This window comes from Salvelinus namaycush, chromosome 23 (assembly GCF_016432855.1).
Source record: "Salvelinus namaycush isolate Seneca chromosome 23, SaNama_1.0, whole genome shotgun sequence".
NCBI classification, from domain to species: Eukaryota; Metazoa; Chordata; class Actinopteri; order Salmoniformes; family Salmonidae; genus Salvelinus; species Salvelinus namaycush.
Window position 1 is genome coordinate 34074607 of NC_052329.1, and position 144179 is coordinate 34218785.

Genomic DNA, 144179 nt, shown 5'->3' on the forward strand with positions numbered 1-144179 from the left:
CAGCTTCATTAAATAGTACCCACAAAACACCAGTCTCTACGTCAACAGTGAAGAGGCGACAGACACTGGCAGAGTTCCTCTGTCCAGTGTCTGTGTTCTTTTGCCCATCTTAATCTTTTATTTTTATTGGCCAGTCTGAGATATGTCTTTTTCTTTGCAACTCTGCCTTGAAGGCCAGCATCCTGGAGTCGCCTGTTGACGTTGAGACTGGTGTGTTGAGGCAAGATGTTTTGAGGCAAGACTCGTGGCAAGATGGAATGATACTGATTCATCAATAGGTCAGCCGCTGTCTTTGAAATAAGTTATTCATTTATTACTGGGCTTTAAAAATTCTGGAGCAGACAGTGTATAATGAAGCACCTCTCCTTGGCACTCGTGTGTTCCAGTAGCTTGCTAAAATCAAGCCAGAGCAGACCACTTGTGAGTTGTGATATATTCAAACGTCACAGATGAGCAGAAACTGATAAAAAAAACACAGACAACTTGAATAGCTATTAGAATATATTTTAGTCATACAAGTAGGCCTTCAATACAACGCTGGGATGAACTGCTGTCCATTTATGAATCTACTTCCCATTTATACACATGTATCAAGGAAACAGGACTTTATACATAATAAAATGGCACTGAAAGGAGTTGAGGCAGAAATTGGCAAGAAACACTGTGCCACCGTGCACACTCAGGTTGTTCAACTGATGTGCAATGCATCTGACACCGATTGTGCTACAACTGATATTTTGTAATGAATAGTTTGGAGTTTGTCTGCACAAAAATGTTTAACTATTGGCCGGTAGTCATTTTTCTGCAGAAAAACTCTGTTGTATCACAACCATTGTGCCAAATGCGTTGTACATCAGATGTACAACTTGAGTGGGTATGGGCCTTATGTCGGGCTGTTGGTTGATGTAACATTCCTTTCTACTGTATATCTGCATTATAGGAACATTGTTTGGCTGCCTAACTCTGATTGACTGTAATGCCCAGTGGGGTTTCTACTCAGTTTCCAAATCAAAAACATGAAACGCCATAGCTTTTCCACCGCCTTCAAATAGACGTGTACCTGACACTCCTCTGTCCCCTGCTCATAACCCTACAATCCAATCACTGAAAAATCACTACTTTTTTTGTGTTATCAAGTCCATATCATTGTGCATGCTTTATACCCAGTCTGTTTTGAGTGACAAGGCTTTCATGGGCCTGCCATTTTAAAAACAGCCAGGAGAATCTCTTTTATCTCACTGACTTCTGTTGCTCCTGCTGTAAATGTGATTATTTTACTCTCTCAACACATCATCCACCTCAACTGAAGGCTCGCTGAAGACTTCATGGTTGTTAATATTTATTTTTTTAAACATTTTAGTCATTTAGCAGATGCTCTTAACCAGATCGACTTACAATTGGTGCATTCATCTTAAGATAGCTAGGTTAGGTTACAACACATCACAATCTTACAAAGTACATTTCCCTCAACAATGCATTTATCAGTACAAGTAGGAAAAGACAAACTCCTTTTTTTGCCACCTCATGCGAAAGCTCGCTGGAAGACTGGTTGTTGCTTTTTTAAATTGTATTTATCCCACATTTTTTTCGTTGCAATTTTCCCCCGCTATTAATGAAAAAACAAATTCAACTAATATATTTCCTCATTTAAAGATGTCTGTCTTCCACTTCCCGTTTGCAATTAATAATACAGATTGGTGGTGCATGGCCTCATGTAAACAACGCTTGTAAATTGATATTAAATCAATTTATTCATTTTGTCAGTCAGACTTGAAAGGCAACGTAAAATGCTTTACCTCGATGCCCTGAAAGTAGTTTTCTGCTGCATTCGGTTTGACATTGGCTGTATGTCTCTTGTCTAGCTGATGGATCTCTAGATCCTCCTCTTCATCATTGTACGGCTCGACTTTGATTTACATACCGCGTCTGAATTGCATTGCTATAGCAACCTCATCAATAAACAAAAGTCATCATTCAATTGTATCACAGGTTAAACAAATGTGCTTTAGAATAACTAGGAACTTTTAAAGCCTGAGAAACACATGACCTAGATTCGTACTTATACATTCAGCATACAGTGGCAAGAAAAAGTATGTGAACCCTTTGGAATTACCCGGATTTATGCATAAATTGGTCATACAATTTGATCTGATCTTCATCTAAGTCACAACAATAGACAAAAAGTCTGCTTCAACTAATAACACACAAATTATTGTATTTTTCTTGTCTATATTGAATACATAATTTAGTCACATGCGCCAGGTGTAGACCTTACAGTGAAATGCTTACTTACGAGCCCCGAAACAACAATGCAGTTAAAAAAAAATACAGATAAGAAATAAAAGTAACAAGTAATTAAAGTGCAGCAGTAAAATAACAATAGCGAGACTATATACAGGGGGGTATCGGTACAGAGTCAATGTGCGGGGGTCATTTGTACATGTATTCACAGTGTAGGTTGGAAAATGTATGTGAACCCCTAGGTTAATGACTTCGCCAAAAACGAATTGGAGTCAGGAGTCAGCTAATCTGGAGTCCAATCAATGAGACAAGATGGGTGATGTTGGTTAGAGCTGCCCTGCCCTATAAAAAATACTCACAAAATTTGAGTTTGCTATTCACAAGATGCATTGCCTGATGTGAACCTTGCCTCGAATAAACAAGATATCAGAAGACCTATGATAAAGAATTGTTGACTTGCATAAAGCTGGAAAGGGTTACAAAACTATCTCTAAAAGCCTTGATGTTCCATCAGTCCACGGTAAGACAAATTGTCTATAAATGAAGAAAGTTCAACACTGTTGCTACTCTCCCTAGAAGTGGCTGTCCTGTAGAGATTAATGCAAGAGCACAGCGCAGAATGCTCAATGAGGTTAAGAATCCTAGAGTGCTAAAGACTTACAGAAATCTCTGGAACATGCTAACATCTCTGTTGACGAGTCTACAATACGTAAAACACTAAACAAGAATGGTGTTCATGGGAGGACACCACAGAAGAAGCCACTGCTGTCCAAAAAAACATTGCTGCACATCTGAAGTTCGCAAAAGAGCCCCTGGATGTTCCACAGCGCTACTGGCAAAATATTCTGTGGACAGATGAAACTACAGTTGAGTTGTTTGGAAGGAACACACAACATTATGTGTGAAGAAAAAAAGGCACAGCACCCCAACATCAAAACCTCATCCAAACTGTAAAGTATGGTGGAGGGAGCATCATGGTTTGGTGCTGCCTCAGGGCCTGGGTAGCTTGCTATCATCGACAGAAAAATGAATTTGCAAGTTTATCAAGACATTTTGCAGGAGAATGTATGGCTATCTGTTCGCCAATTGAAGCTCAACAGAAGTTGGGTGGTGCAACAGGACAACGACCCAAAACACAGAAGTAAATCAACAACAGACTGGCTTCAACAGAAGAAAATACACCTTCTGGAGTCCTGACCTCAACCCGATTTGAGATACTGTGACATGACCTCGAGAGCAGGTCACACCAGACATCCCAATAATTATTGGTGAACTGAAACAGTTTTTTAAAGAGAAATGGTCCAGCATTCATCCTGACTGTTATGCAGGTCTGATCCGCAACTACAGAAAACATTTGGTTGAGGTTATTGCTACCAAAGGAGGGTCAACCAGTTATTAAATCCAAGGGTTCACATACTTTTCCCACCCTGCACTGTGAATGTTTACACGGTGAGTTTAATAAAGACATGAAAATGTATCATTGTTTGTGTGTTATTAGTTTAAGCAGACTGTGTTTGTCTATTGTTGTAACTTAGATGAAGATCAGATCACATTTTATGACCAATCTATGCAGAAATCCAGGTAATTCCAAAGGGTTCACATTATTTTTCTTTCCACTGTATGTGCTGACCCTGAAAATGTGTAATTTATGACCAAAGTGGAAACTTTGCATGTTCCTCTCAGAGACACAGAGTAGTTAGAGCATAACACTAAGGCTGTGTCTACACTTGACACTTACATGCGACTTGAGTGTTGGAGCTCCAGTTTCAGTTGCAACTCTTATTCTATGTCCTCCATAAAGCATTCCTTTGTCTACTTTCAGTGACGCTACCCTGTGGGGTTCGGTCACATGCCCCCCACAGTTGATTATTTCAGACTCCGTTGAGAGCATTTGATTAATTCATGTTTTGCTCTTGTTATACGTGGACACCTTCCACCACTTTGCCTCTGGTCTCAGCAACGGCCGCATGCAGCAGCTCCAACAGTTAGACATTTTCGCACGGCTCTCTAGAGGGTTTAGGCGGCCATTTCGGCTCCGTTTCAATTGAAGTCACAGTGCTGTGTTACCTGTCACCGTGCTTTAGACTATAGGGGTTTGTCTGCTCTGCTTCAGTCCATGCGGGAGAAATCAGGCTAAGGCGCAAGAAACAAGCCAGAATTAAGTTAGTTTAAGAAGAGTAATTCCAAAGAGCTCTAGTCTGCTCCACTGGTTTTTCAAAACAGAATAGTTTTACATTTCAATTAATAATTGCAGCTAGAATCCATATTCATAGAGCAGGCACAAGGTAATGAACAGGTGATCAGTTGTGAGTTAAAGATGAGTAGGCTGTGATGTCTCTACCCAGGATACTCGGAATGCATATATTGCATACTGTATATAGAAGCGTGGTTCTCCCGATGCTGCCTTCTAAGAAATCCCTTGAGATGCAGAGCACTTGTTGGCTGCTTTTCCTTCACTCTGCAGTCCAACTCATCTCAGACCATCTCAATTGGGAGATCAGGTTATCTGATGCAGCACTCCATCACTTACCTTCTTGGTCAAATAGCCTTTACACAGCCTTGAGGTGTGTTGGGGGGCGTATCACTGCAGAATGCTGTGGTAGCCATGCTGGTTAAGTGTGCCTTGAATTCTAAATAAATCACTGACAGTGTCACCAGCAAAGCACCCCGACACCATCACACCCCCTCCATGCTTCACGGTGGGAACCACACATGCGGAGATCATCTGTTCACCCATTCTGCGTCTCAAAAAGATACAGCGGTTGGAACCAAAAATCTCTAATTTGGACTCATCAGACCAAAGGACAGATATCCACCGGTCTAATATCCATTGCTCGTGTTTCTTGGCCCAAGCAAGTCTCTTATTATTATTGGTGTCCTTTAGTAGTGGTTTCTTTGCAGCAATTCGACCATGAAGGCCTGATTCACGCAGTCTCCTCTGAAAAGTTGACATTGAGATGTGTCTGTTACTTGAACTCTGAAGCATTTATTTGGGCTGCAATTTCTGTGGCCGGTAACTCTAATGAACTTATCCTCTGCAGCAGAGGTAACTCAGGGTCTTCCTTTCCTGTGGCAGTCCTCGAGAGCCAGTTTCATCATAGTGCTTGATGGTTTTTGCGACTGCACTTGAAGGTTTCCGTATTCACTGACCTTCATGTCTTAAAGTAATGAAGTACTGTAGTTTTTCTTTACTTATTTGAGCTGTTCTTGCCATACTATGGATTTGTCTTTAACCAAATAGGGCTATCTTCTGTATACCACCCCTACCTTGTCACAACACAACTGATTGGCTCAAACGCATTAAGAAGGAAAGAAATTCCACCGATTTAACTTTTAACAAGGCACACCTGTTAATTAAAATGCATTCCAGGTGACTACCTCATGAAGCTGGTTGAGAGAATGCCAAGAGTGTGCAAAGCTGTCATCAAGGCAAAGGGTGGCTACTTTGAAGAATCTCAAATATATTTTGATTTGTTGAACACTTTTTTTGAATACTACATGATTCCATATGTTATTTCATAGTTTTGATGTCTTCACAATTATTTTACAAAGTAGAAAATAGTAAAAATAAATTAAAACCCTTGAATGAGTAGGTGTGTCCAAACTTTTGACTGGTACTGTCACATCCTGACCTTAGTTCCTTTTTTATGTCTCTATTTTAGTTTGGTCAGGGCGTGAGTTGGGGTGGGCATTCTGTTTTGTTCTGTGTGTTTATATTCTAGGTTTTCTGTTTCTATTTGTTTTGGCCTGGTATGGTTCTCAATCAGAGGCAGCTGTCTATCGTTGTCTCTAATTGAGAGCCATACTTAGGTTTCCTGTTTTCCCACTATGATTTGTGGGTAGTTGTTTTCTGTCTTTGTATTAGTTACCAGACGGAACTGTTTTGGTTGTTCTTTGTTTGTTTATTTTGTATTTTAGTGTTCAGTGCATTTTAATAAAATGACGAACACTTACCAAGCTGCACATTGGTCCGATCCTTCCTACTCCTCCTCAGACGAAGAGGAGATCCGTTACAGGTACTATATCTGTAGAATACATAGGATAGAATAGAATAGTGTATGTGTGTGTTATATATATTATATACACAGAAATAGTTGAATAGGATGGCATTGACTAGAATACAGTATATACATATTAAATGAGTAAAACAGTATGTAAACATGATTAAATTTATTAAAATGACCAGTGATTCCATTTCTATGTATATAGAGCAGCAGCCTCTAAGGTGAAGGGTGGAGTCATCGGGTGGTAGCCGGCTAGTGACAGTGACTAAGTTCAGGGCAGGTTACTGGGTGGAGGACAGCTAGTGATAGCTATTTAACAGTCTGATGGCCTTGATTTAGAAGCTGTTTTTTCAGTGTCTCGGTCCCAGCTTTGATTCACCTGTACTGACCCCGCCTTCTTTCATAGCAGAACTTTCCTATGACTTTTTTCCAAATGTAGCGTATGATATTCCATTTTGAAGTTATGAGTCTGGACTTTTACAAACTGTAAAGAACAGCTTTTGTAAAAAATTACAATAGGATCTTGTAACTAGTCACATTTGTATAAAGCATTGTATTATCACATTATGACATGCCAGCTAAGACAAATACTGAAGAAATATATTTTTACCCCAAGCAAATCACTTGTATTTTGTATCCACCTTACTGTTAAATGTATGTGGGTTACACCCTGGGTTGAGGAGGTATTCAGAGTTTATTCTTATATGACCATTTAATTTAGAGGCCAAGTATTTTGTCCCTGCATCACCAAGCACCGGGCTTCCTCTGTCAGCATCCCCATGTCATGAATAACAAAGGCCTAAATGGGTCCAAAGTAGACACCCAGCCAGCCAGGAGAATACAAATGGAACCCTAGCTCTGGGCGGGCTATTATGTGCTGGGTGTTCTGTAGTCACACCAATGCTGCTAGCAGAAATCAATTCGGATTTGGGCATGTAATGGATGTCCAAGTGCTTTTCTGAGAGAACCACTGACATTCAAATTGAAACCAGAGGCCCTCTGATTGGCTCTTTTTCCCACCCCCCACTCTTCCATGGTTACCCATTTGTCTTTGAGATTGTGTGATGGATGAAGATGGGGTGTGATGGGGTCACCTTGGGGTTGTGATAGGGGCTGCACCAAATGTTTGATGTGTTATAATAATTGATTATGCTTATGTTGTATTAATAGAAGGGGAAGGGCTATAAGACCCCTCCCCACTACATTTATAGGGTCCTGGACTACAGATTAGCAATATATATATGCATTATAAGGTTTAATATTGTTCCCCAGTTCTTTTCTAGTCTCTGCCTCTTATAAGAAACGGTCTGAGAGATGTGTGAGTTATTGCAGTCAAAACAGGGTGTCTGTGAGAAAGCGCCTCAAGGCTAAAAGAGATTCATAGACACAGAACCCTGCAGGGAAGTGAAAGAGATAAGAGACAAGTCAGACATACCACTATAAAGCCACACGGGAGTGGACAATTACTGCTGAGCCCTTAGAAAACACTGGAACTATTGTTCTCTCCTGCAAGTTTGTATAACTGTATATGCATGGGCTTGGTCTTATGTGTAGAAGGTGTTGACGTAGGCAGTTACATCACTTGAGGTTGACTGCAAGCATATTAAAAGCAACTTGTACTTTTCCTATTTTGCAGAGACATAATTTGTATGTTTGATCCTTGATTTGTCTACAGCTGTATTTTGATTAAAATTGATATGATTTATAAGTGTACATTTTGACTATTCATTATTTGTTAGGTAAATAACGAAGCCCAGAAAAGTGGAACCAACAGGTCTATCACTTTTGGGCTAGAGTTTTGGGAATATTACAATGTTCCTCATTCAAATTAGCATCAACTACCTTACTGTAGGAAGGAATTAGGAGTTGGGCATATTTTGACTTCCCAAATGGTAATGCACAGTATTACAATACAAAATATGCCCATTAAATAGAAAGTTATTCAAGAAATGTTGGAATGAATTTGGGAGAACAGATGAAAGAGTTTGCCATTTGTTTGAATTCAGCCATCGCGCTCCAATGCCCTCAGGATGGAAGAAATATATATATTTAACCCAAATCAAACGTAAACACTTTTCCCCAGGAAAAAGGAATGCATGGAAATGCTGTTCAATGTGGCCTTTAGAGTTTTGAGAATGTCATGTAAACATTCATTCAACATCAGGAAAGCTGTTAAATATGAACATTGATAAGCAAAACATATTTTGTGCCTTTATGAAAATATCAAGAAAGTCTGTCATTCACTTGTAAATCCTGAGTTCTATATTTAAAAGATATGATACACTATCAGACCTAAAGAAAATGCATCTTATCCAGCCAATGTAGAAAGCCCCATATGAAGTGTCCCATCAGTCTCATTTATAGCAGCGGTATAAGGCCAAATGTATGGCATCTCTATGTTCATGGCCAGGCATAAAGCATGGCAGTACTCTGACCGTTTCAGGAAGTTAAAAGGTTTCTGCAGTGATCAACAGTGGCAGGAGCGTAACATATATACTAAAGATTGTCATTCCTGGCTGTAAAGACATCTGTCAGGGTTAAGAAGAGAGAGCAGGGAGACCAAGGATAAAAACACAGCTCTAACCAACCCTTTTAGAGACAAGACCCAATGTGGAGGTTGACAATATGTAGTGCTTCATGCTATCCAAGTCCCCAATATTTTTGGTACAACCCCCCCCCACCAACCCCCCCCCCCCCCAAAAAAAAGCTCACACCACTTGTCTCAAGTGCAAATTCACTAATTGAGCGATCTCTAATACCAAATTCAATTTCTCTTAACACAGCAGAGCTAGCGCCTCTGTTACAAAACCTTCCTCATAGGATTCCTTTGGAGGAGGGAAGTAAAAAAACACTAACACACACACTATCTCCCGGGTGGCGCAGTGTTCTAGAGCACTGCATCGCAGTGCTAGCTGCGCCACCAGAGTCTCTGGGTTCGCGCCCAGGCTCTGTCGCAGCCGGCCGCGACCGGGAGGTCCGTGGGGCGACGCACAATTGGCTTAGCGTCGTCCGGGTCCGGGTTAGGGAGGGTTTGGCCGGTAGGGATATGTGGATATTGTAAAGTGTAAAGTGGATATTGTAAAGTGGTTGTTCCACTGGATATCATAAGGTGAATGCACCAATTTGTAAGTCGCTCTGGATAAGAGCGTCTGCTAAATGACTTAAATGTAAATGTACTAAGGATGTAGTATATAGTATATGGCGAGCAACACCTTGAGGATTATTGTGATTAAAATATGCGAACATTGCACCAATAGATAAATAGTTGATTATTCAAACTGCAGAGTATTTATCTAATCTCAATCCATCAGCAACAACCATTCAAACCCAAAAGGCCTTTAACATCGAATAAGCGTATTGGTCCATTTAAATTACCAATTTCACCGTTTAAGTCTAACTTAACTATTCAGAGTTATTGCAGCTCAAGATTAATTTGTAATTATTTATGTATTCGTTGTTGTTTTTTTTGTCCAACCGGCTCATTGGATCATGACTATATTTTCTTATTTTGGAAGATCAGCTTTGCTGAGGAGGAAAAACATAGATTACCTCTCCAAGGAGTTTGGATGGGGCATTGATCAGTGAGTCGGCTCTGCCTCCCAATGGGTTGTTGAAGTATTACATTTAAAATGAAACGTTATTTGTCAAATGCTTCATAAACAACAGGTGTAGACTAACAGTAAATGCTTGCTTACGGGTACTTTTCCAAAAATGCAGAGATAAAGATAAAAAATGAAATTAAAATTGTGACACGGTTAATAAATACACAGTGAATAACAAGTAAACAATAACCTGGCTATCAAATCAAATGTATTTATATAGCCCTTCTTACATCAGCTGATATCTCAGTGCTGTACAGAAACCCAGCCTAAAACCCCAAACAGCAAGCAATGTAGGTGTAGAAGCACAGTGGCTAGGAAAAACTCCCTAGAAAGGCCAAAACCTAGGAAGAAACCTAGAGAGGAACCAGGCTATGAGGGGTGGCCAGTCCTCTTCTGGCTGTGCCGGGTGGAGATTATAACAAAACATGGCCAAGATGTTCAAATGTTCATAAATGACCAGCATGGTCAAATAATAATAATCACAGTAGTTGTCGAGGGTGCAGCGAGTCAGCACCTCAGGAGTAAATGTCAGTTGGCTTTTCATAGCCGATCATTAAGAGTATCCTGCTGTCTCTAGAGAGTTGAAAACAGCAGGTCTGGGACAGGTAGCACGGCTATACACTGACTATACCAAACATTAGGAACACCTTCCTAATATGAAGTTGCAACCCCCCCCCCCCCCCCCCCATGTTTGCCCTCAGAACAGCCTCAATTCGTCAGGGTATGGACTGTACAAGGTGTGGACAGCGTTCCACAGGGATGCTGGCCCATGTTAACTACAATGCTTCCCAAAGTTGTGTCAAGTTGGTTGGATGTTTTTGGGTGGTGGACCATTATTGATTCACACAGGAAACTGTTGAGCGTTAAAAACCCAGACACAAACCGGTGTGCCTGGCACCTACTACCATACCCCTGTTCAAAGACACTTCAAACTTTTGTCTTGCCCATTCACCCTCTAAATGGCACACATACTGTACACAATCCATGTCTGTTGCCTCAAGGCTTAAAAATAATTCTTTCACCTGTCTCTTTCCCTTCATCTAGACTGATTTTGAAGTGGAATTAACATGTGACATTTCACATGGATTCACCTGGTCAGTCTGTCATGGAAAGGAGTTCCTAATGTTTTATACCCTGTATATACCCATAATGTTGTATACAGGGAGTACCAGTACACAGTCGATGTGCAGGCGTATGAGGTAATTGAGCACAGAAGGCTGCTGAGAGGACGCCTAATAGCAATGGCTGGAATGGAGTGAATGGAATGGCATCAAACACATAGAAACCATGCGTTTGACGTATTTGATACCATTCCACATATTCAGCTCTAGCCATTACTACCAGCCTGTCCTCCCCATTTAAGGGGCCAGAAACCTGTGTAAATGAGGTAGCAATGTACATATAGGTAGGGTTAATGTGACTAGGCAACAGAAATGATAATAGACAGCAGCGCATGTGGTGAGTGTGAACGTTTGTGTGTGTGTCATCTGTATGCATGTGTGCACGTGTAAGTACAGTACCGGTCACGCCCTGACCTTAGAGATCCTGTTTATGTCTCTATTTTGGTTTGGTCAGGGTGTGAGTTGGGGTGGGTATTCTATTATTTGTATTTCTATGTTTTGGCCGGGTAGGGTTCTCAATCAGGGACAGCTGTCTATCGTTGTCTCTGAGAACCATATTTAGGTAGCCCTTTTTTCCACTTGTCTTTGTGGGAAGTTGTCTTTGTTTGTTGGCACTATAGCCTTTAGCTTCACGGTTGTTTTCTCGTTTGTTGTTTTGTTGGCATCATTTTTTATAATAAAAGAAAATGTACGCTCACCACGCTGCACCTTGGTCCACTTCCTTCAACAGCCGTGACAGTACCAGTCAAAAGTTTGGACAAACCTACTCATTCAAGAGTTTTTATTTTGACTATTTTCTACATTGTAGAATAATAGTGAAGACATCAAAACTTTGAAATAATACACATGGAATCATGTAGTAACCAAAAAAGTGTTAAACAAATCAAAATATATTTTACATTTTGGATTCTTCAAAGTAGCCACCCTTTGCCTTGATGACAGCTTTGCACACTCTTTGCATTCTCTCAACCAACTTCACCTGGAATTATTTTCCAACAGTCTTGAAGGAGTTCCCACTTATGCTGAACACTTGTTAGCAGATTTTCCTTCACTCTGTGGTCCAACTTATCCCAAACCATTTCAATTGGGTTGAGTTCGGGTGATTGTGGAGGCAGAATGCTGTGGTAGCCATGCTGGTTAAGTGTGACTTGATTTATAAATAAATCTGACAGTGTCACCAGCAAAGCACCCCTACACCATCACACCTACTCCATGCTTCATGGTGGAAACCACACATGTGGAGGTAATTTGTTCACCTACTTTGTGTCTCACAAAGAGACAGCGGTTGGAACCAAAATCTCAAATTTGGACTCATCAGACCAAATGCAGATTTCCATTGGTCTAATGTCCATTGCTCGTGTTTCTTGTCCAAAACAAGTCTCTTCTTCTTATTGGTGTCCTTTTAGTAGTGGTTTCTTTCCGGCAATTCCACCATGAAGGCCTGATTCACACAGTATCCTCTGAACAGTTGATGTTGAGATGTGTCTGTTACTTTAATAAATGTGAAGCATTTATTTGGGCTGCAATCTGAGGCTGGTAACTCTAATGAACTTATCCTCCTCAGCAGAGGCAACTCTGGCTCTTCCTTTCCTGTGGCGGTCCTCATGAGAGTCAGTTTCATCATAGTGCTTGATGGATTTTGCAACTGCACTTGAAGAAACTTTCAAAGTTCTTGAAATGTTCAAGATTGACTGACCTTCATGTCTTAAAGTAAAGATGGACTGTCGTTTCTCTTTGCTTATTTGAGCTGTTCTTGCCATAATATGGACTAGGTCTTTTAAATTGAATGAGTATGTGTGTCCAAACTTCTGACTGGTACTGTATGTGTGAGCAGAGTCCAGTGTGTGTGCATAGAGTCAGTGCAAAAAAGGGTCAACGTAGGTAGTCAGGGTAGCCTTTTGAAATTATATTTAGCAGTCTTATGGCTTCGGTGTAGAAGCTGTCCATGATCCTGTTGGTTCCAGGCCGATACCGGTTGCTGTGCGGTAGCAGAGTGAACAGTCTATGGCTTGTGTGTTTGGAGTCTTTGACAATTTTGGGGGCCTTCTTCTGACACCGCCTGGTATAGAGGTCCTGGATGGCAGGGAGTTTGGCCCCAGTGATGTACTGGGCCGTATTCACTACCCTATGTAGCGTCTTGGGGTCAGCGTGGCAGCTGTGTTGTTGCTTACCCTCACCGCCTGGGAGGGGACTATGGTGTTAAGCTGTCGTCAATGAACAGCATTCCCACAAAGGTATGGAGTGCAATAGAGACTGCGTCCTCTGTGAATGTGTTGGGGCGGTATGCAAATTGGAGTGAGTCCAGGGTGTCTGTGGTGATGGTGTTGATGTGAGCCATGTCCAGCCTTTCAAAGCATTATGACTATAGATGTGAGTGCTACGGGGCGATAGTCATTAAGGCAGGTTGCCTTGGTGTTCTTGGGCACAGTGACTATGGTGGTCTGCTTGACACAAGTTGGTATTACAGACCAGGTCAGGGATAGGTTGAAAACGTCCGTGACACTTGCCAGCTGGTCATCTGTACAGAATGATACACACTGAGTGTACAAAACATTAGGAACATCTGCTCTTTCCAGGACAGACTGACCAGGGGAATCCAGGGGGGGTTGCAACTCAATATTAGGAAGGAGTTCCTAATGTTTATTACCAATAAGATCATCTGTACTCATAAAATAATAAGTCAATGAGTCAATAAGTCAATGAGCACAACTACAGTTAGAATGTAGAATGTATTAACAATTTATTCACTACAACTTCCAGTGTTAATGTCATATTTCATATCAATCAAACTGTTAAGTACAATACATATTTTACATATTTACAATGTTTACTATTGGCATTATAATATCTATATAAATACAACCTGATGAACTTATGGCCACAGTAGACAATGCACTAGTCTGGGGTTTGTGGTTATCAATCCTCTCCATTTCTAGTTCAAGCAGTTGTGTTTCGGCCCAGGGTCATTATGGGACAAATCCTAACTTTTAAGTTGAATTTACACTTTGTCTCCCATTGACATCAATGCATGACTAAGTAAACATGTAAGTGGAAGTTAGGATTCGCCCCAAGAGATGTCTAACAGAGGAAACAGATGCCCTCACCTCATCTGACCTGAACCTGTGGCTCTTTAATAATGTTAAAGATCAGTTGAGTGCTTGTCTGTGACCAGACACAACAAGCTAGTGAACAACCCCGGGGTTATCAGCAGAGTACATACACAGTGCCTTCAGAAAGGATTCACACCCCTTGACTTTTTCCACATTTTGTTATGTTACAGCCTTGGTATTGGCCTACACACAATACCCCACAGTGGAATTATGTTTTTCAACATTTTTACAAATGATTTATAACTGAATAGCTGAAATGTCTTGAGTCAATAAGTATTCAACCCCTTTGTTATGGCAAGCCTAAATAAGTTCAGGAGAAAAAAATGTGCTCAACAAGTCACATAAGTTGCATGGACTCACTCTGTGTGAAATAATAGTATTTAACATTATTTTTTAATGACTACCTCATCTCTGTACCCCACACAAACTATTATCTGTAAGGTCCCTCAGTGGAGCAGTGGATTTCAAAAAGATTCAACCACAAAGACCAGGGAGGTTTTCCAATGTCTCGCAAAGAAGGGCACCTATTGGTAAATGGGTAAAAAAAAAGAAGCTGACCTTGAATATCCCTTTGAGCATAGTGAAGTTATTAATTACACGTTGGATGGTGTATCAATTACACCCCAGTCACTGCAAAGATACATTTGTCCTTCCTAACTCAGTTGCCGGAGAGGAAGGAAACCGCTCAGGGATTTCCCAATGGTGACTTTAAACCAGTTACAGAGTTTAATGGCTGTGATAGGAGAAAACTGAGGATGGATCAACAACATTGTAGTTACTCCACAATACTAACCTAATTGGCAGAGTGAAAAGAAGGAAGCCTGTACAGAATACAAATATTCCAAACATGCATTCTGTTTGCAACAAAGCACTAAAGTAATACTGCAACATGGCAAAGCAATTCACTATCCTGAATACAAAGTGTTATGTTTGGGGCAAATCGAATACAACACATTATTTTCAAGCATAGTGGTGGCTGCATCATGCTATGGGTATGCTTGTAATCATTAAGGGCTAAGGAGTTTTTCAGGATAAAAAAGTAATGGAATGGCAAAATTCTAGAGGAAAACCTGGTTCAGCCTGCTTTCCACCAGACACTGGGAGAAGAATTCACTTCTTTTTTTTTAAACACAAGGCCAGAAATCTACACTGGGGTTGCTTACCAAGAAGACAGTGAATGTTCCTGAGTGGTCGAGTTACAGTTCTGACTTAAATCTGCTTGAAAATCTATGGCAATACTTGAACATGGCTGTGTAGCAATGATCAAAAACCAACTTGACAGACCTTGAAGAATTTTCAAAAGAATAATGGGCAAATATTGAACAATCCAGCTGTGCAAAGCTCTTGAAGACTGACAGCTGTAATCACTGCCAAAGGTGATGTATTGACACAGGGGTGTGGATACTTATGTAAATAGACATTTCTGTATTTTATTTTCATTAAATTCAGGCTGAAACACAACATGTGTAATAAGTCGAGGAGTATGCATACTTTCTGAAGGCACTGTACATAAAAGAGTTCATACATAAATCATATGGATGCACTCTGATGTTGAAACAAGTCTCTGAACACCAAACAAACTCAAAGAATACTGTCAAGTTGTGAGTATTACGTGATAATACTGAACAGTGTTTTAGTCTCATGGCTGCATTAAGCACATTTTTTTTAAATTATTAAGTTATGAATATAATCTTGGTTCCCTGATGGAGGGAATGAGACAACACATAAGCCAATGAGCTGAGTGAGTGACAGAAAAGGAACAGTTTGATAAAGGTCTATCTTGTACATCAACAGTCCTCCTAATGTGCTTCACCTGGTTGGTCTTTATTGCTTCAGGACAGAAAGTTCTGCTCACCATCCATATTGCTTTACTTGAGGACGTTTAATTGAATACGTCTAATGGATTCTTACTGGAGCATATTTCAATGAACTTCAATAATACTTAACTTGAGCACATTGAATTGCCAAATTCATACTGTGGAGACCACAGCTATCATTGGGAAAGATCCTGACACCAAATACAGGAGATGTTTTTTTTCTCATGAGTGAAGTGTTTTTTTTGGTTAAAATGAGTAGTACAATTTTTTTATGTAATATCACACAATATCAAAACAATTTGTCTTTCACGTGAAAGATTAAGTTGAATATTAATAAGACTTTAAATGCAAAGAGCAGGATACATCATTTTGTAAAATTAATATAAAAACCTAAATCAGCAGTTAGTTTCAGGTATAAAAAAATATGTCCCTCAAAAAGTTCTGATTCTTACCTCAATAGCAACAATTTCCAACACTGCTGGAACAAACCTAGATGTTTCATTACAGGTGGTATTCATTTCATTTTCAACTATCATTGGGGATACTTAAGTAACTTATTTTAATGCTGGAATTTGTAGCTGTGAAAAAATCAAAGTGCCCTGGAAAACAATTGGTAGAGTATGTATTAAATGTATGTTCAATCATTATTACAATCAACAGATGCAGACAGTCATTTTAGTATACGGGTTTCTGTGATACTTAGTCATTTTGTATGAATTGCACTGCCCAAACATGCAGCTTCACCCACAGAGGACACCTATTTGCAAAAACCCAGTTCAGTGTCTTAACAGAAATGAATGGACCTCTAAAATTAAGACACATGAGTAATGAAATAAAAGTATTTTTCTTAAATTCACAACCTAGCCTACCAGTAGTTACAATAATTCCAGTAGGTACAAAACAGTAATTGTTAGCATTCTCAAGGGAAATCCCCTTTAAATATACATTTTCTTAGAAAGGATGTATGAAATAAGATGTCCCCCATGTTTTCTTGTCCAACAGCACTGATGTGAGATTGGATTTTGTTAAAACAAATCAGCAGCATGTTTACAATAGCACGTACTTCCATAAACACTTTCACTATGTCTCAATAGCATGTTTACAATAGCACGTACTTCCATAAACACTGTCACTATGTCTCAATAGCATGTTTACAATAGCACGTACTTCCATAAACACTGTCACTATGTCTCAATAGCATGTTTACAATAGCACGTACTTCCATAAACACTGTCAGTACGTCTCAATAGCATGTTTACAATAGCACGTACTTCCATAAACACTGTCACTATGTCTCAATAGCATGTTTACAATAGCACGTACTTCCATAAACACTGTCACTATGTCTCAATAGCATGTTTACAATAGTACGTACTTCCATAAACACTGTCAGTACGTCTCAAACTGCAAATTCAAGTTTCAGGGAAAGGTGTTTTAACATAATGGAATCTTGAGGTAAGACCATAGTTATCAATAGTGAACCTAATCAATGTAAATGCTGAGCCCTAATCAATGTAAATGTTGAACCCTTACCAGTTTGTGCTGGAGAGGCTCCATCTCTCCCATTTGTAACACTGTAGAGGTAACGGGATGCATAAGTAAGACCGTTCTATAATAAAGACAGAGATATATTGACTGTACTGTTTGTAATGGCATTACTTCAGAGGAGTTTTTGATGAAAGTGTGTTACCGTGCAAAAACGAATGAACATGTTGAAGTCGGAGCTAATGGACAGAATCAGAAACCCCCTGTCCAGTCACAGGACCAGCCTACTGTGTTGTGCCATTCTGTTGTCTTTGCCATTTGGTACTTCACCAGAAATCCCCGTAACTCTCTGCTCTTCTAAGGCCATTTCCACCACTATGGTTCTGTTCATGTAAGACCACTGCAGTGAATCAAAGAACATCTCTTAAAATGTTTTAAAGATACAAAACAATTATTATCACCGCAATAGCTGAGTGATATAAAATAATAGCAAGAATCTGGTTGTTCGTTTTCAATGGAATATACAGTACATGCACGTTCGGATGCTTCTTTATGGGACTTGCAGGGTTCGGAGCGTCTAGATGTGGTTAAAACACAGAGATTAAACGGTTAATGCTCACTGTCGTGATGAGTCCAAAACCCACAGTCACAATCACCTGAAACGTCAGATGATTGTGTGACTTTTGTACGATAATCCCACTGGTTACAGCCATTTAATGCAAGGAACCAGTGAGAGAAAACCATACCCAAGAAGAGATACAAAACCAACCAATAGGAATAGAACACCTGGTGCTGCTTTCAAACGGGATCCTGTACTTGGAGACGTTGGCATTAGATGAAGTCGGTAATGTAAAATCCCGTTTATGAGTAAAAAAGGGAGAAACAGAGAGAGAGAGAAACAGAGACGAAGTGGGGAGGCAGGCTGGTTCAACCCAGTAACAGTTTACTTTAGACCAGAGAGCCTCCTCTGCTCTGGGCTGGCACCAAGACGGGCACGGCGCCCATGCGCTCCAGCGTGGCCTGGCTTACGGCGTACGAGTGCGTGTACCCGCCGTGCGATGCCACCGTCACGGGCTTCAGGCTGACCGAGCCATTGCTGCGCACCATGGTGGGCGGGGAGGGGGCGGAGTTGGTGGTGACCACCAGAGTCTTGTGCGGGGGGAGGGTGTGGCTACCATTAGAGTAGGCCTGACATGCCAGGGGGGCGGAGCCCGGCGGCGCCAGTGTCCCGTGTCCTGTGTGAGCTGCATGTCCCCCTGTTTGACCTGTGCGACCCGCCTGCCCCGTAGGGAACGTCTGGCGCGTGTCGCCGTTGCAGCGGGTGTAGGAGTTGGTGTCGTAGTTGGGCTTGGGGTTGTGCCAATAGCGGCTGTTGTAGGTGTTGGTGGACGTCAGGGTGTCGTTCTCCGAGGATGAGGCGTCGGCGTGAAACGCTTTCACTGACGACGACCTCTTAGGGGGCAGGTCGTCCTCTCTGTAAAGCACAAAGGGCAAGGGGAGGTCACTATAGGGACTACAGAAATTACAGGAGGTTAAAATTCAGTGTTGACAGGTTTTCGTCAATGCCCTATGATGTAATCTGCTGCTTAAATTCCACTGGGTTTACTTCTTCTTCATGTTTGACTGAACTGCAAATGAAGATGGACTCAAAATGGACTCAATTGGAAATATTGGGATCGGTTTAAAAAGCGATGTTTTTAAATAGGAAATTCGATCTATTTGTAACACCAGTCTGAGCAGTCAGTGTTCCTTACTGTGAATGTTTCATGGAAAAACATTTTCAAGAAGATTTTGTGTTTGATCTCCACTAACAGTGTTTGGAACGCTCTCTCTTCGCAGATGAAATTTAGTGGACCTGATAGCGACGGAGATATAAAAAGGGATGTAAGTGAAATTAGCGTTAAATATGCGTGACTTATCTTATTTAGGACTTAGAAATTAATAGTTAAACAGCTAGAGGGCACCTTTTGGAAAACCTACATTAGCCAGAGAGCTAAGATTTACTTCTGGCTTCAGATGAGCCACAGTGGCCTGTTGTGTTTGATCAACAACCACAACTAGTGTTCACTTGTATTATAAATGCATGGTATCATCTAACCGGAATAGTGCTTGCAATGATTCGGATGGCCTAAATGACAAAACAAAGACAAGCGGTTAAAACTGGAATGACAAAAACTAAAAATGGTTTCGGAGGTCCATTCATCAAATTGGTATCACTCTAAGAGGCGTAACATTCACTTCCACAGCTTGGTCCTGATCACTAGAGTTAGAGAACATGTTAAATGTCAGTGGTATACGTGACGCGGGACCACATTTCAATTCAGGGACATTATCAACACCCAAATGAGGCAGATGTTATCCCACTAGCTCAGAGCTGAAACATTTCAACAATGATTTATCTTCAAATTGATTTATGAACTCATTTAGGGGAAGAATAGCAGGCCATTTAAACAAGCGACAGAGAATTCACGTAGTGTTTTGAAATGAAAAATTGGGGTACGATGAAGAAAAGTTGGTGAGTTTGAAGTTTGAACGCCTTGAACAAATGGATAAAACTGACTACAAAAGGGTAATCGTACAATTTCAAGGATACAGTATATCTCCGTTCTCAATACGTATCTACTACACACTCTATGTAGCCTATCAAATGCACGGCACCAGAACAGTTATGGTGAGTTCAGGTTCTAATGTTTAGACTGGCGTGTTGACAGAGATGTGTGGGAAACGGAAGAAAGCAGGAATCCAATGAAAGACCCACCTGATCTCGTTGGGTATCTCCTCCTCCTCGTATGTGTTCTTGTTCTTCCAGTAGAAGAGTGTCACCAGCACCAGTAGGGAGCAGATGATGACTGCCAACACGCCCGTGGCGATGGTGCCAGCTATAAGACCCACACTCTGGGGCTGGGCTAAAGGACCAGGGGAGAAAGAGAGAGAGAGACTAAATCATGTTCATTAAGTGCAACACAGAAGAAAATGGACAAACAGGGATGAACTTCTCCAATATGAAAGACTTGTTTTCCAATACAAAATGTTTTGCTACGGTGTGCACTGATGAGCGGGACCCACAAATGACCGGTCATGCCTCTAGAACAGCTACTTTCAATACTGCTAGCTACTGAACCACAGCACAAACACCTATTCATCCGTGGAATGAAGCCACTCTAGTAAGGCCTGCATTATGACATGAATAAAACATTGAGGAGCTTTGGTTGAATGCCAACCACACATCCAGCCAACCACACATCCAGGAAGTAATGATGTACCCCCCCCAGGTAAACACTTTGAAGAGAGATGGAGGGGGAGGAAAAGCTGTGTTTGTACTGTCTGCATTTTTCATAATGAGTTAAATACACACAGTGGCCACTGTCTATTTGATCAGGTAGCTTTTCATCTGCATCATCAAAGGTACTTGATAATACAGTACATTATGATAATACAGTACATTGAATATATCCATGGATGCAAATGGTTCTATTATGCTACCATAGTGAATTGGGGGAAAGATTCAAGTGGACTGAAGTGTGATTTAATTTGGCTGTATGTCTATTACGATGTTTGAATTTGACCATAATATCTGTACCATAAAACCTATGATACCTGTACCATTGTGCTTTTATCAGAAAATGATTTGATTGTGAGTTTTAAAAACCACAACAGAAACTTGTATTAATACTAGCTATTTCCACTATGAGGGCCGTTTTGGTCAGTCTGTTGTCCTACAACTCAGAGAGAATAGTACAGTGGCAGGTGTTTAATCATACATGCTGCAACATACACTGAGAGAATGATGCTTTCATTGTTTAAGGCTGAACAGATGGCTGAGTGGCGATGAAGATTTTACAGGATCACTCTCCTGATCTAACAGTGGATCCCCTCCCTGACAAACAGACAGCCCCCGAGCCTCTGTCAGAGCACTCACCACAGTCACAGTCGCCCCGCCAGTGACAACCGGTGACATGTCATTTACTCCTTTAAACAATCACAAACCCCAAACGAGCCATTCGCTAAAGTTGTCACTGGTGTCAGTGACTGTCTACTCTAAGGCAGGGTCAGGCGAGTGCAGTAGCAGCATACTAACTCAGGTGACAGTGTTTCCACCCCTGCCAGTAGGTAGTATTGGGAGAGGGGGAGCGTGGGAACAACATTTTCCTAGAGTAGCTAAAGGCTGGGACTAAAAACAAACAAAACATAACTAATATAAAATATACTGTCTGTGAAATTGATGTAGTATGTATAAGCTGGAAGTAGAAGCCAATTTATTGTCGTCCATTAGTTTATTCTTATTAGGGGAAGGATGTAGGGTTAGAGGAAAATAAAGAAGGAAAATATATATTTAAAATAATTTGTCTATTTGCAAAAAATGTATATTGGTTATTGGAAATGATGCAGACAATTGCATTGATAGAATCCACAATCTATCTGCAATATTAAAGCTGATCTACCTCTTAAAACAAAAATATCCAGAGTATTTTCAGAGTGAAATAATTTTTAACAATGACATGTGTATTCAAAGGATTTAACATTGATAGGTTCCAAGAGTGTTTATTCTATTTTATTCAGAATGGTACTTATGTCATCATTATGTTGGGTACATACGTGCCACAACCTGCAGGTTGAGTAGACAGGTGCTCTTGGCGATGGCGTTGGAGGCTGTACACTGGTACAGACCAGAGGTACTGGTACTGATGTTCCTCAGTGTTACGGTCCCTTGCATCTGGTCTGGGGTTTAAACACAAACCATGCCAGTCTGGGGTTAAAACATCACTGGGGAACACCATCCACAACCCCAGAACAAATAGACAAGACACAAAAACATCTCATTAAAATGCATTGGGATTAAATATGCATGAAATTCCTTTAGGACTAATGATTCATGTAAATATTTGCTTGTAAAGTGTTCCAAAACATTCATACATTACTTGCATAATTGAAATAACCAAAATGATTTCAAATCATTTAGGCAGTTGAAATAATTGTTGAGCAAAGCTTATTCAGCATTATGCAGATATGTTACTTCAAGTAACAGTATTATTCAACTCGCTTTAGGATATGGTACTGTAACTGGGACTACTGGCAAAAACCCAATAGAGGGTGCCAAATCGCTTACCGTAAAACGTCTAGTGTATATTTTGTACATTATATAGTACCTTGCTGATATAAACCCAGTTACAGTGCCATTGTTCATACGTCTGATACTTTATGGAGTATTACGTTATATTACACTACTGCCTTTAAGAAAAGGCTACCATAAGAGCATGGAACAAACCACACAAGCACTAAATCCAGATTACTGGCCTAGATTTCACCAGCACCCTCTTCTCTGCAACATGGGCTGTTTTGCAGACAGATATCATGGTGGCAGTGTTGGTTCAGTTGATATCTACTGTGTAAAACAACAAAGATCGACAGGAGGAGGAGTAATGTAGGAAACCTAAGCCGATTGGTCCTTGTCGAGGGTAGCCTTGTGTTGAAGTGAGCAGTAGTGTAGTACGGTAAGAATCACACTGTGCTGTGATGACACAGCTGGAGAGAGAGAGGAGAGGCCACTGCACTGCACGGCTCACACACACACACACACACAAAACTGGGTCCGCATTAAATAAAACTTCTCAGAGTAGGAGTGCTGATCTAGGATCAGTTGCCTTGTAGATCATAATGAATAAAATGACAGGAACTCGTGACCAGCTCCTGCTCTGAGATGCTTTGTGAATGCAGGCCCTGAACTGGACCAGGGTGGGTGGTGGCACCCTGAGGGGCAGAGTTGGGGGCGGACGGGCTGAGCCACGGTGACGTTACCAAAGATACTTGTTGATTTACCAGCGAAGGTGGGGCAAAAGGGCACGCCCACAGCCAGGGGTTTAATACCTTGCATGGCGGTGTGGGGCAGCTTGGGCAGCGACTCCAGCTTCTCCCAGGCGTAGATGGGCGTGGGGATCCCCTCCTCGCTGCTGCACATCAGCATGATGTCAGCGCCCACGTCCAGTGTGCCCTGGATACGGCATGCAGGCACCGAGGGGGGCACTGGAGAGACAGGAGGGAGAGAGGGGGGTATGGTTAGTACCTTATCGATCAGCACAGACAGATCCTAGCCTCCCGAAGAGGCATCGGGTCTTACATTTTACGTTACATTTGGGAAATTTTATAGATTATCTTATCCAAAGCAGGTCTTGTTTTTATAGCATACACATACAGAACTGTGGTGTCCCAACATGCTGTAAGAGTCATCTTTAAAACCAGCTTAGGAGACTCATTAGTCAAAATAAAAAGCTCATGTCATACAACAGAATTCTTACAATATGCAATGCGTTTACACTTCCTAGTTTTAATGCATCCATTTGTATCACAGTAGGCTATGCACCGTAGCCTGGTCAATAGTCAAGTTATAGTGGCCAGGCTATATATGCATAGTATGCAAATCCTTAATTGTAATTCTAATGCAGCAGTGAGTGTTTTACCCAGCACGGTGAGGCCGATGACCCCGATGTTGCGCCCCCCTCTGTCGGGGAGGTTGTTGACCAGGCACTGGTATGTCCCCGTGTCTGACAGCTGGGTGTTGTTGATGAAGATAGAGGCACTTGTGCTGGGCATGGTGGCCACAAAACCCACCCGGCCATTTAAGTGGTTGGCGAGACTGAACACTTGGCCACCTTGGTAGATGATCACCTGAGATAAGACAAAAAGGCAGAGATTCACTCACGCCGTTTCTATGGAATATCATTAGTTTGATCTAACGAAGAGCCCTATGGATCGATATGTTGGTCATTAGGTGGTCATTAGGAACGTACAGTGTGCAGGTCTTTCCGTTCTTTTTCTAGGATGTGCCAAAGACCTACCTTCTATGGAACATCAGTCGTTTCCTGTCACTGTACATCCAGGTGTGACTTTAGGAAACTGTGGCCAACTGTGTCCATCCTGGGTCAGCAGCGGAAAATGCATTGCCTTGATGTCAATTGATGCACAAACATAATGTCTGAATTGTTGAATCTTGAGGAAATAAAGGGTATGACAGTATCTTAAATCTGAATGGGAAAACAATCACTGCTTTTTTATTTAACTAGGCAAGTCAGTTAAGAACAAATTCTTATTTACAATGACGGCCTACACCGGCCAAACCTGGGCCAATTACGTTCCTCCTTATGGGACTCCCAATCCCGGCCGGTTGTGATACAGCCTGGAATGGAACCAGGGTGTCTGTAGTGACGCCTCTAGCACTGAGATGAAGTGCCTTAGACCGCTGCTCCACTCAGGAGCCTCAGTAATGTAATCATATAAAGTTAAAAAAGCCTTTCTCTGGTACACACTAGAGAGAAGTCAACAAGTAATGTTGAATTAAGTTAATTAAAATGCAATACTTCATCCCAGGGTTAAATAAAACCAAACAACAGAGAATCAACAGCCAGGCAAGTGAGTGCATGAGGATTCTGCACACTAAAGAGTGCAGGTGCAACAAACTTTCACAAGAGGGCGACGTTGTGTTGCAGTATAAACTGAAGCATCATTTGACAGCTGAAAGGATGGAAGGTGGTCCATCCATGTATAATATAACATGGTTGTTCTTGAATAATAATATACAGAATGATCATTTCAAAATGTCCTGAACTATACATGTATTTTACATTACAACAAGTGTGAATTTAAGAGCAACTTCCATGCACAGCTCAGTGGTCAACATACTGTTACAATGACACACAACAACGAACTAAAACACCAAATGATGGTAACTATGGTAATAATATGAAGAAGCCTAACGCCATTGACATGATCAATTCATCAGCAATGCAATTTCTCTTCAGAAGAGTGATGCCAAAGTGGAAAAACATCCCGAAAAATATAAGTACTATTGAAATGAAACCTCGTGTTGATTTGAGCTCTTCCGAGTCGGGGGAGGTTCAAAAGATTTTTGTTGCTTTGAACTCTGATAGAAGCAGCCATTTGTGCGCACCTTCTAAATAACAAAAACACCTAACCCTTCAGCCAGGCACACAGAAGCATGCTGGGGAATCAGGGAGGCTATTCAGCGGTGTTTGAAAGAAACCCCATTGAACTGTTCTGTTCAAAGGACCCAGGGAGCCACAGAACCGTCTCAGTAGGGCTGATGTTCTCCCCTCTCCCTTCCTCCCTCCACACTGCTGCTTTACTGCATGTAAATTGCGGCGCCGCAATTTCCTGAGCGCTGTACACTTTGTCCTCTTATGTGCAGATGAATAGGCAGCCCTTCAGCTGTGATGAGACCCAAACGCACCCGCAACCGCAGCAGCCACTGTGTATGTATGTGTGTGTGCGTGCGTGAGATCACCCCTCACTCTCGTGTGACCTCATTGGTGACCTAACGCGTAGCCGGGAAAAGAGGTCATGGACAGTGTGCAGAGACCATGTCCACTGCCATATCCCTCTGCCTTCCCATCCCGTCTACCAACCTGTAAACCAATGAACAACCCCCCTCCCAACACTCATCAGCCATGACATGGGTTGTATTTATTAGCGCACAAAGTAAAGCAAAACATTGCAAAAAGTTAAAAACAAGCGTTTCTTATTGGGCAAGTTCAGATAGTTTCGGCCCGTTTTTTCCCGTTTCATGCCTAGTGAATAGGACCCTGGTCTGGATCACCTCCTATACTTCCTGTAACACCTACCATCAGGATACAGCAGTGTTTTATTAGGAAGTCAAGAAGAATGGACAGATTCATTTCCAAGGCTCTGCACACCAGGCCTCACCATCTGCACACTTTCTGCCTTAAAGCATCAATCAGCAGTTGAAACAACAGCAAAGCGTTCTCCCCACCACTGCTTCGTTAAAAAGCTGAGGGACGGGGTCGAAGAAATGTAACCACTCTGAAACTCATAGACAGAGCTATGGACGCAAGTACTGACCATCAATGCTATCAAATGTATAGTTTAAACCATATTTTGAGGCTATACTGGTTTAGTTACCATTTACTTTGTTTTATAAACATTGGAATAAAAAATACTTCTATTTTGGGTCCTGATGGGGTACGACAGTTGAACTAAGCTCATGAGGCATTAATAAGTGATATTCTTCAAGAATCAAATGGGTACATATCAGTCCAACAATGTATGTAGCTACTACACATTGCCCCTTTAATCTGAGGCTAAACATGGAAGATTAGAGTAAACAAACAGAAGAATTAGAAGAGCTCTCTTTGCGAAGTGAGCAGAGGCATCGGACTGTCAGTCAGCCTAAAAGGTTGATGGTGTCACGATCGTCTTCTTGAGAGAGAGAGGACCAAGGCGCAGCGCGTGAAAAATACATCTTCTTTAATGAAGGAAAAAACAAACACTTACAAAATGAACAAAACAAACGATCGTGAAGCTAAACAGAACTAAGTGCACACATGCAACATAGAACATAGACAACACCCCACAAAAGCCTACTGCCTATGGCTGCCTTAAATATGGCTCCCAATCAGAGACAATGAATGACAGCTGTCTCTGATTGAGAACCAATCTAGGCAGCCATAGACATAACTAGACAACATTACTCTACCCCATACACATACAACACCCCTAGACACTACAAACACATACATTCCCCATGTCACACCCTGACCTAACTAAAAAACATAAAGAAAACAAAGAATACTAAGGCCAGGGCGTGACAGTACCCCCCCCCCAAAGGTGCGGACTCCGACCGCACAACCTGAAATAGAAAGGGGAGGGTACGGGGTGGGCCCCATCATGGCGGCGGCTCGGGTGCGGGACGTGGCCCCCACTCCACCATTGTCAATACCCGCTTTGGTAGCCTCCTCCAAATGGCCACCCTCCAAATTAACCCCACCGGACTAAGGGGCAGCACCGGACTAAGGGGCAGCACCGGACTGAGGGGCAGCACCGGACTGAGGGGCAGCACCGGACTGAGGGGCAGCACCGGACTGAGGGGCAGCACCGGACTGAGGGGCAGCACCGGACTGGCTGGCGGATCCTGGCTGGCTGGCTCTGGCGGATCCTGGCTGGCTGGCTCTGGCGGATCCTGGCTGGCTGGCTCTGGCGGATCCTGGCTGGCTGGCTCTGGCGGATCCTGGCTGGCTGGCTCTGGCGGATCCTGGCTGGCTGGCTCTGGCGGATCCTGGCTGGATGACGGCTCAATGCTGGATGACGGCTCTGGCTGGTCATGGCTGGATGACGGCTCTGGCTGGTCATGGCTCGCTGACGGCTCTGGCTGGTCATGGCTCGCTGACGGCTCTGGCTGGTCATGGCTCGCTGACGGCTCTGGCTGGTCATGGCTCGCTGACGGCTCTGGCTGGTCATGGCTCGCTGACGGCTCTGGCTGGTCATGGCTCGCTGACGGCTCTGGCTGGTCATGGCTCGCTGACGGCTCTGGCTGGTCATGGCTGGCGGAAGGCTCTGGCTGATCCTGTCTGGCGGAAGGCTCTGGCTGATCCTGTCTGGCGGAAGGCTCTGGCTGATCCTGTCTGGCGGAAGGCTCTGGCTGATCCTGTCTGGCGGAAGGCTTTGGCTGCTCCTGTCTGGCGGAAGGCTCTAGCGGCTCCTGTCTGGCGGAAGGCTCTAGCGGCTCCTGTCTGGCGGACGGCTCTGAAGGCTCATGGCAGACGGGCGACTTTGCAGGCTCATGGCAGACGGGCAGTTCATGCGGCGCTTGGCAGACGGACAGTTCAGACGGCATTGGGCAGACGGGCAGTTCAGGCGCCGTTGGGCAGACGGGCAGTTCAGGCGCCGTTTGGCAGACGGGCAGTTCAGGCGCCGTTTGGCAGACGGGCAGTTCAGGCGCCGTTGGGCAGACGGCAGATTCTGGCCGGCTGAGACGCACTGTAGGCCTGGTGCGTGGTACCGGAACTGGAGGTACCGGGCTAAAGACACGCACCTTCAGGCTAGTGCGGGGAACAACAACAGGGCACACTGGACTCTCAAAGCGTACTATAGGCCTGGTGCGTGGTACCGGCACTGGTGGTACCGGGCTGAGGGCACGCACATCAGGGCGAGTACGGGGAGAAGGATCAGTGCGTACAGGGCTCTGGAGATGCACATGAGGCTTGGTGCGTGGTGCCGGAACTGGAGGCACTGGGCTGGATACACGCACCACAGGGAGAGTGCGTGGAGGAGGAACAGGGCTCTGGAGACGCACTGGAAGCCTGGTGCGTGGTGTAGGCACTGGTGGTACTGGGCTGGAGCGGGGAGGTGGCGCCGGAAATACCGGACCGTGCAGGCGTACTGGCTCCCTTGAGCACTGAGCCTGCCCAACCTTACCTGGTTGTATACTCCCCGTCGCCGGCTATGTAGGCGAACCGGGGACACAATGCGTAAGGCTGGTGCCATGTAAGCCGGCCCGAGGAGACGCACTGGTGGCCAGATGCGTTGGGCCGGCTTCATGACATCCGGCTCAACGCTCAATCTAGCCCGGCCGATACGAGGAGCTGGTATGTACCGCACCGGGCTATAAACACGTACAGGAGACACCCTGCGCTCTACTGCGTAACACGGTGTCTGCCCGTACTCTCGCTCTCCACGGTAAGTACAGGGAGTAGGCGCAGGTCTCCTACCTGACTTCGCCACTCTCCCTTCTAGCCCCCCCCCAAGAAATTTTTGGGGTTTACTCACAGGCTTCCTTGCTAGTCGCATACCCTCATAACTCCGGTTCCTCTCTCCAGTTGCCTCTGCTCTCCTAATCGCCTCCAGCTGTTCCCATGGGAGGTGATCTCTTCCAGCCAGGATCTCCTCCCATGTATAGCAACCCTTGCCTTCCAAAACATCCTCCCATGTCCACGAGTCCTGTTTTTTTTCCCTCTGTTGTTGGTTCCTCACACGCTGCTTGATCCATGGTTGGTGGGGTGTTCTGTCACGATCGTCTTCTTGAGAGAGAGAGGACCAAGGCGCAGCGCGTGAAAAATACATCTTCTTTAATGAAGGAAAAAACAAACACTTACAAAATGAACAAAACAAACGATCGTGAAGCTAAACAGAACTAAGTGCACACATGCAACATAGAACATAGACAACACCCCACAAAAGCCTACTGCCTATGGCTGCCTTAAATATGGCTCCCAATCAGAGACAATGAATGACAGCTGTCTCTGATTGAGAACCAATCTAGGCAGCCATAGACATAACTAGACAACATTACTCTACTCTGCCCCATACACATACAACACCCCTAGACACTACAAACACATACATTCCCCATGTCACACCCTGACCTAACTAAAAAACATAAAGAAAACAAAGAATACTAAGGCCAGGGCGTGACAGATGGTTTATGAGTGTTGAGTGTTTTAGGAGCATCACTGATGTTCTCACGTTTGATCTAGAGCTGGGGGAACTAAACTCTGTCAACATCTTATTTATATCTTATTCATAACCTCAGGGATGGTCTAAAAGATACCAAATACACGAAGCAGTCAGAGAGAGTCTGCACTAGTAAACAAACAAGTATGCATAGGCCTATGTCTGGTACGTGAGGAAGAGTTAGTGTGCATTGTAACGGCTGCCTTTCATTCCATAGTCCCAACATAAGAATGTTGACGTCCAAAAGACTCCTGTGGTTCTTTTAGAAAGACAAATCCTATAAATGAATATAAATCATATCATTTTTATATAATCTAAAAAATTATGGAATGGAATACTGTGACAAAACATAGGACTTTAAATGACTGTATGATTTTCATTGTAGTCTGTTTCCTACAAAGAATAATGTATGTGTCACAAAATTACATTTATGAGATCATTTCAGAAATTATGCATGGTGTATGGCTCGAACCATAATCATTCATGACAGCCATTTCCTACAGTGACCTTGTGCTGTCGGAACACTGGCAGCGGTGTACATTCAAACCACAGTGAACTTTTCAGACAGCCCGCCAGACAACATGAAGAAGCAGTACTAGCACGCTTGTGATAGAAGTTTCTCCGTGTTACAAACATTTACTGAACTCTTGCACAGGCACAAAATGCTGGTATGGATTACGGCAATACCTTATATTACTGGTACTATTCCAATATATCTCTTAGGGAACAACTTCTGTAACTAACCTTTAATAAGCATAGCAACTACAGACAATGACACAGTTCTTACCGATGTTAATTCTGTTTTGCAAGAAAATACAAAAAAAGTTATAGCTTAAGTTAGAGTTAAGAGGTAAGCATATTAGGTCATAATTGTATGTATTTACTAGCTTGTTACCGGGTAAATATTCTACTGGTATTGACTCAAAACATACTGTATCTATTGCAACGTGCGGCCAATTTCACATGCTTGTCCTGCACGCAAACTACTTTACCCAAGTTGATGAGTGTAGCTGTCTTCAATACTTTACTGTACCTATACTGTAGCTCTGATGAGGTGTTGCCGTGCTAGCCTAGAGCTGACTGTGTCTTCTTCCTGTTGTAGTGGTGCCTGAAAGCCGGAGGTGGCGCGCACACACACACACACACGGCACATCTGTACTCCGCTGAGACTACGTCACCAAATGAATGTGGTGGAATAATTCCTTCCTGCTAGAATCATCCAGACACAATGTTTCCCGAGCATCGTCATTTACACCAAAAGGGAGCTCAGACAGGCGTGAAGGAGGTTAAGACAGCCGATGGCTCTACGTTAGCAAATCACTCTCCATCTGTGCGTTTGACTGTGTCAAAACAGCCTCTGTGTACATACCTGCGCAGTGCAACCTTGTGTGTAGGTGTGGTGTGTGAGCATGGTGCGTGTGTGTGTACATTTGGATAAGATTGGATATTTTTCAGTTTCATGCACCTCTATGTATGTTTTCCTGAGTGTGGTTACTGTGTGTGTGTCATGTAAGTGTGTTTATTACTTCTCATTGTATGTATGTATGTGTGTGTGTGTGTGTGTGTGTGTGTGTGTGTGTGTGTGTGTGTGTGTGTGTGTGTGTGTGTGTGTGTGTGTGTGTGTGTGTGTGTGTGTGTGTGTCTGTGTGAACAGCTGCTCCAGGTTAATTAGTGCAGAAGATTATTACGTTATGTGGATGAGGTTAAACGTGTTGGAGGCAGGTGAGGTTGTGACGCCTGCAGCTGCAGATGAGAGGGAATCAGACCGAATCAAAGAGCCAGGAGAAACCTGTGTGCTTTGTTTCATGGCCTTACAACACAACAGCGACCTTCTTTGGGCATACAGGAGCAGCCGCTTACCTCCGGTTCTGGCTCGGCTATCGATAAAGTCTGCACATACGTCATGTTCACACGGATTAGTCTGGTGGGCCAGGCGTGTGTTGTATGTGCCGTACGCCACGCTGAAAACACTACAATACCCAGGGGACCTGGCACAGATGCGTGCGGTGTGATTATTGTCCGAGTGCGACTGATGTGGGCCACATGGGATTACAGTACAGTATATTCACAAATCCTCATTGAGGTGACCAGTCTGGCCCGTCAATAAAGTTGTGTTGAGAGATTTTGTTGGTTAGGGAGGGGGCGTAGGTGTATGGAACTGTGGAGAGGGATGTGATGGTGGTGTACGGGCCGGCAACCTTGCCTGAGACCTATAGACTTTCAACAGCTAATGCCTAGGCTTTATCTCAGAGGGTTAACACGGTTTTGAGGCACACAGACTACACAGATCATATACACATGTTTAGAGGAGGGTTACCTGTTCGGGCTGGTTGGCATTGGACAGCGGGATGACCATCCAGATAATGTTGAGGTTGTTGAGGGCAGCGCTGGTGGAGAAGGAGCAGGGCAAGATGGCCGCCTGGCCGCGGGCTACCTGGATGCTGCTCTGGGTCACTGTGACATCCAACGCCCTCACGCTCACTACAGAGAAAAACATACAGAGAGATTTAGTGGGTGGATAGAAACATTTCCTGTAAATTTCCCGTAAACATTTACTGTGGATAGAGACATTTTCTGTATCAGAAATATTTAACAGAAAGTCATACTCGAAAGCATTTAAATGCTTTTGATATAGCCTAAAAGTAAGGCTAACTCGTTTAGACTAAATGATCACTGAAATCCCTGCTCTTGGAGTTATTGGTGAATCGTGGGCAGAAAGTATGCTGCATGATGTTCTCCACTCTCCCTTCAAGAAATTGTTTCTCAAATCTACTATGGTTGAAGAGTAGAGTTCCAGCATATTGTACCTCTAAATGGATATGCAGTATATTTCAAACCAAAAGGTCACGTTTAATCTAATGGTACAAAGTCATACCCAACCCCATCTCAACATTTCCATCTGCACAGCAAAATAAACACAAAGTAATATCGAAGCTACTCTTTTGAACTGTTCTCCGCAGCTAAACATCCTAATTTGAAATATCACATTAAAATATTTACTAACTAAATACATACAAGAAAAGCAAGAATACTAATGACTACATCATGTGTACTGTTCCCATCCCTCTATAGGCCAACAAAGCGTCAATACAGGACTCAGATTGAATCGTACTACACCAGCTCCGATGCGGCAGGGCTTGCAAATTATTACGGAATACAAAGGGAAGCACAGCCACGAGCTGCCCAGTCATACGAGCCTACCAGACGAGCTAAACAACTTATATGCTCGCTTCGAGGCAAGCAACACTGAAGCATGCATGAGAGCATCAGCTGTTCCGGACGACTGTGTGATCACGCTCTCCGTAGCCAGGCTTGTAAGTAAGCATTTCACTGTAAGGTCTACACCTGTTGTATTCGGAGCATGTGACAAATAACATTTGATTTGATTTCATTTGATGTGCGTAAGACCTTTAAACAGGTCAACATTCACAAGGCGGATTACCAGGATGTGTACTCCGAGCATGCACTGACCAACTGGCAAGTGTCTTCACTGACAATTTCAACCTGTCCCTGACTGAGTCTGTAATACCAACATGTTTCAAGCAGACCATCATAGTCCCTGTGCCCAAGAACACCAAGGTAATCTGCCGAAATAACTACCGACCCGTAGCACTCACGTCTGTTGCCATGAAGTGCTTTGAAAGGCTGGTTATGGCTCACATCAACACCATTATCCCAGAAACCTTAGACCTTAGACAATTTGCATACCGCCCCAACAGATCCACAGACGATGCAATCTCTATTGCACTCCACAATGCCCTTCCCACCTGGACAAAAGGAACACCTATGTGAGAATGCTATTCATTGACTACAGCTCAGCATTCAACACCATATTATATATATATATATATATATATATATATATAAAGCTCATCACTAAGCTAAGGACCCTGGAACTATACACCTCCCTCTGCAAATGGATCCTGGACCTTCTGACGGGCCACCCCCAGGTGGTAAGGGTAGGTAACAACACATCTGCCACGCTGATCCTCAACACAGGGACCCCTCAGGGGTGCGTGCTCAGTCCCCTCCTGTACTCCCTGTTCACCCATGACTGCATGGCCAAGCACGACTCCAATAGGCCTGTTCACTGTGTGGACTACTGTCAATGTGGTGCCAGGATAACCTCCCCCTCAACATGATCAAGACAAAGGAGATGATTGTGGACTACAGAAAAAGGAGGACCGAGCACGCACCCAATCTCATCGAAGGGGCTGTAGTGGAGCAGGATGAGAGCTTCAAGTTCCTTGGTGTCCACATCACCAACAAACTATCATGGTCCAAACACACCAAGACAAAGCCTATTCCCCCTCAGGAGACTGAAAAGATATGGCATGGGTCCACAGATCCTCAAAAGGTTCTACAGCTGCACCATCAAGAGCATGCTGACTGGTTGCATCACCGCCTGGTATGGCAACTGCTCGGCCTCCGACCGCTAGGCACTACAGGGGGTAGTGCGTACGGCCCAGTACATCACTGGGGCCAAGCTTCCTGCCATCCAGGACCCCTATACCAGGTGGTGTCAGAGGAAGGCCCCAAAAAATTGCCAAAGACTCCAGCCACCCTAGTCATAGACTGTTCTCTCTGCTACCGGCAAAGCGGTACCGGAGTGCCAAGTCTAGGTCCAAAAGGCTTCTTAACAGCTTCTAAGCCATTAGACTGAACAGCTAATCAAATGGCTACCCGGACTATTTGCATTGTCTCCACCCCACCCCCCATTTTACACTGCTGCTACTCTCTGTTTATTATCCCTGCATAGTCACTTTACCTCTACCTACATGTACATATTACCATAATAACCTCAACTAACGAGTGCCCCAGCACATTGACTCTGTACCGGAACCCCCTGTATATAGCCTCCACATTGACTCTGTACCGGAACCCCCTGTGCTTTCTGTACTGGTACCCCCTGTATTTAGCCTCACTACTGTTATTTTATTGTTGCTCCTTAATTATTTGTTATTTTTTAATTTTTCTTTTTCTTTTTTTTATTTCAGTTTATTTTAGTAAATACTTTCTTAACACTCTTAAAACTGCATTGTTGGTTAAGGGCTTGTAAGTCAGCATTTCACTGTAACGTCTACACCTGTTGTATTCAGCATTTCACTGTAACGTCTACACCTGTTGTATTCGGCACGTGACAAATACAATTTGATTTGATCTTTCTTTCTATACTAACAGTAGGATTGATTTGGAAGAATATGTCTGATATTGATAAGGTGCTATCATCCCAAATGAACCAATCGGTATCCTGTGTGGATGTCATGAAATAGATAGATGGGGGGGGGGGGTAAGGATGTACAACAACCTATTTCTGGAGCCACTAAACATATTTAAGCCTCAATTGGGTTACACCCTACCGTAAAATGCATCCATCTATGTTCAAGGCCCAGTGGGAGTAATCTTATCTGAACTTAGTGAGGAACACAATGCCCATAATCAACTTAAAGAAATTGGGCATGTCCTGAGTCCTTGTCTGCCATAACGCAGGATGATGATGCTGCTGACATAAACCAATGATATAGGTAGGAGTATGCATGTAGCCAGCTGTCACGTTATTATCACTGACACATTGCTGGTTGCTCCTTCCTTGTCTGACTAAAACCACTTCCTACGCGTTGTTCCGCTGGCAAGCACACTTCAGCCCGCAGCCCAAGCTCCAGAAGGAGAGAAACAGGAGAATCTCAGTGAGCACGTCTTGAGAGATAGTGTACCACACAGGCTAGCAACAGAGTTTTAAAGGCCCAGTGCAGTCAAAAGTGTTTTTCCTTGGTTTTGAATCATATTGTACATCTGCTGAAACTAACACTGTGAAAGTGTGAAAAAATGATATCAGTGTTATTTCCTGATAGTTGTTGGTTAAAAATACAATCTACACAAGATGTTATTATCAGCAGGTTTTGCATGAGGGAGTTTTGCTTCGATATAGGTTTGAATAGACCAATAACAAAGAGAGTTCCAAACCTCTTTGCCAATAATAACTTGTTTTCAGTTTTCCCCTCCCCACTCAGACCAATCCCAGACAGTCCTAGTGAAATTATTGCTTAAGAAATATTTTTTTGCTAAAAAGCTATTTTTGTTTATTTTTGACCATTTGAATGGAAAACTATTACAGTAAGGTACTAAATTGTTACCCAGAAATGATTTGATATTTAGATAAAAACGTCTGCATTGGGCCTTTAAATCCAATGGGTGTGTAATGAAACACTTCTCTGCGATGATATAAGCTATATTAAGATGTTGTGGCTACCGCCACTCAATTGCTCTCAAGCTTTGCTTCTACTTTACAATGTGGTTGTCAGGCTATTATTGGAGACTTGTTCAAAGCCATGGAGGTCCAATTCCAATGGAACAACAAATCTCTGAACCAAAACAAACAAATCTGGATTCTAGTAGAATTTGTTTTCTTTCAAATACTTTAGCTGCACTTAGTGAGCTAGCCTGGTGCAAAGGAGCCAACAAAATTGTCGCAAAAGTGCAAACCCCACCCATCTTGCACTCCAGGCAGCTCAACGATTTCAAATAACGATTTCAAATAATATCTGAACCCAGGTCTGTTCTGAACCCAAACGACATGATGTACGTATTTTTAAAATACTTTCTCAACTCTATATCGTAGCTATAGCAGTGCAAAGAAAGGAAGCTAGTCGCGCGAGAAGAAAAAGGCCCTTGAGGCAAAATGGAAGGCACAAGCGCTTATCTCCCCAAACTCCTCCAAGGCTGCAGCTTTCTGCCCTGAACAGCTGGAGTCTCCTTTTCAAAACACTGGATTATGGGACAAGTGCTCAAGAGCCTAAGCCCTTGTGACTGCAGAATGCACCATACTCAAATCTTACTGCCTGGAGTGATGTATACACATGGCCTGACCATCCCTTGGGGACAGACAAAGCATGGGGGAAATTGAGTGATATGAGTTTATGATAGCCATTATCTCTCGCCAAAGGAAGGCAAAGTGATGGGCTGGCATGCCTGATAGTGTTGCAGTGCTTAACCTGTTGGTGGAAAAGTGAAAATGGTCATATCCAGGACTGTAAAATGGTACACCAAAACTTGTGAGTACTTAATGGTGGATAATGGACTACTAAAAGTACTTAGTGGTGTGTCTTAAAATGTAATGGGCTGATGATGAGTCAGAACAGCCCCAGCATACCAGCCAGAATCCACCCCCACACCCATTCCCCCGCCATCCTTAGATAAGAGACCATCCTTAGATAAGGAAAAATGTAAAGTACCACCAACAAAAAATTGAATTTTATGGTTTGGAAATGGATCCTGTAGGCCCATTTTATTAAGCCCTCATAAGGTCACCAGAATGTGAAAATGTATGTGAATGTTTGTTTCAAAAACCACATGAATAATCAGTTGACCACTTCACATGTTTTTGTTTTTTATGCATCTCTTTTCTGTGAGAGAGAGCTGCACCAGACCTACTGTTTCCACGTCATTTGACATTGAATCCATGTGGAAAACTGATTGGATCTGCAAAAATTTCTCGTCGTAAGAATTTTTATTTATTTTTTTCACACAACTTTTAACCTAAATCTACTGACATGGTGACATTTGTTGTTGATTTCACTTTGAATTCACGTTAGTTGATGTCAGTGCCCAGTGGGGAAGCTCCGAAAGGCTCGGAAAGAAATGCTCATGCATAAATAAATTGTCCACAGAAAGAGTAAAGGAACCGTCCTTTTATGAAAAAGCATTGGTGTACATGTTGAATTGTTCAACCGAGTCTTGTAGTTTGGAGTTGAACCACTCACGCTTGAGTCCTAAGTACTTTACATCGATGTGCTCCCCCTCTCTCGGCTTGTGTAGGACAGTGTGTAATGCTAATGAGCTAAATGTCACACCCATTTTGTTTACCCCACTCGTCCCATGACTTTTTAATAGACATCCTGTCTTACATTCTACAACTAAAGCCCCAGATCCAGCCTGGAAGGATGTGGAGTACACCACTACTATCGTTAACTGGCCTTTACTATGCACTATCCCTCTTCTCTGGAGGCCGACTGTACTGTACTGTATATATGTCCATTCAGTGACAGTGGGAGGGAGGCTGTGTTTGTATTCCTAGGGAACTCTAATGGAAAAAGGCACCTTAGGCAGTCCTAAAAGAGCCTGCAGCGAGCAGCTCGCTTAAAACAGCTTTCTCCTTTCATCCAGGAGCCGAGTGTTAAAAGTTCCTGTTTATTAATGCATGGGAACCATACCACTGAGAGGAGATCTGTCTCTCTCTCTCTCTCTTACACACACAGTGGTTAAATGATGTGAGAATGTCCTCCTAGGATCACACGTCCACAAGGAGTCATTGGATCAGAGTTGATTAAGACATGACAACAGGCTTCTATTGTGCATCAGTGCCCTTGATGCCTATAGGAAGCCTGCCATGCTACAAATGAGCATTGGGGGGTTGAATTGAAAACATGTCATTTTCTCTCTCTCTGTGTGCAGCTCTCCATGCCATCACAGTAGCACCTCTGTCTGGGCGAGCCAGCCTCACTCTAAATTCCCCTACTCCCAGCCGGATCATTTGCATCACAGGCCCGTGCTTTTATTCATGGCTTTCTTTTATTCATGTCGCTACTTTTATTTCTGTTTCAAACAGATGCCCTGATGCTCTGATCTACTGCTGCTGGGCTGGCAGACACTGCTGCTGTAACATCACTGGGTGGCCTGAGGCTAAAACAAACACTCTGCACTCGAGGATGGAGGAAAGATCTGACCTCATCACACAGCTGGGAAACATAGTCCCTTTTTGATTAATTTATGAAACATAGTCCCTTTCGGGATTTCTTTACCAGCATGGCAAAAATGAGTGCTATTCTAATTCTCCTGAAAGGAAGGAGAGATGTGCATAAGTGTATGTGAATGGCAGCACGTTGCTTGTCAAATCAAATCAAATGTATTTATATTTATATAGCTTCTTAAATCAGCTGATATATCAAAGTGCTGTACAGAAAGCCAGCCTAAAACCCCAAACAGCAAGCAATGCAGGTGTAGAAGCTTGTGTAGGGTACATCCCTGCCTTCCCAATACTTTCTCACAAGTACACCAATTCTGAATTCATACACACTCCGTGGCCTTGCCATGACTGTTGAACCTCTGGACAGCAACAGAACGACAGGAACCAGACCAAAGCATTCCTAAAGACAAAAAAAGTCAGTATGAGACAGAAATATGGAGCCACACACAAACAGAGGGTTATTTGTCCCTGGCTTTGTTGGGGCCCAGGGGCTTCACAGCGTGGTGCTTTCACACAGAGGGCCTGTGATCTGTGAGAGCCCCGCAAGGCCCTACCATGTGAAACTCAGGTGGTAGCTGGGCCCAGCTGCTTCTTGGCAACTTACAAAATGACTCCGCTCAAAGCATTGCAGAGAGGCAAAAAGAACTTCTCTGAAATTGCACTCTTCTAACAAGCAACACTGTTTGCTTCGTCTCTGCTTTAGTCTTTCAAACTTTTTCACTGGCCCTTTTCTGGCTAACCTTTAAGATGTCCTCTATATAAAGGAACTTCTCCATTGACTACCCATCTTGTCCCTGATTTTGAAACCTGTTAATTCCTCATCATAGAATCCCTCCACAGTAAAGTGGCATAAATGTTTGACATGAAAAACAGTGTTCTAGAAGCTGTTTTGAGGCTGTTTCTGAGGAACATGCAGCTCCTTGCATGATGTGGAGAACAGAACAGTGTCGGGATGAGACTCAAGCTCTGAAGCCACCTGAGGGACTACATTAAAGAGACAAATTCATATTTTAACAAGGTGTCCCCATTGCTTCTGCACACAACCTCGGCTAGATTGGAGCAAAACAGCTTAGCCTAGCTTAGTGTCTTCAGTCTGCCCTGCAAAACATCAATGCTGATTGGCTGGGGAATTCAGCTGATCATCGGATGATGTCAGGTGTCTGCCAGAACTTTTCACATGACTGTCCAGGCCTAATCCAGCTGCCCCGCTCTTCCCGCTGAGCCCAGCCCAATGAAAGAACCATAAACCCTCTCCACCCTCCCCCGCCCGGCCCTGGCCCACGTGAACCCCAGCCACAGCCATCCCCCTTACCAGCCCACACACTGCCTGCCCTATCCTGCTCCATGCTGAAGCAGCCTGCTCAACATAGCTTAGGGTAATACTGCTCTACACTGCTACTGTAAACACTGTCACTGCCCCACATTACACTGCAGTACTACTACTACTACTACTCAGCAGTAAGACCAAATGACCAACCAGTCCCTAACACAGACACTCCGCTCTACCTACACTGAAAGTAGCCCGCTCCACAGTAGCCCACACGCTAATACACACCACTGTGCTAGCCCTCACAGGACTGAGAAGGCTATCTTCCCCAGTCTCCACACAGGTCAGAGAAAACAGGCAGTGGTGGTTGGTGAGAAAGTGCTGGTAGCCATGCACAGGATGGCACTGAAGCATCACTGCAGTTAAACGTAGCCTACTAGTGCAGGAGTCGACCATGATGTCCCCTTTCACTGATATTATTGACAATCAGTGACAAGAGGGGCTTTTGTGAGCGATGTTGTTTATGTGTAAACACAAGCCTGGGTGGAACGAGACAGAGCTCTCTCCAAACTGTACAGTCTCTCCCAGGGGACTGCATCCAGCCATCCATTCTGTCCTGGTCTTTCTCAGCACTCCAGGCCGTTGTGACTGTGAACACAAGAGCCTTGCAGCGAGGGACAGTGAGTGACCAGCGACAGTGTGTGAGCAGAACGTTTAAGTAGGCCAGGGCCCCTCATGGCCGGATTAACCCCAGCTAGCTAGCGCTGGAAAAGAAGACTGCTAAAGCTGCAGGCAGATGGCTCGGTCACCCGCAGATGCAGCCTGGCCAGAGAGTGTCTGCGGCTTTACACACACAGCAGTAGGCCAGTGCTACTTAGCACTACTGTTGACACAGCTTGGACAGAGCACAGCCACAAATTGTCTGTGTGCATGAGCATTATTGCCTTGACTGCGTTGCTTTTGTGCAGTAGTACAGTGTACAGGTTTTACCACTATAGGACCACCACATTTGTCACCAAGCTTCAGTCGCACCTACAGAAGGCAAACAGGGTAGAGTAGTACATGCAGTAATACAGCTAATACATACAACATATAAAACAATAGGCCTTCATACAACCACTGTATCAGAACAGTGATGCAACCCAACAACAGAAAAACAAACGTGTTGGTGTCTTGCGCTCCTGGGTCTCTAGAGAGGCCATGCCTTGAACAAGCACAGCATTATCCTAGCAGCGGTCAGCACGGCTTTTGCGTCATCTGTGACGTGACTAAAGTAGCTCCGTCTCCTCCTCCAATGGCTGGTCGGTATAGGGACTTTCCTATTCTTTGTACTGCTACAAAGACAGACAGACAGTATCACTGCCAAGCCAACCACTCCAGGACTGGGGCTTCTGCCATTGGTAACTGATAGGGCCTCCCCTCCACACTGTCGGTCTGCAGGACAGGACAGGTAAGCCACTTCTTCTCGTCTCTCGGCCTGGCATGCCCTCACACCACCTACAGATAAGGGGCTATTCCTTCCTTGCTGCCTGACCTGCAGGTAAATCCTCCCTCCCTTTCTGGCTGGCCTCCATACTGCCTGAAGATAATAGCCCCTCTTGTTAAGAGACCTCTCGTCTCTCCCTCTCACTGCCTGCCTGGGCTGGCACAGCACTGGCTGTCTGTCTGCAGGTGAGTTGATCAGTAGTGCTCAAGTTGTTAGAGCCAACAGAATTGACCGGCGTCTTACATTAACCCTTCGATGAACTCAATCTCAACTCCTGCTCATTTTCTGCATTGTAACAGCACATTCATGGACTAGTCAAGCCTAGCATGCATGACAACGTTGTTTCTCTTCACTTCCATGACTGGTAAACTGCTAGTGATCTAGCTACTGGACACCTGAAACAATGGCATAAGATACATGAGTAAGACAAGAGGAAAATACTGTATAAGTCAGGAGGAGTAGCTATCTGATCCCCACGCTCGGTCAAACGGGGGGGAAACGTAAGTGATTGTTAGACAGAGCCTCTGAATGCACTGGATGTCAAAAGCAGGACAGAGGGGGGACGTGGGGGAGAAAATGCCTGTAATGAAGGTTGCAGCTTTTTATTGTTTTCAGAGAAAAATAAATTGACTGGGTGACAGAGAAATTGACTGAGAGAATGGAAAGGAGTCTGAGAGTGTACTTTACAGGACAAGATCAGAAGAGAGTGTCTATCAGAAGAGAGTCAGAGGACTGAAAAGTGCACAGTTGGTCAGACAAGGGCAACGCCACCAACCAAAGAATCTGACAATGGACATGACCATTTAACCCCAACGGTCATCACTATTCAACCCCAGAAAGGAAATCACCGGCCCTGTTCAGATACTATTACAATGCCTTCTCCCTTCAATCATTCATTGAGGTAACAACCACTCATCTGACTTGACTGAACTAGTCAACGTAATTTGGTATTGTAGTAACCTCGCTCAATTAGGTCAGATCAGTGGTCATTTCAAGGTAGGTAGCAGGGAAAGCAGAAGGCTGACTGCATCTCTGACTGCCATCTAGTCCTCTGATTAAATGTACAGAGTGCAAAGGTCATCAAATCAAATGAATTGGTCACATACAAGTATTTAACAGAAGTTATTGCGGGTGTAGTGAAATGATTGTGTTCCTAGCTCCAACAGTGCAGTAGTATCTAACAATTCACAACAATACACACAAATCTAAAAGTATATAATGGAATTAAGAAATATATAAATATTAGGACGATCAATGTCGGAGTGGCATTGAGTAAATACAGTAGAATAGAATACAGTATATAAACATTATTAAAGTGACTAGTGTTCCATTATTAAAATGGCCATTGATTCCATGTCTATGTTTATAGGGCAACAGCCACTAAGGTGCAGGGTTGAGTAGCAGGGTGGTAGCCGGCTAGCGATGGCTATTTAAGATATAAGCTGTTTTTCAGTCTCTCGGTCCCAGCTTTGATGCACCTGTACAGACCTCGCCATCTGGATGATAGCGGGGTGAACAGGCCGTGGCTTGGGTGGTTGATGTCCTTGATGATCTTTTTGGCCTTCCCGTAGGTGTCCTGGAGGGCAGGCAGTGTGCCCCCGGTGATGCATTGGGCAGACCGTACCACCCTCTGGAGAGCCCTGCGCTTGCGGGTGGTGCAGTTGCCGTACCAGGCACTGATACAGCCCGACAGTATGCTCTCAATTGTGCATCTGTAAAAGTTTCTGAGGGTCTTAGATCAATTTTTTCAGCCTCCTGAGGTTGAAGAGGCACTGTTGCGCCTTCTTCACCACACTGTCTGTGTGGGTGGACCAATTCAGATTGTCAGTGATATGTACGCCGAGGAACTTGAAACTGTCCACCTTCTCCACTGCGGTCCAGTTGATGTAGATAGGGGCGTGCTCCCGCTGTTGTTTCCACAATTAGCTCCTTTATTTTGTTGACGTTGAGGGAGAGGTTATTTTCCTGGCACCACTCCGCCAGGGCCCTCACCTCCTCCCTGTAGGCTGTCTCGTTATTGTTGGTAATCAGGCCTACTACTGTTGTGTCGGCTGCAAATTTGATGATTGAGTTGGAGGTGTGCGTGGCCAGGCAGTTATGGGTGAACAGGGAGTACAGGAGGGGGCTGAGCATGCACCCTTGTGGGGACCCTGTGTCGAGGATCAGCATAGTGGAGGTGTTGTTTCCTACCTTCACCACCTCGGGGCAAACCGTCAGGAAGTCCAGGACCCAGTTGCACAGGGCGGGTTTCAGATCCAGGGCCCCGAGCTTAATGATGAGCTTGGAGGGTACAACGGTGTTGAAGGCTGAGCTATAGTCAATGATCAGCAATCTGACGTATGTATTCTTCTTGTCCAGATGGGATAGGGCAGTGTGCAGTGCGATGGCATTTGCATCGTCTGTGAATCTATTGTGGCGGTAAACAAATTGAAGTGGGTCTAGGGCGTCAGGTAACGTAGAGGTGATATGATCCTTAAACAGCCTCTCAAAGCTATGGGGCGAGAGTAATTTAGTTCAGTTAGCTTTGCTTTCTTCGGTACAGGAACAATGATGGACATCTTGAAGCAAGTGGGGACAGCAGACTGGGATAGGGAGAGATTGAATATGTCCGTAAACACTCCAGCCAGATGGTCTGCGCATGCTCTGAGGACGCGGCTAGGAATGCCATCTGGGCCGGCAGCCTTGTGAGGGTTAACATGCTTAAATGTCTTACTCACGTCGGCCACGGAGAATGAGAGCCCACAGTCGTTGCGAGCGGGCCGCATCGGTGGCACTGTGTTATCCTCAAAGCGGGCAAAGAAGGTGTTTAGCTTGTCTGGGAGTAAAACGTCGGAGACCGCGAACTTGGCTGGTTTCCCTTTGTAATCCATGATTGTCTGTAGACCCTGCCACATACATCTTGTGTCTGAGCCATTGAATTGCGACTCCACTTTGACTCTGTACTGATGTTTTGCCAGTTTGATTGCCTTACGGAGGGAATAACTACACTGTTTGTATTCAACCATATTCCCAGTCACCTTGTCGTAGTTAAATGCAGTGGTTCGCGCTTTCTGTTTTGCGCAAATGCTGCCATCTATCCACGGTTTCTGGTTTGGGTAGGTTTTAATAGTCACCATGGAAACAATATCCCTTATACACTTCCTAATGAACTCAGTCACCAGGTCCGTGTAAGCGTCAATGTTATTCTCAGAGGTTACCCGGAACACATCCCAGTCTGCGTGATCAAAATCATCTTGAAGCATGGATTCCGATTCGTCAGACCAGCGTTGAATAGACCTTAGCACGGGTACTTCCTGTTTGAGTTTCTGCCTATAGGAAAAGAGGCGCTAAATGGAGTTGGGATCTGATTTGCCGAAGGGAGGGCGGGGGAGAGCCTTGTAGGCATTTCGAAAAGGCGAATAGCAGTGATTTAGTGTTTTCCCTAAGTGGGTACTACAGTCAATGTGTTGATAGAACTTCGGTAGTGTTTTCCTCATGAGACCCTATGGACAACTGGTGCCATTGAATACAGAAATCCTGATGATAAATAACCATGCAATGCAATAATATTGTTTGGAGAGAAAAATATTGATTTCCTATAAAGCTATTTTAATAATGTCATTTAGATTGTGCTATGCTAGTATTGTGCTATCAGACAATGGATGTGATACGGTTTTGTCAGATTTTTTTTTTAAATGAAAATAAACTCCCAAAAATTGTAGATATCGATGGGCAGTAGTTCTTACGAAATCCGGAAATGAAGAATTAGATGTTCTAAATGAAGCATCAAGGTTCCAGGTTTATTTGCCTTATTCTGAACTTACTACAGCAGAAAGGAAGAAAACGAGCCCATAGTTATGTGAGTAATAAGCGTTTTCTTGGGTGTTAGACTAATCGGCAGTGTATATTATATACAGTGCATTTGGAAAGTATTCAGACTCCTTAACTTTTTCCACATTTTGTTATGTTACAGCCTTATTCTAAAATGGATTACATATTTTTTTTCCCTCACAATACCCCATAATGACAAAGTGAAAACAGGTTTTTCTTTAGTTTAGTAAAAATTAAAAACAGAAATAACGTATTTACATAAGTATTCAGACCCTTTGCTATGAGAAATTGAGCTCAGTTGCATCCTGTTTACATTGATCATCCTTGAGACTTGGAGTCCTACTTGGAGTCCACCTGTGGTAAATTCAATTGATTGGACATGATTTGGAAAGGCACACACCTGTCTATATAAGGTCCCACAGTTGACAGTGCATGTCAGAGCAAAAACCAAGCCATGAGGTCAAAGGAATTGTCCGTAGAGCTCAGATACAGGATTGTGTCGAGGCACAGATCTGGGGAAGGTTACCAAAACATTTCTGCAGCATTGAAGGTCCCTAAAAACACTGTGGCCTCCATCATTCTTAAATGGAAGAAGTTTGGAACCACCAAGACTAGAGCTGGCCGCCCGGCTAAACTGAGCAATTGGGGGAGAAGACCCTTGGTCAGGGAGGTGACCAAGAACCTGATGGTCACTCTGACAGAGCTCCAGAGTTCCTCTGTGGACATGGGAGAACCTTCCAGAAGGACAACTATCTCTGCAGCACTCCACCAATCAGGCCTTTATGGTAGAGTGGCCAGACGGAAGCCACTCCTCAGTAAAAGGCACAACAGCCCGCTTGAAGTTTGCCAAGAGGCACCAAAAGGACTCTCAGATCATGAGAAACAAGATTCTCTGGTCTGATGAAACCCAGATTGAACTCTTTGGCCTGAATGCCAAGCGTCACGTCTGAAGGAAACCTGGCACCATCCCCACGGTGAAGCATGGTGGTGGCAGCATTATGCTGTGGGGATGATTTTCAGCGGCACGGACTGGGAGACTAGTCAGGATTGAGGGAAAGATGAATGGACCAAAGTACAGAGTTCCTTGATGAAAACCTGCTCCAGAGCACTCAGGACCTCAGACTGGGGTGAAGGTTCACCTTCCAACAGTACAATGACCCTAAGCACATAGCCAAGACAGTGCAGGAGTGGCTTTGGAACAAGTCTCTCAATGTCCTTGATTGGCCCAGCCAGAGCCCGGACTTGAACACGATCGAACATCTCTGGAGAGACCTGAAAATAGCTGTGCAGCAACGCTCCCCATAGAACCTGACAGAGCTTGAGAGGATATGCAGAGAAGACTGGGAGAAACTCCCCAAATACAGGTGTGCCAAGCTTGTAGTGTCATACCCAAGAAGACTCAAGGCTGTAATCACTGCCAAAGGTGTGTCACGCTGGTATAAATGATTCGGGAAACAGATCTCGTACCGTGTGTTAATCATTGTGCGAGTGTGTTATTTATTCGAGGAACTCCTCGCTCTTTTGTTTTGGGTTTCTACCCTGTGTTTTGTTACGTGTTTGTTTGGTCTTCGTTCCCGTGCCTTTACACGGCACGGCGTAATTTGGGCTTAATAAAAACCCAAACACGTACACAAAACACAGGGTTGAAACACAAACAAAAGAGCGAGGAGTACCTTGAATAAATTCACACGCGCACAGTGGTTAACACACGAGACGAGACCCGTAATCATCTGCGCAATCCACAAGGGCACGAAAGCCCAAAACACACAGCACAGGTACTCACACGCACCAACGGACATAGTAACAATAATCGACAGCACCATGGTGAACAATGGGCACATACAGTATATACAAATACAATCAGTGAGAATAGGGGCCAGGTGTGCGCAATGAAAGTTCCAGAGGGATCCGTGACAAGGTGTTTCAACAAAGTCTTGAGTAAAGGGTCTGAAAACGTATGTAAATGTAATGTCGAACACCCTGTTTTAGCTTCGTCATTATGGAGTATTGTGTGTAGATTGATGAGGGGGGAAAAAAATATTTAATCCATTTTAGAATAAGGATGTAATGTAACAAAATGTGGAAAAAGTCAAGGGGTCTGAATACTTTCAGAATGCACTGTATATAGTACATATAACGGGCAATGTACAGTATATGATCGCTACTTGATGGAAGTTATGGTGATTTTTCAGTAGCATATTATGAAATAATGAAATAAAACAGAATCATTAAAAGCCTTAAAGGAACCTGTAACCACACCTGTATAGCATAAGAAAAGCCAATATACAAAAGAAATACACACATTGTAATCCATATGCATTCCCTGATAAGAAATGGCATAATCAATATAATGAATGTACTTATGACTGCAGCCTGGTAGGGGCCCCTTTCATTTTTTTACCAAACTGTCACAGTTGTGCCACCAATATAATCTGCACAGTGATTTGTAAAGTGTTAAATGATTTGTAGAGGCGGGAAAAAGCCCACCTCAAAGAAAGAACTTAGGGTGGGAAACAATAGTGGCGCGAAGCCAAAAAGAGTTGATCATTTACATAGAGAGGAGTGACTATGTATGCGATGTAAAGATGAAACTGCATAAAAGGAGTGTGCTGACGCTGGGAAAAACAGTTGATCCATGGACCAGCTCGGCTTGTTACCTTGTAATAAAGTCTACTTTGAACTCACAAGTTCCGGTATCTGAGAAATATTATTGGACCAATATTTCTACGACAAAGTGCATAGTGTATGTACAGCAAGTGATGTTAGATTGAGGCCTGGCTTTCCCTTTGCTACTCTGCATGTCTAAGTGTTTACCATGAAGCGGTTTTTAAGGTTTTTAGCACCCTACCTGCTCTGGGGTTCTGCAGGCCAAATGCTGCCTCAGCAAACGGCTCAGGGAAACTTTCTCATTCCGCACGCTGGTCAAAATGTGCATTCCTTCCCCTCCAGTATTCAGCAATACGCAGGGATGAAAATCAACACAAATAAGCTGACTTGGCTATCTCTCTCACTGCACTGGTTGTTACTCTAAGTACAGGGAAACTACCAACACTTTCTTTGGATATTTTTTAAAACATACCCACCAGAAATGGGTTAGCCTGTTAGTCTATAACCCAAACTGAATGATAAAACACTGTATGGAGCCCCCATAAAGCACAACACAGAAAGTGGACTTCCATTTCCCGGGTACATCATAAACCACTCACTCACTGGCACACTTGTGAATTTCCTGCGTCTGACTGTCTATTATGTTCAGTGTATAGCCTTCTATTAGAGGAGGAAAATGCTTCCTGTTACGATGCTAGCTAATGAGTGTGCGCTGCTCTATGTGCTTTGCTCGGCATGAACATGACAAGTTGTGCAGTGGAGTAGTATGGGCTTTTGTCAGTGGGTGACCTCTGCAGTCGGTAACAGGCGTGCAGAACAGGGTTGCGGAGCCCTATGCCAAGCACATCTGCTCCGGAGCCTGTGGCAAAGCCATATGGCTGGCAAGCACTCCTCGACCACGTAAGAGACAGAGAGAGAGGGGGTGGGGAGAAGAGAGCGGGGGAGAAGGGGGTGAAGAGAGAGCGAAAGAGAGAATGAGAGAGAGGAAACAGGAACCTGAGTAACCTGTATTCACTTTGAAAGAGACAAACGCTCCTCCAATTTCCTGCAATTTGTAGCCCAGATGAATCACAAAGGTGGTCTAAATTACATCTACTGTACCCACCTGCCCACCCAACCATCCCCCCTCAAAGGAACCTATGCACATACATTAGAACAATCTATTTAGAAGGAGAAAAAAAACAGTGTGTATCGACCTTTATGTTTGCCATTTATTTTGACGATCTTTTTGAAGTGCAGTTCTATCAATGGTGGTGTGTGTAACCCTTCCTCCCTCTGTAGCCCCAGGGCTCATGATGAAGACGCTGCCGAGATCAATAAGCAGCCGCCGCTGTCGAGGATGGGCAGTGGGGGCTGGATAAACGCAGGCCCATCTCCATCGATCCGCCCCAAGGTGGATGAGCGGAGTGAGGAATGGAGGATCCAGATCCACTGAGGGTCTGGATCTGACTGACAGGCAGAAAGACGAGGCTGAGCAGGAAGATCATTAAAGACTGACGTCGGAAAATGCCTTCAAAACCCACCACTATGGGCAACAGTGAGCGCTATTACCATCTTGGCTTTTGCTAGGGCATTGTGGATGGGGATGGTGGATGGGCGTAATCCCATGAGTTTGGATCAGAAGGTTGCATATTCAATCCCAGGGTTTTTACCCTATCCCATACCTTAACCACGCGTAATGAGAGCCTAAACTTAACCCTCAACTTCAGAATTTGAGTTTGGAGAAATGAAACAATACAGAGCAACAGGAGCAACCCAGGGTGTCAAAAACACTTTGAAATTTGATGTCTGGTGGATAAACGTCTAATTGGATAAGTGGATAAACGTCTAATTCTGCAGTGAGACTGTGAGAGCTTGTTGGACTGAGAGCTTGGGGGTTGAGGATGAGGGAGACGAGAGATGGGTGCTAGGAATGCTGACGTAGGGCCCCTGGGGTCCCAGAAAGCAGGATCTGGCTCTTAAACCTCCCTACCCAGCATTCATAGCCTCCACAGGTAGCTAGCTTATCACCTGCCAAACGCACCTGTCAGAGCAGAGAGAATCCCATTATATAGGCCCCTATTAGGCCAGGCACTAAGCCCTCCAAGCCCTTACCCAGAGTTGAGGCTACTATTTCACCCACCTTTTGAAGGAAAATCTATAGTGAGCGTGCAGCTATGCTACGCTGATATTATCAATGTGGCTTCAATCCAATCTGGGGGTTAAATGTTGAAGGCGTGATATGTTACACCCTTTTACACAAGTACAAGACCCGTACTGCTCCAAATCATGCATCTGTTTCAATAGATATAAACTGCACTGTGGTGGGATATTAAAGTGAGAGGGCTCTATGACCACTCATAAGATGTCTATGACACTTTATAACTGCACAGCGTTGATGGTTGACCGTAAGATGCCCAAGACAGTTACTGTGTTAGCTGTTAGCCTGCTAACACTGCTGTGGCTGACTGTGCTCTCAACAAGTCTCAACAAATCCTTTTGTTTTCATCTCTTTCAAATCACACAGTCTTCAATAATCACTTGAGCTATTCACACTTGTCTCCTGCAGGAGTGAAAGCATTCATACTGTAATTACCATACACACAGTCACTCTCCACATTCTATTTCTGTCTCGTATGCCAGAGAGAACATTCAACGCAATCGCTTCAAAAATGTATATAGCAGGGTAGCCCAACTGGTGGTGTTTTTTTTTGGCCCCCCAAGTTTTCTGAGCCCAATCATTTTGGGGGATGTTTTTTTAAATGTTCATTGTTGGACATAAAAGACTGTAAAAACACCAGGAAATCAGCTGTTTTGGAAATATGTTCCCAAGTATTCCCACGCCTAATAGAGAGACACGTGATCATATACAAATGTAAGCAAGGTTTGAAATGATTAAGTTTTAGTTAAATATCATATCTGTTTGGGCTTTGTGCGTTCTACAAATTATGTTCCGGCCCCCCGACCATCCGCTCAAGAAAAAAATTATCTAGTTGATGATCCCTGATCTATAGGATATCAAGGACGTAGCCTCTTCAGTAGCAAGTCTGAGTATCAACGTTGAGTACTCAGTCCAAATTCATTAATTGACCATTTCCCCTCATTTATTAATCTAATGGAAATCCATAGTGTTGGAAATGAAAAATGAACTACAGATGTAAGACTTTATAATGTTGACTGGAATATAAAAAGGGTTATGTTCAATACCTTCCGTTCTTGGACGGATTAAAAAGGGTAGATTCAGGGGCCTTCCGGGTGGCGCAGTGGTCTAGGGCACTGCATCGCAGTGCTAACTGCGCCACCAGAGTCTCTGGGTTCGCGCCCAGGCTCTGTCGCAGCCGGCCGCGACCGGGAGGTCCGTGGGGCGACGCACAATTGGCATAGCGTCGTCCGGGTTAGGGAGGGTTTGGCCGGTAGGGATATCCTTGTCTCATCGCGCTCCAGCGACTCCTGTGGCAGGCCGGGCGCAGTGCGCGCTAACCAAGGGGGCCAGGTACACGGTGTTTCCTCCGACACATTGGTGCGGCTGGCTTCCGGGTTGGAGGCGCGCTGTGTTAAGAAGCAGTGCGGCTTGGTTGGGTTGTGCTTCGGAGGACGCATGGCTTTCGACCTTCGTCTCTCCCGAGCCCGTACGGGAGTTGTAGCGATGAGACAAGATAGTAATTACTAGCGATTGGATACCACGAAAATTGGGGAGAAAATGGGATAAAATTTATTTAAAAAAAATAAAAAGGGTAGATTCAGGAAGTGTGATACTTTCACATTAAATATGGAGGTAAAAAGTGAAGGGCCCATCATCCTGAAGATATGATGACATAACGGAGGAGATATGAGATGTGAAGGCTACATGCCAGGTGATATATGAGGGTGGGGTGAATAGGGGAGTGCTTTCACCACCTGATGATAGGTGGAATCAATATAGGTAAGAGACAAGCCTGCGGTGCAGCAGACTATATGAGAGTCCTTATATCCTGTTGGCTGGATCACCAGCAGGTCGGAAGGATGACTCCTACAATCAAATGAACATACATAGTGATTCATTGTGGTTATAGAAGGATACAATACTTCAAATATAAATTGTATATGATCGAATTTGATATAACCACAATATAATCTAGGAGACCCTAGAGAGTGAGGGAGTGAGAGAAGGGAGGGAGCGGAGGATAGATAACATAGGTGAAGTGGAAGGGGTGAAATGCAAGTTAGCATGCAACCTAAGCACAATAAGAAAAGAGCTCTACTAAGCAGCAAGTTGAGGAGGGTGTGAAAGAGGGCAAAAAAGAAGAAGACGACACAGGGGACAGAACTCCTGAGGGCTAGGTAAGACATGAAGGGAGGTGGGGAAGGGGGGATAAAGCCTTAGGATGAAAAGTACAGAACACCTGAGAGCTTTGAATTCAGGAGTCAACTGAAAGATTTATAAAACCTCCAGGAGTACTGTAGTCGTTTTACACAGAATGGTAGGAAATGGGAACTGACTAATAAAATGTTGACAACTGTAACTGCATTTAGAGCATACCAACACCTACTTCATGTCACGACTTCTGCCGAAGTCGATGCCTCTCCTTGTTCGGGCGGTCGACGTCGCCGGTCTTCTAGCCATCGCCGATCCATTTTTCATTTGTTATGTCTCGTTTTCCCACACACCTGGTTCTCATTTCCCTCATTATGTGTTGTGTATTTAACCCTCTGTTCCCCCCATGTCTTTGTGCGGTATTGTTTATTGTAAGTGCTTGTGCACATTATGTTTGACTGGTGCGCGTCGGGTTATTGTGCCCATACTTTGTATTTCTTATGCCGTTGGTTTTACTATTAAACTGCTGCGGCTATTATCAAGTTCTGCTCTCCTGCGTCTGACTTCCCTGCCACCAGATACGCACCCCTTACACTTCAACCTTTTCACTTACAACAACCAAGCAATGTAGCTAGCTAGCATATAGGTATTCTATGTAACATTGAACAGCAGCACTGGGGGATTTTGATACACACAAAATATCATCTAGACCCTATGGCTTTATGAGAGAAAATTAAGAAATAACACTCAAACATTTATTGATTAATGAATTGATTAATTCTATTGACTGATAAGATATTTCATTACACTAGCGCGTTAATGTGTTCACTAATTCCAATACAGATTGTTGATTTTCAATCAAAATGTCTGCTTGAGGACATTCCACCTCCAATAGATCCAGGATAATGAGTGTGTTACTATTACTGCGGTAACATTTTAACCCAGGCAATGAGAGCTTTTCATCAGGAGGACATTTGTATTCAAATGAATACCATCAAAAGCAAGCTGCATATTTAATGAGGGGAGAGGGGACTGGTTGTCATCACCCTACCTTCAAAGACTACGATACTCTCCGGCAGCTCAGTCACTATAAACACAGACCATTAAAAGTGCTAAAAATCTAGCGGGCTATAGTAGTATAGACTATAGTGGTCTTTACATCGGTCAGTTTTACTGTGAACCCCAGTATTTCCTATACTGCTTTTGGGAAGCTTGACGACAGGGATGTGTGATTGCACGGCATGTCAAAAACACGAATAAATAAATGAGTGATTACTTCCCTTTGTGAAGTGCTACTGCCTTGTTATTGAATATTGATGTAGGTAAATCCATTCATGCAACGAACTCTCGTGGGTATTGCAGCTTTTCCATGGCGAAAGCTCTCAGAGCAGGTGTGCACATAAAAAAAACACGTTTTAAAGATAACATTTCATAACATGGGTATAGTTCATGTGTTTCTGCAACGAAGTCGGCACATAAAAACACGATGTGATTTGATGTTCCATGTCTGCTGTCTATTTGTGGAATGGATGGAGGACTGGAGTCACAGGACATTTCATTGGATTTTTTTCAACGTTCAATCTCCAACCAAAAATCAGAACAGATTGCTATTGACAAAACATTATTGATTTTGTCCATTCCCTAAGGTCTTCATCCTTCTAGCGTGACACCCACCATGTAATTCCCACACTGTTGTGTCTAATATCTTGGTAGCATGAGGATGAGCGTAATACGGTCTCTTTTGTCCCTCTCTTTCACACACTAATACAGTATCTTGATTGTACCTACCACCACTCTGCGCTGCTCCCTTCCCCTCTCTCTAGCATTTTACTGACATGGGAGTGTGAGTACTGTGTACCCCTTCTAGCATGAGATGCCAGACCGTTGATGGCAACTTAGCCCCATGATTAATGTGACTCTAAGCAGCTTAGGCCTGTCCCATCTGGCTTTCGTGTTTACGGCATCATTCACCACCCGGGTCCGCCCCCCCCATACAGAGGGCCACTGAGAGGGTAGGGAGGGGGGGGGGGCTGCGTAAAATAATCCACGGTAAGCTGGGTTTACCAACTATTAAGGTTCCGGCAACGTTGTTGTTACGTAATCTCATCATAGCTGGGAACGTGCAGTCACCCTGGAGTGTGTAGGGAGGGATGCCCTACCAACCCGGATCCACAGCAGCACACACACACACACACACACACACACACACACACACACACACACACACACACACACACAGAGGTTTAATCACTGACATAGTGAACACCTACACTGAGGTCACCAAACATTAGGAACAGCATCCTAATATTGAGTTACCCCCCCCCCCCTTTGCCCTCAGAACAGCCTCAATACATCAGGACATGAACTACAAGGTGTCGAAAGCATTCCACAGGGATTCTGGCCCACATTGACGCCAATGCATCCCACAGTTGTGTCAAGTTAGCTGGATGTCCATTGGGTGGTGGACCAGTCTTGGAACACACGGGGAACTGTTAAGCATGAAAAACCCAGCAGCGTTGCAATTCTTGACACAAACCTTTGCATCTGGCACTTACTACCATACCCTGTTCAACGACACTTAAATGTTTTGTCTTGCCCATTCACCCTCAATGGCACACATACACAATCCATGTCTCAATTGTCTCAAGGCTTTAAAAAAAACATGTTTAACCTGTCTCCCCCCTTCATCTTAATGTTTTGGATACTGAGTGAAGATCCCACCCTACTCCTGTTTCCTCCTCTGGATCCCCACTGCCTGGGACAGTGCAGAGGCAGTCAGAGAGTCTGAACGTAGTCTAGTTGGACATGAGAGAGCTAGCTAATGTTTTTCCTTTGGATTATGGATGAGGTTGCAAATTGATATGGTGAAGTTAACTCTAGGTTACGTAACTCGGAACATGCTTTCTGAGTTAGGATCGCATAAAAGTGCAGTATGCTATAAAATATGCCTAAATAGATGACAGATAACAATATGATAAGAAGAAAAGCATGTATATGCCTCCTCAAACTTCAAAATACATTTTCAAAATGCCAAAATACACTGAACAAAAATATATACGCAACATGCAAAGTGTTTGTCCCATGTTTGTGCTCAGAAATGTTCCTTATGCATAAAAGGTTTAGCAACATTTTTTTTCACACATTTGTTCATATCCCTGTTAGTGAGCATTTCTCCTTCGCCAAGATAATCCATCCACCTGACAGGTGTGGCATATCAAGAAGCTGATTAAACAGTATGCTCATTACACAGGTGCACCTTGTGCTGTGGACAATAAAAGGCCACTCTAAAATATAGAGTGTTGTCACACAGCACAATGCCACAGTCTCAAGTTGAGGGAAGTGCAAGTGGCATGCTAACTGCAGGAATGTCCACCAGAGCTGTTGCCAGAGAATTTAATCTTAATTTCTCTACCATAAGCCGCGTCCAACATCGTTTTAGAGAATTTGGCAGTACGTCCAACCAGCCACACAACCGCAGACCACGTGTATTGCGTCGTGTGGGCGAGCGGTTGGCTGATGTCAATGTTGTGAACAGAGTGCCCCATGGTGGCAGTGGGGTTATGGTATGGGCAGGCATAAGCTACAGACAACAAACACAATTGCATTTTATCGTCCAATGTTGTGCACAGAGGTACCGTGACGAGATCCTGAGGCCCATTGTCGTGCCATTCATCCGCCTCATGTTTCAGCATGATAATGCACGACCCCATGTCACAAGGATATGTACACAATTCCTGGAAGCTGAAAATGTCCCAGTTCTTTCATGGCCTGCATACTCACCAGACATGTCACCCATTGAGCATGTTTGGGATGCTCTGGATCGACGTGTACGACAGCGTGTTCCAGTTCCCGCCAATATTCAGCAACTTTGCACAGCCATTGAAGAGGAGTGGGACAACATTCCACAGTACAAAATTAACAGCCTGATCAATTCCATGCAAAGGAGATGTGTTGCGCTGCATGAGCCAAATGGTGGTCACACCAGATACTGACGTATTTTCTGAATCAAACATGGGCTCCCGAGTGTTGCAGCGGTTTAAGGCACTGCATTTCAGTGCTAGAGGCGTCACTACAGTCCGAACTACAGTTCGAATCCAGGCTGTATCACATCCGGCCGTGATTGGGAGTCACATAGAGCGGTGCACAATTGGCCCAGCGTCGTCCAGGTTTGGCTGGGGTAGGCCGTCATTGTAAATAAGAATTTGTCCTTAACTGACTTGCCTAGTTAAATTACAAAAAAATACATATTACAAGCATTTCTACACTACGTACTTGGTTATTGAGCATATCGCATTCAATCCATACATACTTTACATAGGCCATCCTGAGCAGAACAAGGAATGTGAAAGATAAGGCACTCTCCAAGATCTTAATAGGGTTTTGCTGCATGATCGTAGAGGGTAATAAACAAGAACATATTAGACTCACCATTAGACTCGGTTCCCTCTGAAAAACCCTAAGAACACAAAGAACCACTCTGAGTCACTTCAGAACCAGGACAAGAGGCTACAGTACAAATCTGCCCTTGGAGAACCAGAGAATAGGCCCAGGCCTAAGAGCCAGATGCACACAGGAACAAGCAATTATCTGCCATTCAATCTTCCCACCATCCATCTGCATGATAACAATCAGCTAGCTACTCAATGAGGATTTAATTTCCATTCCATACTCAAGTCTATTGAATCGATAGATGCTGGTTTAATATAGAAACCGAGGCTATGGAGAAAGAATGGTATTTATGTTCAGAGAGACTCCGAAATGAATCATTCACGTGTGCCTTTAATGATATTCTAAGATAATCCATAGATATTTAATTTAATTGTTTCAGATGGACATTTTGAAGGAAAAAATATTTCACCATAATTCAAGCAAATATTAAAATTCCTCTACTTAGTGGTGCAAATGAGGACTTACCCTAACATAATGCACTGTATATGGATATGATAAGACTGTAACCGAGTTTTTTTTAAAGACGGTTTATACTTATTAGGACCAATCTTAAAAGGAAGAATCCACCCCAAACCACTTATTCCTTTAACGTGAAAACAATATTTTTGTGAACAAATGTTTCATTTTGTGGTTATAATAAGGTTGGTAGCAACGTGAAAATTGTTGTGGAAATCAGTTGCAGCTAAAGTCGACTACAAAACCCACAATGCAATGCTGGCTGGCTGGCTGGCAAGCAAATACGCAAACAAGCAAACAAGCAAACGTAGCTACAAACAAAAATACCAAAGTCAATATCAGCAGGTAAAATCGCCTAAACAAACTGCACTAATTTAGGAGCCGACAATCTCACCATGTTCAACCTGCAGATCAATGTGCCTCGCAGAGTGAAGTCTGACATTCGCAATGGACATGCAACGGCACCATGCAATGCACCCTGGACTGAAGAGGTAGACAAATAGCACAGATGTGGTCAACCCTCTGTTAAATTACACATTTCCTGAGGTAGGAATTTCGCAAAGAAAATGATCAATGGCTCATTCGAGAGAACACAACCTCCAACATTATGACATTGGCCAGTACTGAAATCTGACATGTATGATAGAATTGTTTCGCAATCTAAAAGTCATATTCCTATTAACTTCCAGTGTAGTGAGAGAGACTTATCACAGTGCAACGTCATGAAATCATGAAATGACCCCGGGAATCGATAGAACATCGCTCAGAGATGGACAAAAACAATATAACATTCAAAATGGATGAATCTTTCCTTTTAGCCCAATGGTTATACAATAGACTACCATAATAGTGTATTCACATTCACCCAAGTACACTACTTGTTAAAAACAGACAAACAAACTGATTAAATTCACTGAGTTACTGTGAACACACGGGTATCTACGGCTTTGTACAATGACAAATGGACTAAACAAGCAAGCTGGAATGTGTGTGGGTATATCGTCTCCATTCACTGCTCTCTAATAATGGACTCATGGGTACCGTGACTGTCTATTATGTGGTAAGACAGAAGACGAGTCAACACTACAGTCTAGTGTTGAAATCACTGTTTAGTGTGCATTACATCATTGATTAATAATAACCACAACAATGAGTGTGTGGTTAAATGAGAGATGCCCTTGGTAAAGATGGATTTGAGGGATGATGGACAATGAGATGCAGGAAATCAAGTGGTACATGTCAAATTAGAATTTCTATAGTAGGCACATGTCTTGACACCATAGTATGTCAATAAAATTGGGTTCATTATCAAAACCGATTAGATTTTCCGGATCTCCTTTCCAATTAATGCAGGTGAACCAGAGTCTAAATTTACACCAATCAGGAAATCCACAGAGACCAAAAATAGATTAGATTTTTTACACTGGCACTTGTGAGGTCAGAGAAAGTGCGTAGAGTGCACATGCTCTAACACCCTGACCCATATCATTACCACGGAGCTGTCAAGGCAGCAAGAAAATGGATGACCTTGGAACAGTTGTGAGAGAGGTCTTGTCTTGGGGATAGTCCTAGAAAGAGTCACCTGGAGAGGGCTTGTCTTGGGGATAGTCCTAGAAAGAGTCAGCTGGAGAGGGCTTGTCTTGGGGACAGTCCTAGAAAGAGTCAGCTGGAGAGGGCTTGTCTTGGGGATAGTCCTAGAAAGAGTCAGCTGGGGAGGGCTTGGGAAGGCGATAAGGCCATCCACACATAGTGAAATTACACTAAAATGCACATAAGACATACTGTATATATGGCATTAATGTCTTACCAAAATAGCTACCTATCTATTCTACCATGCTAATGATCACATTGGAAATCACTATAATGGCACAGATTGGCCCACAGCTACAGCCAAGATTCTGGACATGCCAGAAGGTCTTTCTCAGACTTTAGGAAACGACATTACAGTACAAGAAAATCTATTGTTTTCTTCAACTACAGCAACTTGTTTACTGCATGTGGGCTATGTTGAGGTGAACTTGGGACTCTGGCTATTTAGGGGTGGCAGGTAGCCTAGTGGTTAGAGCGTTGGGCCAGTAACCAAAAGTTTGCTGGATTGAATCCCTGAGCTGACAAGGTAAAAATGTAATTCTGCCCCTGAACAAGGCAGTTAACCCACTGTACCCCGGTAGGCTGTCATTATAAATAAGAATTTGTTCTTAACTGACTTGCCTAGTTAAATAAAGGTTGCTTTTTTTTTTATTCGCCATGGTTTTGCCAGTTGAAAGGTAACCTGTAACTTGCCAGTTGAGTGACTATTTTGAAGATAGTTATCATCAAGTTTTAGGAAACAATGTTGAGAGAAATAAGTGAAGGACTCTGTCTTCTGGAGGTAGTCTGCTAAGAAGAACTCAAGTAGTGCAATCTAAAAGAATGCTTAGATAGACAAAAAAAAGTTTGGGTTATCTTAAATAATTTAATAGAAATTGGCCTTGCCTACGGCATGGGATGTGCAAATTTAGAATATCAATTAGCATAATCTGATTCTCTTCAATTCTGTCCTCCACCCATTTTAAATAACGAGAAGAGGTTTGGAGAGTTTTTTGTATTTTAAGAAAAAAGTATTTGAAACTGTGGACTGTAACTAATGTATTTTGGATGTGTGGGTGTCAGACAATGAGGCCACTCTTCTTAAATGAAAGATAATTCACATGATTGACCCATGGGTTATTTCAAGGACGCCACAGTTACGGTACTAAGAGTGAGGATTATGAATCTGGCCAACACATACTACACCGTGAGAAGGAGGTAGACCAAAGCATCAGCAGTTTTAATATGAATTTATGTAAACAGCACATCAGCTGCACTCCTATCTTGATCAACATAAGGCAGACTAGAGTTTCATCTTTACATGGGTGTCTGTTGCTTATTGGATACTCCATCATAACACACGTCTGTGACAAGCACTCAACAGCATATTCACTGGTTTGAAATCCAAGCCAAGAATGAACACAAAAGCCCATAGAGTCCTTTTCTCTTTCCACATGACAGTCCCACTGTCCTCTTTGCTTAATAGTTCTGTTGTTTTCATTCATGGAGCCAGACTGGGTCATGACTGTCCCATGATTCAGTCTATTCGACAGGGCTATGCTGTCTTATTAAAGAACACAGTCCTGGGATGTATTCACTGGGACAAAGGAACGCAAACAGGATGAAACGGGGAGGGACCTGTCGGGATTTTCCCAATAGAAACTCTCGTTTTCGTTGCAAAATGTTTTCCGTTGTTAAACATTTTGCTACGGTTTGCTGTAATGAATACATCCCTGGGCAGAGGAAGAAGATAAGACTTCACCTTGTATGACCTCCTATACACCGGACAGAACATTAAGACAAATGGCAATTTTTTATTTCAGGCAAAGGTCAACTATTAAAGGGTGTTTGCTATTAATACTATTTCAAATAGGAAAACGTGTCTCCTCACAATTTAACGAGCATTTTACGATCACTCACAACAGTACAGAAATCATTTAAGACACTTTAGTTCCTAATCACATGTTGAGTCCCGTCTCGCTCTGGAACCACGTACTGTACACACACCTGGCTCAGACATTCACACTTCGGTGTGATACCACTGGTGTGAACACCATTAGTGCAATCAGATATCTGAGAAGAAACAGTGTCTAAAAATACTGCCAGTTTCCACCGTAGCTAACCACAATACACACGGAGTTACCAACATGAAAAGACTTGAGAATATCCATCCAGTGAATCTGCTGGAAAGCTGTCAATAGAACCTGTCAGAACATTCATCCAGGGTGTCACCAGAGAGCAGAGCAGATATACTTGTATGGTAGTGAGGGGCTTCAAGAAGGACGTGTGGGGAATATTGACTCATAGGCATGGGGAGATATAAGAGCAGATGCTAGGTTTAGGGTCTGAATATAGATTTGGTGTAATTTGGATCTAATCCTCAGGATTTCACGCTCCCTCTGTGAAAAATCACACTTACGGGGCTCCAGTATGCACTGGCTTAATTGGCGCTGACGTGAGGTGCATAATACTACCTATCTCTATGCAGAGCAAATGGTTAAAAGCGCTCGCTTGCAAATGGTATCATATGCACCGCAGTTCTCAAAGACCTAAAGAGAGGATCAATCCAAGAAAACAATTCTCAGCTTTGTCATAATCATCAATCAACAGGATGGATCATGTCAAAAGGCTCCTATTGAGTACAAGACAGATTTTATCAAGGCAATTGTCCATTAATTGACAAATACAGGGCTTTAAGTTGCAATATTTACATACGTACTTAACTGACGTTATTTTCCCCATGGGGAAATTTTGTTGCAGTGTCATGTACACGTTTAAATACAAAACAAAATTGACAATTCAACTTTCATAACAGTTACATACCAATAAAACATTTTTTTTTTTAAAGACTAGCCTGCTGGCCTTACTGAGTCGATAGGAACATTAGCCCGAGCTATTGAGGAGGGATATCACACCTGGCACAGTTGTGTTTTTCCTGCTGAGGGGTGCCCCTATACCTGCGCCCAGAGGGGAGTAGTAGTACAATCACATCAACCATGACATGCAGGTTGGTTATTCCATTATGACATGCCACAAGCGTGACCTGATTACGTGCACAATACTGTAGCACAATCTGGCTGATAATGGTATAGGCCGAGGATATGGGGAAGGATATAGGCCTATTGAACAACCTATTTATGTATTACTGTTCCACACATATCAGAATCATTTCTGCTTATTAAGCAAGTCAGTTAAGAACAAATTATGATTTACAATGACGGCCTACCCCGGCCAAGCCCTCCGCTAACCCGGACGACGCTGCGCCAATTGTGCACCGCCGTATGGGACTCCCGAACACGGCCGGTTGTGATACAGCCCGGGATCGAACCCAGGTCTGTAGTGATGCCTCTAGCACTGCGATGCAGTGCCCTAGACCGCTGCGCCACTCAAGATCCAAAATGTAACGGCACATATAATGGCTACAGCTAGGCAATATTCACGGACTACATTTCAATTAGGAACCGACCAAGAGCACCTTGACACCCTATGACTGACGCCCACAATTCCCCCACTCGTACTCGCTCTCATAAAGTGCAATTCTCGGAAAGAGACAACTCCTTTTAACACGCATCCACTGGCATGTAACACTGTCTGAGAAGGGGCTCCGAATTAGAACTCACTTCTTGAGACAGCCTTGGTATTTGAACATTACAAAGATGAAACTGTATCGTGGGGCTCTTGGAATAGCTCCCTCACTCAGAGACATGGGACACTCTATCTTCCCTGGCTTCACATAACAGGCCGGGCCGGGGAGTCACTAGTCACTGGTCCTACCCCAGTGGTTTGGCCTGCAAAGTCTGATCCCTGCCTTCCTGGTTGCCTTTCCTGTAAATAACTGTTGACACAATTTCTCAATCTTTCAAATGGCACAGCTGTTGGGATAAAAAAGGTGTCTCGAAAAAAAATGTTAGGCTAAGTCACACATAAGGAGACGATCAATGATAGAATGCTACTTTATTTTCTGGAAACTCTATGGTGAAACTCCACAGACAAATAGAGAGGGCATAGTTAAAATCCAAATATATCTGATCTCTTTTCGGGCTCGTAGCTAGCTGAAATGAGATGCGTTTGATCATCTTTCATCATTCTCTGTTATCTTGTGAAGCTTACAATGTGACTTACAGTTGAAAGGCAACGCTACGCATGGTAACTTAGCTTGCCGGGATGAAAATACATGCACAGGACCATACTGGCTTTTTCCATTACACTGTGTGTTGTGGTTGCAGTGTATACTCGCATGAAATCAGTTGATAAACTGTCTGTTATATCAAGCTTATACCTGTTAGTGTTACTCTGTGCATTCCAAAAGACAAGCAAAATGCACCACAGGGCAATCGAGGTCACCAGCATTGAACATGTAGAAATAGAATGTATAGAAACAGAATGTGTAGAAACAGAATGTATAGAAACAGAATGTATAGAAACAGAATGGATCAACATGCTTCATGATCCTCAGTTCCAGTTGTTTTGGAATAGTTGTAGGACTAAATCAGAGGTGTTAAACTCATTCCATGGAGGACCTAGTGTCTGCTTGTTTCTGGTTTTTCCTTTCAATTAAGTCCTAGACAACCAGGTGAGGGGAGTTCCTTACTAATCAGTGACCTTAATTCATCAATCAAGTACAAGGGAGGAGAGAAAACATGCAGAGTTTGACAAATGTGGACTAAATCAAATGGCTACCTAAAACCTGACATACTAATACCGCTCCTGGAATGTCCATTACGAATTGTGGAAGATATATCTGGCTAATTTCCTGAAGGCTGTCTAAATCAGTTGGAGCTTATCTGCCAGCTCGACAAACCACCAAAATATATAGTTATGGCTTAAATATTAAACTGTTAAAAACATATGCACTTAAAACATGTTAGGCAAATCAAAAGTGATTTATGTATATTCATATATTTAAAAAATAAATCATGTTGTGAGGTTTCGCAGTAGTCCCTCCAGCCCTAGAGTAGTAATCACTCTCTGCTCTGATGAGGTTTCAGGGAAAGAGTTTTCATTGAGCAGAAAGGAGAAGACCAATAGTCATCTGAGAAGCCAACAAGTCTAGAAAGGGTCTGTCAGGCGTAAGAGGAGATTGACCCCAGAGTGGAGTCTATACTGAGCGAGAGAGAAAGAAAGAAAGAGATCGAGACATAGAGATAGAGACATAGAGAAAGAGAGACATAGAGAGCGAGAGGGAAGTGAGAGTGAGTTATGATGAAGCGCGTGCACTGAGGATTTAGAGAGAGAGAGAATGAAATTATAGTGAGTTATGAAGAAGAGCGTGTGCTGAGGATTGACAGAGAGAGAGGGAGAGAGATGTTTGGTTTTGGCCTGTTTCTATTTCACACTAAAGCGACAGCTGGCACCACTGGACAGGGAGTGGACCGAGGAGGGATCAAAGGTCATGTGACCAATTATGTGACCCACGTCAGTCAGTTGCCCAGACTGTAGATTACGTGGCTGACCTTTTTCTTCAGATCCCTGGAATAGATGTGTGCCAACGCCCAGCTAAAACAGTTCTATGGTAACACCTGGGTTCAAATACTATTCAAAATCTTTCAAATACTTTGAGCATTTGCTTTAGCCTGCCTGGAATGCCATGTGGGCGGGGTTTGCACCTTTGAGACTTTTCTATTGGTGCCATTGCCTCAGGCAATCTCAATCAAGCACAGATACAGTATTTGAAATTATTTCAAATTGTATTTGAACCCAGGTGTGATGGTAACACAGAGCCACTCTGAGCAACAGCCAGAGAGAGGCCAGGGACATGGGACAGCTGGGTCAGAGGTACAGGCAGGGAAACACGAAGCAGGAACAGTAGGCTAATGGTAGGGAAATTGGAGTAACCTCTTGACTGCCAGAAAGACGGAACTGGCTCTTGCTGAAAAAGAGGCTACAGCTAAGCCATTCTCTCTATACAGTGAAGTAGATCATTTCTCCCTACATTCTAGGGAATCAATGTAAATCATCACATGCATTAGTATCCTAAATGTTTGACCTTTAAATATTTTGTATAATTGGGTTAATTCTGTATGGAATGTTGTTCTTTGTCAAATAGCATAGGGCAGCTGTAATACCAGTATACAAACTTTCCTCAACTTTGACCTCCTTTTCAAATTCCATTACAAAACTATGTAAAACAGTCATCTCCAAAACAAATCATTCTATTACCCACATGCACATTTAGTTAACCAATAACTCAATATAAGCGCTTTAAGTCGCTGCCGCTTCAGTGGCGTTAAATGATCCATGTAGCGAGCAAATTCATGCCTCCTGAAGGCTTTTCCAACAATAACAACAACAGCCGCGTGTGTTCTGCCTTTCTCCGACAAGCGCAGCAGTCATCCTCAAGTGTGTGCTCTCTCAACCTATTTCACTTTAGGCACTAATTGTTCAACACATGAGCCCTAGTCTTTGAAGTGCATTCCAAAGTTGGAATGGAACACTTGCCAATTAATTAATATTTGTTCCACTCCCCTCCCCGGACATCTTTGGCAGAGCTATACACAGCCACAAAAGCTGTTCATGGGCAAGATTCAGTTGTACTTCTGATGTACTCTACAATACCGTACACACTAGTCTCATAGCTGGAGGGCCACATCGGTACAAACAAGCCGTTTTAGACTATCCGCTGTAAATGCATTTTGGAGCTCCATGTGCCACATACAGAATTCACTGCCTTCCCAGCTTGATGATTGATGAGAAACAGTCAGCAAACAGAGTCTAGCATCTGAGGGTTGATGAGAAACAGTCTGTATATAGAGTCTAGCATCTGAGGGTTGATGAGAAACAGTCTGTATATAGAGTCTAGCATCTGAGGGTTGATGAGAAACAGTCTGTATATAGAGTCTAGCATCTGAGGGTTGATGAGAAACAGTCTGTGTATAGAGTCTAGGAAAAACTAAGTATGAAGTGATGACAACTTGCAGCTTAAGTGCAAACTTTGAAATTGTCCCGTGGGTATTAAATAGCCCAGAAGAACACGCCCAGGAAATAGGAGTTCTTTTTCAATCTAACATGTACTTGTTGAAATTCAGGGCACTTTATTATTGTGCGCTAACATCAGGCAAAATATGTAAAAGTCTGCCTTGGTTATTAACTTGGCTGGACTGAACCGCTTTCAAAATAGTGTCAACTAGGCTATATATACATGTGTGATCAAGTGGGGATTTAGCTATAAACAGAACCACTTGTCGAGCAAAAGTAATGAAATGCTCAGGTGTGAAACTCTCAATGATATTTATCTGGCACACCACAGCAAGGCAAGGAATAAGGGTGCAATTGTAATTGGAGAGAACAGTCATTCAAGGTATGTGTGTGTGTCTGTATGTGTCTGTGTGTGTCTGTGTACGAGAGAGAGAGAGAGAGAGAGAGTGTGCATGCGTCTCTAGCTATTAGCTATTTTTACATTTTAATTTTCTATTTTTACATTTAGAATTCTGATCAAACGTAAAAGTGGTATGAAGTATAATAGAGAACAGACTCAGTGCAGACAACCAGAGAGAGAACGACTTTGTTCAGATCTATTTAGAGTTCTGTATGGGATTGGGTTGGAGTCTGTCTCACTTGAAGGAGAGGCAGAGTAAACAGGGTTATTGTAGAATGAATTTGTAAAACGACATGTCTCCATCGAGCGAGTTAGAGGACAAGCACTTCAAGCCAAGCAGAAGAAATGCCTCCAGCAAGACAGACGACTGTGTGTGTGTATTACCCAATACACCCTGACAGAGCTGGGCATCACTCATTCCATAGCCCACTAAATAAAAGCCATGAGCAACCACAGACATACAGTGGGTATAGAAAGTCACCACCCCCTTTCAAAATCCTCACCTTTCGTTGCCTTACAGTCTGAATTGAAAACACCTAAAAGTCAACTTTTTCCTGCTTTATTTACACACAGTAACCCACAATATCCAAGTGCAAAAATAAAATTTCAAAAACTGTATTAATGTATTAAAATAAAACAGTAAATTCCCTATTTTGATAAGGAACACCCCCCCACCCCCCACCCCCTCTTAGAATTGCAAGTATAACAAACCACCTTCCAGATCACAAATCAAGCTAATTGGCTTCCATCTGTAGTGACTTTAATTAGTTCAGAATAAAAACATGTTGTTCATAGAGGACTCCACTGTTTAGTAGTGCAATTCAAAGCAAAGAATCCACTATGGGTAGGAAAGGTACTTTCAAAAGATCTACGAGATATAGTTAGGGGATGGATATAAAAAGATTTCAAAGGCTTTGTCTATCCCTCAGAGCACAGTTAAGACCATCATTAAGAAGTGGAAGGCGTATGGCACCACCCAGACCCTGCATAGATCAGGCCGTCCCTCCAAACTGGATGACCGGGTAAGGAGACTGATCAGAGAGGCCATTAAGAAGCCAATGGTGACTTTGAAGGAGCTTACGGCCTTTACGGCAAAGACTGGTCAATGTCTGCATGTGACCACAATATCACAAGCTCCACAAATCTGGCCTCTATGAGAGGGTGACAAGAAAAAAAACACTCCTCATAAAAAGCAACATCAAGTCTTGTTTGAGTTTTGCCAAATGGCAAAAGGTGCTGTGGTCAAAAAAGACCAACATTGAACTTTTTGACCTGAACGCAAAACGATATGTATGGCAAAAACCCGACACCATCTTTCCACCAAAAGAACACCATACCTACAGTAAAATAAGGCGGTAGCAGCATCCTGTTGTGGGGGTGTTTATCTTCCGCAGGGACTGGAGCACTTGTCAGGATAGAAGGGAAAATGGACAGTGCAAAATGCCGACGGATTCTTGAGGATAACCTGCAGCCCTCTGCCAGGAAGTTGAAAATGGGAAGCTGGTTCACGCTTCAACATGACCCAAAGCACACCGCTAAAGCAACCGTACAGTGGCTGAAGGACAAGAAGGTGAATGTCCTAGAGTGGCCTAGTCAGAGGTCCGACCTAAATCCCATCGAGAACCTGTGGAAAGACGTCAAGAATGCAGTCCATGAGCGGTCACCATTTGACTGAGCCTAAACAATTAGGCAAGGAAGAATGGGCAAATATTGTGCAAAGTAAGTAGAGTCGTCATCAAAGAGACTCATGGCTGTAATTCAAGCAAAAGGTGGTTCCACCAAGTATTAACTCAAGGGGGTGTTCACTGTTTTAATTGTAATACATTTTTCTGTTTATTTTTTTATTTATTTTTTCAATTGGATATTGTGGATTACTTTGTGTAGTCTGATTTGATGTGTTTTCATTTCAGGCTGTAAGGCTGGGGAACATTTTGAAAAGGGGTGGGGGCTTTCTATCCCTACTGTGTATAAAAAAACGTTGATATAAACAAGACATACAGTTGAAATAGGAAGTTTACATACACTTAGGTTGGAGTCATTAAGACTCGTTTTTCAACCACTCCACAAATTTCTTGTTAACAAACTATAGTTTTCGCAAGTCGGTTAGGACATCTACTTTGTGCATGACACAAGTAATTTCTCCAACAATTGTTTACAGACAGATTATTTCACTTATAATTCACTGTATCACAATTCCAGTGGGTCAAAAGTTTACATTCACTAAGTTGACTGTGCCTTGAAACAGCTTGGAAAATTCCAGAAAATTATGTCATGGCTTTAGAAGCTTCTGATAGGCTAATAGATATAATTTCAGTCAATTGGAGATGTACCTGTGAATGTATTTCAAGGACTACCTTCAAACTCAGTGCCTGTTTGCTTGACATCATGGGAAAATCTAAAGAAATCAGCCAAGACCTCAGAAAAAAATGTGTAGACCTCCACAAGTCTGGTTCATCCTTGGGAGCAATTTCCAAACGCCTGAAGGTACCACGTTCAACTGTACAAATAATAGTACGCAAGTATAAACACCATGGGACCACGCAGCCATCATACCGCTCAGGAAGGAGACGTGTTCTGTTTCCAAGAGATGAACGTACTTTGGTGCGGAAAGTGCAAATCAATCCCAGAACAACAGCAAAAGATCCTGTGAAGATGCTGTAGGAAAATGGTACAAAAGTATCTATTATCCACAGTAAAGCGAGTCCTATATCGACATAACCTGAAAGGCCACTCAGCAAGGAAGAAGCCACTGCACCAAAACCGCCATAAAAAAGCCAGACTACGGTTTGCAACTGCACATCTCAAGACATCAGTCAGGAAGTTAAAGCTTGGTCGCAAATGGGTCTTCCAAATGGACAATGACCCCAAGCATACTTCCAAAGTTGTGGCAAAATGGCTTAAGGACAACAAAGTCAAGGTATTGGAGTGGCCATCACAAAGCCCTGACCTCAATCCTATAGGAAATTTATGGGCAGAACTGAAAAAGTGTGTGCGAGCAAGGAGGCCAATACAAACCTGACTCAGTTACACCAGCTCTGTCAGGAGGAATGGGCCAAAATTCACCCAACTTATTGTGGGAAGCATGTGGAAGGCTACCCGAAACATTTGACCCAAGTTGAACAATTTAAAGGTATAGCTACCAAATACTAAATTGAGTGTATTTAAACTTCTGACCCACTGGGAATGTGATGAAAGAAATAAAAGCTGAAATAAATCATTCTCTCTACTATTATTGTGACATTTCACATTCTTAAAATAAGTGGTGATCCTAACTGACCTAAGACAGATAATTTTTACTAGGATTAAATGTCAGGAATTGTGGAAAAACTGAGTTTAAATGTATTTGGCTAAGGTGTATGTAAACTTCCGACTTCAACTGTATGTAACGAATTAAAAAACACAATGCGATAAAAAAACAAAAAACAAATAGAGCTTCACGGAGGGCTGCTTTTAAGAACTTACTTTGCTCTTTGTGCCGTGTTTCAGTTTGTGGGACTTGTTGAGAGGAGGCCATGCGTGAGCTGATGTCAAGCTGACACCAACAGAAAAAAAGATGGAGGCTTAACCAGCTGTGCATATCCTGTCATCTACGACGCCTTTCATCTAGAACTGAAGAACCAGCTGGAGTCCTCACCTGACCCTCAACTCCCACCATTACAGAGAATAGGCTGCAGCTTATTTTTAAAATCCACTCTCCTGTGCTTGATTCCCACTACAGGGCTGACCCGAACTGTACTGTGCTGGCTCAGATATTTTATTTTATTCATGCCCTCTTCAGCCACTACGTTGGATGCATAACCAGCTTGGCTAGGCTCAGTGTGAAAATGGTACTGTATTACCCTCTGTGGAGATGGTGGGGATTGCATAGCTACCAACAGCTGAGCTATTCTCATAACTTTCCTTGTTGGGTTCATTACACTTCAAGGTGATGATTATAGCACTGTGAAAGCTGTTTCTGTCTGTACTCCCACTGTCTGACTCTGATATACACTTAGTGGGAGATACAGACTCTGCACAGATCAAGATTGAGTGGAGGTGAAAGGAGGGAGAGAAACTTTTTAGATAAGGGATCATCAACTAGATTCAGCTGTGGGGCAATTTTTTCTTGAGAGGATGTTTAGGGGCCCGGAATTTAATTATACTGAACAAAAATATAAACGCAACATGTAAAGTGTTGGTCTCATGAGTTGAAATAAAAGATCCCAGAAATGTTCTATACTATGCGCAAAAAGCTTATTTCTCTCAAATGTCGAGCACAAATGTCTTTACATCCCTGTCAGTGAGTATTTCACCTTTGCCAAGATAATCTAGCCAACTGACAGGTGTGGCATATCAATAAGCTGATAAAAACAGCATGATCATTACACAGGTTTACCTTGTGCTGGGGAAAATAAAAGGCAACTCTAAAATGTGCAGTTTTTTCACACAACACAATGCCACAGATGTCTCACGTTTTGAGAAAGCGTGCAATTGGCATGCTGACTGCAGGAATGTCCACCAGAACCGTTGCCAGAGAATTGAATGTTCATTTCTCTACCATGCCTTCAATGTCGTTTTAGAGAACTTGGCAGGACATCCAACCAGCCTCACAACTGCAGACCACGTGTAACCACGCCAGCCCAGGACCTCCACATCTAGCCTCTTTACCTGCATAATCGTCTGAGACCAGCCAGCCGGACAACTGCTGAAACAGACAAGTATTTCAGTCTGTAATAAAGCCCTTTTGTGGGGAAAAACATTCTGATTGGCTGGGCCTGGCTCCCCAGTGGTGGGCTGCCTCCCTGCCCAGTCATGTGAAATCCATAGATTAGTGCCTAATTAATTTATTGACTGATTTCCTTATATGAACTGTAAATGAATAAAATCATTGAATGTTGCATTTATATTTTTGTTCAGTATACTAAAAATGTGTAGACTGTAAATTGACTGCAAGAAGCCCAAATAGAACAATTGACTCAAACACAATCATTCCAAACCTTACATTTGTATACAGTCACAAATACAGTTGAAGTCGGAAGTTTACATACACCTTAGCCAATTACATTAAAACTCAGTTTTTCACAATTCCTGACATTTAATCTTTGTAAAAATTCCCTGTCTTAGGTCAGTTAGGATCACCACTGTATTTTAAGAATGTGAAATATCAGAATAATAGTAGAGAGAATGATGTATTTCAGCTTTTATTTCTTTCATCACATTCCCAGTGGGTAAACTTCCCAGAAGTTTACATACACTCAATTTAGTATTTGGTAGCATTACCTTTAAATTGTTTAACTTGGGTCAAACGTTTCGGGTAGCCTTCCACAAGCTTCCCACAATACGTTGGGATTGAGGTCAGGGCTTTGTGATGGCCACTCCAATACCTTGACTCTGTTGTCCTTAAGCCATTTTGCCACAACTTTGGAAGTATGCTTGGGTCATTGTCCATTTGGAAGACCCACTTGCGACCAAGCTTTAACTTCCTGACTGATGTCTTGAAATGTTGCTTCAATATACCCACATAATTTTCCTCCCTCATGATGCCATCTATTTTGTGAAGTGCACCAGTCCCTCCTGCAGCAAAGCACCCCCACAACATGATGCTGCCACCCCCGTGCTTCACGGTTGGGATGGTGTTCTTCGGGTTGCAAGCCTCCCCCTTTTTCCTCCAAACGTAAGGATGGTCATTATGGCCAAACAGTTCTATTTTTGTTTCATCAGACCAGAGGACATTTCTCCAAAAAGTATGATCTTTGTCCCCATATGCAGTTGCAAACCGTAGTCTGGCTGTTTTTATGGCGGTTTTGGTGCAGTGGCTTCTTCCTTGCTGAGTGGCCTTTCAGGTTATGTTGATATAGGACTCGTTTTACTGTGGATAATAGATACTTTTGTACCTGTTTCCTCCAGCATCTTCACAGGGTCCGTTGCTGTTGTTCTGGGATTGATTTGCACTTTTCGCACCAAAGTATGTTCATCTCTAGGAGACAGAATGCATCTCCTTCCTGAGCGGTATGATGGCTGCGTGGTCCCATGGTGTTTATACTTGCGTACTATTGTTTGTACAGATGAACGTGGTACCTTCAGGCATTTGGAAATTGCTCCTAAGGATGAAACAGACTTGAACCAACCAATTTTTTTCTGAGGTCTTGGCTGATGTCTTTTGATTTTCCCATGATGCCAAGCAAAGAGGCACTGAGTTTGAAGGTAGGCCTTGAAATACATCCACAGGTACACCTCCAATTGACTCAAATTATGTCTATTAGCATATCAGAAGCTTTCTGGATTTTCCAAGCTGTTTAAAGACACAGTCAACTTAGTGTATGTAAACTTCTGACCCACTGGAATTGTGATACCGTGAGGTATAAGTGAAATAATCTGTCTGTAAACAATTGTTGGAAAAATTACTTGTGTCATTTACAAAGTTGATGTCCTAACCGACTTGCAAAAATTATAGTTTGTTAACAAGAAATTTGTGGAGTGGTTGTAAAACAAGTTTTAATGACTCCAGCCTAAGTGTATGTAAACTTCTGACTTCCACTGTATCTCTCTATTATGCATGGGAATACTTTGGAACAGATTTCCAAACTTTAAATCACTTGAGAGGTGTTTTTAGTGATTTTATGTCCAACAATCCACTGCGGGCCAAATTCTGCCCGTGGGCCACCAGTTGGGGAACCCTGCTTTAGATGTGTTAAGGATGCAAGAGATCACAACATCAAAATACAGTCAAAAGAGTGATATGATTATGTTGTGAAATTGATGCAAGTTTGTCATTCGTTAACATGTACAGTAGGCTATTCATGTACAATGAAATGCTCGTACTATATCAATGACCTAATATGAATTTGTCAATAGTAAAAAATAACAGGGTAAAACTAGCATATATCTCAAGTCACAGTGATTAAATGTGTTGCACTGACTGGCTGGTGTACATGGGTGATAAATCATGAACTGTACAGCAAAGAGACAGTCCTACTTTACAAGGCCATACACTGTCTGGCTCAGTGGCTAACAGAGTACTGCTAATGCACGCCTCTCTCTCTCACACACACACACACACACACACACACACACACACACACACACACACACACACACACACACACACACACACACACACACACACACACACACACACACACACACACACACAGGTTAAATGATGTGAGAATGTCCTCCTAAGATCACAAGATCCACAAGGAGTCATTGGATCAGAGTTGATTAAGACATGACAACAGGCTTCTATTGTGCACCAGTGCCCTTGATGCCTATAGGAAGCCTGCCATGCTACAAATGAGCATAGGGGGTTGAATTGAAAACATGCCACTTTCCTACAGGTAGATACTTTTATTTCTTATTCTTATGCATATTTTTTCAACTGCACTGTTGGTTAGGGGCTTGTAAGTAAGTATTTCACTGTAAGGTTGTATTCGGTGCATGTGACTAATAGAACTTGATTTGATTTGAGATCCCACTGGGATTGAAGAAAGCCTACTCCATGTCTCTATTTACACAGAGGGAAACATGCAACATACAAAATGAGAAAAACAAGGTTCAGGGTAGACAGAGTCACACTAAAGTTCTAGTTCCGATTTTCTCTGTTTGAGTATTACATGGACTTGTGTGTTGTCATGGAGTACAATAGCTAATTCTCCATCCTAACTCTTTGGGATGACAGTGACAGGAAGTTGTTTGATATTGACAGTGAAAAATGGACTGGCTGCTGAAAAGCTGTATTCTCCATTGTCCACTACAGGTCGTTTGTCAATGTCTGATCAGTGACAGAGAATACCCCTGTACATTGATTCCATTGACACTGCTGACCAATACGAGGCCTAAAGACAGTCTGATTTCTGGTTCTTCCTTCCAACTGATATGAAGGACATTTATATACAGGTACATTTCATGGATTGTCTTGTCATCAAAGTCAGGGGAGCGAATATTCAAATCTCATTTTCAAGTTCAATCACACTCAATCCAATTTCATATCACTGCATGGACCTCCCTAAGATCTTTCACAGCCTGGTAAATGAACTGACACGGTTTGGCAGCCTCCGCATGCAAACGAGTGTGTTCATGAGTCATGAGACAGCAAGCAGACAAAATAGACTGTGTTTGGTGCCAATGTACTGTACCATCAGTACTGTCCATGACACTGATTCTACCCTCGGATAGAAACTGACTGTACTATTCAACAGTGAACAGATTTACTGAAATATGCACTGAAATATGCTATGCAGTTATTTGGAATATGGATCCCCAGCTGACCATCTCTGTGTTGACCACTACCCTATATGGAGAACTGAGGAACCTTGTTCGATACGTAGACTGTGCCGGTATTCAGCTGGAAATACCGTGCATGTGCGGCATCCCATGATGAATCAAATTAAGTTGAATATCAAGGGTTAACAGAGCTTCCTTTCTTGTGTCGCCTGAAAAGGAATAGTTTCATGCCTTCAATTTGTCTCTTGGCCCATCGCATATTCTTGCACTCTAACAAAATTCTGTCGAAAAAAAGAAACCCTGCTTCTGGCAAAGAACAAAAATCTAATTTGAAATGTAGAAATGGTATTAATCTCTAGGATTCCAAGAGAAAGGTGGCATACAGTGCCTTACCTTGGTTTGATAAAAATGTATGCGGTAACATCAATTACCTCCCGGGGGAGTTTCTCCATTTCAGTCTAACACACTCCTCTGAGGATTACAATGCGTAGAGATGATGTGCAGAGTGATACTTCTTCTGAGACACAAAGGGGAATAACTCTGAAATCCCAGCCAGACCAATTTTCTAAATGTGGGCTGAATAGAAATAAGGGTAGAAAATATCATAGGCAGCCTCACCATTAACAAGTACATATAGAGAGCAATATGAGTACAGATGTAGGATCTTTAATCAAGACAGTTTGCTACAGCAGGAAAATGAAACTGAAACAACAGGAAATGTTGATGATAATTAATGGCCATTTTGGACATTTTTGTAGGGGTTGATAAATTTTTTGTAAGGAAAAAACACATTTCAAAGTGGAAATTATGAACTTCAGAAGCCTTTTTAAACCTTTGATACACTACAAGTTAGACATTTTCCTGTATTGCAGGAAAGTTCTCCTGCAACAGGGTGATCAAATGAAGATCCTACATCTGTACGCTCATCTGTTATGAGCGAGCTCTGACTCTTCACTGTCATAATATAGACTGACCATAGGGGACAGACACGGGAGACTGTAAAACAACAGACATTACAGTAAAGTCGTCTGTAATGTAAAGTAATAATCCGTATTCAGAAAAAGCTGTGCAGTGCGCTTGCTGCCAAATGGCCTGCATGTACACAAATGTATCAGGACAAATAATTTCCTAAAAGCTCTGTCCTCTCCTCCTCTAAAGAGGAAAAAACAGATGCGATGATGTGTGCAGTTGTGTCACTCCAATATCTTTGAAGATTTAAGTCGTTTATGAGGCCATAATGACCCATTTTCCATTTATAAAGCTTTTATCTTATTATTACTTTGTTTTATTACCAACATATGTTCCTATTTTTCCTTGGTGAAACCTTTTTGATAGTTTGACCGAGTGGATCCTTCCTGTTGTCCAAATTGTTCTGGTGGGGGGGACAAATTTTGTTAAACTATTTGCCTTGTAATTTATTTCTTTTTTATTTTATTTCACCTATATTTAACCAGGTAGGGCAGTTGAGAACAAGTTCTCATGTACAACTGCGACCTGGCCAAGATAAAGCAAAGCCCATATAATCTAGGGAATTATTTGGGGTTACAAATCACTCCATGCCACTCTTGAACATCTAAAACTAGATAGAGTGCATAGAAATTATAATGGATCTATACATTTTCAAATAACTGCACTTTTTCTGGTCCACAAAATGCTTTTGATGAACATTTGATATGGAAAATAATCTGTACGGCCCTCCGCTGAATTTTAAAATCCCAATGTGGCCCTCGAGGCAAAATGACTGCCTACCCCGGTCATGGATGATGATTAGCACATATCACGGATGATGTCCTGCACATATCATGGATGATGTTTAGCACGCCTTATAAGACTCGTACGAGCCCTCTTAATCATGACGGAGCAGGCTAAGTGATGACATGAGTAGGTGAGGTTGTCCCAGGGAAATCTACAGCAACCAGCCTGTATGTGAAGAAATGGGAGGGGGAAAGAAGCCATAAGCACTGAAATACATTAACATACTATACTGTATTACCATAATGATAAAACAAAATCACCTTCAAGATCACCAATAATGAAATTATCTATAAAAGGGTGTCATTCTGAGAAATATGGTATGAATCTCACAATATCTGTATTTCTCTGTTAAGAGTGAAGAGACCTTGCAATCCTACAGACAGATAGGCAATAGCAGAAAGCTTCTGGGTTTTGCATTTGGGAAAAACAGATTGCATCCAAACATAAAGCGTGTTCAGTGGCTTGGGGCACCGAGAGATGCACGGCATGATCCACTGTATGAGACTCCCTAAAAATAGCAGGTAATCTGTCATATTTCTTTTTTCAGTGTTTGAGGAATGCAGAGCTTGATAATGGGAGGATAAGGCAGAAGAGCGGAGAGAGGGAGGAGGGTTTGATTAAGAGGAGAGACTGCATCTGAAGATCATACCAGTTTAGTGTCTGAAGGGGTTAAGGTGTTGATGATAAGAGATGTATTTGCTTGGTCTAGAAGCAAGCAGAATTCAACAAACGCAATAGTCGCAATAAAAGGTAAGAAACATTCTCCAGCAGTTTTTAGTATCACAATAAAAGGGAGTTTGGCAAACTCTATTGCTCCGATATCCACGCTACACCGCAAATGTTGAATTAAGACTTGCTATGCAAAATTGCACTTACTCGACAACTAGCAACCAGCCCTTCGACGAGATCTCATTGGTGCATGAGGTCTCACTGTCAGATGACTTTCAAGAGGATACTGCTGAGTGCAGGCATTTGACAGGTTTGTGCCACGTGCATACAGATCAGAAAATATACCCCCTTGTCCACAGAAATCTCAAAAAAGATAGTGAGGAGACACTTCAACTTTAGTAAACCTCTTTTTCTTCGACAGATGCTTGTCCTGTGGTCAGATCTGCATGCCTTTAGTGAAATGAAATGTGGAGAGAGGTATCAAAGAGATAGAGAAACATGGAGGGAGAGAGAGAGAGGAGGGGTGAAAGAGGGGATTGAGAGATGAGAGGGAGAGATGAAAAAGAGAGTGAGAGACAGAATAAGAAAAATATGATCAAGAGAGAGAGACAGAGATAGATTGTTTCAATATGGGTAAGCCAGAAAAGAGAGTAAGAGGGTAGAGAAATGAAAAGAGAAATGAATAGAGTGCAACCGAGAGAAAGAGAGAAAGAAAGAAAGAGAAAGAGAGAGCATGCACGCATAATGTTCACATACACTTGGGAGTAAAGAGTGACAGAGAGAGGCTGGCGACGCCAAGGCACCGCTCGGGCTTTGCTGGAAAGGAAAAGCAACAGAGCCAAATCAGCCTTCTACACTAAAGTGACTGAATCACACCATCTTTCGCGATACATTCCCTGTGCGATTACTGGAAATGTTCAAGCCTAAAGGCACATGGCTAACACATAGAGAGGAGAAAGATCAGAATAACATTCAAAGATGGTAGCAGCTTCCATCTAGAAATAATGCTTGAATAATGCATGGGGACTAAATAAAACATGTCCAGTAGCCTTTACCTAAAAAACCAAAAGCTTTTATGTAACATGAACTACCTTGCTGAGTAATGAGAATTTCCACATATCGTGACATCCAAACTAATCCATAAAAACACATTTCTGTACAATTTGTATTCCACAGGAGGATAGTCTTGTTTAAAACAGAATGTTGCTTTCTCGCTATACAGAGACTTTGACAAATGCAATCCCTGCCTTGAGCAGATATTAAAGCACGCAAATGTTTAGCTATTATCAAAAACAAGGACTGGAAAACATGATCCATGGGTCTGTGCTTCAAAGGGAATATTTTTTAATTTCCCACCAAGAATAATAGACAATACAAATGTTTATTGCTTTTCTCCTGCTGTGCTGCAGAGGACATGCATTATTCACAGATTCTACTATGGCATGGCGTGGTCCAAATCATCCCCAAAACAAATTGCTTCATAATTACTTAGTATATCAATGTGTTGCCTGACATTACTCATTCCCTCCCAGATAAGATATGACAGACCATGACTTGAGGCTTAAAGCACATGGCGGCTCAAAGCTACTGGCTGGGTTTCTGAAATTACAGCAAGGCACTTAACAGGCTAGACCACAACCACCACCACCACCACCACCTCTCTGTGTGTTTTACTTATGCTGTGGCACTACAGAGTTTCTTTCAGGGCCTGGACATTAATGTACGAAGCATACAAATGATTGGAATAATATGATTTATGAAACATTTGTAGGAATGTATTGGAGTGCAAAAATGTTATTCCTGTACTTCCGCTGAGCAGCCTGTTTGTGTGTGCGCGAGTTTGGATGTGTGTGTAAGCACATTTAGTGAGTTTACTGACTCAGATGCAAGGCTGAGTGAGTCTTCCTGAGACAAGAACAAGTCTTACTTAATGGCCCAGGGTTTACCAAAACCCCATTCACCTGTAATTGATCTGACAGCAATCTCCAGCCGCAAGCCTCTGTAAAGTGGCCTATGATTCACATCCATCCCCAACACGCGGATATTGACAACCAGGGACTAAGCCACCTGCCTAGTAACAGAACACAGCTATTAGCTTACCACTAACTGCTCTCCGATTCCAGAAGGGTCTACGGTTTACGGTTTGATCAACATTTCAAGGTTTCAAGTTGCAATGTCACGTGCACAAGAACAGTGAAATGCCTTTCTTGCAAGTTCTAAACCCAACAATTCCATATTTACAATGTGCAGGGATACTGGAGTGGTAGAGGTAGATATATACAGTTGAAGTCGGAAATTTACATACACTTAGGTTGAAGTCATTAAGACTCGTTTTTCAACCACTCCACACATTTCTTGTTAACAAACTATAGTTTTGGCAAGTCGGTTAGGACATCAACTTTGTGCATGACACAAGTCATTTTTCCAACAATTGTTTACAGACAGATTATTTCACTTATAATTCACTGTATCACAATTTCAGTGGGTCAGAAGTTTACATACACTAAGTTGACTGTGCCTTTAATCAACTTGGAAATTTCCAGAAAATTATGTCATGGCTTTAGAAGCTTCTGATAAGCTAATTGACATAATTTGAGTCAATTGGAGGTGTACCTATGGATGTATTTCAAGGACTACCTTCAAACTCAGTGCCTCTTTGCTTGACATCATGGGAAAATCAAAAGAAATCAGCCAAGACCTCAGAAAAAAACATTGTAGACCTCCACAAGTCTGGTTCATCCTTGGGAGCAATTTCCAAACGCCTGAAGGTACCACGTTCATCTGTACAAACAATAGTACGCAAGTATAAACACCATGGGACCACGCAGCCGTCATACTGCTCAGGAAGGAGACGAGTTCTGTCTCCTAGAGATGAACGTACTTTGGTGCGAAAAGTGCAAATCAATCCCAGAACAACAGCAAAGGACCTTGTGAAGATCCTGGAGGAAACAGGTACAAAAGTATCTATTATCCACAGTAAAACGAGTCCTAAATCGACATAACTTGAAAAGCCACTGCTCCAAAACCACCATAAAAAAGCCAGACTACGGTTTGCAACCGCAGATGGGGACAAAGATCGAAAAATGTCCTCTGGTCTGATGAAACAAAAATAGAACTGTTTGGCCATAATGTCCATCGTTACGTTTGGAGGAAAAGGGGGGATGCTTGCAAGCCGAAGAACACCATCCCAACCGTGAAGCACGGGGGTGGCAGCATCATGTTGTGGGCGTGCTTTGCTGCAGGAGGGACTGGTGCACTTCACAAAATAGATGGCATCATGAGGGAGGAAAATTATGTGAATATATTGAAGCAACATCTCAAGATACCAGTCAGGAAGTTAAAGCTTGGTCGCAAATGGGTCTTCCAAATGGACAATGACCCCAAGCAGACTTCCAAAGTTGTATTGGAGTGGCCATCACAAAGCCCTGACCTCAATCCAATAGAAAATTCAGTTAAGAACAAATTCCAAGTCAGTTAAGTTCTAAGTTCAAATTCCAAGTCAGTTCCAAGTCAGTTAAGAATAAATTCCTATTTTCAGTGACAGCCTAGGAACAGTGGGTTAACTGCCTTGTTCAGGGGCAGAACAACATATTTGTACCTTGTCAGCTCAGGGATTTGAACTTGCAACCTTTCGGTTACTAACACCAAAGCTCTAACACTAGGGTACCCTGCCGCCCCAGTATCAGCAGATTAAATTAAGATTGTATGTGAGTGTGTGTGCGTGTGTGTGTGTAGAGTTAGTATGTGTGCATGTTATGTGTGTGTTGTAGTGTCAGTGTGCGTACGTGTGTAGAGTCCTGTGAGTGTGCATAGAAACAGTGCAAAAATAAAAACTGAATACAAGGGTTAACTCAGATAGTCTGTGTAGCCATTTTGTTAGCTATTTAGAAGTCATTTTGGCTTGGGGACAAAAGCTGTTCAGGATCCTGTTGGTGTCAGACTTCATGCATCGGTACCGCTTGCCGTGTGGAAGCAGAGCGAACAGTCTATGGCTTGGGTGGCTGGAGTCTTTAAAGATTTTCTGGGCCTTCTTTTCACACCGCTTGATATAGAAGTTCTGGATGGCAGGGAGCTCGGCCACAGTGATGTACTGGGCTGTCCACACCACCCTCTGAACAGCATGCAATCAAGGGTGGTGCTGTTGCCATACCAAGCTGTCAAGATGCTCTCAATGGTGCAGCTGTAGAACTTTTTGAGGTTTTGAGGGCCCATGCCAAACTTTTTCAACCTCCTGTGGGGGAAGAGGCGCTTAGGAACTTCCTAAAGGAGCTGTGATCTGCAGCACACCGTTACCAGGCCTCTCCACAGAGGCACCAGAGACAGACGCCTCCAGATCTCTGGATAGGAGGGGGGAGGTGCTCCAGTTAAATGCTGCCGTCCGGGGACGTGTGGAGGCAGTTTGTTTACAGATCCTATTACTCTGACGCGGCAGGCTCTAAATTAGCTGTCCCTTAGCGCGACGCTAATCGTCTCTGAGCTCTGGCTGTGAGGTTATGCCTCACCGCCAGCACCAGCAGCAGGTGGGGCCCACGGGGAGAAGGGAAGGATGGGGGAGGGGTAAGGGGGGAGAAGGCGGGGAGGGAAGAGGGCGAGGGTAAGCAGGATGGTTAGCTGTACACCTTCACCACAGTGAACGCCAGACACAACCCCATCTCCGGTTCTTTGATAATGTCATCATTATGTCATCATTTGATACTAATGTACACTACATGACCAAAAGTATGTGGAGACCTGCTCGTCGACCATCTCTTTCCAAAGTCATGGGCATTAATATGGAATTGGTCCCCTCTTTGCTGCTATAACAGCCTCCACTCTTCTGGGAAGGCTTTCCTCTAGATGGTGGAACATTGCTGTGGGAACTTGCTTCCATTCAGCCACAAGAGCATTAGGGAGGCCTGGCTCGCAGTCGGTGTCCCAATTCATCCCAAAGGTGTTTCGATGGGGTTGAGATCAGGGCTCTGTGCAGGCCAGTCAAGTTCTTCCATACCGATATTGACAAACCATTTGTGTATGGACTTCGCTTTGTGCACGGGGGCATTGTCATGCTGAAACAGGAATGGGCCTACACTAAACTGTTGCCACAAAGTTGGAAGCACAGAATCGTCTAGAATGTCATTGTATGCTGTAGCGTTAAGATTTCCCTTCACTGGAACTAAGGGGCCTGAACCATGAAAAACAGCCCCAGACCATTATTCCTCCTGCAACAAACTTTACAGTTGGCACTATGCATTCGGGTAGGTAGCGTTCTACTGGTATCCGCCAAACCCAGATTCGTCTGTCGGACTGCCAGATGAGCAATCACTCCAGAGAACACGTTTCCACTGCTCCAGAGTCCAATGGCGGCGAGCTTTACATGACTCCAGCCAACACTTGGCGCTGCACATGGTGATATTAGGCTTGTGTGTGGCTTCTGGGCCATGGAAACCCATTTCATGAAGCTTCCAACGAACAGCTATCCTGCTGACGTTGCTTCCTGAGGCAGTTTGGAACTCAGTAGTGAGTGTTGCAACCGAGGACAGACACTTTTTACGTGTTGTGCGCAACAGCACTCCATGGTCCCATTTTGTGAGCTTGTGTGGCCTACCACTTCGCGGCTGAGCCGTTGATGCTCCTAGACGTTTCCACTTCACAATAACAGCACTTACAGTTGACCGGGGCATCTCTAGCAGGGCAGGAATTTGACGAACTGACTTGTTGGAAAGGTGGCATCCTATGACGGTGCTACGTTGAAAGTCACTGAGCTCTTCAGTAAGGCCATTCTACTGCCAATGTTTGTCTATGGAGATTGCATGGCTGTGTGCTCGATTTTATACACCCGTCAGCAACGGGTGTGGCTGAAATGATCGAATCCACTAATTTGAAGGAGTGTCCACATACTTTTGTATATATAGTGTACATAATAAATCTAACAGCACAATTATAGGCCTACTTGCTATCTACTTGCAATCTCTAAAAAACAAATACAAAAGGTGGATTTTTAAGAAGCCACTGCTCATCTAATCATCAGAAGACAGATGTTTATTTCAGATGTTTAGTGCACATTATGTGTTGTGACACTTCATTAATGAGTGGGGCCCGGGTCTTTGGGTTTGACCCGGGTGGGTACACACACTTAGGTGTTATGAGTCATGAGAATGAGGAATTTTTTTTGTTCTGCTCTGCCATCGTTGATATCTGCCTGTGCTAATTAGTACTGTCTAGAGGGTCTATGGCTAGCTAGCACGCTATGAGGGTCTATGGCTAGCTAGCACTGCCTAGAGGGTCTATGACTAATTAGCACTGCCTAGAAGGTCTAGGGCTAGCTAGCACTGCCTAGAGGGTCTGTGGCTAATTAGCACTGCCTAGAGGGTCTATGGCTAGCTAGCACTGCCTAGAAGGTCAATGGCTAGCTAGCACTACCTAGAGGGTCTATGGCTAGCTAGCACTGCCTAGAGGGTATATGGCTAAGTAGCACTGCCTAGAGGGTCTATGGCTAACTAGCACTGCCTAGAGGGTCTATGGCTAGCTAGCGATGCCAATTTATGGTTTCATGGGATATCAGACAACTTCAATATTTGAATTGGCATGAGTGGTATTCATTTCACATATTGTGATATATGTGGTTGTTTTACCTACTTTAGCTGAATGCACTGATTGTAAGTCACTCTGGATAAGAGTGTCTGCTTAATGAAGCAAATGTAAAAGTATGCACTGTAAAGTCCCAGTCAGACATATACTCCAGAGAACAGAGATCTATGAACGATTGATCTGGGAGAACAAAGCACCATAGTGATTCCTTTAAACATACACCATACATCCTGTATCAATTTTCTCTCTGATCTTTGTATCTGATCTTTGTATCCACTAGTAGTAATCAAAAAGGAAGTGGTGAACTGTATTGTTGTCTATGTAGGTTGTGTTCTCTACTGTATGTAACCTCTTCCAGTAGGATCTGGCACTGGGTTGGTTGAGTGGTATGTTCGTTTTGTTTAGTGTCTCCCAGGAGTCCGAGTCTATCTGTGATCTACAGTGTGTTGCGGGTTGGGTCAAGCGGTCTTGCTCTACATTTATTCTCTCCAGAGTCTGGGTCAGAGTTGTGAGGAATGAGTGGTATGAGACACGGCCAAGTAGCACCTCTGCTAACAGTCTGCTAGACTACCAATGACACATCCGGAGATGGCAGCAAATACACTATACTGTAGCACAAACCTATGGTGTGCTAAGGAATTTAGATACGGTATGGGGCTTTCAGCTACCAAGGAACAAATCCTTACGAATGTTGCCATATTAACCTTTATCATACAGTTCCTCTGAAAACTATTGGTAGATTTGAAGCATCTGATTTCTACAGTTTATTTTCCATCATCAAATCCTCCTGTGCGGAGCTTCCCCCTGTTCTCTACCAATGTGCTTATACACACTGTATAACAGAGAGAATTTGCAACTTATTGCAGCCGTATTTCAATCTCAGACAGACAATGTGTTAAGCGGAGCCGGCTGTCTGACACCTCCGACTTCAATTTTGGGAATAGAGGATTCATCACCTCATTACTGCAACACTGCTTCACTTTGGCAGCAGTGCCCATTGTCCCTGCAGATTAGCACAATTAAATGTGGTTGAATTAAGTCCTAATAAAGATTTAATGGGTTCCTTGTACTAAGAACCTCCACATTATAATATATCCAAGCTGAAAGCGGATTACTCAAAAGTGCCTTTCAGCATTCAATAAGGAGCGAATTTTTCAATAACCAATGACTATTACAATAATCCGACATTCAAATCGCTGTAAGGATAATTAACTCGTGGTTGCTGTATGGCAAGCGGAATTACGTCATTTGGATATTGGCCTTTGTTAAACTGCAATGGGTTCGCTGGATAGCTAGCTACTGTAGGCAGTTGGAATCCACAATCCACACCACACTGCAAAAGCTTATAGGCCCTAATGTTTTTCTTTGACGGTCTCTGGTTCATCATATAATTTCAGGAAAAAGCAAATTACACGGAGAAAAGCCCTTGTGATATGGAGCAAAGAGACTGTTCCCTGTGAGTGGATATCTATCATTAGCAGAGCCGTGTCTGATGATGAGACGTCTATCTCTGTTGAGGTATAGATGGCTTTATCAAGTACTCACATACCCCCAACCTAGGAGTCTGTCATATACCAGTATGCCGAGGTGAGTACGGAGTCAGGCGCAGAACACAGAACTGAGTAAAATAACGTACTTTACTCTGAAAATAATCAACCATAAATTCCACGCAGGGAAAACACACCATAACACAGAAGACTAATAACACTAGACATGGAACAATCACGCACAAAACATAATGAGAACCAGAGGGTTAAATAGGGAAATAATAATAACGTAATGGGAACCAGGTGTGTAAAATCAAGACATAACAAATGGAACAAGAAACGTGGATCGGTGGCAGCTAGAAAGCCGGTGACGACGACCACCGAATGCCGCCCGAACAAGGAGAGGCACCAACTGCGGCGGAAGTCGTGACAGAGTCACCCCTAGTTTATTTTATCGTTCCTCCATAATCCATTCAAAACCATTGGTAATCCATAGAGCATGAACGTGGCGGACAAACATGTAGGTATTGCGTGTATACAGTAGGCCTGGATCCCTGGTCGTTTGAAATCCACAATACTAAATCCTGTGCATGGTCAGCCATTGTTTATGATACGTTCATGCTAGAGTGCTGTCTGGCGTTTGTTACAGACTCTTGATATGTTGAGCCTACGTAAACCGCACTGCAGCAGTACACATAAGGTCATATTGTTGACTGTTTTGTTTCTCCCTGACAGCCATAACAATGTTTACTTGATAATGTAGCAAATATAACGCTTACTAAGCCAACATTAAATTAAATTCTGAAAGGAAATGTGGCTACTGGATAAAACAGTAACATACATCAGACATTAGTTAGGCTTAGGCACCAGGCCCAATAATATGCTACTGGTCAGTAGCTCAGAGTAAGGGGCCAACAGGTTTGGCAGGAGGAAACCATACTCAGACCAGATTATATTTCCAGACTGGATCTCCAATAGTATGGGATGGGATGGGGGTGGAGGGAGAGAGAGATATATATATTTATACAGTTGAAGTTGGAAGTTTACATAGACTAAGGTTGGAGTCATTAAGACTCATTTTTCAACCACTCCACAAATTTCTTGTTAAGAAACTATAGTTTTCGCAAGTCGGTTAGGACATCTACTTTGTGCATGACACAAGTAATTTTTCCAACAATTGTTTACAGACAGATTATTTCACTTATAATTCACTGTATCACAATTCCAGTAGGTCAGAAGTTTACATACACATGGTTGATGATGTCATGGCTTTAGAAGCTTCAGCTAGGTTAATTGACATCATTTGAATCAATTGGAGGTGTACCTGTGGATGTATTTCAAGGCCTACCTTCAACCTCAGTGCCTCTTTGCTTGACATCATGGGAAAATCAAAAGAAATCAGCTAAGACCTCAGAAAGAAAAATTGTAGACCTCCACTGTCACTTCTGCTCCCGCTCTCCCCCCCTCCCCGGCGCTTGAGATCGCCAGGCTGCTCTGCATCATGCACTCCTATCATCCATTACGCACACCTGCCTTCATTCGTCACGCGCATCAGTGATATTGGACTCATCTGGACTCACTCATCACCTGTTATTACCTCCCCTATATTTGTCAGTCCCCCAGCTCTGTTCCCTGCTTCTGTATTGATTGTTTTTGTTTTTGCTGACACTGTTCCTGTCTCGTTCCATGTCCGTTCCTTATTAAATGTTTGACTCCCCATACCTGCTTCGTCTCTCCAGCGTCATTCCATGTGACAGAATGCAGAAGCCATCACACGAAGCATCGGGGAGTACTGGCGTTCTGGTTGGTATGGTGGCATCGACTCTGGGTCGCCACCGATGGAACTGGGGGTGCCTAGCCAGCTCGTCGCGCTTCCACGCCCTAGCTGGCTCGAGAGGTTTCCTTGCCCCGGTTGGCTCGGATGGCGCCCATCCCACGTCGGGCCTCAGCCGGATCATCAGTTCTTGTTCGCCCAGCCGGTCCATGAGGTTTATTTTAATTTTTGGGTGATGTCGGGGTTGATTCCGCCGCCGATGGAACCAGGGGTGCCTAGGCAAGCTCGTCGGGCTCACGAGGTTTCCTTGCCTCGGTTGGCTCGGCGGCTTCCCATACCACGTCACACTCCACCAGATCTTCGGGCTCCCTCTCTGCAGCGGGATCGACAGGCGTCTTGCCTCAGCTGGTTCGCCAGGCTCTCAAGCTCCTGCTGGTTCGTTGAGCTTCCACGCCCCAACCGGCTTGCCCAGCACCCATGTCTCGGCCGGTTCGCCAAGGTGGGACGCCGGGTTGCGCCCCTAAGGGGGGGGGGGGGGAGGGGTTATTACCCTGTTATTACCTTCCCTATATTTGTCAGTTCCCCAGCTTTTCCCCGCTTCTGCATTAATTGTTTTTTGTTTGTGTTACTCATTTTCTGACGCTGTTCCTGTCTCGTTCCATGTCCGTTCCTTATTAAATGTTTGACTCCCCGTACCTGCTTCGTCTCTCGAGCGTCATTCCATGTGACATCCACAAGTCTGGTTCATCCTTGGGAGCAATTTCCAAATGCCTGAAGGTACCACGTAAATCTGTACAAACAATAGTACGCAAGTATAAACACCATGGGACCACGCAGCTGTCATACAGCTCAGGAAGGATACGTGTTCTGTCTCCTAGAGAACGTACTTTGGTGCGAAAAGTCCAAATCAATCCCAGAATAACAGCAAAGGACCGTGTGAAGATGCTGGAGGAAACAGGTACAAAAGTATCTATATCCACAGTAAAACAAGTCATATATCGACATAACCTGAAAGGCCACTCAGCAAGGAAGAAGCCACTGCTCCAAAACTGCAATAAAAAAGCCAGACTACGGTTTGCAGCTGCACATGGTGACAAAGATCATACTTTTTGGAGAAATGTCCTCTGGTCTGATGAAACAAAAATAGAACTGTTTGGCCATAATGACCATCATTATGTTTGGAGGAAAAAGGGGGAGGCTTGCAAGCCGAAGAACACCATCCCAACCGTGAAGCACGGGGGTGGCAGCATCATGTTGTGGGGGTGCTTTGCTGCAGGAGGAACTGGTGCACGTCACAAAATAGATGGCATCATGAGGGAGGAAAAGTAAGTGTATATATTGCTGCAACATCACAAGACATTAGTCAGGAAGTTAAAGCTTGGTCGCAAATGGGTCTTCCAAATGGACAATGACCCCAAGCAGACTTCCAAAGTTGTATTGGAGTGGCCATCACAAAGCCCTGACCTCAATCCAATAGAAAATTTGTGGGCAGAACTGAAAAAGCGTGTTCCAACAAGGAGGCCTACAAACCTGACTCAGTTACACCAGCTCTGTCACCAGCTCTGTGGAATGGGCCAAAATTCACCCAACTTATTGTGGGAAGCTTGTGAAAGGCTACCCGAATTGTTTAACCCAAGATAAACAATTTAAAGGCAATGCTACCAAATACTAATTGAGTGTATGTAAACTTCTGACCCACTGGGAATGTGATGAAGGAAATAAAAGCTGAAATAAATCATTCTCTCTACTATTATTCTGATGTTTCACATTCTTAAAATAAAGTGGCGATCCTAACTGACCTAAGACAGGGAATTTTTATCAGGATTAAATGTCAGGAATTGTGAAAAACTGAGTTTAAATGTATTTGGCTACGGTGTATGTAAACTTCCGGCTTCAACTGTATATAGAGAGAGAGAGAAAGAGAGAGGGAGAGAGAGGGGGGGTGCTAAAACATAGTACAGGAGACAGCAGATGGTGGGGATTATTCGGGACTAAAATACTCTGGGATCCACTGAGGGAGGCCAGAGACATAAATCGCAACAAGACTCCATCTGCTACAAATACCCATAAAAGCAGGACGAACTGTTAAATCGACTAGCGTGCCTCCGCGTCTATAGATATTCCTGTTTTTTATTCTTTTTATTTGCCTCACACCATCCGTGCTGCCTCATTACCTACATAAATCGTACGATTGTTAGGCATTAACGACAATAAATACTAATAGTAATAATATGAAAATAACAGCTGTGCCCAGGGGAACTAAAGAGCAGAGAGGGGAAGGGAATTCCCAACAGTTCATTATGACTGTCCCTACAAACCGTTAGAGCACACAAACACACTCTTCATTTACTGAGATTAGGACCAGCTCTATACTAAAGCCAACATCATTTACATTTAAGTCATTTAGCAGACGCTCTTATCCAGAGCGACTTACATTTTTAACCTTTTTATTTAACTAGGCAAGTCAGTTAAGAACAAACTCTTATTTTCAATGACGGCCTAGGAACAGTGGGTTAACTGCCTTGTTCAGGGGCAGAACGACAGATTTGTACCTTGTCAGCTCAGGGATTTGAACTTGTAACCTTTCGGTTACTAGCCCAACGCTCTAACCACTAGGCTACCCTGCCGCCCTCATCATGATTCACACTCTGTAGTCAATGTGAATTAACTGGTTATGGCTGTTTTCATACTGAATATGTGCAGTCAGGTCCTTTATTATTGGCACCCTTGATAAACATGAGCAAAAAAGATTGTATAAAATAAATACAAATACTGAGATATATTGTATGCAACAAAAAAAATGGGAAATTATATTATACTAATACAATTGCTCAGAGAAAGAGATTTTGTTAACAAGTAACAAATCTAAAAAAGATAGGGGTCAAAATGATTGGCACCCCTGTTTTCAATACTCTAGCACCCTCCCCTTGTGAGGATAACGACACTGAGCCTTTTTATAAAATGTTTTATGACATTGAAAGAACACATTGGGAGGGATCTTGGACCATTCCTCCATACAGAATCTTTCCAGATCCTTGATATCCTTTGTCTGCTCTTCTGGACTTCCCTCTTCAATTCAAACCACAGCTTTTCAATGGGGACTGAGATGGTCATTGCAAAATGTAGATTTTGTGGTCAATTAACCATCAATTTGTGGATTTTGATTAGTGCGTGAGTTATTGTCTTGTTGGAAGAGATCCACTTATGACCAAGCGTCAGGTTTCTGGGTAAAATGTCCTAATACTAGGTCAAGTTTGTGATGCCGTTTACCTTAAAAAGGGCCCCAGGAACAGATATTGTTTTGCTTCTTATTAAACAAATTATCTTTCTCTGAGCAATTGCAATCGTATAAAATAATATAATTTCCCAAAAATGTTCAGCATACAATATAGCTCAGTATTTGTATTCATTTATAAAATATTTTTTGCTGATCTTTGTTTTTAGTGCCAATAATTATAGACCTGGCTATATAAAGTGTAATGCTTTAACAGTACATAGGGGAAGAATGTGACTAATTTCGAATCAAATTAATGAGTTACCATTCCTAAAAAAGGGTTTAACTCAAACAGTGCCCTTGACAGTACTAGTGTCACACCTGAACATCCAAGCGACGTTCTCATCTTGGCATGCATTCCAATGCGTCTCCACCACTTCACCCTACTCTTAGTGGAATGATCATCAATGGTATTTATTCAAGAATAATCTAAAACTGTGTTGAAAAAGGTACCTGTTCCTGTGTGCAGATCAAATCTTGAACCTGAGAAAAGATAACAAGAAAATAACGTAATGAGTATTGAAGCAAACCCAAGCATGCATGTAAAAGAGCTCAGGCCTTTACATTGTAAAGATAAAGTAATGCAAATATGTATTTCAAGAACACAAACAGATGTTGGTTTTCATAAGGCAATGCAACCCTGTCTGCAGTGAATTCCTGGTGGGGCACCTTGTCAAGTGTAATTGTTCTTGTTCTATTGAGCTCATGCAGTCAAGGGAGTCAGATTTTAGAGCCCTGGAAAAAGAAAGGGACACTAATTGATGGCAAACTCAATGCACACTGCTCTATTTGTTGCCGTCAGAATACATAGATTTATTTTCCATATGCTGTTTGACATGGGATACTTAATTAAAAATGTCTCCCGGTACAGTAGGTAATGTAATTACAGTTCATAGATCTGCCCCCCATCACCCCCAATATCCCCAGAGCTCACATTGCAAATGGGGAAAAAGCACTACTGAGTGAATCGTATGCCAAACAGATCAAAATAACTCGATGGCACCACTGACTGGTTTTCCACAATGTGCCAATACAATGACCAGTGTCATCACCATTACGATTGGCTGCAATTGACCACATTGTGAGTTAACCTTACAGGCATAAGTCAGGCGTCATGATACAGGGAAATGAAGTCTAGTTTCTATAAGTACTGGAGGGCTTTCATAATCATAATAATACTTATTGATATATATCTACCCCACAGCTTGTGTATACAAAGTGCATGATAACAAATATTTATTACATACATAAGCGTTTAATAATGTATGCTATAGGAATTAGAACATTCATATTTAATATGCATCGCAGAGGAATGCAAGCTAATGCAATACCACCTACAGTTGAAGTCGGAAGTTTACATACACCTTAGCCAAATACATTTAAACTCAGTTTTTCACAATTCCTGACATTTAATCCTAGTAAAAATTCCCTGTCTCAGGTCAGTTAGGATCACCACTTTATTTTAAGAATGTGAAATGTCAGAATAACAGTAGAGAGAATGATTTATTTCAGCTTTTATTTCTTTCATCACATCCCAGTGGGTCAGAAGTTCACATACACTGTCACGGCCGTCGAAAGAACTGGACCAAGGTGCAGCGTGGTGAGCGTACATATTCCTTTATTTAAGAATGACGCCAACAAAAACAAACCATACAAAAACGACCGTGAAGCTAAAGGGCTATAGTGCCACAAACAAAGTTAACCTCCCACAAAGACAGGTGGGAAAAAGGGCTACCTAAGTATGGTTCTCAATCAGAGACAACGATAGACAGCTGTCCCTGATTGAGAACCCTACCCAGCCAAAACATAGAAATACAAATAATAGAACTAAAGAACATAGAATACCCACCCCAAATCACACCCTGACCAAACCAAATAGAGACATAAAAAGGCTCTCCAAGGTCAGGGCGTGACATACACTCAACTAGTATTTGGTAGTATTGCCTTTGAATTGTTTAACTTGGGTCAAACGTGTCGGGTAGCCTTCCACAAGCTTCCCACAATAAGTTGGGTGAATTTTGGCCCATTCCTCCTGACAGAGCTGGTGTATCTGAGTCAGGTTTGTAGGCCTCCTTGCTCGTACACGCTTTTTCAGTTCTGCCCACAACTTTTCTATAGGATTGAGGTCAGGGCTTTGTGTTGGCCACTCCAATACCTTGACTTTGTTGTCCTTAAGCCATTTTGCCACAACTTTGGAAGTATGCTTGGGGTCATTGTCCATTTGGAAGACCCATTTGCGACCAAACTTTAACTTCCTGACTGATGTCTTGAGATTTTGCTTCAATATATACACATAATTTTCCTGCCTCATGATGCCATTTATTTTGTGAAGTGCACAAGTCCCTCCAGCAGCAAAGCACCCCCCCCCCCCCCCCCCCAAGTGCTCAGACCAGAGGACATTTCTCAAAAAAATACGATCTTTGTCCCCATATGCAGTTGCAAACCGTAGTCTGGCTTTTTTTATGGCAGTTTTGGAGCAGTGGCTTCTTCCTTGCTGAACGGCCTTTCAGGTTATGTCGATATAGGACTCATTTTACTGTGGATATAGATACTTTTGTACCTGTTTCCTCCATCATCTTCACAAGGTCCTTTGCTGTTGTTTTGGGATTGATTTGCACTTTTCGCACCAAAGTACGTTCTCTAGGAGACAGAACGCACCTTCCTTCCTGAGCGGTATGGCGGCTGCGTGGTCCCATGGTGTTTACACTTGCGTACTATTGTTTGTACAGATGAATGTGGTACTTTCAGGCATTTGGAAATTGCTCCCAAAGATGAACCTGACTTGTGGTGATCTACAATTTTCTTTCTGAGGTCTTAGCTGATTTCTTTTGATTTTCCATGATGTCAAGCAAAGAGGCACTGAGTTTGAAGGTAGGCCTTGAAATACATCCACAGGTACACCTCCAATTGACTCAAATTATGTCAATTAGCCTATCAGAAGCTTCTAAAGCCATGACATACATTTCTGGAATGTTCCATGCTGTTTAAAGGCACAGTCAACTTAGTGTATGTAAACTGCTGACCCACTGAAATTGTGATACAGTGAATTATAAGTGAAATAATCTGTCTTAACAATTGTTGGAAGGATTACTTGTGTCATGCACCACGTAGATGTCCTAACCGACTTGCCAAAACTATAGTTTGTTAACAAGAAATGTGTGGAGTGGTTGAAAAATGAGTTTTAATGACTCCAACCTAAGTGTATGTAAACTTCCGACTTCAACTGTATGTTGCCAACGGAGGATATTTTCTTCAACCCCATTTTTTCTCGTTCCCCTTTATCCCATCTTCCCTAAATTAACATTTCCCTAATCTAGAGATGCATTATTGTCACGTTCCTGACCTTATTGCCTTTGTTTAGTCTTTGTTTAATTGGTCAGGACGTGAGCTGGGTGGGTATATTCTATGTTTTGTGTCTCATTGGTTTAGGTGTATCTGATTGGCCTGATATGGTTCTCAATCAGAGGCAGGTGTTTTACGTTGTCTCTGATTGGGAACCATATTTAGGTAGGCTGTGTTCACTGTTTGTTTGTGGGTGATTGTTCCTGTTCATTGCGTTCTTTGTTTTCACTAGGTTCACATGTTCAGGTCTGTAGCGTCGTTGGTTTCATTCTGTTTATTGTTTTTGTTCGTGTTTATTAAGTGTTCCAATAAATATGGAAACGTACCACGCTGTGATTTGGTCCTCCTCTCTTTCTCCTAACGACGAGCGTTACAATTATAACAAACAGCATATTACTTGTAGTTACAGGAACTGCTGAAGAGAGAGATAAAGCTCTCATGTGGTTCATAAAGGGTTGCATGCTGCTTGATACATCTGGCTAATAACAGGCTCTTCTCCTATGATACACTAGAATGTTTCTAACTAGAGACTGCAATATGGTGACGTCTTCACTGCTCTCTCCACTGGTGTTAAATGGACCTCTCTAAGTGCCCTCCCACACGCAGTGCCCATAGATCCAACGGCCCAGGAGAACACACAGCATCTACATTGGTTGGCTCTAACCCAGGCAGCCTGGATTAAGTGAACGGAATCATGTGAAACACTGGCTTTCCTGAACCCTGCTCTGTGGGACAGTATACAGAACCTTTGATTCTCTGCCGAGCTGAAACGCACAGTCCTAGAGTGGAATCGTTAGAAACTGGAATGAGCCCCATCATACCAATAACAGCACTAGAGCGCATTAGGCATTCCATCTAAACACTGCATGTTTTAGATCCCTAACAGCACCATTGTGGGTTTTTAAGGGAAATGTTCCACTCTCAGCTATTGTATTGTGTAACGGAGGGAGCATCATACAAACGACTTCCGCATCTCCCTTTTCCACGTCGACAACCAAAGAAATTGGTATCAAAGTAAATAATACACTGCATTTGAGATAATGTTCTTGTTTTCCAACACAAGGTAAGCTCCCTGCTCACTTCAAATGCCATTACACACCCAATGTGAAATGAAATATAGTCAACCATTGGATAAAGATTGGAGCATCATATTCTGGACATGGGCATCTTCAAGTGTTCAATTGATGCCTGTCAGAGATTCCCCATATGATGTAAATGAGCATTTTGAAACCCCCATGGCTCCAGGAGTGGAACATTCACCTAAAGCACAGCAGGCTCCTTTAATAATCTTCTATATTTTCTGCAACGAATTGTAAAGCTGACGTTTTGCCTCGCTTCTCGTATACTGAGAACATTCACGGGCTATCACCACTGCTTTTAATAGTACCTGCTGTATCGCTAAAGTGCTCTCATTTCAGAGACGAAGGGGCAATCATTTCATCATCTGTCATGCTGGGCCAGAGTGCTCTGACTGAAATAGGTTATCTTCAAGAGCATTGGCTGCTGGGGAAAGAGGGAATCTCGGTAGATTACTGGGTGCAAATCAAGCAAATAGCTACGCTGTCTTCTATCATGAATGATAACTGCAATGAAACATAAGAAATCATTTTCAATGGATATTTAGAGATGTGATCGTATGACTCACAGAATTAGATCACAAAATCTCATTCCAGCATTTACATCATCAGACCTGTACTACTTCAGGTGTGTCAGTCTTATGCCTAATGTGAATGTACTGTGAATGTCTAAAAGTGCTTTTTTCTGGTGGTCAAAATGACATTAAAGAACGGGGTTGCAATCATGAACATTTGAAAACAGTTGACAATCACAGGCTGAAACACAAGCCCTTCTAAATAGAAACCGAAAAAGGCCATTTTCATTGGAGTTCCCTTTTGAATTTAATTCCGACCTTTGAAGCACTTGTGAGAATTTCAAGCCATTACCCAGGCAAACAATTTGCAGCTAACAGCCAAGCACCTTAAAGAGAATGTCAGTTACCATGGAGACAGCTGCTAGAACCCTGGCTCTAACTTCCTCGCCACATTACAAGTACGAAGCACTGAGAAGAATTAAGAAATGTCAAAACTGATGATATTGTTTGTTTTGATTTCGAGCATCTGTTTTCATGTTTAACAACCCTGTAATTAGTAGCACAAGTATCTGTTTGCAAATGATCCCTTGCTGATTGTTTGGTTCACAGAGGTACTCAAGGTAAAGTTTTAAAAGGAGATTAAAACATATGAATCAAGAAAATGTAAACAAATGACAGCACAGAAAGACATAATTTGAGAGGTAGAGAACGCCACTGGCTTTAGTGTACTTTGGTAGTTGGTTTAAAGGTTACTGGTGTTTGTTGGTCGACTCGCCAGGTAAACCATGTTAAATGAAATCTTAGCTTGACAGTGGACATCAACATGTTACAACTGCAGTGGCAGGATTCAGTGTGGTGGTACAGTAATATAAATAGATTCAGTATGATGCTATCGGGTCAGTTCCTTAGTCTTTTCCAGACCAGATTGTATAATAACCTGCAAGCTTAAAGCAGGTCATTAACACAGAATTGATAGCCCTGTCCTGATGCCCTTCGTTAATGAACACTTCATTTCTAAAAACAGACCATTCTCAATGGAGCCGATCTGATCACACATCCCTCATCTGCAAGCACATCCCATATGGTGCGCACATGACCATGTCCCATTTGTTTGGTTTATAAAGCTATCGTCTCACGAGCATGAGTGGCTATTGGGTCATGCTCCGCTGGTTACTGTGTAGGATGCTGCCATTAATTCATCCAGTTCTTTTCAAGTTCTGTTCGGAATCCTGTACAACACAGTCCTGCGTGTTAAGTTTCCCTGTAATCTTAGGAGATATTTTTAGAATAACAACAGCGTTCAAAGACTAGCAAAACTTGATTGTAGTTTCACACCTGAATTCATGACTCAAGGTGTTTGCACCTGATTTTCTTTCAGGAGTCAAAATTGAAGCTGTTTATTTCAGGAGTAAGTATTAACTGTTTAATTGTGCGTGTGTATGTGTGTATGTATGTGTGTGTGTTGGCGTGCGAGCATGTCTTACAATAATAATGACGTCGTCTGATGCAGAAACCCTCAGTAAACATGTTATTGATCATTTCGTCATTTAAATATACATTTATTATTGTGATGTTATTATTTATAATTAACAGGATCTGGGCCGGATAGTAAAACATGTTGTTTTCTTTATACACAATGATTTGTTTGTTTTATTTTTCATCTTCACTCCCTCTTGGGGCCTAACCTAGATTACAGCACAACGACTATTAATCATTGATGATCAGACCTTTGGATATTGCTGAAATATAATACATTTGCACCTAAATGAACACATACATATTTAACAAAAATATGCTGTGCAATTTTTCATTTGTTTTTGTGTGGACAGGCAGCACCACCAATAATTTAATCCAAAACACACCCCAAATTAACTTTCACCCAGACTAGTATTCTCTGCAAAATCATAATGCCAATGTTTCAGTATATAAAAAGCATCCGAAATAGCAAAATATGGTAAATCCATAGGCCTACCAAAAGACACACAAATCACTGTACAGCATGTGTTACCCCTTATCACTGCCATTAAATACCTGTATATCGTCTGCCAATGTCAAAAGATATTGATCTGAAAAATGGTGCCGGAGAAGAAGGCAGACGTTTTACGTGTCCCCAACTGATTGTGCTTTTTAAATTTTATTTGCGTTGTTTGTAACTTGTTTTTTTACTTATTTTGTACATAATGTTGCCGCTACCGTCTCTTATGACTGAAAATAACTTCTGGACATCAGGACTGCGATTACTCACCACGGACTGTCAGAATCCTTTTTTTCCTTTAATGAGTCTGACGAACCCGACGCAAACGATATACTGCTTTCTCCGGAACAGGCCCAGATCCCTGTGATTTGCGTGAAGAGGAGGTGGAGAAAAATGGGCCAGAGAGCAGGCTGCCTTCTGAGAATTCGTAGGCGAACGAATAAACCTCCACTTCCTTCCATTCTGCTAGCAAACGTGCAATCTTTGGAGAATAAAATCGATGACCTACGCACAAGATTAAACTACCAACAAGACATTCAAAACTGTAATATTTTATGCTTCGCGGAGTCGTGGCTGAACGACGACATTATCAACATACAGCTGGCTGGTTATACGCTGTACCAGCAAGACAGAACAGCGGCGTCTGGTAAGACAAGGGGCGGCGGATTATGTATTTTTGTGAATAACAGCTGGTGCACGATATCTAAGGAAGTCTCGAGCTATTGCTCGCCTGAGGTAAAGTATCTCATGATAAGCTGTAGTCCACACTATCTACCTAGAGACTTTTCATATGTATTTTTCATAGATGTTTACATACCACCACAGTCAGAGGCTGGCACTAAGACAGCATTGAATGAGCTGTATTCCGCCATAAGCAAACAAGAAAATGGCGGCACTCCTAGTTGCCGGGGACTTTAACGCAGGGAAACTTAAATCCGTTTTACCAAATTTCTATCAGCATTTTAAATGTACAACCGGAGGGGAAAAAAACTCTGGACCACCTTTACTCCACACACAGAGACGCATACAAAGCTCTCCCTCGCCCTCCATTGGCAAATCTGACCATAATTCTATCCTTCTGATTCCTGCTTACAAACAAAAAAGCACCAGTGACTACATCAATAAAAAAGTGGACAAATGAAGCAGATGCTAATCTACAGGACTGTTTTGCGAGCACAGACTGGAATATGTTCCCGGGATTCCTCTGATGGCATTGAGGAGTACACCACATCAGTCATTGGCTTCATCAATAAGTGCATCGATGATGTCGTCCCCACAGTGACCGTACGTACATACCCCAACCAGAAGCCATGGATTACAGGCAACATCCACATTGAACTAAAGGCTAGAGCTGTCGCTTTCAAGGAGCAGGACTCTAACCCGGGAGCTTATAAGAAATCCCGCTCTGCCCTCCGAAGAATCATCAAACATGCAAAGCATCAATACAGGACTAAGATCGAATCATACTACACTGGCTCAGAAGCTCGTCGGATGTGGCAGGGCTTGCAAACCATTACAGACTACAAAGGGAAGCACAGCCGAGAGCTGCCCAGTGACACGAGCCTACCAGAAGAGCTAAACTACTTCTATGCTTGCTTTGAGGCAAATAGCACTGAAACATGGATGAGAGAACCAACTGTTTCGGATGACTGTGTGATCACGCTCTCCGCAGCCGATGTGAGAATTTTTTTTTTTTTAAATAACGTGCCCAACGTAAACGGACATTTTCTCTGGCCCAGATCGTAGAATATGCATATAATTTACAGATTAGGATAGAAAACACTCCAAAGTTTCCAAAACTGTCAAAATATTGTCTGTGAGTATAACAATACTTATTCTGCAAGCGAAACCCTGAGAAAATGTCACCCGGAAGTTATATTATTATTTTTTTTAACTGTGTTTCCTGGCCCGTCTAACTTCCATTTAAAGGAGTATAAACCAGATTCCTTTTCCAATGGCTTCCTCAGGCTGTGACCAGGCGTAGACATAGTTTCAGGCTTTTATTTTGAAAAATGAGCGAGTTTTTTCAAAAGTAGTCAGGTGTCCTCTGAATATTTCCTGCGCGAGAGAGGGGCACCCCATTTTCCTTTTGTCTCTTAATGAATAGGTTATGGTCCGGGTGAAATATTATCGATTACGTTTGTTAAAAACAACCTGAGGATTGATTATAAAAAACATTTGACATGTTTCTACGACCATTACGGATACTTTTTGGAATTTGTCGAACGGAACATGGCTTTGGAGTTTCTCCAAAGCTACCCAAATCGGATTAACAGCAAGCTAAGCTGTGTTTTGGTATATTTCACTTGTGATTGCATGATTATAAACATTTTTAGTAATATTTTTGCATTTGGCGCCCTGCAATTCTAGCAGTGGTTTAGGAAAGTGATCCCGTAAAAGAGATCCGTAGCGCAGAGAAGTTAAACAGGTCAGCATTCACAAGGACGCTGGGCCAGACGGATTACCAGGACGTGTACTCCGAGCATGCGCTGACCAACTGGTAAGTGTCTTCACTCACATTTTCAACCTCTCCCTGTCCGAGTCTGTAATACCAACATGTTTTAAGCAGACCACCTCCCTAAATGACTTCCGACCTGTAGCACTCACGCCTGTAGCCATGAAGTGCTTTGAAAAGCTGGTCACGGCACACATCAATACCATTATCTCAGAAACCCTAGACAAACTCCAATTTGCGTACCACCCCAACAGATCCACAGATGATGCCATCTCTATTGCACTCCACACTGCCCTTTCCCAGCTGGACAAAAGGAGCACCTATGTGAGAATGCTATTCATTGACTACAGCTCAGCGTTCAACCCCATAGTTCCCTCAAAGCTCATCAATAAGCTAAGGACCCTGGGACTAAACACCTCCCTCTGCAACTGGATCCTGGACTTCCTGACGGGCCACCCCCAGGTGGTAAGGGTAGGTAACAACACATCTGCCACGCTGATCCTCAAAACAGGGGCCCCTCAGGGGTGCGTGCTCAGTCCCCTCCTGTACTCCCTGTTAACCCATGACTGCACGGCCAGGCACGACTCCAACACCATCATTAAGTTTGCTGATGACACAACAGTGGTAGGTCAGATCACCGACAACGACGAGACAGCCTATAGGGAGGAGGTCAGAGACCTGGCCGTGTGGTTCCAGGACAACAACCTCTCCCTCAACGTGATCAAGACAAAGGAGATGATTGTGGACTATAGGAAAAAAATAACAGAGCATGCCCCCATTCTCATCAACGGGGCTGCAGTGGAGCAGGTCAAGAGCTTCATGTTCCTTGGTGTCCACATCGCCAACAAACTATCATGGTCCAAACACACCAAGACAGTCATGAAGAGGGCACGACAAAACCTATTCCCCCTCAGTAGACTGAAAAGATTTGGCATGGGTCCTTAGATCGTCAAAAGGTTCTACAGCTGCACCATCGAGAGCATCCTGACTGGTTGCATCACCGCCTGGTATGGCAACTGCTCGGCCTCTGACCGCAAGGCACTACAGAGGATAGTATGAACGCCCCAGTACATCCCTTTGGCCAAGCTTCCTGCCATCCAGGACCTCTACACCAGGCGGTGTCAGAGGAAGGCCCTACAAATTGTCAAAGACTCCAGCCACCCTAGTCATAGACTGTTCTCTCTGCTACCGCACGGCAAGCGGTACTGGAGCGCCAAGTCTAGGTCCAAGAGGCTTCTAAACAGCTTCTACCCCCAAGCCATAAGACTCCTGAATACCTAATCACATAGCTACCCAGACTATTTGCATTTCCCCCTCCCCCTCTCTTACACCGCTGCTACTCTTTGTTGTTATCATCTATGCATAGTCACTTTAATAACTCCACCCACATGTACATATTACCTCAAATAACCGGTGCCCCCGCACATTGACTCTGTACCGGTACCCCCCCTAATAAAGTCTAGCTATTGTTATTTTACTGCTGCTCTTTAATTACTTGTTACTTTTATTTCTTATTCTTATCCGTATTTTTTTAAACTGCATTGTTGGTTAGGGGCTCGTAAGTAAGTATTTCACTGTAAGGTCTACACCTGTTCTATTCGGCGCATGTGACTAATACGGTTTGATTTTAACATTTGATTTGATCATCAGCAACAAGGACTCTAAAAGGAAAAGGTCAATGATGTCAAAAGGTCAATGATGAGACCCCGACTTGGACACAGCCAGGACAATATTGAAAACACGGGATACAAGTAATCTGCCAAGACTGGTGACGAGGGGCCCACAATAGCAGTCAGGCTGACTGATTACATTTGCCTTAATCAGAGGTTAACATTAATTACAGGATGAGATCAGAACATGAGGGAGCCTTGGGTTTTAAATCCCTTGGCTGTACACACACACACACACACACACACACACACACACACACACACACACAAGCACGCGCACACAACCTTACGCACTTAACTACGCATGTGCATACACAGACAAAACACACACACTCACACACAGACACAGGAGATGAAGCTTAAGGAGGGAACCCACAGGGTGGTGTATGCTGCATGATTATGCACAGTGCCTGCTGGCTCTCCTATGTCTCTGGGTTTCAGCACCATCTCTCTTGTGTGCTAGATCTGCAGTTAATATAAAATGATTCTACACAATTTTCAATTATACATGAAGCCCACCCACTTGCTCCCTAAGTGTACGGAACCCACAACTTTTCTGCCGCATTAAAGCTACAAGATATTTTGAAGTAAATCTGCCTGGTATCATGGACATAACCGAACATATCCAGGTACTTTGAAGAAATACTTAGGCCTACTCTGTATGCCTTGCATGCAAGATAGACGGACTTCACCACTATCCAACCTGGTATACCATGGTAGACAGACATGTGTAACATTTCAATCTGCTACAAATACACAGCCTCATGTATAGAACAGTGCTATGGAGGCTGGGAATGCACACAGTACCCAGGGGCCCCTTTGCGGTTTGTCTTATGTATAGGAGAACTAGTCACTGTCGACACGATCAGGGCCATCTCTAGCCTTTTGCCCCCCCCCCCCCCCCCACCCACAATTTTATAACACATTTTATGCAATTCTACTCATTTTGCCATGGGGCAGAGACATTTTTGCCGTTTTAAAGCCAATTTCCTGCATTATATCCATTTTGACATTGGGTGGTAAATTGTTTTGCAGTTTTAAAGCAAATTTTCTGCAATTTTCTACCCATTTTGCTATGTCTTATGCCATGTTAATGATATCTAAGTGAGAGTGACTAACAAAATCAATGGGGGCCCTGAGCACGTGCCCTGCGTGCCTGGTTGGTATACAGCCATTATTACTACAAGTTTAGATAACTGGCTAGACTAACTTACCAATCTAAAAATTGTTAGCTTACATGACTAATTGAGTGATTGTCAGTGACTGACATAAGAGAAAAACTGCTGATGCACAACCACATTTCTAACTTACATTTTGCACATTCTACTATTCAACAGTAAGTTGAAACCCCGACTGAGTTCCTAAAAAAAGACAGTGTTCGCTTTGGGCTGGGGAACCTTATTCCTGGAGCCGGCCCTGGGCAGGTTCAGTTAATTAATAAGGCTAAAGTTAAGGTTGTGTAGTGTTTTAGCACTTACACCATCACTTTGGCAGAGAAACACCACCGAGCCAGGTTAAAAGAATAGTTCCCGTCAGGAAAGTTGAAAAAGCTGAAACTTCAAAACAGCAAACCATCCCTTTAATATTGTGCACCAGATCTACAGGTTGGAATATTGGAGGAGACGGGAAACAGCAGCAGCTCACAAACGTGTGGTAAAAAGTGCCAAGCAGCCAAGAAACCAACCAACCACACTGGGTCCAGGCTTCACCCAGGCTCTGTCCAGTGGAACAGGGGGCCTCTTGTTCCTGTGCCATGGTGGCAGGAAACGTGATATATTCAGATGATAATGAGCCATGCAGCAGGACAATCAAAACCCCCAGTGTCCTGGCACCAGCTAGCCCTCTCTCAAAGACCCATCGCCAAGGAGACCAGTTGGAACGGGACCCTGACAGTGCCAAGGGACAGCGAGGGTATTAAGGATTTCACAAAGCTCTAACGAACTGAGGCTTTCCAGAGGACTGTCTTTCAGCAAAGAAAAACACACAGCTACCCTTGGTATATTTCCTACTGTAAAGGGCTGTATTGGAATGCTGTTTTGAATATCATCTGTGGCATGTGTGATTTTCTCCAAACACGTCACGGCTGTTCGTTTCTATTTTTACACGCACAGTCCACCTGAGTCCTCGGTACTGTAGGCAGGGTTGATACAAAGAAGCCTTTTCATTATTTACCACTGCTCCCCTGGCCAAAAAAAGAATCAAGCATTTGGATTGGAACCCTCTGCCCAAAATTAAAGAGGCGGCTGACAGCATGCAAACGAGAGGTAATGGTCTTAGAGCAGAGGATTTAACACATGGTGGTATGCTCCAGATGTTTACTTAGAGTTGTTTTTCCAATACCACGACAGAACTGGGTTCAAACACCATTTGAAATAATTCAAATACGTTTCGAGTTTGCTTTAGCCTGCCTGGAGTACCAGATGGGCACAGGGCTTGCCGTTTCGAAGCTATTATATTGGTTCCTTTGCAAAAAGGCAAGCTCAATGACACCCAGCTAAAGTATTTGAAGTTATTTCAGATAGTATTTCAACCCAAGTCTGTTACCACAAAGGAGGAAAGTAGAGTGGGTAGAGGAAGCTCAAGCAAAGTGTTGTAGTTCCTTCCTTTGTAATCCTGCTACACTGTGCCAGTACACTGACTGACTGACTCTCCTCAAGATAGAGGCAGAGAGGCAGTACAGCCCTTACCATGCTGTGCAGTCGTGTGTGAAATGTGCTTCGGTGGGTGACTCAACCATGTATGCATTTCTAAAGGATTCACTTTGACCTCTATCTACAATCAACTGGTCTCTCCTGAGGAGTGTCTGTCAGACAACAAAAGGGAAGTATGCAGTTTATTCCTGAGCTAAAACCAACTCCCCTTTAACGGTTTATTAACTATGACTATAACACAGTATCACACGAGCTCATCTGCATACCAACGTGTAATGCATTTTTCATCCGACTGTTAAACAAGGATTCATTAAAATTGCAGTAATTTTGCCACGCATAGCCATATAATCAGTTATAGCTGGGTTGAACGAGCGTTTACCCTTTTATCCTGGCGCCATTTTTAACAATTGAAAATAGCATCTCCTGTGGCTGTGGGAGTAAAATGACGGTTGGCTCAATGGGGCTCTCTGCCGTTTTCAACTGAACTCAATTTTCTATTATGTTCCCTCTAATAGCGAAGCCATCGCTTTCTGCACCCACCACCCACCACTCTCCTGAAGCTTTAGTCACAGCTAAAAGTCAATAGGCAATTGCAATAGGACAGCTGACGCAAACTTCCAATGTATTGAAAACCCTGCTCAGAACAACCTCAGACTCAACAATGTTTTTATTTTTTACATCAGGAGAGTGTAATGAAATACCCATGTTATTTTTAAAGGGAAAATGTCAGCCTTGTACGCACATGGGAGGTTGATTGATCACTTGTTATTCACTCACTGATTATGGGCCACGAACCTGAACAGGCCTTCCTCTCTAGGTACTAAATGAGGATGTTGGTTGTGTTCCAATAATCTGTACTTTCTTGTGCACTTAAAGCGACCTTTCAAAATTGTTCAACTTCATATTCGCCATCTCCAGCACTACCCCAACATCAACATATGTGACAATGGTGCGTTTCTATGTTTTGTGGTAAAAACAGATAGAGGAAGATACATTTCCAATGACATCATCAACCAATTAGTAGGGGTGGTGCTGGAGATGATGAATATGAAGTAGAATAATTGCTAAATTCCCTTTGTAGATTTGAAAGGAAATGACAGGTATATGAATATTCATTCCAACACCAATCCAATGCTTTTAAGTTTGTGGGCAGTAGTGAATGAGTGCACACTAGGAAGAAGGAGAGATTACTGGGGCACACCCGTTCTCTTTTAAAAAGGAGAGGGGACATCTCAGTTATGATGCATGATGGGATACACACACTCCCTCCGATATCTATCAACAGAGGAATGACTCTCCGTGTTGACATTGCAAGATGGGACAACATTGTAATTGCATGGTTATTGTTGGTTTGGGATAATTACAGTTGTGATAACATGCAGGGATAGTCTTAATTGTGCATGGCTAATTACCCCAATTGACTAGATTGATGTTAATTGCATTGTTCACACTGTGTATTGCATATTGGACAACTGAAAAATAACCACAGAGGACCTATACAGACAGCACGCAGGACCAGGGATTCAAACCAAAGACCTTTTCAACTCTAGTCATTAGCTCATTCCCACGGCCATAACATTGTGATGCATTTTTGTTCTGGATCCACAGAAGAGGAGTGAACTATGGCTCAGAGGGAGGAGAGGGAAGGAGCAGGAAGGGTGACAATAGAGGGAGGAAAAAGAGAAATGATGGTGGTGGGATGAGGGCAGAGCAGACCGAGGGATGATGAGAGGCTGGAGAGAAAAGATGAGAGATGGAGGGAAAGAGGAGAACAAGAAGGGAGGTAGAGAGAGGTGATAATTAGTTCACGTGAGGTAGGGCCAAAGAGGCTTACTGTCCACTGAGTCTCGTGAATACATAAACCCAAAGCTATCTATAATCTATAAATCACTGCATGGGGAACTGAGGATTGTAATCTGCCGAAAAGCCTGTCTTAGCGAACGATTTGAGGCAAATAAACAGAGGAGCACTTTAATATTTTACACATTGTCTTGCGACCATGTGTTACTTGCGCACCGCGGCTATTCCATTACGCCCCACGTTAGCTTAAAGCCCCTCAAATCGCCTGAATATAAATCCTTTCTGCTGTGGGATAACACACACTAATAGGTAACACACCGCTGGACCAGGGATTTGTGACACAACTAATATTACAGCTGATAGATACACTACATGACCAAAAGTATGTGGACACCTCATACCAAACTCATTGGCATTAATATGGAGTTGGTCCCCCCTTTGCTGCTATAACAGCCTACACTCTTCTGGGAAGGCTTTCCACTAGATGTTGGAACATTGCTGCGGGGAATTTCTTCCATTCAGCCACAAGAGCATTAGTTAAGTCGGGCACTGATGTTGGGTGATTAGGCCTGGCTCGCAGTCGGCGTTACAATTCATGTCAAAGGTGCTTGATGAGGTTGTGGTCAGGGCTCTGTGCAGGCCAGTCAAATTCTTCCACACCGATCTCGACAAACTATTTCTGTATGGACCTCACTTTGTGCACGAGGGCATTGTCATGCTGAAACAGGAAAGGTCCTTTCCCAAACTGCTGCCACAAAGTTGGAAGCACAGAATCGTCTAGAATGTCATTGTATGCTGTAGCATTAAGATTTCCCTTCACTGGAACGAAGCAGCCTAGCCAGAACCATGAAAAACAGCCCCAGAACATTATTACTCCTCCACCAAACTTTACAGTTGGCACTATACATTGGGGCAGGTAGCGTTCTCCTGGCAACAGCCAAACCCAGATTCGTCCATCGAACTGCCAGATGGTGAAGAGTGATTCATCATTCCAGAGAACATGCTTCCACTCCTCCAGATTCCAATGGCGGCGAGCTTTACACCACTCCAGCCGACGCTTGGCATTGCGTATTGTGATCTTAGGCATGTGTGCGGCTGCTCGGACATGGAAACCCATTTCATGAAGCTCCCAATGAACAATTCTTGTGCTGACGTTGCTTCCTGAGGCAGTTTGGAACTTGGTAATGAGTGTAGCAACCGAGGACAGATTATTTTTTACACACTACGTGCTTCAGCACTCTGCGGTCCCGTTCTGTGAGCTTTTGTGGCCTACCACTTCACAATAACAGCACTTACAGTTGACCGGGGCAGCTGTAGCAGGGCAGAAATTTGACGAACGAGCATCACTCCGCTGTTCTAACACGTATCAGACCTGACGTGTTCATTCCTACTCTAGTAATGTTGCTCAGCCTAGGGAAGCCATTTTGGCTTGTGTTTAAGTGGGTGAGGAAAGGGAACTTGTGAAAACTTTGTGTAGACAACACACCATTAGGGATCAATTCAGACACTCAGCACACATTAACCTGGCTGTCCTCTGGTGGAGAAGTAAAATATCATGTAATAAACTTCTACAGCATGCTAAATATACCGTTGCTAGTCGCTGTCTATCACTTAGCTACAACCTAATTCATGTTTAGTTTGAATTTGAAGAACTACACTGAACCTGTGCTGTATACATATTCTGAGATCTTTTAAAGATATATTCTTCAGTTCTAGGTTAGGAATCATACATCTTCTTAGGTGGAAGCATGCGAATTGATGGCTTTATGAAGCACTACATCAAAGCTACACCATTTATTTTGACAAATGCATTGATTCGTAAGGCTTATCATAAGATATGGGGCTAAGCAGAGAGAGAGGCATAACACCCAGTCAGGTTATGAATTACCTATGGCTGTGAAAAGCTGGTGGCATGTTTAATGCAGTAGAGTGCCTCTATATTCTGCTGCTTCTCTGAAGATCTCTCTGGATGATTCCTTTACAGATTTCCTTCAAACTAAGCATCAGAAAATCACAGCAACATTAAAAAAAAAAAAATACTGGTGTTATGTTTAATCTAATCTAATACGAATTTGAAATGTATAAATATCTATTAATTGTGTTTAATGTCAGAGGAACATCATGAAATTGCAATAGAACGACCGGTTCCAGAGGTTTAAAAGTGATATTTATCTTGACAAACAAGGCATTTTGTAGTGCAGTGGCACTTGACTGACGTTGACCTACAGTGTCCCCTGAATTGGGTTTTCTGGAGAAAAAAGACAACATACACTAGCCGCTGGCTGCGTCACATACAGCCAAACAGCCATCAGTGAGAGCACACCACCTCCCTTAACATTTAAAAGCTTCTAACATTGAAATGCCAATAAACAGAAAACCCTTTTCAAAGCATTTGAATTTTGCACACCTCACGCTGGCACACTGAATATACTAAAGTGAAAGTAGATTTCCCAGGCACATGAAAGCTATTAACGGAGGTCCGTAACCATACCTCGAGGGATGAAACGCGGAAGTCACCATCACAGAGCGCCAGACGACACGCTGGGTGCAACTATGTGCAATTTTTCTAAATTACATTCAGAAGAATATGAATTATCCTCCATGTATTGAGAATGGCAATTATCTGGTCAAGACACTTTCTTGGTCTTCCTGTTTCCACTCGAGCTGTGTAATATTGAGTGGTTTCATCACAGACAGAATAGCCTTCAACCACATAAAATACCTCTCGGAATTGGAAGCCATTACTATGGTCAGGGGCATAACCTCCAATCTTCAGCTCTACCAGGTTCAAGAGGTCATGTCTCTATTCCCTCTAGTCTATAGGGTTATGATGATTTGGATGTCATGGTAGCAATGTGTATTCGAATAAACTCACGTTTGAGTTTGAATGAATCCTTGTACCTGAGAAAAAGCTCACATGCAGACACTATGCATTTAGAAAGTGATGCTGGTTGGTGGCCAGTATGTGAGGTGGATTACAGCAGCTATGTGGTCATACCGGGGCAGGAGAGCATTAAACCTCTGGGATGCTCACTCACTGCCATGCCAAGGGAATTAGAGCACACTACACACTACTCGACCTTCTGACCCATTGATTCCCCTGACCCCTCGGTTTCTAAACAAACAATCCTTGCTAATGCCCTGATATATAACAATCCTCTATCAGACACTGTTGGAGGATTATGATAGGCTAACGCACAAGGAGGCAAGGTGTCTTATGGGTGTTGTAGGTTTAAATGTTCTGAATAAGAAATGCACCTGGGAAGTTTCATGATAGGCTTTAAATGCTTGGCATGTAAGCTTCAGATTTTACGTTGGTGTTAGAAATGATGAACCAAGGTACAGCACTAAAATAGCAATCTATACAAAGCACGGCACAAGAGTGTCTCTGTACTGCAGATAGATGGACACGGGACATTTCTCGAACACTCCCCTGCAATGCCATCAAATTTCAAGCCACTGAAGCTGAAAATCTAAAACGGCAAGTTGAGGGCATTCTCTGGATGCTACTACAGGACGACAACATCCGCCTAAAAGATGTATAACCCCTGGGAGCAACGCACGGGGACAGGGAATCCACATTAAAAGACAGGTTAGTGTGTGAACCACAAACGCGTCCCTCACCTCACTCCCAAAACAGTGTCCAAACAGGAAGTTGTGGACGGACGCTCATACGGTACGCATGCAGCCTAGTGGTTAGAGCCGCAACCTTCAGAACACACATGTCGTCTCGGGAAAGGGTTCGATTCCACTGCCTTTCTGACACAAACTCTCTCCTATCTATATCTGGCCAATAGAAGTGTGTGTATTCTTAATCCCAGCTCGGTTTGATGACATTAATGAGATTTACATTTTGGTCGTTTAGCAGACGCTCTTATCCAGAAAGACTTACAGGAACAATTAGAGTTAAGTGCCTTGCTCAAGGGCACATCGGCAGATTTTTAACCTTGTCAGCTTGAGGATTCAAACCAGCGACCTTTCGGTTACTTGCCCAATGCTCTTAACAGCTAGGCTACCAAACCCCCGAATCCCAAACAGCCATGACCACACATTGGACCGAGGTGTTTGGGCATGAACTCGGCTCAACCGCCGCAAGCTTCTCTTTTGGGTACTGTTAGTAAAGTCCTAAGCAGGCAACTGTCTGCCAGTGCTTTCTCTCTCTCTCTCAAATATCTCCATCATTAATTCATACATTTCCCCAGAACCAGCTATCACAGCATTCTTTTGAAGGCTCGTCCTCCTAGCTCGTCTCTGTCGCTCATGCACATGAACTTTTCAAGCAGTCCCAAAGGTCTTTTAAATTTTTGAGAAGCTATTTTTAGCTTTAAAATAATCGAGGTGGAAACGTCCATCTGTCCTACACACATTCCAGCTGCTCCTTTTTAGTGGGGAAAAAGGAACACAAATTATTTGAGCACATATTTAAAGTATAAATCGTACTTGATTATTGAAATCATATATTCAATATCATTTAGAAGGGAGACTCATCATGAAGGATCACAGATGATTACAGAGACAGTTTGTTTTGCACCACTGAGCACTGCTTTCCCAGCTCTCTCCCCTGAGTGCTTTTCTTGTCAGGGATACCTCTGCTGTGTCAGTCGTATTTCTCTGCTCAGGTCTGTTCTATTTGTTTACCTTGATTTTGGCAGGTAAGTTGATTGAACTTATTCTAAATTACCACAACGACTTGGGTAAGAGTCACAGTGTAGAGGAAACTGGCCATGGCAGCTTAGGGAATTCAGCCAAGACACCCGGTTAACACCCCTACTTTTGCTTGGGTTCTGGTATTTTAGAAACCCTGTTGATATCTGGATGGTTAAAGCTTACAGTACCTGCAGAGAAACTCTTTTTGCCAAGAAATCTGGTTTAAATTGATGCAAATAAAAGTACCTTACTGCTATTATGAGTTTTTTCATTGCATGTTTCGCCTAGGCCGACTCTTCATCTTCCCAACACAGCATTTAACTCATGGGGTGTGGAGAACTTCAAACGAGAAGCCACTACATTGGGGCACTAGTGGAACCAGGCAATTTAAAAGGCAACTAGTTGAAAAGTTCAGGGACACAACTTCAGATACATTAAATTTGCAGAATTGATCAGCATGCCGGATTGGTTCTCCAGCCCTCCAGCTATCTGGTGAAATCTTTAGAGCCGGCCACGGAGAGACACACTGTGGGTATTGCCCTGGGCATCATTTCACAAGCAGAACCAATCCGCCATTTATTCTGTCCTTTTAAAAGTCCCTTGAACCAGCTCTGGAAAAGTATTTTTTAACATCAAACTTTTTCTGCATAACTTTATGCTTTGCATGTATCTAAATGTCTGTACTTGGTCTGCCTGGCCTTAGCTAATTGACAGGAATGCAACATTATGTATGAAGGCTTTGCTTGAAGACAGGCTTTTTTTCCAACTAAGGCTGACAGTTTGAAGGGACGTTCAGTGAACTCGACAGTGTAAAGGGGACTGTCCGGCATCACTGGTGTGGAGAGAATTCCCTTGTGACACGCATTCTTCCAGACACAGGGGAGTTCTAGCGAAAACTAACGGCCACAGTCAGCTAAAGAGAGACCACAGCACAGCACAGGGAGGCAACCCACTGGACACAGACGTCAATTCAATGTCTATTCCACATTGGTTCAACATTGAAATGACATGGAAACAATATTGATTCAACCAGTTTGTGCCCAGTGTAAATTGACGCTGAAGTAACACGGGCCAATAGAGTGCACTGTATCTCTCCTCTTCACCCCAACACTTTACTCCAACAAACCAGTAGTACCATATCAACAGACCTTGCTTTACCACACTAGAGACGTAACTCAGGAAGTTGATAATGAGTTGATCGGATCAATTTACACCAATGAGTGATGATTCCTGAGATGCACATTGCACCCAGGGAAGGTGAATATCAATATACAGCAGAAACAAGAAGACATCAGAGAAGAAATCTATTGCCAGTTTACAGTATTTATAGAGACAAACACCTAGATCGATAGAGAACATATTTCAAAAGTAAATCGACAATTTATGTTCAGTTATGCGTCTTCTTTGGATACATTGTACAGTATGAACCACTTGCAGTCATCTCTTTGGAGTACAAGGGAGAACTGCTGCACCTCATCCTTTGAACTCTTGCATTTTCCACTGGATCACAGAGCAGATAAAGTGAGACACTGATTACACGAGTAGACTTAGAAGGGATGGGGAGAAGGATGCTCTGTCTCAGTCCACTATTGAATAAGGATGACAGCAGACATCACACACAACATCACAGACAACATACCAAAGTATAGTAGTTACGTTCAATAACTAGCACTCAATTGGATCAAAACAAGAATTGACAGTGACACTTCTCTGTGATACACAAACATGTGAGACAGAATCCAGAGGTTGCAGGTTCATGTTGGGAAAATATTCCACAAACATTGGCCATTTCAACTTGCTCTGGACATACTTTGTTGTAATATAAAGATGACTTAAATATGAATCATTAGCTTTGTATATTATTGTCGTCTACCCTCAACTAGTTCCCATCAATATTCTGAAAACTTCTTATGAGGTTGTACTTGAACAGCTACAACGAAAAGGCGGCCAAGGTGCGTCGTCACAGGGAATCGAGTGCTCTACCTAATCGCGCGGATTATCGGTTGCACCCCTTTGCCGTCTGGATGGACCTTCGTTTCTATCTCAGACCAACACTGAATGTTCCACTACATGTTTCAGTCCGTATCCACGGCATTGACTATAAAAGAGAATACAGATTTGCGCTCCCTGTCCGATGTTCCAAAAACGCCCATCGTGTGCATATGAAAGCAATCAAAAGTGATTTTCATGCGATATGGGAAAACATATTTAAACAAAGTAATTCTAAATCATTGCTTTAGATTGTGCTGGAATGGAGGGGGTTTACAGCGAGATTCAAGTATTAAGGGAAGGATCAAGCATGGCATGCGCTCTTGGCGAGGTTGCTTCCATGGCACAATTGTAATTCCAAATTCACCTATATTACAATGATAGATTACACAAATGAAATATTGTATCCCAATAATTTCCTCGTGATCACATTGATATAATAAAACAGCTCATGTAAAAATGGTTGGGTAGGCCAATCTTATTTGTTAAAAATAATCAATTATGGTCAATTATTTTTTCCATCATATTTTTTCTTCTTCGTGGTGTTACGGTGAGAGGGACAGTTTAATGTCACACAAGTAGCTAGGCCTACAAACTTTTTAAAGTAATAAATGTCTTACCTTCCATGCAAAATAAAACCAGCCAAGCAATCCATAGGTCCGAATTATGGAATTTAATCATGGTTCGTAAGTACTTGGCAAGTCGTTTTGTGTGGCTTCTTGATTGAATAAATCGTTATTTCACCGTTTATTTGATGGAAAGTAACGGTCTCTCGAAACAACATACATGAATAGAGTTGCATCTCATCATAGTCTAACACCACACTAAACCGTTGCTTCTTCTTGGACGTCCTTTCTTTTCGTTTCAGTGTTGTTTTTTTGTTGGTCGCACACTCGCACTATGTTGTCAGCTGACAGCACTTGGTATTTTCCATTTAATCAATTACGCACGTTCTGAAAATTGTCGGCAGTCTTGCTGTAGTAGATACAAATTCACAGAAGACATGAAACATTATCATTTCTTAGAGGGCAATTGTTTCTTCTTGTACAAGGCAGGCCCATGGTTCTCAATGCTAAACATGCACTCCTTTTCTATACAGCATTCTATTTGGAACCTTGATCGAGAACTCGCCCGTACTGTTGCCAGGAGACCAGTGACGCCAGTCTAGACTAGAGGTAGTAATGCCCCCCTCTGGTGACAAAAAAAGCCACTGTATGTGCTTGGTGGGCAACTGCATCCCGCAGTGCACGGTTGAAGCCAGCTCCAATGTATACGGATGTACTGCATTATGCATGCAATGCACGTGCTGAGTAAAAGCTGATATCAAGTAGATAAAGACTATGGACTTGCCAGGTTACCATTTATCTGGTTTATTGAAAGTTGTGGTTGATTGATTGCTCCAGCTTTCATGCACATCTTAATTCTATAGAAGTGACACGATTTTCAGAAAGTACAAGCTCAATTCAATTTCAAAAAATGTGTTTTCATCGTGCCTGTAACAGCAAACCAACACAGTTTCGTTTTTCAAGCTGACAGTTTTCTGTCACCACCATCCATATTAGAAAGCCAGCAACACACAACAGCAGCTCTCAAAAGGGAGGCAACTGTCAATGTGTTCTCTTGAACACAATGTGATTTTACCACAGCTCAGCACAAAATACTCCCCGTGTTTCACTAAAAACACTGCAGGCATAAAGCCTGAGCACTCCTGGGCCAAATCTAGATATAAAAACAGATTTTTTTATATGTCAAGGTTTTGTAGACAAACATTTGATGAAAACTTTTTCCCTTATTCAACTGTTCTGACTGTTGAGTAATTAAAAATGTATGAGAGGAGATGAGAAGGCGTGACAAGGCCCAGCGCTTCAACCAGCTCTTCCGTCCTGCCTGGGGTTGTTGGCAGGGGTTTCCAAAGAATATGTCTGTCACTCCTGACTTGAGCAACGTAAGGAGTAGCTACTTGTACCGGAGGCCATTCAGATTGTTTGATTTCTGACATACTGGCGCCATTTTATTGAACCCTGGCGTATGTTATCAGATATTATGAATACTAGATCTTAAAGCACCCCTGGTCACTACCTTCTGATTTGAGAAAGCAGTAACACGCAAGTTATTCTTAAATACAAGTGTGACAATGTATACAGTAGCCGACACCGTACATGTGAGCATACCATTTCATAAACCATGAAAGCATAAATGAAAAGCGACCATACAGTTCTGCTGACAAGTTCACTAGAAAGATATACAGTCCATCTGTTCATCGCCCCTCCTATGCATCCCAACAGGGATAGAGCCAAGTGTGATAGAGGAGTTACCATACAGAAATGGCAGCATCCAAAGACACTGATTTATTATTGATACATTTTGCAATCGCTCCATTTTTCTTTTTCCGCCCGATATAAAAGATTAAGAATGTGAGCAAGATATGTACGTTAAATGTTTTAATTCTTCTTTCCTGACAACCCCTGTTAGAGTTCACATCCACTTGAATATTGATGCCATGTTAAGGAAACACTGCCTGGCTTTTGCTGTGTCATGCATTTTGTGCAGCTTTGCTTTTCCTAGTTTTTGTAGAATTAATTTCCTCCAGGCCAGTGCACCTGCTCACTAGGTCAATTCAGGTTAGAAGTCCATTCCTTGTCTAATCTTCACATATATGATTTATAACTTTTTTTCACCTTTATTTAACCAGGTAGCCAGTTGAGAACAAGTTCTCATTTACAACTGCGACCTGGCCAAGATAAATCAAAGCCGTGCGACACAAACAACACAGAGTTACACATGGAATAAACAAACATGGTCAATAATACAATAGAAAAAGTCTATATACAGTGTGTGCAAATGAGGTAGGATAAGAGGTAAGGTAATAAATAGGCCATAGTGTCAAAATAATTACAATATAGCAATTAAACACTGGAGTGATAGATTTCCAGAAGATGAGTGTGCAAGTAGAGATACTGGGGTGCAAAGGAGCAAAATAAATAAAATAAATAACAGTATGGGGGATGAGGTAGTTGGATGGGCTATGTACAGGTGCAGTGATCTGTGAGCTGCTCTGACAGCTGGTGCTTAAAGTTAGTGAGGGAGATATGAGTCTCCAGCTTCAGTGATTTTTGCAGTTCATTCCAGTCATTGGCAGCAGAGAACTTGAAGGAAAGGCATCCAAAGGAGGAATTAGCTTTGGGGGTGACCAGGGAGATATACCTGCTGGGGCGCGTGCTGCTATGGTGACCAGTGAGCTGAGATTGGGCAGGGCTTTACCTAGAAAATACTTATAGATGACCTGGAGAAAGTGGATTTGACAACGAATATGTAGCGAGGGTCAGCCAACGAGAGCGTACAGGTTGCAGTGGTGGGTAGTATATGGGGCTTTGGTGGCAAAATGGATGGCACTGTGATAGACTGCATCCAATTTGCTGAGTAGAGTGTTGGGGGCTATTTTGTAAATGACATCGCCAAAGTCAAGGACCGGTAGGATAGTCAGTTTTACGAGGGTATGTTTGGCAGCATGAGTGAAGGATGCTTTGTTGCGAAATAAGAAGCCGATTCTAGATTTAATTTTGGAGATGCTTAATGTGAGTCTGGAAGGACAGTTTACAGTCTAACCAGACACCTAGGTATTAGTAGTTGTCCTCCCTTATGCTTTCGAATTTCAAACTAAGAACATTGAGTGTTCCCATAAATTGTGCTAAAATAAACAAAAGAATGCAGTTCAATCTTTTGAACTGGACAATTTATCAAAACACTTGAACATAATGTTTGCCAATCAATTGTATTCAATCCATTTAACAAATATTCAATGAAAAACACCTCCCTCTTCTGGTGGACATTAGACTTTTCACTATGGAGGAAAGATGTCTGAAAAAAGTCTGACATTCACCATATATCCTGGTTGTCGTGTTATTTAATGTTCGGTTGTAAAACACACTACTTTACAGTCTGGCACATCAAAATATAAATCAGGAACAACAAGGAACGGTACACAGTAAATATCATGCAACAACACTGCAGTAGAAAACATTGAGATCAGGGTTAACTGGCAGTAGCACCTCACAGCAACAGAATCAGTGATGCTTCTTCTTGCCTTCATCCTAAAATGACAAAAGACATACATTTAATAAAAGATAAGCCATAAAACCCTAGCAATGACAATATCAAGGTGCCAGTATGAACCATTACATGTACTAATAATAAACACTTGTTTTGGGTGTAATATGCAGTCAGGCCCTGATATGTGACTGTAGGGCAGGTAACACCTTTTTATTACTCTCCTATCTGATCTGTTTTCACAGACACACCTAGTAACTCAGAGCACTCATGTCCATTTCCGTCAGCCTAGTTTGCATAAAAAGTAAGACATGACCGAGGTTATAAAAGGTCTGATGAGTCTTACTGTCTTGTCCATGTACCTGTCAACAACAGATAGCTATGCAGCAGGAATAAAGACTGCAAAAGGAGATAGCTGTTTCTAAAATTATGTTTCACTAGCTGATAAAGTGCAAGGAACCGCATTTGATAGTAAAAGGTCGGAGTCTCAAGTGTTGTAAATGACAACACCAACCACTCGTACATAACTAGGGCATTTAGCCTGATATACCAGCTGTGGCAGTTTTGTCCTATACAGCCTCTATGGCCTTACCCATGTTTATAGTAAGGAACCCTTGAACTAATGGTGTGGTTGTCAACACGGCTTGTTGGACCACATTCTATAGCAGTCATACATGAACATTCTTTGGAAGAATAATAAAACATTTTTTTTAAATTAAAAAACACTTAACAAATCAAGGCTAAATGTACACTACCTCATCGCTGCTGGACGAGGAAGAAGAAGAGGACCCATGCCCATCATCTTTGTTCTTATGCTCTTTGGGCTTCTTGTCTTTCTTCTTATGACCGGTGTCCTTCTTGTCACCATGTTTCTTGTCCTTATGTTCCTTAGACTTGTCTTTGTCCTCCTTATGGTCCTTCGATTTGTCACTGTCCTTGCGGTCCTTTGATTTATCTTTGTCCTTGGATGCACTCTGAAAGTTGGTAGACAGTCAGGATACTTTGCATGCAGTGTGTGTATCAGCATTAATTGCACACAAATTGCCATTGATGGCGGAAATACAATTGACACACTTATCAAGCAACTGGTTTAGGTAATGGTAACAGTATGTTTCTTACCTTGTCCTTATCCCCATCTTTGTCCTTCTTCTTCCCCCATCCAAAGAGGGCGTTCTGTTCCTGGCCAGAGGCATCATCCTTTTTCACCTGATCATCTTTACCTACAGCTGTGGGAAATAAGAGACATGACAGATTGCTAATCAGTATGTCCTTTTGATGCACATTTGCCTTCTGTTATTAATAACATAAATATATTGTCTCAACTAAGGCAGTCTTTGGAATAATTCAATGCAATGTTTGACAGGTGTGAAATGCACATTCAATCAGCTCAAATAATAGGAAAAGATCTGGCTTGCATCAGACTAATAACCATCAAATCAATAGAGAAATGGTTACACTGTTGTTACTGTAGTTCAGACAATATTTTAGAGTAGAACGAGTTGAATGCAATTAGGATTCATGAAAACAAGAATTACCTGAATCGAAATCCATGTTGTCTTGGGAGCACACAATAGTAGTGACAACCTGCAGTAACAACTTTGCCCTTTAAACGGAAAAGCTCACGCTACGCACCTACCTGTTGACCCCACCCCGCAACCACGTGACCAAAACACGTTCGTGTTGTTCAGAAGGCACAAAACGGCATAGGGGGTTTTAAATGGAGGCGGGACTAACTGATTTTGTCCAATAAAAATGTTAATGTTTCTTCCCCGTTTATTACGGTTTTGAAAGTGCCCTTAGTTGGGCCAGTGTGGAATAGACCTTGTGGAGTCGTAGTCCTTTAGCCTGGCGGTTCAAACCAAATTATTCCGCTGGGGGTCGTTTATCTGGCCCGGGTTACACCGGGTGAAAAGTCAATGCATTCGTTTTTGAAACGGGCCTGCCTCCCGGGCATGAACCAGCTTTTTTTATGGAAAAGAGATGTTGTATGTTTGTGGACGATGGACCATGCTGCCAAATTGACAGCATGACCGAGTGGCGCAGATCACTGTTTGATATGAGAAGGGCGCTCTCCCCTTCCGGCTTTCGCCCAATGTGACGTCAGTAGGCCTAGGTAGGGTAGCGTTTGACTGCAACATGCAGAAGAGGAGAAAAATTGCCCACGCTGAAGATGTCTATATTGGTCTGCTAAAACAGGACCAGTAAAGATCCGGTGCACTACTTTTGTGAAAACATTTAAACTAAATGTATTTGTATTTGAGTGTTTACCAGCATTTGTAACTTGAGTCTGATAATTATCTGTACAAAACAGTTAATCTGATAATAGCTGTGGAATATAAAAATACTTGCTTGATATGTTTTCCAGTTTCTTGAAATACTTAGCAAACGCAACTTATTTCTGTGTGTAAACTGAAATGGTCTATTTACTCCTTTTACATTTTAGTAAATGTTCTTATCCAGAGCGAGTGCATACATTTTACATACTGGTCCCCCATGGGAATCAAACCCACAACCCTACTGTTGCATGCACCATGCTGTACCAACTGAGCCACATCATCACAAACCACTTGATGTCTCAATGTACTCAATTACTGTATTGTGCATTGTGCATTGTTTTTCTTCATAGTGATGGAAAGTATACAGGGACCAAACCTAGATGACCAGCCTATGTACAATACAGTAATGCACATTATTCCGGTGTCCTATGTGAATTGAATTCTCTCTCTCTGAGGACCTGAGCCCTAGGACCATGCTTCAGGACTACCTGGCCTGATGACTCCTTGCTCTCCCCCAGTCCACCTAATCATCCTGCTGCTCCAGTTTCAACTGTTCTGCCTGTGGCTATGGAACCCTGACCTGTTCACCGGACGTGCTACCTTGTCCCTGACCTGCTGTTTTCGACTCTCCCTCTCTACCGCACCTGCTGTCTCTAACTCTGAATGATCGGCTATGAAAAGCCAACTGACATTTACTCCTGAGGTGGTGACTTGTTGCACCCTCTACAACCACTGTGATTATTATTATTTGACCCTGCTGGTCATCTATGAACGTTTGAACATCTTGGCCATGTACTGTTATAATCTCCACCCGGCACAGCCAGAAGAGGACTGGCCACCCCTCAGAGCCTAGTTCCTCTCTAGATTTCTTCCTAGGTTCTTGCCTTTCTAGGGAGTTTTTCCTAGCCACCGTGCTTCTACATACGTTTGTGGTTTTAGGCTGGGTTTCTGTACAGCACTTTGTGACATTGACTGATGTAAAAAGGGCTTTATAAATACATTTGATTGATTGAAATTAAGTGGTTTGTAAGGATAGTCAATTAATACTGCACAAAAAGTTGTTATCCATGTTATTTGATCAAGAAAAGTATTTAATTTGATGTGGATGTTTTGTGTCTTTGCCTTTAATTTTGCAACTTTTCATGTAAATGTTTGAGGACAGGGTTTTGTTCTTTCTGGATCCTATTAGAATGACAATCGCAGAGAAAGGGACAGGACAACAACTCTTACAATTCCAATTATTGAATCCTGCAAGGTACTGTTCTTAATTATATATACCTTTTTTTCCCCGCACTACAGATGTCTAGATTGGTCAGCTAATACTAATAAAGCCACATTGCTGTGGCAATTTACCGGACAGGTCGGCCTATGAATTAAACATTTATGTTGGTGTAGCTCTTATTATAAAATGTACATCAGTTGTTTTGGTTGTTTTTTTTCTTAAGCTGGTATTTTCGGCATTATCCACTACTTTGCTGCAGGTAGAAAATCATAGGAAATGTTATTTAATTGACACAAGCAGTCTCCAATCAATCACATTTTATTTGTCACATGCATAGAGGGTAGATTCTAGTGAGTGTGCATAGAGCCAGTGCAAGAGAGTCAGTGCAAAAACCCCACCCAAAAAGTGGGTCAATGTAAATAGTCCGGGTAGCCATTTGATTAACTGTTTAGCAGTCTTATGGCTTTCAGGAGCCTTTTGGTCCCAGACTAGGTACTCTGGTACTGCTTGCTGTGCGGTAGCAGAGAGAACAGACTATGACTTGGGAGGCTGGAGTCTTTGACAATTTGAAGGCCTTCCTCTGACACCACCTGGTATAGAGGTCCTGGATGACAGAGAGTTAGGCCCCAGTGATGTACTGAGCTGTACGCACTTCCCTCTGTAGCGCCTTACAGTCGGATGCCGAGCAGTTGCCATACCAAGCGGTGATGCAGCCAGTCAAGATGCTCTTAATGGGGCAGCTGTAAAACGTTTTGAGGATCTGAGGGCCCCAAGTCCTGACAATCAATGTCGGTGGGGAGATTGCCTAAGCCAGGGGAAGCATAGCTCTATGAATCTTAATTGCATAAAGCCTATTATTTGGCAGGGAATACTATTTGTAGATCGGTGTTTCTACACATCCCTTTGCTCAAGCTGATCCTCTCTAACCGACATGGAAGGAGGGCGCACAATTCAAATAATCATAAATATTATGGATTTTAAACATTTATGTACATTTAAGTCTTATATCAACTGAAAGCTTAAGTTCTTGTTAATCCAACTGCACTGTCTGATTTACAGTAGCTATTACAGCGTAATACAGCGTAAACATGCCATGCGATTGTTTGAGGACGATGCCCCACATCGAAATATTTTTCCACCGGCACAGGTTTCATACATTTACAAATAACGATTAAATATTCACTTACTTTAAAAAAATCTTCCCCTGATTTGTCATCCAAAGGATCCCAGCTATAAAATGTAGTGTCATTTTGTTAGATAAAATACTTCTTTGTAGCCCCAAAAAATCTGTTTAGTTGGCGCCATCGATTTGAGTAATCCACTCATTCAACATGCAGAGAAAGGACTCCGAAAATCTAACCCTAAACTTTGTTTCAACAAGTCAAAAGACGTTTCTATTTACTCTTCAGATACCCTGAAATGTAATCAAACTATAATATTTCTTACGGAAAGAAGTATGTTCAATAGGAAACCGATTTTAGCAGGTGCGTAATGTCTTCATCCACGCACAAACACGAATTTCCAAGACTGTGTCCTTCTGCTAAAACTGATATTACTTATTTGTTTCAAGGTTTCAAGCCTGAAACCTTGAACATAGACTGCTGACACCCTGTGGAAGCCATAAGAATTGCATCCAGGGAGCTAATTTTCAATATGACCTTTCTCTTGCCTTTCTAAGAGGATGGTCTCTCTTTAGCTCTTTGCTAAAAATATATTTTTGTTTATTTTTGACTATTCTAATTGAAAAGAATCACAGTAAGGTACTTCATTTGTTACCAAGAAATTATTTGATATTGAGGTAAAAATGGCTGGACTTTATATGAACAGGGTTGGTTAAAAATGATTTGACCAGAGTGGTATACAATGAAGCAAGCTAGATCTACTCAGGGTTTTCTAAAGATAGCCAGCTTCAATTAGCTTCACATTACAGCTCAGACTTTATCCATACTACGATGGTGGATATTGCTCGTCCGCCTGCCGCTAACTCTAGCAGGCTTGTAACTGCGTGTTCATGCAGTGTTGCCAACTTAGCGACTTTGTCGCTATATTTAGCGAGTATTCAGACCCCTCTAGCGACACATTTTCTCTTGGAGACTGACGTGAAAGCACGTATCGCTCTTACTCTTCTCAACGAGCAGCGGGTGCTGCCGTGGGCCCACCCCCGTCCCAAAGCACTCACAGGCGGCCCAGTCCTTGCGCAGCAATCCCTCCCAGCTGCAGTTAGAGCAGGAGATGTTCATCCCTCCGTGTCCAGACTGCAAATTAATCGCGCATGCGGGAAGCCGCCGCAGGCTGATACCACCCTGGCTTACATTCAGGGCGGGATGTAAATGTAAAATGTTCTTTGTCTAAAATAAATCACTGCACAAAAATAAATCACTGCATTTTACTCACACAGCCTCAGTCACTTACACACCCTGTCCACTGTGTGTGTGCCTCTCTGTGACATAAGCCAAACATCTAGCTGGCTAGCTCATCATGTCTCAGTCTAAACTGTACACTCAAAAATACAGAAAGGAGTGGGAATCAAACCCTGAATTCAAAGGCTGGTTGAAGCCGTTTATTGGAGATGATACACGGGCATACTGCCTGTATTGTAAGGCTGATTTCTACACCAAACTTAGTGATGTAAAAAAACACATGACAACTCAAAAACATACTCAAAAGGCAAAGCCTTATAACAGTTCCACCCAAAACAAGCTGCTATTTATGGTTAAAAAAAAAGGCTGAGGCCACCATGGCATTAGCTATCGCTGAACACTGTTCCATGCTGGCATGTGATCACATTGGAGAAGCATGTAGAGCTGCTTTCTCAGACTCCACTGCTGCTACTGTGGGGTTTTGCAAAGCTTAGCGTGCTAAAATAACTATAAACTAGAAGGATTTTGCATTAATTAAAGTTTAAGCTACTGACTCATGTAAACCTGACAATCTGTCTTTGTTCTCAGGAGTAACAGTTCTCATAGCCTAACCATGAGGCCACAGCCTGAAATATGTGTGTGTATGCAATAAAGTACAAGGCCGTAAGATATGAACAATAATGTGTGTGTGTGTGTGTGTGTCAAGAAGGGCTCTGTTCTGTGTGACCGAAACTATGCTAAATCTTAGAGAGGCACAGGAGGGGGGTGAATCAGGAGACTGCTGACTGTGGTGTACAATAGACAATAACAGATAAACTATACACACGAAGAACATCTGTGAGGTTCTGAGTTATGCACTATAACCCAATACTATAACACATGTGATTGAATATTAGCAACTGTTGGCCTGGGCGCTTGGGTGTCTGTGTGTGTGTGCTGGAAGTAACAGTTAGCCCCAGATAAGTGTGCTGGGAAGCTGTGGTTAGCCTTGAGCGAGAACAGTGGGCTTTGTATACAGGTGCAAATAGCTCAGACAATGTTGCAGAGCTGTCTGACCTCAGTCTTTGGGGTGAGGGAGCGTAATCTACACAGCAACAGTGTCGGGACATCACATGCGCTAAGGGGCTAGGACTAGCTTAAGCGCCAACACCAACGATAGGCTGGGTGAGTCTAAACCACGCCCAGTCTCTACTCTGACAGGCCGGCTCGGAAGCGGGAACTATCTCTGTCATGAGTATAATATAATATTTTTGTCAGGAACAAATCAGTTCTCTGTCTTATCCTGCGTGATGATACATTGAACCCGTATATACGGAAATTGCATTTGCCATTTATTAACTTTTGAATTAAACAATTATTTTAACCAAGTTCAGGTGTGCTATTGTTCCTATCTCAGTTGAACCTTCGCAGCCTTAACACTACCCACTTCAAAATGCACAGGACAAAGTGCACAGAAATGATTAATGGTGTTCTAGCACCATACTTTCTGAAAAAGTTGGTCGCAAATGTGGGTGACCAGCGTTTCAGCCTCCTCCTCGATGAGTCCACGGATGTAAGTGTTTCTAAGTACCTGGGGATAAGTACCTTGTGATAAGGTACTTTAGTGACACCAAGCAGACAATTGTATCAACCTTTCTGGGGCTTGTTGAGTTGGAGGGAGGAGATGCCAAATCTATAGCCCGTGCTGTTGTGGCTTTCCTCGACAAGTGTTGTCTTAAAAAAGAGAAACTCCTGGGGATAGGGACTGACAATGACTCTGTTATGATGGGGATTAACAATGTTAATTGTTAATTCAGCACTCCGTAAAGTGCTGAATGGCCTCAAATATCTGGTTCTTATTCGCTATGTGTGCCACTCTCTGCAGCTTGCTCATTTGTAGTTCTAAACTGTTAGGATTTATGTTTATGCACTATAGGCTGTTAGCATATTGGTTGTACACCTCCCGGGTGGCGCAGTGGTCTAGGGCACTGCATCGCAGTGCTAGCTGCGCCACCAGAGTCTCTGGGTTCGCGCCCAGGCTGGGCTGGGTTCGCGCCCAGGCTCTGTCGCAGCCGGCCGCAACCGGGAGGTCCGTGGGGCGACGCACAATTTGCATAGCGTCGTCCGGGTTAGGGAGGGTTTGGCCGGTAGGGATATCCTTGTCTCAGTATGTAAAAAATGTAATAAAAATGTATGCACTCTACTGTAAGTCGCTCTGGATAAGAGCGTCTGCTAAATGACTAAAATGTAAATGTAAAAAATGTTGAAGGTGAATGATGTTTTGTTGCACACACACACACAATAAAGATGGGGGTGTGTGTGTAGGTGGGTAAGGACTGACCACCACAGGCCATAAAAGCTGTGGACGGTCTGGAGAGGGGAGGGGTGCATCACTCTGGGCCAACCAGGATGGTGAAGAGACTGGACAATACCATATTAGGAACTGTTTCAGTGTAGAATCGAGGGGGACACAGGATGGAGCTGCTCTACCCAACAACCAGATGTGGAGAAGGAAAATGCCAAGGGGCTTGGACAAGATCGGGGGCCCACAAAGGAGGAGCAAGAGTATGAACCATGCTAAACCTCTACTATGATAGGCCAAATGGACGAGTTGAGAATAAAATTGTCATAGTATAAAACTACTAGTTTGAGTACATTCCACAGTTCTCTGATCTACCCTGCGCGGAGATACAGTGAACCCGTATATACGAAAATTGCATTTACCATTTATCGTTTGAGTTTAATTAAAATACTTAAAATATATTTGGTGACTATGAATCACATTTTGTCCTGATGCCAGATTTGAACTGACGCAAATCTCTTTCAAAACATGTTTAGGGTGTTTTTACTCACTTTTTGTCTCTCCCACGACGTTATTCCTCTCTCCTACAGCGTCCATCACAATTACATGTACATGGCCCATTATGCAAATCGGTGATGGCGCTATTTAGCAACTTCTAGCGACTTTTAGGACAGCCAATAGCTACTTTCCTTACTGAGGAGTTGGCAACACTGTGTTCATGTCGCATGTGGCTAGTCGAACGCCGAACTCTTAATTGAGACAATACTGAAACATCAATCCATGTGCCACATTTTCATTTGCGGCGAAATCAAAATGAATGAAAAGTTATCTTGCAAATTCACCAGGTTATGGTGTGAAATAGGCTTGTTGAAGTGTCATCTTTATTTTATTACTTATCGTTAATGCCGCCTTTGGTGTGCATATCAATGCACAGCACCTTTTTTCCCACTCTTAAAAAATAAAATAATTGTATTGTCATACAAAAGTTTTACTGTGCGTGAAGTATCAAATGCATTTGTCATTACTAAATGTGGAACTTTTTAACACACAAAAACACATTTGATTAATATTTAAGCAGTTTTCTTCCTCAAATGAAGTGGATGATGATATTATATAATATTATATATAATCAGAGAATCTGATTTCATTGGTCCTCAACTCACACATCAGACACTTCATTCAAGATAATTGTAGTTAGCCCTGAGTTAGCCTGCGCGCTGAAGCAGATTTACCAAATTGGCTTAAAGGTGAGCCACTTTCATGGTACCGGTTATCCCAAATTGAACTCAGAGTTGACCAAAGTTACCTCACTAACTCCTCAAACTACATTCATAGTATAGTGCATCTGATCAGCTAAGCCTGCATGAACAATGCTGGAAATTCCTGGATGTGTACACAGACACACAGACACATACACGTCAATTATTTTCAAACTTCTCACTTTACTTTAGATAAACAAATTGCATGTCACTCACGTGTGAGGTTTCCAGAGAGACAAAAGTGTATTAATTGCAAAAGTTGACCAGCTTCAGTTGGAAAAGAGATTCACAAAAATGTACCTATTGAAATGATTTTTTTTATTTCTGACAATTCCTTTTGATCATGTTTCAGCCTGATTGTAATGAGCATGAATCATCTTGGCCTATCTTTTCCAATCTCCATGTTAATTACGGCTGATAAGGCTTAGGACCCCTGAGCAGATCACTGGATTTGAGCAGTGTGGTTCTGCTGCTGGCTGGTCCTCTCCTGGTCAGTGGGTCACGGTCGCTGGTCCAGGTTGGGTTCCGCATCAGGGCCTCCAAGGGACTGCGTGGCGGGCGGGAGGGGCTGCTCTCCCTGGGACTGAGAGAGTGCGAGGGGCTATAAATGGACTCATAGCGAGTGTTGGGTCTGGGGTCTGCCGACGGCCCCCAAGACTCCAACTTCAGGGTGGGTTTCGGGCGAATAGCTGATCCCTCGTCAGATGGTGTGCTATCCATGCACCCTCCTCCCATCACCAAGCCACCTACATATTTCCCCTCCTTTTTCATCTCTCCACACTTTTCATTCTCAGGTCCATCCTAAAAGGGAATAAATGAGATAATATTAGAATGGAACTGATATGTTTAAATGAAACTATACTCACAGACACGTACCTATGAGTGGCTTTTACTTCAAAACTGTCCTACATACCTGCTTTAGAGCTGAGACGTTGAGGAGATGATTGGACTACACCAGGGAAAACCATGAGGGTTTGGCTTTCTCTTTGCATACAATTCCGATATTCACTACCTTGTACCTACCTCTTTCTTGTTGTCATCTTCCTTTGTTTTTTTCTTAGATTCTCCCTCAACATCGGAACAGGAGTCCTGTGACCCCCAAAAAATACCAGTATAAATTTAAGGAGAATGAGTCAATAAGCTATTTTGGTATCACATGTTTGTATACATAACAAAACTCTACCAGGAATTTGTCTCCCTTATTTGTATCTTCTTCTTGTCTTTCTCACTTCCGGAGGAAAGACAGTGTTCCAAACAGTATCATATGCATCTCCAAATAACATTTACCTTCTTGTCTTTCTTCTTTTTCTTCTCATCATCATCACTTCCAGAAGAGGAACCCTACAGGGCAAACAGAGGACGTGGTCCATCAGATTCCAGTGTTCACCTCACTGTTGTGCATCTCCAAATAACATTTACCTTTATGGAGACTTACCTTTTCTTTCTTCTTCTCCTTCTTCTTCTTTTTCTTCTTCTTTTTCTTATCATCATCACTTCCAGATGAGGAGTCATCCTACACACATAAATACAGTATATGGTGATGAAATACTATCCTATTTTATTAGCCTCCACTATGTGCATTGGGCTCATAACTCATAGAGGGGCTCATAAATAACTTCCAAATACATTTGTGTTACTTACCTTTTGCTTCTTCTTGTCTTTCTTCTTCTTATCCCTTTTCTTGTCTTTCTTCTTCTTATCCTTCTTCTTGTCTTTCTTCTTCTTCTTCTTCTTTTCATCTTCCTCGCTGTCAGAACCAGAATCCTGGGTGCACAGGAGAAACGATCCACAGTCACATTCTGATTGTTACTGTCGTTAGTTTGAGGATCACTCTCTAAGACAGTCAATTAAAAAAGATACCTTCTTCTTTTTCTTCTTCTTCTTCTTCTTCTTATCATCCTCGCTGTCAGATGAGTCCTGGACACAAAAAATACATATTCTGGTCATTCAGGTGTCATTAGATATCTCTAATTAACAGTTATTTCAATTATTATTTTGTTTTACAGCCAATAAAAAACCTACCTCCGTATCCTTCTTTTTCTTCTTGTCCTTCTTCTTCTTCTTTTTCTTGTCTTCCTCGCTGTCAGAGTCCTGGACACAAATAGAAATATGCTGGTCATTCAGATATGATTAGATATCTCAAATGAACTGTTCTTTAAAAAATGGACCCTCCCCAATACAGGACAATTGAAAACACACCTTATCCTTCTTCTTCTTTTTCTTCTTGTCCTTCTTCTTCTTCTTGTCTTCCTCGCTGTCAGAGTCCTGGACACACAATAAAAGTTTCATTTGATATCTCCAATATCTTTCAAAATTGTAAAGACCCTCCCCCAAGACAGACAATAGAACAACGTACCTTCTTATCCTTCGTCTTCTTCTTTTTCTTATTATCGTCTTCGCTGTCTGATGAGCAGGAACCCTGTCAAAGAAAAATGAAGAGAGTGGAATTAATTCACTTACCAGTGGGCTTCTAACCATAACCCTGCCCACTGGGTTTCTCCTAAATAACATCTGTATGCATCGGCACTCACCTTTTTCTTTGTCTTCTTCTTCTTCTTCTTCTTCTTCTTCTTCTTCTTCCTGTCTTTCTCGCTATCTGAATCATCAGAGCTGGAATCCTGAAACAGACATAAACTTTAATCAGACATCTATCCTGTATTTTCCAAAGAAGAAGACGCTTTGTAACATGTCTGCCTTTGCTTCCATGCTGTAATGCTGAGGAGATAGAGCCAAAGGGATGCAATAGCCAATGGAGTAACTAGAGCAATATGGACATACAACATTTCATTGCTAAATTGCTACACTTACCTTTTTCTTCTTCTTCATCTTCTTCTTCTTCTTTTTCTTTTTGTCATCATCGCTGTCAGAGGAGGAGGAGCCGTCAGAGGATGAAGAACTAGAATCCTGAGGGACAACAACCAAAAAAAGGTCACTATGAAGTACTTAACAACTTTCTAGGGTCTGTCATTGGGCTATAGATGGCCAAAGGTTTAGTACGGTTTTACACAGTTTTATTGTGATACAGAAATGACCAGAGTCAACAGTGAGTCAACAAAAACAATATGCTTCTTTTTATGTTAAATCATACAACACATCGCTTTCTCACCTTCTTTTTCTTCTTCTTTTTATTTTCCTCCTCGCTATCAGAAGAGGATGAGGAGGGAGAGGAGGACGAAGACGAGGAGGAGGAAGATGAAGAACTGGAATCCTGTGGCAAAAACGGTGTCCAATATGTCAGTCATATGGGGACAGTGTGGAGCATTGCACCATCCACCAATACCATAGAATACAATGTGGCTGATAGTTTGGAACCACCAACCTCAGCTTTCTTCTTCTTCATCATCTTCTTTTTTTTCTTCTTTTTATCATCCTCACTGTCAGAGGATGAAGATGATGAAGAGGATGATGAACAGCCAGAGTCCTTCAATTGAAAAAAGCACTCATTAGGGTATTGTAGCTGTATTACATAATTCATTACATGAGCTCAATACATAACACTTTTGGAGAGGAGCTCAAGTCCGATGGCAGAATAACACAGCTCAACTAAATACTTGTGGGAAAGGTTGTCTGTACTGTAGCACAGGGAGCCAGTGGGAACTGAGTACCTTCTTCTTTTTCTTCAACTTCTTCTTCTTCTCTTTCTCCTTGCCTCCTTCTCTCTCGTCATCACTCAGATTTCCAGCTTCCATTCCTTCAGGAAAATCTCTGCCACCTTTCGTCACGGGAAAAAAGACTATCATCCTCAAGATTCCCCCTTCATAATCTCCATATCTCTTCTGAGACAATTCTTTTTTGATTTACTTACAAATCCATTCAGCTGATGCACCACCCTCCTTTGCTTTGTCTTTCTTGCACTGTGATTGGGGAGAGGGTATTACGACAGAGAAAGTCATTCAGTGGATACAGAGAGAGTTTCAATTCAAAGTGAGGAGAGGAGTGTCCGTTTGTAGATATGTTTGTGTTTTACCTTGTCATCGTCATCGCTCTCAGACGCAGAGCCCTGAGAAAGCGTGAGAGGTTGAATTCCTTTGTAACTTTAACCTGTTCACCTCTGACGCCCTCTGCTGACACTTTCTAAGCGACACATTTTGTAAACTACCTTCATTAGATAGATTTTGAATTCAAAACTAGAAGTCTTACAAACACACGCTTAGTACTGTTAGAAGGTAATAACCGTGGGATTCGGATACACCATGGGATTCTATACATGGGATTCTATACATTAACAACGTGACTATTGCAGAGCCAGAGAAACAGCAGGCAAGGAAATGCTAAATAAATATACACTGACTGTACGAAACATTAGGAACACCGACTCTTTCAACGGAGTGGGTACCACTTAAGCTCAGCGGACGCGGTACCGGGTCCAAAACAACCGTTCAGAGTTTAACAGTTGATATAGATTAAGAAATACATGTAAAATAAGCTAATCATGCTTATTATGACCACTTCTGCTTCAGTACATGATATGTTTCAAGGTTAAAACTCTCGAAAGGCCTGTTGTCATACACCTCGATGACCTCACCTTGTCCGTTCTCTTGTCTTTCTTCATCTTGTCTTTCTTGTCTTTCTTCTTCTTCTCATCTTTCTTTTTTTTTTCTTTGCCCGATTTCTGTCCCAGGGTACCCTCCAGTCCAGCACCCTCGTCACCTGCAGAGAATCATATTTTGGGTCATCATTTCTTGTTGTCCACTGTGGACATGTTTAATGACCTGATATAAATGAACATGAAGACCTGATGTGATGCTGTGTTTACAATGGCCAATGTTTCCAAAGAAAGTATCCAGAATGAGAATAGCTGAACATGTTGTGAAAACACATGTTGTGACATTTTAAAAGAAGAAATGACATACCAGCTGCTGAAACGCCAGCAGCACAGCTGTACTCATCCTTGCCCTGTCCGTCTGCCTCTTCTCCCTGCTCCCAAACACAACAGAACAGAACATATGTAACTACAGTATGTTCTTGCAGGGTTTTCTGGGCAAGCGCATGCAAGTAGGCCAAGTTAGGCCTCATGCATTGAGGAAAAGAACTGTTCTTGCTGGTGTGTCTGGTTCGGTAATAGTGCTGGCCTGCTGTTTAAGAGCTTGCTGTTCATTGCACTAACTTATGTGTAGTCTGCAAACAAATGAGGTGTGGATAGCAATTGAACTGTTAATTATGTAGGGGGAATAACATGGCAAAATAAGGCAGTTTTATTATTGAAAAGAAAATGAATTAAAGTTGTACACTACAGTGATTGCAAAGCAGAAATTGCTTTAGACTCAGTTTGAAAACATCTTTCAATGTTTTTGACATGCTACCAACACGCTAGAACTCCTAATCTGGTACTGTATATTACCTTTTTTTTGTCTGCCTCGCTGTCAGAAGAACATCTAGAATCCTAGAAGAGAAATGTCCGTGAGTCAGGACGTCAGGTAAATGTTTCACAATAAAGTCAGGTCATGTTGTAAGGTTTCAGTCAGATTTGCTGATTTGGTAGAGGATTGATATCCTGTTTATAACACTTTGACATTGTTTAGCCACGTTGGTGTAATGAGAAATGTTCTTACCTTTTTCTTTTGCTTCTTCTTCTTTTTCTTCTTCTTCTTTTTCTTCTTCTTCTTGTCCTCGTCGCAGTCCGAGGATGAGGAGGATGAAGAGCTATCAGAGGATGAAGATGAGGAGCTGGAATCCTGAAAAAGAATTCAAACTAATCGTTAGTGTGCTGTGTCGACAAGATGGGCACCACACGTTTACCTGATCTCATGTTGAATCAAACCTTTTTCTTCTTCTTCTTCTTCTTCTTCTTCTTCTTCTTCTTCTTCTTCTTCTTCTTCTTCTTCTTCTCCTCCTCACTGTCTGAGGAGGAGGATGAGCTGGAAGATGAAGAAGAGGAGCTGGAATCCTGAGAGACAGAAAACAGGAACATAGAAAAGGAGCTCTTTCATGAGACATTTCACACGTTACCACCTGTATGTATACAGGGGAGCTACAATACCTTCTTCTTCTTCTTCTTCTTCTCCTTCTTCTTCTTCTTCTTCTTCTTCTTCTTCTTCTTCTTCTTCTTCTTGTCCTCTTCACTGTCTGAGCCTGAATTCTAAGAGGAAGGGACAAAAAGGCATGTTCTAAATCCTGCCATGGTAACATTAAAGTAAACGCTGACTTCCTCTGCGATGTAGAGTATTAATGTTGCTTCTTGTTACTGTGCAAACTCTGGCTTGTAACTTCTGGAAAAGGAAATTGGCCATGGTGATGATACGAAATCACATCATACATTTTATGAAAACCCACTCACATCCTCTTTCTTCTTTGTTTCCTCGTTGTTTAGATCAGTGAAGCCTTCGAGCCCTGCAAAAAAACAGTCAATATGTTTTAGTGAACAATAATATAATATTTATAAGATTATCAGTGTTCTGTGTGTTTTTGTGGTGTTTCTGTATAAAGATGATTGATTGAACATAAACAGTGCACATGGTCAGATAAAACGCCCTCGCTTTCATTCTTGCAACTTGATCTTAAAACAAATAAGGCCACCCCCTCTAGGGATAAAATCTGTGATGTGGTGCAAAGTCAACAAAATTACAATCAAATGTTTGACTCAATACATGCTCTTTGGACTGTGATTACACACCTATCCACCCACCCCACCCTCGCCTCATATACCCATATTCCTTCCATTATTGCTTAATTATTAAAAAATGGTGCCATTAACATGGTATCTATACATATAATGTGAATTGAGGTGAATGTGTCACTTGAGCAGTAGGCAGGTACAGTAGGTGTAATATTTGGTTACAAGGTGGGGTCATTTGTGTTTAAACACAGTAGGTCATTTAGAACAGTTCGTAGCCTTCAGTACACACGCCCGAACACACAAAACAAAGCTGTCACTCACCAGGCTCAGATATGAAGGCTGCATCATGTACTATGATATCCCCAGCACCTTCTTTCTTTGCCTTCTTCTTCCTCTTCTTCTTCTTCTCATCCTACAGAAGGACAGACAGAAGATAGTCTCACTGCGAGTTTGACTTATTCATCTAATGTTAACATAGCAGAACAAAACATACACTGACAGGTAGGACGAAAGTAAATTTTAGATCTCTGTACTTTTTGTCACGCTCTGATCTGTTTCACCTATCCTTGTGATTGTCTCCACCCCCTCCAGTGTCGCTGATTTTCCCCAGTGTATTTATCCCTGTGTTTCCTGTCTCTCTGTGCCAGTTCGTGTTGTATGTTTCCAGGTCAACCAGCATTTTTTCCCCGTGCTCCTGCTTTTTGCATTCTCCTTTTTCTAGTCATCCCGGTTTTGACCCTTGCCTGTTTCTGGACTTTGTAGCCGCCTGCCTGACCATTCTGCCTGCCTTGACCACGAGCCTGTCTGCCACTCTGTACCTCCTGGACTCTGATCTGGTTTGGACCTTTTTGCCTGTCCACAACCATTCTCTTGCCTACCCCTTTGGATTAATAAACATTGTAAGACTCCAACCATCTGCCTCCTGTGTCTGCATCTGGGTCTCGCCTTGTGCCTTGATACTTTTAGACACTTGGGTAGTAAACATAGATTTAATCTATGACATTCAACAGAAATAAACAAGCACGATGACTCAGCATCTACAAGGATGGGTTCTGTGCGTGTGTATAAGTCATTCTATTCCACCTGTGAGGTGTATCCATCCTTGTTTTGTTATTCATGACTAATAAAATGACTTATACACACACACACATACATACACCCACACACCATTCACATATACAGTACCAGTCAAAAGTTAGGACACACAGACTTATTCAAGGGTTTTTCTTATTTTTTTACTATTTTCTTGTAGAATAATAGCGAAGACATCAAAACTATGAACACAAATGGAATCATGTAGTAACCAAAAAAGTGTTAAACAAATCAAAATATATTTTTAATTTGAGATTCTTCAAAGTAGCCACTATTATTCCACAAATTAACTTTTAACAAGGCACACCTGTTCATTTAAATGCATTCCAGGGGACTATCTCATGAAGCTAGTTGAGAGAATGCCAAAAGTGTGCAACGCTGTCATCAAGGCAAAGGGTGGCTACTTTGAAGAATCTCAAATATAAAATATATGTTGATCCGTTTAACACTTTTTTGGTTACTACATATTTCCATATGTGTTATTTCATAGTTTTGATGTCTTCACTATTATTCTACAATGTAGAAAATAGTAAAAATAAAGAAAAACCCTTGAATGAGTAGGTGTGTCCAAACTTTTGAGTGGTACTGTATGTACATCCACCTTATGCATATTTGTTTGTTTACTGCTATTGCAGAGTGCGGATCATATCGGTGTATAGTCCAAATAGAAAGCAAATCCCTACGACCTCTTCACTTCCTGATCTTGCAGGCACCAGCTCAACAGGTTATGACTGGGTGTGTTTCCTATGCCTATCTTAGATTTGGGTCCCGAAGGTCACAGCATGCCTACCATACGGGTTTCATTGTGGCATTTAGTCTTTCAGCTAGTCTTTCAACCCCATATATCTCAAGCAAGCAAACCTGTGTCTCCTGTTTACTAACGCCGACAGAACATAGTGCCGCTGTTCCAGACCAACATACAACGCTGGCGGTTGAGTTTCTATTGTGGAATCAAAGTACCTGCTTTCGATAATCAAAGCAAATCGTAAAACAAACATTACTTCAAACTGATTATATATTCAAATAAACCGCTGCATTCATTTTCCGAGCCTAATTTCCCCAAAAATGTGATGGCATGTTTTTTTCTGAGTGAAAGATAAATCTAAATGATTGCACATCTAAAAGTGAGAAGAGTAAGACTAAATAAAGCTCACATCAGCAATTACAGTAGTCACTTTTTATCAAGTAAAAACTGCCCAGCCCAATGTGACATAGTAAGACGATACTACATCGACTTTATAAAGCTGTGTGTCATGGCAAGGGACATAATTTGGATGCGCTTGGCAAGAGTATTCCCAGGATGAAAACAACAATGGATTGGTTTCAGGGTAGATACCAGCGTTGCCAAGACACGCTCTATAAACCAATTAGGCTTCCTTTCACTTTAATTGTTTCATTGGGGGATTCAAGTCTCCTTTTGGCTTCGCATGAACAAGATATTTGTCTAAAACTAAACACATGGCCCAATCCAACCAAAATGTCCTCTCTCTCTCTCTCTGTTTGTTCATTGACTCATTCCAAACAGGCAGCTTTAGCCTGGAGTGCCAGATGGGCAGGGTTCACTCTTTTGTGACTGTTCTTCTATTGGTTCCAACGCACAAGACACGCTCAATCAAGCTCAGATCTGATATAATGATGATGAACATTAGGTCAGATTAGGTCAGATTTGCGCAGCTTACTTCACTGTCTGAAGAGCTGCTGTCAGAGGAGGAGGAGGAAGAGGATGAACTGGAATCCTGTGTACAAGAAGAAAAGGTTATTGCATAATTGACACCAGTAAAGTACATGTCAGTAGATACTTCACTTATTTGGTTATTTCATGCTTTACCTTTCATGAGTGAATGTAATGAATGTGCTTCTCTATTGCATATTTTAAGGGTCTTACAGAATGCCCCACTATTAAAGACCAATATTCATAGATAACTGTCATGTTGTATAAATGATTGGAGACAACCACAGGAATACTTAACAGGGGTTTTTAATGCTTGTGATCTACAGTACTCTGCAATAACTTAATGCCACTCCCCTCTCCTTACTGCCACTTTTCGTATCGGTATTCCTGACTGGAGTAAGCCCTGCTGACCCATTTGAGAACCGCACCATTGCAAAATACAAAATAGGTTTTGGAGATCAGCCCTCAGCTGTGGAGCGACTACACCTTAAATGACTAGTGTAGAGCGCACAGTTCTGAAACTGCACACTGACATGACACTGCATTTATGTCCGGGTCTCTTTTACCACATTTGCGAGCCTCCAGTAAGCAGTACATTCCAAGTAGGGGATGTTCAAACTGGAAGCGCTTAGGCGACTCACCTTCTTCTTCCTCTTCTTCAGCTTCTTCTTTTTCTTTTCCTTCTTGCCTTTGTCCTCCTCCTCGCTGTCTGAAGATGTGGAGCTGTGGATTAAGTACAAGTCGACCTGAAGGAGAGAGAGACTGTAATTGTTACAACTGACAAATGGATATGACGGAGTAAAATTAGATGGTAAATGTATTATTGTTTTCATGGTGCACACATGCACCGGCATTTATTTCAGTACAGGGTTAGGTTTCAGATTATTAGCTGGTTACTATTTGACCTATCATTACTTTTCTTGTGAAGTCTTTGACTACACCCTCAATATAAACGTGCACCACATTCTCCCCCGATCACAACATTTTTGGCCTACTTTCAATGTCTCCGCAGTCCTGCCACTGAACCTGACCCTCCGTTACATACCTTTCCAGATCCTCCTGCAGGAGCTTTGGGGTCTGTCTTGGCTGCGTTAGTGGTGTCGGTTGAAGACAGCCCTGCTAGCCCACAATGCTCTTCAAGCTTCCGTTCACTCCTCCCAGGCTGGAGTTCATCCAGTGTGCTCAGGACAACTTGTCCTCCCTCTCCATCTCCAGGCCCTCCCCCTGGAGCTACACAAACCAGCATAGATTACTACACGGTTATATTTTCCATTCACAAATCAATATGTTTATTGTATTGCATGGGTTGTACTGTATTGTACTATATTGTACTATATATTGTACTATATTGTCTTAGCCTTGTACAAATCACCTATCCTATTGTACAAATCACCTACATACTGAGGCTTTTACAGTGCAAACAATATTAAATACAATACAAAAAACAATAACCAGATTATCAAAAATGCATAGGTACTGATCATGTATGAATGGCATAAAAGTGTTTTAATATTATGGATAAAACATTATCTGATGCACTTCCTTATTTCTCACACTGTACTCCATCCCATGTAATGATGCATTCACCTCAGAGTACATTTGTAGCCATAATGCACAAACCAAATTAACTACATCTATATATTATCTGTTCTAAGTAGAATAAGTAACAGATAAATTCATTTTGCATGTTGACTGACAACAACAGTACAGAATTGCATGATTTTTACTTCAGATGTATTTGGACCACGCCCCTGCATGACTGCAAAAAATACAAATAATTGTACAGCTTTAAACTACAGCTCACCGCTTCAAATGTCATATATCTACAAATTCCAATTACGCTTAAAGTAGAACGGGGTGGAATATACAGTTGGTGATAATGAGAAATGATTGTTACTTTTACCGGGGAACATACTTAAAGAACGAGACTCATTACATTTTTAGACCACATCAAGCTTTAAACATACAGTATGTCGGTAATCTATAAAGGCATGTGCGCAAAAGTCACTAAAAGTGCATAGATCACCATACCTTTGGGTCTGTTGAACTCCATTCAACTCAACAGCCGCTCCAGTTACACCTTGCCGTTTATGACTGAGTTACACTGATAGGAAGTCCTTTAATATGGCCATTGGCCAAGGTGTGGGTATTGTGTTGTGTGAATGTGAATGTGTAGGCCTGTGCAGAACAGGTAAATCCGGTTTCACAGTAATTAGCTGACCTTTCACATTTCATGTAGAATATTAGCCTAATATCCTAAAAAATACACTATATTGCTTGTATCTGATCTATATGATATGTTTTTCTAAGTTTGCCCAAACATATTATCTCTTCTCACAGTACATGTGAGAAGAGATAAAAATGAAAGTGTATTTCCTATAAACAAATATTTGTCTTAACATCACACATGGCAGTATGGTTAGTGTGCTTTGCGCAAAGTAAGGGTGCATTATGGCACAGTGTTGCACTGAATACATTTTGAGCTCTTGGAGTGCTCGAATTGATCTCTCAACTACAGCCACAGGGCATATTATGGACATTGTTTGGTTAGAATTGAAAGGATTATGCTGGCCAACCAAGGGCGGAACTTGGGGTCAGGGTCAATGGGGGGTCTGGGGGCATTTATTTAAAGAAATAGTCTATTGTAGCTGTGAAATTGTTGTTTCTGGTGAATGTTACAGGGGAATTCCAACACCTGATATTTTGGTCAATATAATCGAATCACAACTCAAATGCCATTATTTTTCTGTATTACTTTAAACCATTGGTTTAACTCTAACAGTTCAGAAAGTCACCATCCCTTCTTTATTTAAATGTCAAAACATATTATTCTATTTGTGTAGTCTACCCTTCACAACACTCGGCTAGTAGGCTACATGGTTTTTAAATGACTAATACCCAATTAACTTAAAAAGGCAGCTGAAGGCAAAAAACGACTTCTCTGGTTGAAAATTATATTAGGTCAGAAACATTGATTCTAATGTAAAAAAAAAAAAGTGACTACAAAGTGTAAAAGCATAATTTTGGTCATAAAGTTAGTATCTTCCAAAACTGTGATTTATGGAAGCTGTTACGTTCCTAGATCCATTGGATATTTGAGGGTTGAGTTTTGATTTCGATCATACCCACTTGCACACTAACACGGGATGGTAACGCCTAGAGAGAATTGTCATGCACAGAGAAACAGCTGCGCTGATTGCACTCTATCCAAACGTAGTAGCAGTACCTACAGACAGTGAGACAGACCTGCCCAGATTATGCAGCGTCTCGGACTTGTTTACATAAGACAACACGTCAGCAGTGGCGACCCGTCATTCAGGGCAGGTGGGGCAGAGCCCACCTTTTTAGCTAAAAGCTTTTAGAAATGTTTTGCTGTTGCCTGTTATTTTGGCATTAATAATTGTCACATATCAAATTGCAAACAATGTAAAAAAACAAAACAAAAAAAAACATATATTTGAGTTAATAAATCCGCATTTAAACATGGTCTCTTTTTTGCTTTCTTGAGTAAGGCAGCTCCAAAATGCAGGTGATTCAGCCTAGCTCAGTGGTTTCTCTCATGGTGGGGCAGCCAGCGGAAAATACGGAGCATAGGGGTTGGTAATGTTCTCTAGTTGTGCCGTGATTGTGTTATAAAATGGTGCCGGAAGAAATGGCAGCAGTTTTACGGGTGCCCAACCAATTGTGCTATTATGTGTTTTTTTTTTGCGTTATTTGTAACTTATTTTGTACATAATGTTTCTGCAACCGTATCTTACAGCAAAAAAGAGCTTCTGGATATCAGGACAGAGATCACTCACCTCGGATTAGACTGAGCTTCTGGATATCAGGACAGAGATCACTCACCTCGGATTAGACAAAGATTTTTTCTACAACAAGCAGGACGCACAAGACATTCTCAAAACACCCCACAGGGCCGACATCCGCGTTATTTGCAAGAGGAAGCGACGCAGGTACAGAGGACAAAGAGCCGGATGCCTGGTCAGGACCCGGAGAAGGTGAGTGGGAAAGCTGCCGTTACCGTCAATGCTACTCGCCAACGTGCAATCATTGGACAATAAATTAGACGAGGTACGATCACGAATATCCTACCAACGGGACATCAAAATCTGTAATATCCTATGTTTCACGGAATCGTGGCTGAATGACGACATGGATATTCAGCTAGCGGGATATACGTTGCACCGGCAAGATAGAACAGCACACTCTGGTAAGAGGAGGGGGGGCGGTCTGTGCATATTTGTAAACAACAGCTGGTGCACGAAATCTAAGGAAGTCTCTAGATTTTACTCGCCTGAAGTAGAGTACAGTATATTGTGATAAATTGCAGACCACACTACTTGCCTAGAGAGTTTTCAGCTATACTTTTCGTGGCTATTTATTTACCACCACAGACAGATGCTGGCACTAAGACCGCACTCAGACAGCTGTATAAGGAAATAAGCAAACAGAAAACCGCTCACCCAGAGGCGGCGATCCTAGTTGCCGGAAACTTAAATCAGTTCTACTAAATCTCTATCAACATGTTAAATGTGCAACCCAAAAAAATTCTAGATCACCTGTACTCCACACACAGAGACGCGTACAAAGCTCTTCCTCACCCTCCATTTGGTCAATCCGACCACAACTCTATTCTCCTGATTCTTGCTTACAAGCAAAAATTAAAGCAGGAAGCACCAGTGACTCCGTCTATAAAAAAGTGGTCAGATGAAGCAGATGCTAAACTACAGGACTGTTTTGCTATCACAGACTGGAACATGTTCCGGGATTCTTACGATGGCATTGAAGAGAACACCACATCAGTCACTGGCTTTATCAATAAGTGCATCGAGGACGTCGTCTCCACAGTGAATGCACGTACATACCCCAACCAGAAGCCATGGATTACAGGCAACATTCACACTGAGCTAAAGGGTAGAGCTGCCGCTTTCAAGGTGCGGGACTCTAACCCGGAAGCTTACAAAAAATCCTGGTGTGCCCTGCGACGAACCATCAAACAGGCAAAGCGTCAATACAGAGCTAAGATTGAATCATACTACACCGGCTCCGACACTCGTCTTATGTGGCAGGGCTTGAAAACTATTACAGACTACAAAGGGAAGCACAGCTGCGAGCTGCCCAGTGACACGAGCCTACCAGATGAGCTAAATCACTTCTATGCTCGCTTCGAGGCAAGCAACCCTGAGGCATGCATGAGAGCATCAGCTGTTCCGGACGACTGTGTGATCACGCTCTCCGTAGCCGATGTGAGTAAGACCTTAAAACAGGTCAACATGCACAAGGCTGCGGGGCCAGACGGATCACCAGGACGTGTGCTCCGGGCATGTGTTGACCAACTGGCAGGTGTCTTCACTGACATTTTCAACATGTCCCTGATTGAGTCTGTAATACCAACATGTTTCAAGCAGACCACCATAGTCCCTGTGCCCAAGAATACAAAGGCAACCTGCCTAAATGACTACAGACCCGTAGCACACACGTCCGTAGCCATGAAGTGCTTTGAAAGGTTGGTAATGGCTCACATCAACACCATTATCTCAGAAACCCTAGACCCACTCCAATTTGCATACCGCCCAAACAGATCCACAGATGATGCAATCTCTATTGCACTCCACACTGCCCTTTCCCAGCTGGACAAAAGGAACACTCCAACGCCATCATTAAGTTTGCAGACGACACAACAGTGGTAGGCCTGATCACCGACAACGACGAGACAGCCTATAGGGAGGAGGTCAGAGACCTGGCCGGGTGGTGCCAGAATAACAACCTATCCCTCAACGTAACCAAGACTAAGGAGATGATTGTGGACTACAGGAAAAGGCGGACCGAGCACGCCCCCAGTCTCATCGACGGGGCTGTAGTGGAGCAGGTTGAGAGCTTCAAGTTCCTTGGTGTCCACATCAACAACAAACTAGAATGGTCCAACCACACCAAGACAGTTGTGAAGAGGGCACGACAAAGCCTATTCCCCCTCAGGAAACTAAAAAGATTTGGCATGGGTCCTGAGATCCTCAAAAGGTTCTACAGCTGCAACATCGAGAGCATCCTGACTGGTTGCATGGTACGGCAATTGCTCGGCATCTGACCGCAAGGCACTACAGGGGGTAGTGCGTACAGCCCAGTACATCACTAGGGTTAAGCTGCCTGCCATCCAGGACCTCTACACCAGGCGGTGTCAGAGGAAGGACCTAAAAATTGTCAAAGACCCCAGCCACCCCAGTCATAGACTGTTCTCTCTACTACCGCATGGCAAGCGCTACCAGAGTGCCAAGTCTAGAACAAAAAGGCTTCTCTTCCCAGTGCTCCCGCACATTGGCTAACCGGGCTATCTGCATTGTGTCCCGCCACCCACCACCCGCTCTTTTTACGCTACTGCTACTCTCTGTTCATCATATATGCATAGTCACTTTAACCATAACAACATGTACATACTACCTCAATCGGCCTGACTAACCGGTGTCTGTATGCAGCCTCGCTACTTTTATAGCCTCGCTACTGTATATAGCCTGTCTTTTTACTGTTGTTGTATTTCTTTACTTACCTATTGTTCACCTAATACCTTTTATGCACTATTGGTTAGAGCCTGTAAGTAAGCATTTCACTGTAAGGTCTACACCTGTTGTATTCAGCGCACGTGACAAATAAACTTTGATTTGATTTGATTGGCTCATTGTTCTGTCACTCATAGGGACACTACATCACCGCAAAATTGAAAATTCAAGCCCCTTGAATGCTGCCATAGAGTTACATTAGAAGAGCCCATCCAAGAAGGCTCAAGGTCATTGGCCACAGATAAAATGACGTCAAATCACGTTATATCTACAGCAACTTTGATTGGACTGATCATGTCATCATCATACTTTCAAAATCTTAGCTAGAAAGCGAGCAGTCATCATCATGGATCAAGTCGACAATCTACCTGCAAATCCTTTTCAATTCTTGTCATATGAAGAGAAATTATGAAGAGAAATTATAGATAAAACATATCGGTGCTCATCGGCCATAAACATTAAACAACAAGTTGGAAATCGCAAATTCAACTGCAAGCATTGCGAAGCAATCACTAGCCTGCTATTCAGTGGAGTGGATGTGTGGTCCAAGTCTGGGTTTAAGGGTCTCTTTTCCAAGCTTAAAAAGATAAACATTCAACATTGGTGATGCTGTCAATCTAGCATGACTTCTGCTGCTTTCAAAACAACTGGAAAATAAGAACTGGGAAATCTCAGACTTTAGTCAGTTCAAGACAACTGGGAACTCTGAAAAAAACTATCTCCGACTGGGAAAATATGTTTTGAATGGTCATCCAACTCGGAATTCCAAATTGGGAATTCTGGCCTCTTTCTAGAGCTCCGACCTGAAGATCACTAACGTCATGATTCAACCTTGTTTTTTTCTGAGTTCCCAGTTGTCATGAAAGCACCATAAATCCAGAGAATGCCAGACTTTGATGACAAAGTTTGATGACCACATTTGCCCATGAAGGACCGCCGCGCCACCTTCCTGTTAAAGTGAGCACAACACAACAAGGTGGGTCCAAACAGTTCTTGCATGCAGCTGCATAAATTATGTAATATGTCAGGGAGATATGTATACTGTAGCTAAGAAAGTAATACTAAGTGTATCAAATGAAAATCTACATTTGTGGCCTGCTGGAGGTCATTTTGCAGGGCTCTGGCAGTGCTCCTCCTTGCACAAAGGCGGAGGTAGCGGTCCTGCTGCTGGGTTGTTGCCCTCCTACGGCCTCCTCCACGTCTCCTGATGTACTGGCCTGTCTCCTGGTAGCGCCTCCATGCTCTGGACACTACGCTGACAGACACAGCAAACCTTCTTGCCACAGCTCGCATTGATGTGCCATCCTGGATGAGCTGCACTACCTGAGCCACTTGTGTGGGTTGTAGACTCCGTCTCATGCTACCACTAGAGTGAAAGCACCGCCAGCATTCAAAAGTGACCAAAACATCAGCCAGGAAGCATAGGAACTGAGAAGTGGTCTGTGGTCACCACCTGCAGAACCACTCCTTTATTGGGGGTGTCTTGCTAATTGCCTATAATTTCCACATTTTGTCTATTCCATTTGCACAACAGCATGTGAAATTTATTGTCAATCAGTGTTGCTTCCTAAGTGGACAGTTTAATTTCACAGAAGTGTGATTGACTTGGAGTTACATTGTGTTGTTTAAGAATTCCCTTTATTTTTTTGAGCAGTGTATATACAGTTGAAGTCGGAAGTTTACATACACCTTAGCCAAATACATTTAAACTCAGTTTTTCACAATTCCTGACATTCAATCCAAGTAAAAATGCCCTGTCTTAGGTCAGTTAGGATCCCCACTTTATTTTAAGAATGTGAAATGTCAGAATAATAGTAGAGAGAATGATTTATTTCAGATTTTATTTCTTTCATCACATTCCCAGTGGGTCAGAAGTTTACATACACTCAATTAGTATTTGTTAGCATTGCCTTTAAATTGTTTAACCCACAATGAATTGGGTGAATTTTGGCCCATTCCTCCTGACAGAGCTGGTGTAACTGAGTCAGGTTTGTAGGCCTCCTTGCTCGCACACGCGTTTTCAGTTCTGCCCATACATTTTCTGTAGGATTGAGGTCAGGGCTTTGTGATGGCCACTCCAATACCTTGACTTTGTTGTCCTTAAGCCATTTTGCCACAACTTTGAAAGTATGCTTGGGGTCATTGTCTATTTGGAAGACCCATTTGCGACCAAGCTTTAACTTCCTGATTGGTATCTTGAGATGTTGCTTCAATATATCCACATAATTTTTCTTCCTCATGAGACCATCTATTTTGTGAAGTACACCAGTCCCTTTTACAGAAAGCACCCCCACAACATGATGCTGCCATCCCCGTGCTTCACAGTTGGGATGGTGTTCTTTGGCTTGCTAGCCTCCCCCTTTTTCCTCCAAACATAATGATGGCCAAGCAGTTCTATTTTTGTTTCATCAGACCAGAGGGCATTTCTCCATAAAGTACGATCTTTGTCCCCATGTGCAGTTGCTAACCGTAGTCCGGCTTTTTTATGGCGGTTTTGGAGCAGTGGCTTCCTCCTTGCTGAGCGGCCTTTCAGGTTATGTCGATATAGGACTCGTTTTACTGTGGATACAGATACTTTGTACCTGTTTCCTCCAGGATCTTCACAAGGTCCTTTGCTGTTGTTCTGTGATTGATTTGCACTTTTAGCACCAAAGTACGTTCATCTCTAGGAGACAGAACACGTCTCCTTCCTGAGCGGTATGACGGCTGCGTGGTCCCATGGTGTTTATACTTGCGTACTATTGTTTGTACAGATGAACGTGGTACCTTCAGGCGTTTGGAAATTGCTCCTAAGGATGAACCAGACTTGTGGAGGTCTACACATTTTTTTCTGAGGTCTTGGCTGATTTCTTTTGATTTTCCCAAGATGTCAAGCAAAGAGGCACTGAGTTTGAAGGTAGGCCTTGAAATACATCCACAGGTACACCTCCAATTGACTCAAATGATGTGAATTAGCCTATCAGAAGCTTCTAAAGCCATGACATCCATTTTCTGGAATTTTCCAAGCTGTTTAAAGGCACAGTCAACTTAGTGTATGTAAACTTCTGACCCGCTGGAATTGTGATACAGATAAGTGAAATAATCTGTCTGTAAACAATTGTTGGAAAAATTACTTGTGTCATGCACAAAGTAGATGTTCTAACCAACTTGCCAAAACTATAGTTTGTTAACAAGAAATTTGTGGAGTGGTTGAAAAATGAGTTTAAATGACTCCAACCTAAGTGTATGTAACCATGCTGGTCATTTATGAACATTTGAACATCTTGGCCATGTTCTGTTATAATCTCCACCCGGCACAGCCATAAGAGGACTGGCCACCCCTCATAGCCTGGTTCCTCTCTAGGTTTCTTCCTAGGTTTTGGCCTTTCTAGGGAGTTTTTCCCAGCCACCGTGCTTCTAAAC

At 42.7% G+C, this 144179-nt stretch overlaps 2 protein-coding genes across 3 annotated transcripts; both read right to left on the reverse strand.

Annotated features, from left to right (window-relative positions):
- Window positions 1-18328: 18328 nt before the first annotated feature.
- On the reverse strand, window positions 18329-112142 carry LOC120018006 (immunoglobulin superfamily member 11-like). 2 transcript variants are annotated; one of them, XM_038960953.1, is made up of 7 exons: window positions 112082-112142; window positions 31956-32119; window positions 23836-24043; window positions 23246-23401; window positions 21977-22099; window positions 20139-20286; window positions 18329-18854 (listed from the first exon to the last, which is right to left on the reverse strand). In XM_038960953.1, exons 1-7 carry the CDS (start codon window positions 112140-112142, stop codon window positions 18329-18331), a joined length of 1386 nt encoding a protein of 461 aa, XP_038816881.1. The 2 variants fall into 2 exon arrangements, with proteins under 2 accessions (XP_038816881.1, XP_038816882.1); XM_038960954.1 differs by lacking the exon at window positions 112082-112142 and having other exon boundaries at window positions 22049-22099; window positions 31956-32102.
- Window positions 112143-125119: 12977 nt separating this feature from the next.
- On the reverse strand, window positions 125120-136279 carry LOC120018652 (cylicin-2-like). The gene is made up of 21 exons (XM_038961850.1): window positions 136258-136279; window positions 135272-135456; window positions 134868-134972; window positions 134234-134290; window positions 131784-131874; window positions 131184-131236; window positions 129760-129823; window positions 129432-129556; window positions 128874-128906; window positions 128712-128760; window positions 128512-128618; window positions 127715-127810; window positions 127263-127325; window positions 127106-127171; window positions 126929-126997; window positions 126767-126823; window positions 126548-126670; window positions 126342-126419; window positions 126194-126247; window positions 125930-125995; window positions 125120-125707 (listed from the first exon to the last, which is right to left on the reverse strand). Exons 1-21 carry the CDS (start codon window positions 136277-136279, stop codon window positions 125315-125317), a joined length of 1956 nt encoding a protein of 651 aa, XP_038817778.1. The 3' UTR covers window positions 125120-125314.
- Between the last annotated feature and the right edge of the window lie 7900 nt (window positions 136280-144179).

Excerpts from the sequence above, each read along its gene's own strand:
- LOC120018652 (XM_038961850.1), bottom strand. The coding sequence starts at position 136,279 with ATGGAGTTCAACAGACCCAAAG. Across the intron at positions 134,973-135,271 it reads CTGCAGGAGGATCTGGAAAG|GTCGACTTGTACTTAATCCA; the intron begins GTATGTAACGGA and ends TCTCTCCTTCAG. Across the intron at positions 131,237-131,783 it reads AGCCTTCATATCTGAGCCTG|GGCTCGAAGGCTTCACTGAT; the intron begins GTGAGTGACAGC and ends GTTTTTTTGCAG.
- LOC120018006 (XM_038960953.1), bottom strand. The coding sequence starts at position 112,142 with ATGATTAAATTCCATAATTCGGACCTATGGATTGCTTGGCTGGTTTTA. Across the intron at positions 23,402-23,835 it reads CATCGGCCTCACCGTGCTGG|TGCCCCCCTCGGTGCCTGCA; the intron begins GTAAAACACTCA and ends CTGTCTCTCCAG. Across the intron at positions 20,287-21,976 it reads CAACCTGCAGGTTGTGGCAC|CCCAGCCCCAGAGTGTGGGT; the intron begins GTATGTACCCAA and ends CTGGTCCTTTAG.